Source organism: Crotalus tigris, unplaced genomic scaffold (assembly GCF_016545835.1).
Source record: "Crotalus tigris isolate CLP2741 ecotype Arizona unplaced genomic scaffold, ASM1654583v1 scf7180000020623.132173, whole genome shotgun sequence".
Classification (NCBI taxonomy): domain Eukaryota; kingdom Metazoa; phylum Chordata; class Lepidosauria; order Squamata; family Viperidae; genus Crotalus; species Crotalus tigris.
Window position 1 is genome coordinate 1 of NW_024098109.1, and position 132,173 is coordinate 132,173.

Here is a 132,173-nt window from a genome sequence, read left to right on the forward strand (position 1 = left end):
CACTTAACAACCGTGCGACTAACTTAACTGCAGTGACTCGCTTAACAACCGTGGCCGGGAAAGTCGTAAAATGGGGCCAAACTCGCTGAACCGCTGTCTTGCTTAGCAACGGAAATTTTGGGCTCAGCTGTGATCGAAAGCCGAGGACTTCCTGAACTGGCTGGGCTGCCATCCTTAGAGGAGATGCCTCACCGTTTCCCATTAAGTAGATGCAGTACTTCTTGTCTTCCGACACTTCAGGTAACGCTCGGGCCCAGTTGTGGTAAACAACTTTGTAGGCGTCTATCCACCACCAATCTTCCTGGGGCCAGTTCTGGAAAAGAAGAATCCCTTTTATCGAAGGGGAGGATCTCCGCCTGCTCACCCACCCGAAATCAGATTGTTTGATGATTCGGGGGAAATGAAAAAATGGTGGACTGAGGCAATCTCTCCTCAAGTACGGCTCTTGAGGGGTCTTTTGGCTCCCCCCCCCAAGCGACAGCAATGGCCCTCCAGACATCCAGAAGGCTCCGCCATTTTGCTGGGCCTTTGCAGGTTTTCACGGGTCTTGCTAAACTGGATTCCTCACGTTGGGTCTTCTAGAATGTAGATCTCCTGACCCACCGTCAGTGGTCAGTTTGCTGCTCTGGATGAAAAGTTTGGGAGATTTCCCTGGAGGGGGAAACTTCCATAATATGGTTTGTTTCCTTCCTTCCTTTCTCTCCTCCGTTCCTTCCTTCCTTCCTCTCTCTACTATTCTCCTCCTTCCCTCTTTTTCTTCCTTCCTTCCTCCCTCCCTCCCTCCCTTCCTTTTTTCTCCTTCATTCCTTCCTTCCTTCCTCCCTCATTCTTATTCTTTCTTTTCCTTTCTCTTTTCTTTTCTTTCTTTTTCTTTTTCTCCCTTCCTTCTTTCTCCATTCTTCCTTCACTTTCCTTTCTTCTTCCCTTCCTTCATTCACTATTTTCCTTCCTCCCTCCCTCCCTTCTGTCCTTCCTCCCTTCCTCCCTCATTCTTATTCTTTCTTTTCCTTCCTCCCTCGATCATCCTTCCTTTCTTTTTTCCTTCCTTCCTTGCTCTCTTTCCTTCTTTTCTCTTTCTTTTTTCCTTTGTTCCTTTCTTTCTTCTTTCTCATTCCTTCCTCCCTTCCTCTCATTCTTTTCCTTTCTTCCTTGCTCTCCTTTCTTTCTTGCTTGCTTTCTCCCTTCTTTCTTCTTCCTTCCTCCCTCTCTTATTTTTTTTCTTTTTCTTCATCCCTCCCCCTTCCTTCCTTCCTCCCTCCCTCCCTTCCTTCCTTCCTCATATCTACTATCTCTAGAAGAAGCCTGGGCTGTAGCCGGGGAGGTATACATCCTACCCCACTGTATATGAACCAACATTCTCACCAGCAAACTTATTCCTGACTTGTCAAAACGAAACTCAGAAAGGGCTGAAGAGCCCTCCATGTATTTCTTCGACCTCTGGTGGGACCACATGAACAACACTCATGTTTTACTCTGGGTCCACACCAAATGCTTAATCTGATTCCTGAATTCACCCACATTCTCATGACCTAGGCTGGGTAACATGGCAGAAAATAAGCCGGGATTGGACCTAATCACATTTGGCATGCTCTTTCTCAAACCCCCCCCCCCGCTCCCCCCGCACTTGATTAAAAAGCGATGTGGATAGAGAGAGACATTCTAAAATAAAACGAAAAGGATATTTACCTTTCCCTTGTAAAACATTCCGATCCAAACGGGTCCCAAGTTCTTAATTAGCAATGAGACAATGTAGTCGGACACGGCCGTTGTTTCCTTTTCATCAAGAATGGAGGCCAGGTGGGCACGCGTACCGTGCTTACGGCAGTCTTTCTAAGTAAGGGGAATCAGAACGGGCTCTTTTACTCAAGTCGCTCCAGACAAGGGGGGCTCCTACCTTGCTGGGATCCCGTGAGAAAAGAGAAGAGCAGAGCAGAAGAGCTTTATGGAATCTATTCCCACCCAGCCAATTCCTCCGGGAAATGCATGTATTGCATGTGTTGTTTGAGTGCCTGACAGCAGAAATGAGATTTCAACGTGAAGTCCTCGTTGCTCTCTCAGCTGGCTTGTCTTCTTGCTAGCACTGATGATGTTCCCTAGCTGGGTCATGAAACGTCTGCAAGAAAACAGCCCAGCTCAGAGAACATCAAGGACCCCACAGATACCCTCCTCCTTGTCATCGTCGTTCTCCTCCTCCTCCTCCTCCTCCACTCCACCAACCACTCTCTTCTAGCACTGATGATGTTCCCTAGTTGGGTCATGAAATATCTACAAGAAAACAACCAAGCTCAAAGAGCATCCCCACAGCCCTCCTCCTCCACCACCACCACCACCACTCCACCAATCTCTCTCTTCTAGCACTGATGATGTCCCCTAGTTGGGTCATGAAATATCTACAAGAAAACAACCAAGCTCAAAGAGCATCCCCACAGCCCTCCTCTTCTTCCTCCTCCTCCTCCTCCTCCTCCTCCTCCTCCACTCCACCAACCACTCTCTTCTAGCACTGATGATGTTCCCTAGTTGGGTCATGAAATATCTACAAGAAAACAACCAAGCTCAAAGAGCATCCCCACAGCCCTCCTCCTCCACCACCACCACCACCACTCCACCAATCTCTCTCTTCTAGCACTGATGATGTCCCCTAGTTGGGTCATGGAAACGTCTGCAGGGAAACCGTCACGCCCAGTGAGCACTGAGGACCTCTCAGATATTCTGACAACGATGTAACTGGGGGAATGCCAGGTGGGCTCATTGCCACATGTGGTTGGCAGTTCATAGTTCGGAGTGTGAACCTGGAGGGGCCCACCTTACCTCTGCCTCTGCCCACGTCCGCTTCTCGCAGAAGATTGAATAGCACGCTCCCCTGGAGGTCATCCATCCCGGCGGGCAGATTTCCGTTTCAGCATCACCTGTCGCAGAAGGAAGGGAACCTGGACCAGAGGCCACGTTTCAACACCCAGCGTGTAAACACAGGGAATCTTCATCTTGTACACCTCCTAACATCCTTCTCTGAGGGAGGGGGGGCGGTTCAGAAACGTGAACAATGAATGAATTAATGACAAAATGACAGAATTGGAAAGGGACCTTGGAGGTCTTCTAGTCCACACACAGACACACACACACCCCGCTCAACCTGGGCAGCACCAAAGCTCCTAGCAGGAACTCACATCTGTGCAACAGATAGATGGAAAGCAAAAGGCCGATGCGCACGAGAAGGATGGTCCGCATCTGGTTGGAGAAACAACAAAAAGAAATTAAAAGTGCACAAATTGAAGCACGTCATTATCTAGGCCTACATCAGTCCTCACCTAAACTGGAGGGAACCATGAATCAGAATCAGAATAGAGCTGGACGGGACCTTGGAGGTCTTCTAGTCCAGCCCCCTGCTCAAGCAGGAGATCCTTTACCATCTCAGACAAGTGACTGTCCAGCCTCTTCTTAAAAACCTCCAGTGACGGAGCTCCCACAACTTCTGGTGGCAAGCTGTTCCACTGGTTAATTGTCCTCACTGTTAGGAAGCTGCTCCTTAATTCCAGGTTGCTTCTCTCCTTGGTGAGTTTCCAACCATTCTTTCTTGTCTGAATCTTCTGTCCACAACAACATTTCCCGGAGCCTACAGGTGGTCCTCAATTTATGGCAACAACTGGGGCCAGGATTTCTGTTGCTAAGCAAAGCAACAGTTAAGTGAGCCGCACCCGAGTTTGCAATCTTTTTTTGGCCATGGTGTTACACAAATCACTGCAGCTGTTAAGTGAAGCACACGGGCGTTACGTGAATCCAGCTTCCGTCAGGGAGTTTGCTTCTCCAAATATGGCCAGGATTGTTGCAAATGGTGATCACATGACCCCGGGATGCTGCAACTGTCATAAGTACATGCCAGTTGCCACACATCCAAATTTTGATCACATGATTGTGGGGAACACCATGATCTGCAAGGTCCTGTCTTAAGTCCCTTTTTCAGTGCTGTTCTAACTTCAAAAACTTTTATTTCATTTTAATAAATAATAATAGTAATAATAGTAATAGTAATAATAGTAATAATGAGTCAAAATTGAGAAGACAGCAACAGACAGTAAGTGCCACCTATGCAAAGAAGCTGAAGAAACAGTGGACCACCTGGTAAACTGCTGCAAGAAGATCGCACAGACTGACTACAAGCAGCGGCATGACAAAGTAGCAACAATGGTGCATTGGAAGATCTGCAAAAAATATCATTTGCCTGTAAGCAAAAACTGGTGGGATCATAAAATAGAGAAAGTCATAGAAAATGATAAAATTAAACTGCTCTGGGACTTCAGAATTCAAACAGACAAGCACCTGCAACATAACACCCCAGACTTAACAATTGTCGATAAGAAAGAGAAAAAAGTCTGGATAGTGGACGTGGCAGTGCCTGGAGATAGCAGAATAGACGAGAAAGAACTGGAGAAGATCACAAAATACAAAGACCTACAAATAGAAATAGAAAGACTGTGGCAAAAGCAAGCAAGGGTAGTACCAATAGTCATAGGCTCCTTGGGTGCAATCCCAAAACAACTGGAGCACCACCTGAACACCATCGGCATTGACAAATTCGCTATTAGTCAATTGCAAAAGGCGGCCTTGCTAGGAACCGCTTCCATCCTGCGACGATATCTGTAATACCATCAAACATCCACATCTGCCTATCCCAGGTCCTGGGTAAGGACTCGATAAGTAGACAAAAATGCCAAATCCAGTCTGAACCTCTGACTGACTGTGTGATGATTAATAATAATAATAATAATAATAATAATAATAATAATAATAATAATAATAATAATAATAATATCTGCCTATCCCAGGTCCTTGGAAGGACTCAGTAGGTAGAACAAAAATGCCAAATCCATAATAATTTTTCCAAGAGTGGATCACAATAACAGCTTGTTAACAGAGAGTTCTGAAACTTAACAACTGTAGCAAGAAACATCGTAAAACAGGGGCAAAACTCACTTAAGAAATTTCTCACTTAGCAATGTAAATTCTAGGCTCTCTTGTGGTCGTAAGTCGAGGACTGCCTGTATATAAAGGCAAAACTCTCTTTTACTAATCAAGTGGACCATCAAGTTTACATTTATTTCGTAAACATATAGACCACCCATCTCCTATACATGACTCCAGACAGCTCCCCACAAAAAGAGAATTTTAAAAAGTACAAAGTGAGCAGAGTTCCAAAACAACAACAACAAAAAATCAGATAAGAATAGCAGCTGAGGAAACTCACCAACACTTCAACAAAGCCAAGTTGTGGGTTGCCCCACGTTGTGGGGGGGGGGGGCAATTCGACAACAAAACCAGTGCCTCGAGGGAGACAGAGAAATGCCAAAAACCGGTTTTGAACGGGAGTTTAAAGCCGGATTGGGGCCGTTTTGCACACCCCTGAGAAGTGGTGGTGCAAGGGAGAACGATCAAGATGGAGAGTGTGCTTCTTGTGAGGGAATGCGCGTTGTGTTAAGCTAGGAAAAACGGATCAGCAGCCCAGAAAGGACTGCAGGATTGCACGCCTGTGCCTAATTGGAGCACGCAGAGAGTCCTCAATTTACAACTGTTTGCTTAGTGGCCATTCCAAGTGACAGCGGCATTGAATGACGTCACTCACAACCAGACCTCACACTTAACAACCGGTTGCAGCGTCCCCAAAGTCGCGTGATCGCCACATGTGTCCTCCTCCCTCCGGCTTCCCAACAAGCAAAGTCAAATGGGGGGAAAAGCCGAATTCGCTTAAGGACAGCAGTGATTCCCTTAAGGACCAAGACGGTTTGCTTAATCGTGACCTCCCCCAAAAAAGTCGTAAAAATCAGGCATGAGGCTCACCGAACAGCCAGCTCGCTTAACGACAGAAATGCTAGTCAGTCGTAAATCGAGGACTACCTGAATTTGAGTTTTTGTGAGTTTTTTTTTCACCTTTCGCTCTTCAAAGAGATAGTTTTGCTGCCACGAGTTCTGGAATGCAAGCAGGTTAAAGGTGGGAATCGCTCACCTGTCTCTTTTCTGATGTTTTTCTTTATTCTGCTTTTTTCTTTTCTTTCCTAAAATGCTGCAAAAGCAGCTGCTGGGGGGTATTTATGACTCCAGTCAACAGGAAGCGTCCTGAACTGTGAAGAGGAGAGATTTGAGAATTTATTGGCGGCACCAGGAAATCTCTTTCCCATTAGAAAGAGGCACTCAAGCAAAGGATCTGAAACTGGGAGAGGCCGAAGGACCATCCGAACACGGAAAATCCCCCCAAGTCCTCAACTTAATGACCACAGTCTGTTGCTAAGCAAGGCGGTGGTTAAGTGAGGCGTATCCTGTTTTTACGATCTTTTTGCCATGTTGAATTTTGGGCTTGGTTGTGCTCGTAAGTCGTGGACTGTGTCGTGTGTTTCATTGCAACTTCAGACTTGCAGTCTGAACATTTTTCTTTTTTCTTCTCCTTTTTGCCAACAGCCTGCTCCATAATATTTGCTATGTAGTTCCAAGAAAAATACCAGCACACAATAATAATAATTAATAATAATAATAATAATAATAATAACAAATAGAAATAGAAAGACTGTGGCAAAAGCAAGCAAGGGTAGTACCAATAGTCATAGGCGCCTTGGGTGCAATCCCAAAACAACTGGAGCACCACTTGAACACCATCATCGGCATTGACAAATTCGCCATCAGTCAATTGCAAAAGGCGGCCTTACTAGGAACTGCTTCCATCCTGCGACGATACCTGTAATACCATCAAACTTCCACATCTGTTTATCCCAGGTCCTTGGAAAGGACTCGATAAATAGACAAAAACGCCAAATCTGAACGTCTGAGCATCTGGCTGACTGCGATGATTAATAACAACAACAACAACAACAATAATATAATAACAATAACAATAATAATTTATATTTTATATTTATATCTTATATTTTAAGGAGATGTCTGGTTGATACCTAGGATGCTGGTAGCAACCCGTGTCAACCATCAGTGCCAGCCAATTTGAATGTTCAGTTGACTGAGGTTCATGTCTAATGAATAAAAGATAATAATAATAATATCAACATGTTCCCATGTTCCTGAACAAAAACAAGTCAGGGGTGGATTCAGAGTTAGTTAAGCTGATTTAATAAGGCCTCCAGAACACAGAGAAATTTCCTGGTTGTAGTAATCACTCCTTAGTCATTGAAGGGTGCAAAGAAATGGCCACTTACTACGCAGCCTTTATTGTTTAAATAGAGGTTTGCAAATAGCAAAAGATACAGCATGGTAACAGCATTTCATTGGCTAAAATCCTTTACCAATCCTCAAGAGTAAAAAGCTAGAGGCCATAAACAGGGAAACTTGTTGTTCACGGGCTAGCCTTATCAAACTGGCAAGGTCACACAGACCTGCGTACTGTCACGTCACCATGGTGATATGAGGGGGGAGGGAGAAGATAGATGCAGAACAAAGGCACAAGCGTTGGGGGGCGCAGTTTTCCACACACGACTTTCGCCTATCTCTCATCTCTACACCTGGTGACTTTTGATAAAGAGGATTAGATGAGTTAGTACTGCTTTACAAAGCCTTAGTAAGGCCGCACCTGGAATCCTGCATCCAGTTTTGGTCACCACATTCCAAAAACAAAGACGTTGAGACTTGGGAAAGAGCGCAAAGAAGAGCAACTCGGAGACAAAAAATATATGAAGGAGGGGTGCAGGAATGAGGGATGGCTAGTCTAGGAAAAAGAAGAACTTGGGGTGACAGGATAGCAGCAGTGGTGGGAGTCAGCCAGTTCACACCAGTTCAGCAGCTAATTTTTGGTTGCCCAGGCCCAGAATGGTTTTCTGGAAGCGGCATCCACACAGAGAACCGGTTGCTCACCTATTTGAATCCCACCACTGGATGGCAGTCTTCCAACATCTCAGGGGCTGCCATAAAGAAGAGGGAGTCAGGCTATTCCCCAAAGCACCAGAAGGCAAGACAAGAAATAATGGATGGAAACTAATTAAGGAGAGAAGCAATCTGGAATTAAGGAGAAACTTCCTGACAGTGAAGACAATTAATCAGTGGAACGAATTGCCTTCAGAAGATGTGAGTGCTCCATCACTGGAGGATTTTTAAGAAGAGACTGGTCAGCCATTTGTCTGAAATGGTATAGGGTCTCCTGCCTGAGCAGGGGGTTGGACTAGAAGATATGAAAAATATGAGCCAGCCGTGTGCTGCAGCTGCCAAAAAGACCAACACAGTGCTGGGCTGCATTTACAGAGGGATAGAATCCAGATCACGTTAAGGTTTAATACCACTCTTCAATGCCTTGGTAAGGCCACACCTGGAATACTGCATTCAGTTTTGGTCACCACGATGTAAAAAAGATGTTGAGACTCTAGAAAGAGTGCAGAGAGGAGCAACAAAGAAATGTTAGGGGACTGGGGGATAAAACATATAAGGAACGGTTGCTAGAATTGGGTATGTCTAGTTTAACGAAGAGAAGGACAAGGGGGGACATGATAGCAGTATTCCAATATCTCCCATAAAGAAGAGGGAATCAAGCTATTCTCCAACGCACCTGAAGGCAGGACAAGAAGCAAAGGGTGGAAACTAATCAAGGAGAGAAGCAACCTAGAACTAAGGAGAAACTTCCTGACAGTGAGGACAATTCATCAGTGGAACAACCTGCCTCCAGAAGCAGTAAATGCTCCAACACTGGAAGTTTTTAAGAAGAGACTGGACAGCCATTTGTCCGAAATGGTGTAGAGTTTCCTGCCTGAGCAGGGATTGGACTAGATGACCTCCAAGGTCCCTTCCAACTTTACTATTATTACTATTACTTTACTACTATTACTACTTCCAAGGTCCCTTCCAGCTCTATTCTTATTCTGATCCTGGAATTCCGTGCCTGCTGGATGCTACTCAGCTCCATTGCTGGGCCATGCCTGCGTTGCAGAGACGTAATTGTGTTTCCTTAACCCATTGTGGAGTTTTGTGTGCATTGTGGGACGTCTCCGTGGCTTCTGTTTCAACTGCCTCGGAAGAGACGTCACATGGACGCCACATTAGTCTCGAGACAAATCCCCTAGCTGGACCTTTTGGCTCCAATGAAACCGTAAACCTCCCCCCCCCCAGAGCTGGTCTTTGAAAGGGGGGGTCTTCACTTAAAACCCCAAAGACATTTCCACTTCCTTTGGACAAAAAAAAAAAAATTGCAAGGAAATCAGATTAGGTTGAGACAGACCAGCTGGCCCCCTTCATGCTTCACCAGGCTCCTTCCAGCGAAAGATGCCTCTGAAATTCTGGAAGAGGATTCCAAAGATCTGGAGAACCTTCAGTCCTGCCTCCAACACAGACCAGGAGAAGACCTTTGTGGGAATTCTGGCCTTACATGAGGTCTCAAGTTGAGCAATACCTGTACTTAGGTTTTGCACGATACACAACTCCGTCAAGTGTGCATTTTTGTGCAACCTACAACGGGGCTCCTCTCCGTCAGGGAGGGGCCAAGACTATCCTGTGTTTGCCTAGAATAGATTTTTTATTTTATTTTTTTAAAACATTTTCTGGTATTCTGCAAAACATCTGGTTTTAATTGACCCTTGGGCCACGCAGCTGCCCCCTCGCCAAGGGCCTTGCCGCGGTTCGGCCAGCAGGTGGCGCCAAAGCCTTTCTTTCGCCTGCCTCTTCTAACCCTCCGCGCCTCCCTCGCCAGGTGAGGACAGGTGAAGGCTTCACCTGCAGGACAGGTGGCGGCGGCAGCAGCCGACGGAAGGGCGGGGTCTGCCTCCCCAGGGGGCTGCGGGGAACGGACCTCCCCCACTTTCCCCCTCCGGGGTTCAACCGCGCCCCCGACCTCCCCTTTGGCCGAAGTGGGGTCCGAGAGAGCGTAGGAAGACCCCCCCCAAAAGGGGTGTCGGGGCGCTCCGTCAAGCAAATGGGGCGGGAGGGGGGGCTACCTGGCAGAGGGAGGGGCGGCGAGGTTGCAAAGACCCGCGCCCCTCCCTTCGCTCAGGGAAAGAGCCCCCCCCCGTGCCTGCTTATGGGGAGGGGGATCCCGGCGTGGGGCAGGTGGGCACGAGCCAGTCCCCGTTCGAGGCCCCCGTCCGCGCCCGTCCCCCGCGATCCGCCCCGGGACTTCGCTCCGCCCGCCCGCCCGCCCGGCCTCGCATCCGGGGGGGGGGCCGGCGGGCTGTCCCTCCGAGACCGCCCCCCGCCCACCCGTCCGGTCCGGCGGAGGGCAGAGCGGAGCGGGCATCCCCGGGTGGGCGTCATGCGGGGCTGCTGGCAGCTGTGGGCGCTGCCCTGGGCGGCGCTGGCCCTGCAGGGACCCTCCTGGACGGGCGCCGGGACCCCCGAGGGCACCGGGTCGGCGCGCCGGGACTTCGAGGACGACGGTGAGCGCCGGGGCTTCGGGGGGGCTGGCGGGCACCAGCTGCAAGCGGGGACTGCTGGCAGGGGAGGGCAGCAACCCCCCCCCGGGTGGGTTTCCACGATGCGTGCAGCCCACCCGCTGACTCGACGTCGGGTTGGGGTGGTTCGCGTGCAGCCTGAGCCGCTGGGAAGGGGGCTTCGTGGTGGGGAGGGGGGAGCGGGGAAGGGAAGAGCCAGGGCTTTCGGGTACACCGCCCCTGGCTTTGGAGGCTCTGCTGGTCCGTTCCCAAAGGGAGGGTGAGACAGCCATTTGTTTCCTGCCTGAGCAGGGGGTTGGACTAGATGACCTCCAAGGTCCCTTCCAATATTATTGTTGTTGTTGTTATTGTTGTTATTATTATTACTATTACTATTATCCTTGTAAAATCAGTGATCCGGAAGGTCTGTGGAGCTTCTCCAGGTAGTTCCTGGTTGTCCCGAAGGTGCCTTTTTCCAGGAGGCAACTGGACTTCCTTTGTTTTTCCCTTTGAAGAGGTTTCGCTCCTCATCCAGAGAAGCTTCTTCAGCTTCCACCATCCAGTCAGAGCCGAAGAAGCTCCTCAGATGAGGAGCGAAACATCTTCAAAGGAAAAAAAAAAAGGAAGTCCAGTTGCCTTCTGGAAAAAGGCATCTTCGGGACGGGGATCAGGAGAGTCCGCGACCCGATCTGTGGCTTGCCAAGGGGTCCACTTTGGGCAGCTTGCAAGGTCTTGTCCTGGGCGACATCCAAGGTCCCTTGAGGTCATCCAGCCGAGCCCCGCATAGCAAAGGAAGCTCCTATCAAACTACAGGCAGTCCTCGACTTAGGAGCGCAACTGAGGCCGAAATTTCTGTCGCTGGGCAAGACCTGTTAAATGAGTTTTGCCCCATTTTGCGCCCTTCCCTGGTATGGCTGTTAAGTGAATCGCCGCCATTGTTAAGTCAGTCACACGGTTGTTAAGTGAATCTGGCTTCCCCATGGACTTAGCTCGTCACCAAAAGGATCACGTGACTCGGGGGACACTGCGACGGTCATAGATATGAGTCGGTTGGCAAGGGCCTGAATTTGGATCACGTGACCACGGGGATGCTGCAACGGTCGTAAGTGTGAAAAATGGCCGCAAGAGTGAAAACCGGTTGTAATTCCCTTTTTTTTTCAATGCTGATGGAACTTTGATTGGCCACTAAATGAAGGATTGTAAGTTGAGCGCTCCCGGTAACCTAAGTGCCCCTGCCAGTGAAAGCAAAGATATATTATGTCTACAAGCACTCCCACCATCTACTAAGAGGAACATTCATCCAATTGAGCAATAAGGCAAACTGAACCAAGTAGTAGATTTATTTTTCATGGCCAAACCATGTTGACTTTTGCTTCTTAGGACTTTCCCTGTGTGTGCTAACACACTGGCCTCTTGACAATTTGCTGAAAATCACTCCCAGCTGTTGATGCCCCATCTTCCTGGATATCCTGGTGGCAGACAGCAACAATATTTGCTCTCCTCCAGGCAGCTGGAACTTGACTAGGGTTTTCTCCAAAACGGCACGAGAGTTTTCATCCAGCAAGTTTTTAATGAAATTTTGGGGTGCGATTTCATCATTCAAAATGAAACCCGCTCTTTAAATAAATCTCATTTAATGCTGCCCAGTCACCCTGCCTTCCACAGTCTCCAGTTTTGTGTTGGAAGAGGGGGAGACAGAACGAAAACGCTTCTGCCTTTTCTTTGCTCGCTGATCCGCAGGGTCCCTTTTGTTGCCTTTTATTTTTATTTATTTATTTTTTATTGAAGTTTTTATTAAGGAAGAAAAAAGGATTAAAAACATTGAACGTGGTAAATCGTCTTTGACTGACATCTCAGTCCATATTGTACATTAATTACATATAATATATCTATATACAACTTTTCAACTTTTTTTTTAAAATTAGCATTCTTTACCCAAATGTAGGGGGTGTTGTTGTTTTTTTTTAAAGAAAATTGTATTGATTTTCTGGTTTTACATTTAAATATTTGAAAAGCAACGTGGTGGCTGAGTTGATCAATAATTCCAATGAAGGTTTTAGCAGTCAGGCCTTACCATGAGAATAGCCTAAAAAATCTACCTCTTTGGGCACGTTTTGGGCACCAGGGACCGGTTCCGCAGAGAGAGGTTTTTCCACGGACCGAAGAGTGTGTGGTTTTGTGTGGTGCCTGCATCCCGCGGATGGGGCTTTGCTTGTTTGTGCGGACCAGTTGCTGACATGCACAGCCCGATACAGGTCCATGGACCAGGTGTTGGGCCCCCCTGCGATGGATAGTGGCTTTTGCACTGAGCTGCTGGCTGGGAGGAATTGGCTGCTACTTGGCTGCTGTGGCATCTTCTTTGCCTTAGCAAAATCCTAAATATAGGTACTCCTCGCTTTATGACCGGTCACTAAGTGAGGACTAAGTCGTAAGTTGACGACTACCTGTATCTGGGATTTTGCAAAGGCAGGGAGGAGATCCCGTCGCTGATTGAAGTTCTAACGGGCCTATCTGGGGGTACTATTAACCCAGATTTGAAGTCCTGGTGGCCACCCCCACACGGTCGTGTGACCCAAATTCAGCCCTCGGCAACCAGGCTGCATTTACGGCTGTTTGCGGTGTCCCTCAGTCACGTGACCTCATTTTATATGAATGTTTTCCCCCCAAGTGCAACGTTTACTTCTGTTTTTTGGTGAAAAGGCATCTTCCAGGAACCATGGTTTGGCTTAATGACCGTGGGTGTTGACCTAATGACTGCCACAGAAATGTCATAAAATTGGCTCTGTTGTGTGACTGTTGTGTGAGTCTATAAAATGGGGCAAAATTCACTTAACGACTGTCAAGCTCCATTCTGGTCGTACGTCGAGCATCATCTTGTCATGAAAGTTCCTCCCCCATCCCCAAGAATAAGAAACCCACCCCACCCATCCCCCTTTGCTGTTTTGCAGAGTTTTAATGAGTTCCATGCCCCAACAAGTTTTAAGGCTTGCTTTTAGCTCATTTTTTTTTAAATCCTTGTGGCTCTGCTTTACCCATTATTTCTCAGGTGTTATCCCTGCAAACTCCCTTCCCTTAAGAAACCGTCTTAGTTCAGTATGGAGACAACCTGGAAGATTGGCCCAGTTGTGCTTTCCAAGCCCAGGTGTGAGATACGAGACCTGCAGGATCCTTGTCTGATCTTCGTGCTTTCCTTCTGCGTCTTAGCTTGTGTACTTGCTGTGTAGAATGCGTCCGTGGGAACATTTATCAACCCTCCCATTGGATCCAAACCAACAGAAGGGAACTTTGCAGCCCAGGATTGGACTGTGGGGTCCCTGGTGCTCTCTGAGCCGGGTGGTTTTCTTGCAGACGTTTCGTGACCCAGCTAGGGAACATCATCGGGGCTAGAAGATAGTGCGGTTTGTGGAGAGGAGGAGGAGGAGGAAGAGGAGGAGGAGGAGGAGGAGGAGTAACATGGGGTCCTTGGTGCACTCTGAGCCTGGTTGTTTCCTTGCAGACATTTCATGACCCAACTAGGTAACATTATCAGGGCTAGAAGGGAGTGGGGTTTGTGAAGAGGAAGGAGGAGGAGGCGCATGGAGTCCTTGCTGCTCTCTGAGCTTGCTTGGTCTTGCAGGCGATTCATGGCCCAACTAGGTAACATCACCAGAGTTAGTCTGGAGTTTGCTCTCTTTCTATTCTAGTGGCTCACCCTGTCAGTGTTGTTGGGAGTATCCTTGATGCCTCCTCAATTAGGGCATTGTTTACTCGACGTCTGAAGCCAACCAGCAAAGCGAGGTTTTAACCCCCTTCAGAAGGCCAAAAGCCTTGGAGCAGTGCTGGGGGGGAGAGTGTTCCAAAGGGCTGGGGCCACCGCAGAAAAGGCTCTTCTCCTTGACCCCACCCGCCAGACTTCCTTAACAGACCGCGTCCGTACCAGGCCTCTTGCGTTGGCCGCAAGTGGGACAGGCTGATTCCATTGGGGTGAGATGGCTCCTCAATACCCCTATTATGCCCAAGCAAGTGCCACAGGGCCACCTACAAACTTCTCAGAGGCTAAATCCCCACCCACCCCAAATTCTCGGCTGGTTCTTCTGGGCTTCCAGCACTGGGACTTGTGTAGACGCGACACGGCCACTAACCACCCTGCTCTCCCTTCACAGTCCTTGACCTGCTGGAGGCGCTCAACATCAGCCGCTCGGTGCCAGGCGTCAGCAAGACCCAGGGTCCCGATCCGGGCATCCCGGCTTGGAAGTTCCGCCGACGGGTGCCCGTCCTGACTCTGCCCTGGGATTACTCCGTCTACCTACTGTCCACGGTGCAAGCCGCCCTCGGCTTCCACTTCGTGGCCCGCCAGAACCCCGGATCGGAGGGGACGCTCATCTCCCTGGCCTCCCCGGCAGCCTCCAAGCGGGACGGGCAGCCCCTCCTGCAGCTGGCATCCAGCACTCAGGCGGACCAGTTACGGCTGGCGTACCGGGCAGTGCATAACATGGAGCCGGCCTCGCTGGTCTTCCCCGGAAGCACCCCGTTTGCCCACGGCCGCTGGGCGCAGCTGGCCCTGAACCTGGAGCCACGGCGCATCTCCCTCTACGTGGACTGCCAAGAGCCCTTCATTTTTGAGAACCGCCGTGGGGAGGAGCTACTCAGCCTCCTCTTGCCCCTCGACCTGCAGATCACCTTTGCCAGTTTGGCCGGAGACGAATCCAGCAAGTTCCTGGTAAGTCCAGCCAAGGGGCAGTTAGCTGTGACCTGCATCCAGAACGTTGCCAAGCCCACTTTGGTGCTTAACCCTGAACCCCAATCCTCCGTCAGTTTAACGAGGCCAGTTGGGGTTCCTTCATGCCACGGACAAGGCTTGCTTAATGCCAGTTTCCTTTCTGTGGTTTGGGCAGAATTTATACATTTTTATAGTTGTGTTAGAAATACAGGAAGCCTTCCATTTATGACCACAATTGAGGCTGAGATTTCTGTTGCTAAACGAGACATTTGTTCAGCGGGTTTTGCCCCATGTTACAATCTTTCTTGCTCCAACTGTTAAGCAAATCACTGCAGTTGCTCAGTTAGTAACCCTGTTGTTAAGTGAATCTGGCTTCCCCCATTGACTTCGCTTGTCAAAAGGTCACAAAAGGGGCTCACGTGGTCCCTGGACACTACAACCGTCATAAATATGAGTCAGTTGCCAGCCTCTGAATTGCGATCCCATAACTATGAGGATGTTGCAAAGGTCGTAACTGTGAAAAACGGTCATCAGTCACATCTTTCAGTGCCGTCGTAACTTTGAACAAACTACCAAATAAACCGTTGTAAATCAAGGACTATCTGTACTACATAGAGAATTATATGTTAGCAGGCCCAGGCTCTGCAAAGTTACTGACTAACAGACTCTGAAATCCTTCAAACTTACTCAAACATAGGAATTAATTAAACACTTATTTCAGATTGTAAACAGGCCCAAGCAAAGACACAAAATGCAATCAACACAATGTAAACATAATTATAATGCTCACAGTTCAAACGAAGAAGAGACCCCATACACATCACTTGATTTAATTAAGCCCTTCTCCAGGTCCACACATACACATACGCATGACCCTCACGTGTCACCCTAGAACCAGCACGTACACATACCCACGCCCTTCAAGACCCCACACCAAGGACGCGCGCCCTTATAGAACAGCCCTTCAGTGCTTCTTCTTCCCTGTAGCTATCCCCGTGGGCGAATCACCTTGCTTTTCGGAATAAATAATCTTCCTTTCCTTGCAGCTGCATGGATTTAATTTTGATTTCTTTAACTTCAGTTGGAACCCCGTATTATTCTTCAGACAGTGGCTTAGCCAGTCTATCAGAGGGGGGCTCTCTAAGCTGTGAACCCTGGTGGAATTTTTGCGTTAGCAAAACACCCATGTTTTTAAAGGTCATTTTGCAAATTTATTTTTTAGCCAGGGAAGTAATCCAAGGAGATGAGAAATAGCGGCCAACCTGCAGACATTCAAAAAAAAGGGACAAGACAGTTATTTGGGGGAGGGAGGGGGGGGCTAAGGGTTTCAAGGACCTCTTGCAAGTTAAGTTGCGAGAAAGCTGTGCATCAAGAGTGGCTTGGAGCATTATGGATATTGCTAAGGATAGGACTGGCGTTGCCCTTTCCTCGCTATACACCTCTCCATGTTTGTTAGTTTGTCTGTTATTTATTTATTTGTTATTTATTTATCCATCCATCATCTATCTATCTATCTATCTATCTATCTATCTATCTATCTATCTATCTATCTATCTATCTATTTACACAAATATATCTCACCCTTCTTCCTCCTCCTACTTTCCCCATAACAATAACCCTTTGTGGTGGGCTGGGCTGTGAGATAGTGACTGGCCCAAGATCACCCAGCCAGTTTTCGTGCCTAAGCTGGGACTAGAACTCACCGTCTCCCAGTGATTGGCCCAAAGTCACCCAGTTGGCTTTCATGCCTAAGGCGGGACTAGAACTTACCGTCTCCTGGTGATTGGCCCAAAGTCACCCAGTTGGCTTTCATGCCTAAGGCGGGACTAGGATTCCCCCGTCTCCTGGTGATTGGCCCAAAGTCACCCAGTTGGCTTTCATGCCTAAGGCGGGACTAGAACTCCCCGTCTCCCAGCGATTGGCCCAAAGTCACCCAGTTGGCTTTCATGCCTAAGGCGGGACTAGAACTCCCCGTCTCCCGGCGATTGGCCCAAAGTCACCCAGTTGGCTTTCATGCCTAAGGCGGGACTAGAACTCTCCTGGCGATTGGCCCAAAGTCACCCAGTTGGTTTTCATGCCTAAGGCGGGACTAAAACTCCCCGTCTCCCGGTGATTGGCCTAAAGTCACCCAGTTGGCTTTCATGCCTAAGGCGGGACTAGAACTCCCCGTCTCCTGGTGATTGGCCCAAAGTCACCCAGTTGGCTTTCATGCCTAAGGCGGGACTAGAACTCCCCGCCTCCCGGCGATTGGCTCAAAGTCACCCAGTTGGCTTTCATGCCTAAGGCGGGACTAGAACTCCCCGTCTCCCGCTTTTTGTAGCTTTATGTCTTAACCATTAGACATTGGTGACTTTGATGGATTTTCTATTTTATTTTTTTTGCAGGGCTCCTGGCAGACGGCCGAGATCTCCCCCCATGGCTTCCCCCACCGCCCCTGGCACTGTGAGAACCTGCTGGGTAAGTATCTCCAACCGAATTGCAGGTGGGGCTGTGTGTGTGTGTGTGTGTGTGTGTGTGTGTGTGTGAGAGAGAGAGAGAGAGAGAGAGAGAGAGAGAGATGTTTGTAGCACTGCTGTGGTTCAGCAAGATCTTTTTTCCCCTGCAACCCGCTGACCTAGAACTGGGGGGGGGTCCTCCAGGAGGGACCAAGTCCGAGGGGGCAGCTGAGAGGCCAGGATCAAAGGGATCCCAGCAGTGGGAAACTTTTTCTTCCCTCCAGCCCCCCCCCCCACATCTGTGCTGTGGGCCAGATGTTCCCATCCAGGGCGGCTAAAAGCCGTGGGCCTTGGCTGGGCTCCAGCCAGACAGGAGGCAACAGCTGCAGAGAGGCAGGCTGGAGCCCCGCAGGTGCCCGGGTGGCCCAGCGCCACGGAGGGCAGGAGGAGGAGGAAGGGAGCCCCCTGGAAGGGGCAGGCCAACTGGCTGGCCCAGTTCTGAGCCAAATTGGAGAGGTTTCTCTGCAGGTGGACTGGGTGTCGATAGGAGATCCATCATTCTGGCAAGCGGCAGGTGTGTGTGTCTCTCTTGGCTTCACACTCCTGTGGCCTGGCAACTGTGTCCTGGGCTTCCTGCATTGGCTCTGCCTCCTCCTTCCTCCTCATCCCTCCATCCTCCTTCTCCTTCCTTCCTTTTCCCTTCCCTTCCCTCTCCCCCTTCTCCTCCATCCCTTCTCCCTCTCTTTTTCCTCCTCCTCCTCTATCCCGTTCTCCTTCTTCCCTTTCCCTTTCCCCTTTTTTCCTTCCTCCCTTCTTTCTTCTACTCTGTCTCCATCCCTTCTCCCTCTCTTTCTCCTCCTCCTCCTTCTCCTCCTCCTCCTCCTCCCTTCTAGCACTGATGATGTTCCCTAGTTGGGTCATGAAACGTCTGCAAGAAAACCACCCAGCTCAGAGAGCATCACAGACCCCACAATCCTCCTTCTCCTTCCTTCCTTCCTTCCTTCCTTCCTTCCTTCCTTCCTTCCTTCCTTCCTTCCTTCCTTCCTTCCTTCCTTCTCCTCCTTTCCACTCCTTTCTAGCACTGATGACGTTACCTGGTTGGGTCATGAAACGTCTGCAAGAAAACCACCCAGCTCAGAGAGCACCAGGGACCCCACAATCCTCCTCCTCCTCCTCCTCCTCCTCCTCCTCCTCCTCCTCCTCCTCCTCCTCCTCCTCCTCCTCCTCCTCCTCCTTCTTCTCATTCTCCTCCTCCTCCTCCTCCTCCTCCTCCTCCTCCTCCTCCTCCTCCTCCTCCTCCTCCTCCTCCTCCTCCTCCTCCTCCTTCTTCTTCTTCTTCTTCTTCTTCTTCTTCTTCTCTCCCTTTTCTCAGCCCTTCCCACAAAGAAGGAGCTGGCTGGGAAGCGTGCTCTTTCTGCTAATGGCCCAGGTGGGAGGGTGGAGGTCTGGGGAGGGGTCTCTGAGAAGTGGCCAGACTCCAAGCAGCCCAGGCCTCGTGGCCAGAGCAATTCCTCCCCGTCTCTCGGCCACCGTCGAGTATGAGCCTCAATGGCTGCATCTTCTGGTGGAGATCCAGGAGGCAAGCTGGAAAGAAACAGAACAAGGCACCCAGAAGAAATCGGGCACATGAATAACTTTCGCACAAGGGATCCCTTTGTTCTGGTTTGCATAATTTGGCCTGGTTCTATTTCGGTCAATTAGATTCAGATGGCGCAAAGGCCGCGTCTGGGGGAAGCAGCCGTGGGGTGTCTTGGCTGCACATCGCTGGACATCCAGCTTAGCTATTCTGTCTGACTTCTCTCAAGTACAAATGTGCAAATACATATTTTTCCATCAGACAGAGAGCACACTTCCTCCATCCGTTTTTCAAGAAGTTGGTTTTAACCACATAAGAGCCAGTTTGGTGTGGTGCTTAGCGTTGGCTTAGAAAGCAGGAGGCTGAGTTCTAGTTTATGCATAAAAGCTGCCTTTGGGCCAATCACCAGGAGACGTTGAGTTCTAGTTCCATTTACACATGAAAGCCAGCTGAGTACCTTTGGGCCAATCACCAGGAGATGGTGAGTTCTAGTTCCACTTAGACATGAAAGCCAGCTGAGTACCTTTGGGCCAATCACCAGGAGACTGTGAGATCTACTTCCACTTAGAGATGAAGGCCAGCTGAGTAACTTTGGGCCTATCACCAGGAGACGGTGAGTTCTAGTTCCACTTAGACATGAAAGCCAGCTGAGTAACTTTGGGCCAATCACCAGGAGACAGTGAGTTCTAGTTCCACTTAGAAATGAAGGCCAGCTGAGTACCTTTGGGCCAATCACCAGGAGACTGTGAGATCTAGTTCCACTTAGAGATGAAGGCCAGCTGAGTAACTTTGGGCCTATCACCAGGAGAGGGTGAGTTCTAGTTCCATTTATACATGAAAGCCAGCTGAGTACCTTTGGGCCAATCACCAGGAGACGGTGAGTTCTAGTTCCACTTAGAAATGAAGGCCAGCTGAGTAACTTTGGGCCTATCACCAGGAGAGGGTGAGTTCTAGTTCCATTTATACATGAAAGCCAGCTGAGTACCTTTGGGCCAATCACCAGGAGACAGTGAGTTCTAGTTCCACTTAGAGATGAAGGCCAACTGAGTAACCTTGGGCCTATCACCAGGAGACGGTGAGTTCTAGTTCCACTTAGACATGAAAGCCAGCTGAGTACCTTTGGGCCAATCACCAGGAGACAGTGAGTTCTAGTTCCACTTAGACATGAAAGCCAGCTGAGTACCTTTGGGCCAATCACCAGGAGACTGTGAGATCTACTTCCACTTAGAGATGAAGGCCAGCTGAGTAACTTTGGGCCTATCACCAGGAGACGGTGAGTTCTAGTTCCACTTAGACATGAAAGCCAGCTGAGTAACTTTGGGCCAATCACCAGGAGACAGTGAGTTCTAGTTCCACTTAGAGATGAAGGCCAGCTGAGTACCTTTGGGCCAATCACTAGGAGACAGTGAGTTCTAGTTCCATTTACACATGAAAGCCAGCTGAGTACCTTTGGGCCAAACACCAGGAGGGGGTGAGTTCTAGTTCCACTTAGACATGAAGGCCAGCTGAGTACCTTTGGGCCAATCACCAGGAGACAGTGAGTTCTAGTTCCACTTAGACATGAAAGCCAGCTGAGTATCTTTGGGCCAATCACCAGGAGATGGTGAGTTCTAGTTCCACTTAGAGATGAAGGCCAGCTGAGTAACTTTGGGCCAATCACCAGGAGACGGTGAGTTCTAGTTCCACTTAGACATGAAAGCCACCTGAGTACCTTTGGGCCAATCACCAGGAGATGGTGAGTTCTAGTTCCACTTGGACATGAAAGCCAGCTGAGTACTTTGGGCCTATCACCAGGAGAGGGTGAGTTCTAGTTCCACTTAGAGATGAAGGCCAGCTGAGTAACTTTGGGCCAATCACCAGGAGACGGTGAGTTCTAGTTCCACTTAGACATGAAAGCCACCTGAGTACCTTTGGGCCAATCACCAGGAGACAGTGAGTTCTAGTTCCACTTAGACATGAAAGCCAGCTGAGTACCTTTGGGCCAATCACCAGGAGACGGTGAGTTCTAGTTCCACTTAGACATGAAAGCCAGCTGAGTACCTTTGGGCCAATCACCAGGAGACGGTGAGTTCTAGTTCCACTTAGACATGAAAGCCAGCTGAGTAACTTTGGGCCAATCACCAGGAGACAGTGAGTTCTAGTTCCACTTAGAGATGAAGGCCAGCTGAGTACCTTTGGGCCAATCACCAGGAGACAGTGAGTTCTAGTTCCATTTACACATGAAAGCCAGCTGAGTACCTTTGGGCCAATCACCAGGAGGGGGTGAGTTCTAGTTCCACTTAGACATGAAAGCCAGCTGAGTAACTTTGGGCCAATCACCAGGAGACGGTGAGTTCTAGTTCCACTTAGACATGAAAGCCAGCTGATACCTTTGGGCCAATCACCAGGAGACAGTGAGTTCTAGTTCCACTTAGACATGAAAGCCAGCTGAGTACCTTTGGGCCAATCACCAGGAGATGGTGAGTTCTAGCTCCACTTAGAGATGAAGGCCAGCTGAGTAACTTTGGGCCAATCACCAGGAGACGGTGAGTTCTAGTTCCACTTACACATGAAAGCCAGCTGAGTAATGGTCGCAGTGTCCTGGGATCACAGGCAACTTTTTGACAAGCAAAGTCCACGGGGAAACCAGATTCACTTAACAACGTGCTCCTAACTGTATTGCAGTGATTCACTTAGCAACTGTGACCAGAAAGGTCGTAAAATGGGGTAAAATTAAAACTGTCTCACTTAGCAATGGAGATTTTGGGCTTAGCTGTGGTTGTAAGTTGCAGGCTACCGGTACATTACACACTGCATATCTTCAGACGATGCTTGACCTTCATTGGCCTGGGTCTGCTGAAAGGAGGAGGTGTCCCAATAACCCCCCCCCCCATTTATGGGCCCAGGAAAGGAGGGTCGGAGACCCCCGGAAGTTCTTCCTCGCCCGTCCCAGGTCGTCCTGACGTCTTGTGTTGCTGACCCACAGAGCTGGACCTGTTCTCTCTGCCCTACGGTCTGTCTGAGAACCAATATCTTGATCACCCAGAGGAACCTTCTCTGGAACTGGATTCCTTGGCACCCTTTGAGCCGTCGGCCCTGTCAGAAACCCACCACTACCAACAAGAGCCCAGCCAAGCAGAATTGCCACCCCTGGGATCCGCGAGGTCTGGTGTGGCCAGCCTGGAAGACCGGATCCAGAGGCTGGAGGAGCAGGTGGAGGGACTGGGAACCATGCTGGATATGGTGAAGGAGCAGGTGAGGACTGTACCAGAAATGTTGAGTCGATTCCTTTTGAGGGTTGTCTTGGAGACAGAGCGGGCTGACGTGAAAACCAGAAGGCAGATGGGCAATCCATCCCCCTAGACCAGGGTTAGGCAACCTTGGCTCTTTTATGACTTGTGGACCTCAACTCCCAGAATTCCTGAGCCAGCCATGCTGAGGGGAAAGGGAGAGGTTTCCAAGCTGCGCCATGTCGGCTCAGGAATTCTGGGAGTTGAAGTCCACCAGTCATAAAAGAGCCAAGGTTGCCTACCCCTGCTCTAGACCCAACAAGGCAGAAGAGGACTTATTTTGGCCAAGAAAAGCTTCTTCAAAAGGGGCCCTGGATTCCGTGCAATTTAGGTTTCCCGCCTTGATGCTTAGTTCAGGAGGGAACGGCCCGATGGTGTGCTGACACACAATTCTTTTTTTTTTTTTTTTTTTTTAAAGTTATATTAGTTTTTTCATTTTACAAACCAGTGCTTAAGAATCACTGTGGTGGCAGGGCAATCAATTGTCCAAATACAAAAATCATACTCGTAAAGATCATATTAAATCATTTTTTAAAAAAATGCACCCCTCTCTATTCCCTCTAGTAGTATATTATATTCAAGTTAATATATTTCAGTACAACTAAGTCAATCAAAACATTCATCAATAAGATTTCATCTAAATAAATCCAAATCCTCTATTAAGCTTTACTATTTCAATTGCTACATTCCATACTGGTAACATAAATACATAATTAACACTTCAACTGTCTCTCCATATCTTTTTTTTCCCCATTAGCACAATCAATATTCGTTTATTAATAACATTCCTTGTTTTTTTTTTTTAATCAGTAACATTTCATCTAAATAAGTCCAAATCCTGTATAAAGCTTTACTATGTCAGTTACTATCTTCCATATTGTTACTCTAAATCAGTGGTTCTCAACCTGTGGGTCGGGACCCCATTTGGGGTCGAACGACCATTTCACGGGGGTCGCCAAACAACGCAGTCCGCCATTTTTTCTCCCTTTTCCTTAGCTGTGCTACTCCCTTTTATTCTATTGGCTTTTGAAAGCCAATAGAATAGACTCTCTTGAATAGAGTCCAATTCTATTGGCTTTCAAAAGCCAATAGGAATTGTCCAGGCTGTCTCTGCCCTGCTGAGCCCGCCAAAAGTCCCATTCTGCAAACGGTGCTGCACCAGTTGACTAGTCCTCGACTTACGACCGGTTGAGTAGTCCTCGACTTACGACCAGTTGGGGATCACGGCATTAAAAAGGTTGAGAACCACTGCTCTAAATACATAATTAACACTTCGGGCGTGCTGACACACAATTCTGATTCTGCCACCCTTTCCCGACAGAATTCCGACCTGCGGAGCCGGCTGAAGTTCCTTGAAGGATGCGAGTGCCGGCGGGTGACCTGCTCTGCAGATGGGCAGCACTACGAGGAGGGGGCTTCCTGGGACCGAGACCCCTGCACCTCCTGCGTGTGTGCGCAGGGCAAGGTCGAGTGCCAGCTGCAGCCTGACCGGATGCACTGCCAGGGTGAGGAAGTGCCTGGGGTTTGAGACTCACCATGCCAGTCTTGGTGCCTTTTGGGGAATCGGCCAGGAATGTGCTGGGCATGGGATGGTGGCCCTTTTTCCATTTTAGCTCTTGCAAAGAAGAATAGAATAGAATAGAATAGAATAGAATAGAATAGAATAGAATAGAATAGAATAGAATAGAATAGAATAGAATAGAATAGAATAGAATGGAATGGAACGGAACAGAGAATGGAATGGAATGGAATAGAATAGAAAATATGGAATGGAATGGAATGGAATAGAATAGAATAGAATAGAATAGAATAGAATAGAATAGAATAGAATAGAATAGAATAATGGAATGAAGTAGAATAGAATAGAATAGAATAGAATGGAATGGAATGGAATAGAATAGAATAGAATAGAATAGAATAGAATAGAATAGAATAGAATAGAATAGAATAGAATAATGGAATGAAGTAGTAGAATAGAATAGAATAGAATAGAATGGAATGGAATGGAATGGAATGGAATGGAATGGAATAGAATAGAATGGAATGGAATGGAATGGAATGGAATGGAATGGAATGGAATAGAATAGAATAGAATAGAATAGAATAGAATAGAATAGAATAGAATAGAATAATGGAATGAAGTAGTAGAATAGAATAGAATAGAATGGAATGGAATGGAATGGAATGGAATGGAATAGAATAGAATAGAATAGAATAGAATAGAATAGAATAGAATAGAATAGAATAATGGAATGAAGTAGTAGAATAGAATAGAATAGAATAGAATAGAATGGAATGGAATGGAATGGAATGGAATGGAATGGAATAGAATAGAATAGAATAGAATAATGTAATGAAGTAGTAGAATAGAATAGAATAGAATAGAATAGAATAGAATAGAATAGAATAGAATAGAATAGAATGGAATGGAATGGAATGGAATGGAATAGAATAGAATAGAATAGAATAGAATAGAATAGAATAATGGAATGAAGTAGTAGAATAGAATAGAATAGAATAGAATAGAATAAAATAGTATAGAATGGAATGGAATGGAATGGAATAGAATAGAATAGAATAGAATATAGAATGGAATGGAATAGAAAATAGAATGGAATGGAATAGAATAGAATAGAATAGAGTAGAGTAGAGTAGAGTAGAGTAGAGTAGAGTAGAGTAGAGTAGAGTAATGATTTATTGAGTCCATTCATTCATTCATTATCATGTCAATCACTGGTTCTCATTGATTCATTGGGTCAGTTGATTGATCAGTTCATTTCACTGGTCAATCACTGATTATTTATTCATTCATTTTCAATCATTTATTCATTTATCACGGCAATTATTGATTCAAAGAATCAATGAGTCAATTGCCAAGGGTCCAAATGTTGATCATGTGACCATGGGGATGCTGCAACGGTCGTAAGTGTGAGCAGTGGTCATAAATCACTTTTTACAGTGCTGCCGTAACTTCGTACAATCACTAAATGAACTGTTGTAAGTCAATCAATCAATCAGAATAGAGCTTGAAGGGACCTTGGAGGTCATCTAGTCCAACCCCCTGCTCAGGCAGGAAACCCTAGACCATCTCAGACAAATGGCTGTCCAGTCTCTTCTTAAAAACTTCCAGTGTTGGAGCACCCACAACTTCTGGAGGCGGGTTGTTCCGCTGGTTAATTGTTCTCACTGTCAGGAAATTCCTCCTTAGTTCCAGCTTGCTTCTCTCCTTGGTTAGTTTCCATCCGTTGCTTCTTGTCCTGCCTTCTGGTGCTTTGGAGAATTCTCCTCCATTGCTGCCGCTAGAAGCTTCTTCTGGGGGAGAATCTGCTTTTGGGGTGGTCCCTGGATGTGTCTGTGGGGTGGGGTGGTTCTTCTCTTCTGCAACTGGACGTTGTGGGTTTCCATAGAGGCCCGTAGATAAGATCCAGGCTGGTATATTGCTACATTACAAAGGAACCCCCACTAGCTCAGGAATGAATTGAGGAGGGGTCTTCAGTGCTCTCCCAACGGGGCTGTTTTCTTGTGGAGGGCTGTCTGCCCTGAATCCATGTTTCCACCTCTGCGTGGGCTTCTCACATCCAGTATTCCCTCTGTCCTCCATGATGCAGGTTGTGTGAACGGAACCGCGAGACACGAACACGGGGAAGAGTGGACGCCCCCCACGGACCCCTGCCTGAGGTGCAAATGTCAGGTGAGCCCGGCATGCCCAGCTGTCCACCCGTGACTTTCAGGCCGTGAAGTCCCTGGAATTCCTAGCGTCACGCTTGACCCACTGCCGAGTCGGGCTGACCAGCCAGCGCTAAAAGCCGGTCGGGCATCAGGGCGAGAGACGCCAGGAAATATGAAAGACGCTAAACCACGCCATAAAAACCACAGGCGCAGAGGGGGAAAATCAGGGAAAGTCCACAGATGAGGGTCAAAAAAAGAAATCTAAGACGGTGGCGTACAAATCGTCCTCGTTTAGCGACTGCCTTGTTTAGCAGCCATTCGCAGTTACGACCGGGGTGAGAAAAAAAAATCACCTTGCAATCACTCCTATCTCGTTTGCCGCTTTCTCGGGTCTGCACAGCCAAGGAAGGCTGACGTCAGACCAGGGGGGGTCCGCTTAGTGACGTTTTCACTTAACGACCAAGTTACAGGTCCCAATTACGGTCACTAAATGTAAAACAGGCGGAGTTTCCGTCGCCCCACTGCAGGGTCCGTCCTGACTTTTTGGGACTGTCCTCTTGAGTCACGCTGGAGTCAAGGACAGCCTCGCCTTCCGGGGAATTTTGTACGGCTGTTTTTTTTTTCTGTACGGCCGATTGTGCCCGCAAGGAAGCGCCATTGGCCTCTTTAAATCTGGGGCAGGGGGGAAGCCGAACTTCTAGCAGGAATCCCCCTCCCAAAAACCCTTTTACACCTCTCAAAGGACCCCCTTCTTCCTCCTCCCCTCTCTGCTGCAGGAGGGCAATGCCATCTGCCAACGGAGGCAGTGTGCCAGTCTGTGCCGCCACCCTGCCCGCCCTCGCCCCGGCACCTGCTGCCCCGTCTGTGACGGTGAGTCTTGGTGTGAGGGGGGGGCGCTCTGGACTGAAAGGGGAGGCACAAGGTGTCCCAGACAAACCACAATGATGTTGCTGGGCAGAAAAGGTGGGCTTGGCGTCCCAGACAAACCATCATCGGGCAGAAAGGGGTCTAAGCATCCTAGACAAACCATGATGGTGTCACTGAGCAGAAAGGAGAGCTAAGCTTCCCAGATAAACGATAATGACATCATTGGGCAGAAAGGGGGTCTGGGCATCCCAGACAAACCACGATGACTTCATTGGGCAAGCATCACAGATAAACCAAAAGTCAAGATGGTGTCATATTTATGCAATGGAAGCCTTAAATCTTTTTTTTTACAAGTGTGGTGTAGGTCACCACGATGTAAAAAAGATGCTGAGACTCTAGAAAGAGTACAGAGAAGAGCAACAAAGATGATTAGGGGATTGGGAAGCTAAAGCATACAAGGAACGGTTGCTGGAATTGGGTATGTCTAGTTTAACGAAGAGAAGGACAAGGGGTGATAGGATAGCAGTCTTCCAGTATCTCAGGGGCTGCCCCAAAGAAGAGGGAGTCAAGCTGTTCTCCAAAGCCCCTGAAGGCAGGACAAGAAGCAACGGATGGAAACTAATCAAGGAGGGAAGCAACCTGGAATTAAGGAGAAACTTCTTGACAGTGAGGACAATTAACCAGTGGAACAACCTGCCTCCAAAAGTGGTGAATGCTCCAACACTGGAAGTTTTAAAGAAGAAAATGGACAGCCATTTGTCAGAAATCGTATAGGGTTTCCTGCCTGAGCAGGGGGTTGGACTAGACGACCTCGAAGCTCCCTTCCAACATTATTATTATTATAAATTTAGGGTGCCCTTTGAAAGGATTCAGGACTTTGAACCACTGCCATCTTGACTCCCTCAACCATGTGCCTCATCCTTGGGGGGGAGGGTTGATTAAGTTACAGGATAACAGAATGAGTCTGAAGGGACCTTGGAGGTCTTCTAGTCCAACAGCTTCTGGAGGCAAGCAGTTCCACTGGTTAATTGTCCTCCCTGTCAGGAAATGCCTCCTTAGTTCTAGGTTGCTTCTCTCTGGATATTTGCTGGACCAGCTCCAGAATATTCTGGAGCTGGTCCAGCAAATTCCCTTATCGTCTCTTCTCATCTCCACCACCGAGAGGGAAAGCAGAGCACTACAAACCCCATCGTCCCCTAGCAGCGGGAGGCCTCCCTCCCAGTGGGGCCAAATTGGCCAACTGAGCTCTGCTGCCCCCTGCTGGTGGTTTCCAAAGGAGCCGGGCCAACCTTCCAGGGCAGACATTTGCAGTCCGTGTGTCGCCCCCTGCAGGTTGCCTTTGGGAAGGACGCGAGTACCGCAGTGGTGATGCCGTGCAGTCCCAAGACCGCTGCAAACACTGCCGGTGTGGGGTGAGTCTGCTGGCTGGGGGGGGGGGGCTGGGTCTGTCCTGGGGGGCACAGACACCTCCAGTGATCTGCTTGCCCCCACAGGCTGGCGAGGTCTCCTGCAGGCAGGTGAGCTGCCCACCTGCCCTCTGCAGCCATCCAGGCAAGCACCCAGAGCAGTGTTGCCCCACCTGCGACGGTAAGTTGCTCCCTCTCTCATTGTCCCCCCCCCATGCCAGGTTTCCCATCCCCCCCCCGGGATCTCCACTTAGTGACCGGCTTCCCTGCAGAGCGAGAGTGGCTGAGCCACACGACGGGCAACAGTTTTTTCCGCGGGAAGTTTAAACTTTTCCCCAAATGTATTCGGCCTGAATATCTCAACGTCGGCTGTGGAAAATAAAGCCACCACGTCAGGAATAGTCTATCTTAGCCAGCGTTCTGAAGGGAAAAGCAAAACTCGATCTGATTTTATCTTACTCAGAAGACGTTGCGAGAATGTAAAAACTACAGAGAAATAGAAGGGGCCGTGCGGACATTAATGGGCACACTGTACCTTATCAGACCGAAAGAGCTTCTCCACTAGTCCTCCAGTTACGACCACAATGGAGCCCAAGATTTTTGTTGCTAAGCAAGACAGTCGTTCGTCAAGTTTTCACCCCATTTTACAACCTTCCCGGCCACGGCTGTTACGTAAATCGCTGCGATTTTTAAGTCGGTCCCATGGTTGTTAAGTTGCTTGTCCGAAGGTCGCAAAAGTGGGTCACATGATCCCGGGGAACTGCAACCGTCATAAATAGGAGCTGATTAGTAACACGGTTGTTAAGTGAATCTGGCTTTCCCCCCCTTGACTTTGCTTGTCAGGAGGTCACAAAAGGGGATTGCGTGATTCCAGGACGCTGCGACCGTCATAAATACGAGTCAGTTGCCAAGCGCCTGAACTTTGATCACATGACCCTGGGGCAGGAGTAGGCAACCTTGGCTCTTTTATGACTGGTGGACTTCAACTCCCAGATTCCTGAGCCAGCCATGCTGAGGGGAAAGGGAGAGGTTGCCAAGCTGAGCCAGGCTGGCTCAGGAATTCTGGGAGTTGAAGTCCACAAGTCATGAGGGGGCCATAATTCCCTCATGCTGGCTCAGGAATTCTGGGAGTTGAAGTCCACAAGTCATGAGGGGGCCATCGTTCCCTCATGCTGGCTCAGGAATTCTGGGAGTTGAAGTCCATGAGTCATGAGGGGGCCATAGTTCCCCCATGCTGGCTGAGGAATTCTGGGAGTTGAAGTCCACGAGTCATAAAAGAGCCAAGGTTGCCTATCCCTGCCCTGGGGGATGCTGCAACGGTCGTAAGTGTGAAAAATGGTCATAAGTCCCTTTTTTCAGTGCCGTTGAAACTTTGGTCATTAAATGAACTACTTCAAGTCGAGGGCCACACGTATCGGAGAGCTAAATCATCCTTCAGTTAGTGACCGTTCAAAGTGACGACAAAACTCCTTGGGCTACTTATCACCTGGATTCAACGTGCCAATAGGCAGATTCCCCACCTCCACCCCACCGTCAACGTGATCGCATTTTATAACTTTCCATGTATACCCATGTACATTGGAACCCATGTCCATCAGCTACTTTCCTCTTTTCCCATGGTTACAATACTCCAAATATACGTAGAACGGCTTACTTTGCAATTTCATCTTGCACAAAGCTCAGCAGATTGCAAATAATATGTCCGTATTGTGAAACAATATAAAGATCAAGTTAAAGCTGTAGATCACTATTGTGATTTACATCTTGTTATATGAGGAGGGGGCTATATTTTCATCTCCCACAGGAGGCTCAGCAACCACCCCCGATTTACATTCTTATGGCCACAATTTATGGCAGGTTTCTCTCTCACACACACACACACACACACACACACACACACACACACACACACACACACCGAAACTGACATTCAGTTCTGGTTTTGGGCCAAAACTCCCCCTAGCAAAAAAACAAAACAAAAACCGGTCCATTTAACACACTATCACAAATAAAGGTCTTAAAATTGGATCAGCCACATGATGACTTGCTTTACGACCATCACAACTGACGGGTGCGATGGGCAGACTCGACTGAAGTCATTACCTGAGGACTATTTCTATGTAGGTTTCTTTCCGGGGGACACCTCTCACCTGTCTGCCCGTCGCAGGTGTAGAAATGGCCCCGGGGGAGAGGTAGGAGGTGTCCTAAAATTACTCCAGAGTTAAGCCAAGGAGAAAAAAAAAGTTTGACACTCAACTTCTACGTTTCTCTTTTCCCTTCTGGAATCTTCTCTGCAAGTCTGTGAATTTGAAGGACGGTTGTACCAGGACAGAGAGACGTTCTCGCCTGCCGAGGGAGGCCCCTGCCTGCAGTGCCAGTGCTCGGTGAGTAGCCTGTGATGGGAGAACTGGTCAACTGGGCAGGGGGCCGAATCGTGAGACCGGGGGCCAGAATAACACGAGAGAATAATAAGGGACCTCGTGGTCTTCTAGTCCAACCCCCTGCTCAGGCAGGAGACCCTATAGACCATTTCAGACAAATGGTTAGCCAATTTCTCCAGAGATGGATCATCCACAACTTCTGGTGGCAAGCTGTTCCACTGGTTATAATTGTCCTCAATGCCACGAAATTCCTCCTTAGTTTCCCGGTTGCTTCTCTCCTTGATTAGTTTCCATCCGTTGCTTCTTGTCCGGCCTTTCAGGGGGGGGGGCTTTGGAGAATAAGTTGACCCCTCCCCTTCTTTATTTACTACTCAGGAAGTATGGATTTCGACTCCCAGAATCCCCCAGCCAGGTGGTGAAGAATTGCAAGAATCTTTAATATAATGTTTGGCACGTTTAAGAGGGGTGGACTTCCACTCCCAGAATCCCCCAGCCAGCTCGTGAATAATTGCAAGACTCTTGGCTGGCTGGGGAATTCTGGGAGTGGAAGTCCACCCCTCTTAAACTTCCTGAATTCACGTCTCTTTCTTTTCTTCGCTCAGGATGGGCATGTCCGGTGCCAGGAGGAATCCTGCCCCCCAACGCCATGTTCCCATCCCCTCCAGGACCCCAAACGCTGCTGCCCGGTGTGCACAGGTGACTGTTGGAGAGGATCTGGGAATAGGGAACGGGCTCCTTGATCACTTTGCTATTCATTTCCTCACCTGGGCTCCACTGGCTCAGATTGGGCTGTGATGTCCTACAGCATGCAACCTGGCTCACTTGTCTGAGCCATCTCCAGGGCTTGTTGCAGAACACCTGGAATGGGCTAGTGAACCCCAAAGGCCTCCTTAATTCCTTTCGTATTCTAAGTAGGCCTTGACTGTTCGAAGTTACAATGGCACTGAAAAACATGACTTACGACCGTTTTTCACATTTACGACCTTTGCCACATTCCCACGGTCACGTGATAAAAATTCAGATGCTTGGCAACCGGCTCACATTTATGATGGTCGCAGTGTCCCCCGGGGGTCACGTGATCCCCTTTTGCGATCTTCCAATAAGCAAAGTCAGTGGGGGAAGCCGGATTCACTTAACGACCATGTTACTCGCTTAACAAAAGCAGCGATTCGCTTAATGACTCTGGCGAGAAAGGTCATAAAAGGGGGCAAAGTTTACTTAATGAACGTCTCGCTTAGTGATGGAAACTTTGGGTTCAGTTATGGTCCTACGTCGAGGATCACCTGTGCTTTTGATTCTAGGTTAAGATTAATTCGATAGTGACCTCGAAGCGGTTTTCATTTGGGCTTAGCGTCTGTCAGGTAGCCACCATTCTGCATCATAAACCGGGATTCGTGGCTTATGCAACTGGCTGAGGTTGATTGAGGAAACTGTAGCCTGGCATTTCGTACGAGGCTGTTGCTATTCAACACGGTAAAATGTTGTAGGGAAAACAGGAGGAGTAACACATGTTGGTTGTGTTCTCCGCCTTGACTTATTTGTAAAAATAATACAGATAGTCCGCGACTTAACAATCATTCATTTAGTGACTGTTCCAAGTCCCATTTTTTCAGCGCCGTTGCAAACTTGAACAGTTGCTAAACCAACGTTGGTTGTAAGTCGAGGATGACCCGTATGGCATCTCGTGTGAATACAGTCCCCGGTGTCCATTCCCAAACGTTAAAACACGGGGAGCAAGGTGGTGGGAAGGGAATCCAGGTCTGTGCTTTACAGCTTGGCCAGGATGAAACCCAGTTTGACTCAACCGCTCCCTCGCCTGGCGACCGCCAGTGTGTGTTTTCGAGGGCCTGGAATTTGAAGATGGCACCGAGTGGGCGCCAGCAGGCGATCCGTGCAGAGCCTGCACCTGCCACCAGGGGGAGACGGTGTGCCGTGCTCTCCAGTGCCCCCCTGTCGCCTGTCAGCATCCAGCCCGGCTTCTCGGTGAGTGCTTTGGTGTCCCCCTCCCCCCAAAACCACAGGGCCCTCCCCACTGAGATCCATGGCCCTGAACCCGGTTGCAGGAAGAGGTAAATAAAAAGGGGGGGTTGGCAGGGTTAAGGTGCTGGTCAATAATCAGCTTCTGGCTCTGTCATGGTCAGAAAAAAAATCAAGCTAACATTAAAGAAAACAAAGATGGGTCTAGATGGGTCTAGGCCAGGGGTAGGCCACCTTGGCTCTTTTATGACTCGTGGACTTCAACTCCCAGAATTCCTGAGCCAGCATGGCTGGCTGAGGAATTCTGGGAGTTGAAGTCCACAAGTCCTAAAAGGGCCAAGTTTGAAGACCCCTGTTCTAAGAGATCGTTCATTTTTTTTAAAAAAAAAAAGAAATCTTGCACTAAATAATATTTAGACATTCTTGCATTTCGGTTTCTAAGGAACCCTCTGCTCCTCTTCTCTCCCCTGATTTGGTGCCCCCCCTGCTTTATTTATTTGCTTTATTTATTACATTTAAATGCTGCCCGTCTCGCTGTCGAAGCGACAAGTACGCTGCAGTGCTGTGTCTCGCCGTCTGGGTGGGAACGAGTGCTCGGCTGTTGGAAATTTAGACGTGGGCCGAGGGTCTCCCTTGCACCAGGGGTCTTAGCACCCCTTCTCTGCTCCTCTTCTCTCCCCTGATTCGGTGTCCCCCCCCCGCTTTATTTATTTGCTTTATTTATTACATTTAAATGCTGCCCGTCTCGCTGTCGAAGCGACAAGTACGCTGCAGTGCTGTGTCTCGCCGTCTGGGTGGGAACGAGTGCTCGGCTGTTGGAAATTTAAATGTGGGCCAAGGGTCTCCCTTGCACCAGGGGTCTTAGCACCCCTTCTCTGCTCCTCTTCTCTCCCCTGATTTAGTGCCCCCCCACTTTATTTATTTGCTTTTTTTATTACATTTATATGTTGCTCGTCTCACTGTCAAAGCAACAGGTACGCTGCAGTGCTGTGTCTCACCGTCTGGGTGGGAACGAGTGCTCGGCTGTTGGAAATTTAGACGTGGGCCGAGGGTCTCCCTTGTACCAGGGGTCTTAGACCCTCCCCTCTGCCTCCTTCAAGGTTCCTGCTGCCCCCAATGCCACCAGTGTCTCTACAACCAGCGCCTCTACAGCCACGGCCAAGAATTTGCCGATCTGGACAATCCCTGCCAGAATTGCCAGTGCAAGGTGAGACCCCTCAGCTCCGACCCAGGAAAGATACCCCCAAATATTCCTGCCCTCCTTCAGTTGTCTGGCAGCCCAAATCCTTAAACTGACACCCCAAACTCAAGCATCCTTTTGTTGGTTCCTTTGGGGGGTCTCTAAGTCCTCTGCAATTGGTTCTCATGGGCATCCATGGAAGGGGAAGCATCTCGATGTTGTCGCTTAGCTGAGACGATGCAATTTGTGCGGGGCTGATCTGAATGCACTGTCTGTGTCGCTGGCATGATGACATGCATGATGCCATTAGGGTCTCCACCAAGGGACCTGCCTGCGCTGTCTTTCTGGCCCTGTTGCTCACAGCCTTGCTACATTCAGACAAAGCAACATCCAGGCTAGTGGAAGAGCAAGGGACACATTTGCACTATTATCTGGGCGGATATGAACCATGCAAAATGTTACAGAGGCTTAATTCGTTTCTATTTGGGCTGTGAATTGTCATAAGAACAGGGGTAATTTTTTCATTCCAAAAAGGACTATCATAATTTAACAATGGAATAGAATAGAATAGAATAGAATAGAATAGAATAGAATAGAATAGAATAGAATAGAATAGAATAGAATAGAAATTAGAATAGAATAGAATAGAATAGAATAGAATAGAATAGAATAGAATAGAAATTAGAATAGAATAGAATAGAATAGAATAGAATAGAAATTAGAATAGAATAGAATAGAATAGAATAGAAGAGAAGAGAAGAGAAGAGAAGAGAAGAGAAGAGAAGAGAAGAGAAGAGAAGAGAATTCTTTACTGGCCAAGTGTGATCAGACACAGAGGGAATTTGTCTCCAGTGAAGAAGCTTGCAGTCTACATACAATCAACAAAGTAATAACAATCATAATAATGATACCAATAAAAGAAGGTAGTAGAAAAGATGAGAAGGATAATAGTAAATAAAAGCATATTTATCTCCATTGGAGCTTCTCCAAGGGCTCTGGATTAGATGGATGAGGAGCAGAATCAGAGGGTCCTTCAGCTCTAAACCCCCGTCTGTCTCCTCTCTTGCAGGGGGGCACCGTCCACTGCTCACCCACCGTCTGCCCACCCGTGACCTGCCCCCACCCAGAGCGGAGGCCTGGATCCTGCTGTCCTACCTGCCCAAGTGAGTAACAGGAGGGAATCGATGGGGCACCTTCCACCTCTTGCTTCATTTCTCTGGAATTCCAGATGTGGAGGAAGGAAGGAAGGAAGGAAGGAAGGAAGGAAGGAAGGGAGGGAGGGAGGGAGGGAGGGAGGGAAGGAAGGAAGGAAGGAAGGAAGGAAGGAAGGAAGGAAGTATACAAGTGCTATTGCTAAGTGGAAGGAAGGAGGGAAGGGAGGGAAGGGAGGGAGGGAGGAAGAGGAGAAGGATGAAAAGGAAGGAAGGAAGGAAGGGAAGAGGAGGGAGGGAAGGAAGGAAGGAAGGAAGGAAGGAAGGAAGGAAGGAGAGAAGAGAAGGAGGGAGGGAGGATGAGGAGAAGGAGGAAAAGGAAGGAAGGAAGGAAGGAAAGAGGGAAGGGAAGGGAAAGAGGGAGGGAGGAAGAAGAGAAGGAGGAAAAGGAAGGAAGGAAGGAAGGAAGGAAGGAAGGAGAGGGAAGAGAAGGGAAGGAGAGAGGGAGGAAGAGGAGGAGGAGGAACGGGAAGAAAGGAAAGTTTGCTTTTAATCATCTGTAACTTTAATCTCTTTTTATGTGGATCATGGTTTTTACAGGTCTACTCCTTACTATATCGTAAACGCCCTGAGCCATCTCGGGACTGTAATAAATCCATGCATAAAAATGATGGGAGGGGGAGTCCAACAGCGCTGTGTATGTGAGTCTCAGCACCAACTTCCCCTCCTTCCTCCCCGCCCATTTAGGCTGCCTTCACGAGAACCAGGTGGTACCAGACGGGGAGGAAGCCCCCAACCCGCTGGATCTGTGCCAGGCCTGCGTCTGCTCCGGGGGGGAGCTGGTCTGCACCCCACGGAAGTGCCTGGCTCCCCTCTGCGCCCACCCCTTGCCGGGCTCCTGCTGCCAAAACAACTGCAATGGTAAGGTGGCTGGCAGAGTCTCCCAGGGTTGGCCCAGAAAGCTGGTTCTGCCTGACGTGCAATGCCCGATGAACCCCACGCCACAAGTGGAGATTTAATTCATCGGAGTAGAGCTGGAAGGGGCCGTGGAGGTCTTCTAGTCCAACCCCCTGCTCAAGCAGGAGAGCCTATACCAGTGGTTCTCAACCTGTGGGTCGGGACCCCATTTGGGGTCGAACGACCATTTCACGGGGGTCTCCAAACAACGCAGTCCGCCATTTTTTCCCCCTTTTCCTTAGCTGTGTTACTCCCTTTTATTCTATTGGCTTTTGAAAGCCAATAGAAGAGACTCTCTTGAATAGAGTCTCATTCTATTGGCTTTCCAAAGCCAACAGGAATTGTCCAGGCTGTCTCTGCCCTGCTGAGCCCGCCAAAAGCCCCATTCTGCAAACGGTGCTGCACCAGTCGAGCAGTCCTCGACTTATGACCGGTTGGGGGGGGTCGTGGCATTAAAAAGGTTGAGAACCACTGGCCTATACCATTTGCATCCTTTTTTCTTCCCTTTCCCTGCAAAAAACAATGCTGCCGATTTGTCTGAAACGGTACAGGGTCTCCTGCTTGAGCAGGGGGTTGGGCTAGAAGACCTCCCGAGGTCCCTTCCGACTCTGTGATTCTGATTTTTTATTTTTATTTTTATTTTCAATCCAGGCTGCAGCTACACCGGAAAGGAGTACCCCAACGGAGCAGAATTCCCCCACCCCACCGACCGCTGCCGGCAATGTCATTGCATCGTGAGTGCCCAGCAGTGGCAAGGGAAGTTGGCAGCCCCCGCCTAGAGAAGACAATAGCTTGGGTCGCTCCTGGGGCAGGGGGGGTGGGCTACATGACCTCAAGGGTGCCTGTCGAATCAAGGAGAGATGCCAGCACGCTTCCCTTCTTTCCCTCCCTGCCTCCCTTTTGCAGAACGGCCACGTGCAGTGCCTCTCCCACCGCTGCCCACCCCTGCTCTGCCCCGAGCCCACCGTGAGACCCCAGGAGTGCTGCCCCCAATGTCCAGGTAGGGCCCCCCCTTCTTTTAGCCCCTCACCCCACAACGGCCTGGGCCACCCAATGCCGAGCGGGCCTCCTACGGGGGGGGCAAGGAGGAAGGGGATCATGCCACCCTTCTGACAGCCCCCCCTCCCCTTCTGCAGCCCCTCCAGCTGGCTGTCTGTACCTGGGGGTCTCCTACCAACACCTGGAGCGGTTCTACGACCCGTCGGAGAAATGCCGCAACTGCGTTTGCGCCAACGGCACCATCACCTGCCAGCGCCAGCCCTGCGCGCCGGTCCTGTGCTCCCACCCGCTGCAGCAGGGGTGTTGCCGCTCTTGCGATGGTAACAGAGTTGGAAGGGACCTTGGAGGTCATCTAGTCCAACCCCTTGCTCAGCCAGGAAACCCTTGACCATTCCAGACAAAGGGCTGTCCAGTCTCTTCTTAAAAACCTCTAGTACTAATCAATCAATCAATCAGAATAGAGCTGGAAGGGATCTTGGAGGTCATCTAGTCCAACCCCCTGCTCAGCCAGGAAACCCTTTGCCATTCCAGACAAAGGGCTGTCCAGTCTCTTCTTAAAAACCTCCAGGGTTCACAACATCCCTGGAATCCCAGTCCTGGGGGGCGGGGGGGCTCGCTCATTCAACTTAAAAGAAGGGTCCCCAAGCGGGTTGCACCCCACATCTGACCATGTGAGCTGTGGTGGCACAGTGGTTAGAGTGCAGCATTGCATGCTAATTCTGCCGACTGGCGGCTGTCAGCCGTTTGGCAGTTCGATCCTGACCGGCTGAAAGGTCGACTCAGCCTTCCGTCCTTTCGAGGTCAGTAAAATGAGGACCGACATCGTTGGGAGCAAATAGGTTGACTCTGTAAACTGCTTAGAGAGGGCTGTAAAAGCACTGTGGAGCGGTATACAAGTGCTATTGCTAAGTCGGAAGGAAGGAAGGAAGGAAGGAAGGAAGGAAGGAAGGAAGGAAGGAAGGAAGGAAGGAAGGAAGGAAGGAAGGAAGGAAAAGAACTGTGGGGTCCTTGGTGCTCTCTGAGCTGGGTGGTTTCCTGGCAGACGTTTCATGACCCAACTAGGGAACATCATCAGTGCTAGGTGGAAAGGAGAAGGAGAAGAAGGAAGGAAGGAGGGAGGGAGGGAGGGAGGGGAGGGTGGGAGGGAAGGAAGGAAGGAAGGAAGGAAGGAAGGAAGGAAGGAAGGAATGAGAACTGTGGGGTTCTTGGTGCTCTCTGAGCTGGGTGGTTTTCTTGCAGACGTTTCATGACCCAACTAGGGAACATCATCAGTGCTAGGTGGAAAGGAGAAGGAGAAGAAGGAAGGAGGGAGGGAGGGAGGGGGGGAGGGAAGGAAGGAAGGAAGGAAGGAAGGAAGGAAGGAAGGAAGGAAGGAATGAGAACTGTGGGGTCCTTGGTGCTCTCTGAGCTGGGTGGTTTTCTTGCAGATGTTTCATGACCAAACTAGGGAACAGCATCAGTGCTAGAAGAGAGTGGGAAGGGGAAGGAAGGAAGGGAGGAAGGAAGGAAGGAAGGAAGGGAGGGAGGGAGACCCCTGGTGATGCAGTAGTTAGAATGCTATATTGCAGGCTCACTGCCCACTGCCAGGTGTTCAATCCTGACCGTCAAGGACTATTTACTTCTATGCTACGTCTGCCGGGAGAGGGGGGTTCATTCCCATCCCCGGGGCCGGGGGGGGGGGTGTCCTGCCCACCAGTTCTTCGGCTTCACTGGCCCTTCTCTGCCCCTTCCAGGCTGCCTCTACCAGGGCAAGGAGCTGCCCAACGGGGAGCAGTTTGCGGACCCCCAAGACCCCTGCCGCCTCTGCTCCTGCTGGGAAGGGAGCGTCAGCTGCAAACTCAAGGCCTGCCCTCCGGCCGAGTGCCCCTTCCCGGTGCCTGGGCCTTGCTGCAAGAGCTGTGAAGGTACACAGGAGGGTGGGGGTCCTGGGGGTGGGTGGGGGAGTGGGCCTGCCTCCAGGGAAGGCATCTTGTTTGGGGAGAAGGAAAAATCCAGAAGCAGGGAAAGGATCTGGCTGGAACCACCCAGGGCCACGTTATCCAAACCTCCTGACTTGGGAGGGGTGGGGGTCTTTTGGTTGAACCTCTAAAAGCAATTTGGTTGGGTGATTAAGGCACCGGGCCCAAAGGGGGAGACCAGGGGACAGTGAGTTCTAGTTCTCCCTTAGGCGTGGAAGCCTTTGGCTGACTTTGGGCCAATCACCAGGAGACGGTGAGTTCTAGTCCTGCCTTAGACATGAAAACCAGCTGGGTGACTTTGGTTCAATCACCAGGAGATGGGGAGTTCTAGTCCCGCCTTAGTCATGAAAGCTGGTTGGATGTCTCTGGGCCATTCACCAGGAGACAGTGAATTCTAGTTCTCCCTTAGGTGTGGAAGCCAGCTGGGTGATTTTGGGCCAATCACCAGGAGACGGTGAGTTCTAGTCCCGCCTTAGGCATGAAAACCGGCTGGGTGACTTTGGTCCAATCACCAGGAGACGGGGAGTTCTAGTCCCGCTTTAGTCATGAAAGCTGGTTGGATGTCTTTGGGCCATTCACCAGGAGGCAGTGAATTCTAGTTCTCCCTTAGGCGTGGAAGCCATTGGGTGACTTTGGGCCAATCACTGGGAGACGGGGAGTTCTAGTTTCACCTCAGGCATGAAAGCCGGTTGGCTGACTTTGGCCCATTCACCAGGAGACGGGAGGTGATGAAGGAGTGGCTGCCCGTCAGAAGGGCCCCTTTAGTCCCGGAATGGGTGCAACCGGTGCACAACTTGTAGTTGTGCAAACACTTCTTGAGCAAGACTGCCCCCTGTGCCTCTAGAAGAAGGGGACCCATAACACGTCCTGCCTTCCTGTCTTGACGGAGCGGGTGGACGTCATAGGGCAGAGTCAGTCCTTCCGACAGATCTCATCCTCATCAGCGCAGAGGAGATCTGGTGGGACCCTTCCTCTCCGCTGATCCTGATGCCGCAACTGCCGAGGAAGACCCACCGGGTGAGCTCCAGAGCGTCTACTGCAGGGGTAGGCCACCCCGGCTCTTTTATGACTGGTGCACTTCAACTCCCAGAATTCCTGAGCCAGCCATGCTGAGGGGAAAGGGAGAGGTTTCCATGCTGAGCCATGTTGGCTCAGGAATTCTGGGAGTTGAAGTCCACCAGTCATGAGGGGGGCATAGTTCCCTCATGCTGGCTCAGGAATTCTGGGAGTTGAAGTCACGAGTCATAAAGCAGCCTAGGCCTAGGCCAGAGGTAGGCAACTTTGGCTCTTTTATGACTCGTGGACTTCAACTCCCAGAATTCCTGAGCCAGCACAGCTCAGCTTGGAAGCCTCTCCCTTTCCCCTCAGCATGGCTGGCTCAGGAATTCTGGGAGTTGAAGTCTACATGTCATAAAGCTGCCTAGGCCTAGACCAGGGGTAGGCAACCTTGGCTCTTTTATGAACTGTGAACTTCAACTCCCAGAATTCCTGAGCCAGTCGTGCTGAGGGGAAAGAGAGAGGTTTCAAGCTGAGCCATGCTGGCTCAGGAATTCTGGGAGTTGAAGTCCATGAGTCATGAGGGGGCCCTAGTTCCCTCATGCTGGCTCAGGAATTCTGGGAGTTGAAGTCCACGAGTCATGAGGGGGGCATAGTTCCCCCATGCTGGCTCAGGAATTCTGGGAGTTGAAGTCCACGAGTCATGAGGGGGCCATAGTTCCCCCATGCTGGCTCAGGAATTCTGGGAGTTGAAGTCCACGAGTCATGAGGGGGCCATAGTTCCCCCATGCTGGCTCAGGAATTCTGGGAGTTGAAGCCCACCAGTCATAAAAGAGCCAAGGTTGCCTACTCCTGGTCTACTGGAACCTTCTCTTTTCTCCCTTTCCCAAGGGTGCGAGTACGTCTCCCAACGCTACCTGAGCGGGCAGAAGTTCCCAGACCCCCAAGACCCCTGTAGTCTGTGCTCCTGCCTGGACGGCTTCGTCTCCTGCACAAAGAAGCCCTGTTTCCAGGCACCCTGCAGCCACCCTCTGCGGACATCCGGCCAGTGCTGTCCGACCTGCCAGGGTGAGGTCCGAGGGGTGGGAGAGGGCAGGAGAACGTGGGAAGTGCGGTTGTCCACAAGGAAATGAGGTGGACAACGATCTCACTGACCTTTTGGGGGGAGGCTATCCTCACCCCCCACCCTCAACCAGCTCAGGTAGTCCTCGGCTTACGACCACCATAGACGCCAACATTTCCGTCTCTAAGCAAGACAGTGGTTAAGTGAGCGTTACCCCATTTTACGACCTTTCTTGCCACGGTCGTTAAGCGAGTCACTGCCGTTTTTAAGGGAGTAACATGGTTGTTAAGTGAATTGCTGCAGTTGCTGAGTATCACGGTCGTTAAATGAATCCAGCTTCTCCCATTGTCTTTGCTGATCAGATGGTCGTAAAAGGGGAATCACGTGATGCTGCGGGATGCTGCGACCATCCTAAATATGAGTCAGTGGCCCAGTGATCCCGTGAACCTGGGGAGGCTGCGACGGTCGTTAAGTGTGAACAAGTCCCTTTTTTCCAGTGCCGTTGTAACTTGGAACGGTCACTAAACGAACCATTGTAATTTGAGGACTGTCTGTACTTAACCCTCTGGTGCAATCTCGGCCCACAAATTGTCACGTTAAAAAAAAGGGACGGACTCGGCAGGCAAAGTGAAATACAAATTCCGTCACCGATTTTCTTAAAAGGGCATAAACAGGCTCCCTCCGTGAGGGAGATGGGCGACTTCTAAATTTGATAAATGGAATAAAATGAAAAATAGTTAACACCGGCCCTCAGCTGCAGCTCGCTTCTCCAGAGGCAAATTTTATTCAAAGAGGCCACAGTTTTGTGAGCCACGGTTTGTGTCATCGGACACACACACACACACTAAAGCCACTCTGTGCATTTGATGAAGCGACCTGTGGAGGGTCACAAAAGTTGGCATCTTTGTTGGTCAGAAAAGAGGCTACACAGAGTCCAGAATTCCAGCAAGAAAACCGGTAACGTCCCCTTCACTCCTCACTCTCAAGGGAGGCTCTACTCAAACATCTCCTACCCGGGCAGTGCTTGGTCTAGTCCCCTGGCCTAAAGGATCCTTTTCTTCCCAAGACGTGCCAGGGGCGATGCCCCCCTGGGTGCCCAGCCCCCTGGCAGCAGCCACAGCTGAGCCCAGGGCTCCCGTGAGGCTCCACTAACTGCTCTGCCTCCCGCCAGATAGACTGCGCCTTTCATGGGGTCACCGTTGCCAGTGGCCACTCCGTCCCTGATCCAGCGGACCCTCTCTGCTCTGAGTGCACCTGCCAGGTGAGTGTGGCCGTGGCCAGGAGCAGGTGGGGAAGAGATGGAAGGGAGGGAGGGAGGGAGGGAGGGAGAGAAAGAAAGAAAGAGAGAGAAAGAAAGAAAGAAAGAAAGAAAGAAAGAAAGAAAGAAAGAAAGAAAGAAAGAAAGAGGAAGGAAGGAAGGAAGGAGAGAAGGGAGAGAGACAGAGAGAGAAAGAAAGAATGAAACAGAAAAAAAGGAAGGAAGGAGAGAAGGAAGAGAAAAAGGAAAGAAAGAAAGAAAGAAAGAAAGAAAGAAAGAAAGAAAGGGAAGGAAGGAAGGAAGGAAGGAGAGGCAGAAAAAGAAAACAAAATGAAGGAAAGAAAAAGAAAGAAAAAGAAAGAAAGAAAGAAAGAAGGAAGGAGAGGAAGAAAGAAGAAAGCGGAAATAAAAAGAAAGGAAAGAAAGAAAGAAAGAAAATGAAACAGAAGAAAGGAAGGAAGGAGTGGGAGAAAAAAGAAAACAAAAGGAAGGAAAGAAATAGAGAAAGAAAAAGAAGAAAGAAACGAAGGAAGGAAGGAAAGAGGAAGAAAAAAGAAAGCGGAAAGAAAAAGAAAGAAGGAAAGAAGGAAGGAAAGAAAGAAAGAAAGAAAGAAAGAAAGAAAGAAAGAAAGAAAGAAAGAAAGAAAGAAAGAAAGAAAGAAAGAAAGATCAAAGCCTGCCTTCATTTCTACATCATGTAAATCTGTCTTTCTCCAAACGTGGCAACTGTTTAAGACAGGTGGACTTCAATTCCTATGCTGGGGAATGCTGGGAGTTGAAGTCCACCCGTCTTAAGAGTTGCCACATTTGGAAAAAAAACAACACGGGTGCAAGCAAGGCCTTCCACCACACAAACTCCGCAACTGGAGTTTTCAACGGCCAGGCCACAGGGGCCTCTGGGGGGGAACAGAAACTCGCTGGGTAAACATTTTCCTTGGAAGCGTCTGGCCCTTTCCCTGCTGGCGGCTTCCCGCATCTGCCAATCACCGTCCAGCCAAAAGAACTGCTGGGAAGGAAGCATGAAACAGTCAACACGCTGCCCAGGGGTGCACTAAAACAGCTTCAGTTGCCCTTGCGCAAACAGCTGGAATCTGGGGTTTACACACACATGTGGCCAGACCGTCTGGAAGCCTCTGGCTTTGGCAGAACTGGGAACGCTTCCTTTTTCACCAGTCCTCGAATTACGACTGTAATTCTGCTGGAAAGGAAGAAATGAAGGAAGGAAGGAAGGAAGGAAGGAAGGAAAGAAAGAAGGAAGGAAGGAAGGAAGGAAGGAAGGAAGGAAGAAAGAAAGAAAGAAAGAAAGAAAGAAAGAAAGAAAGAAAGGAAAGAAAGAAAAAAGAAAGAAAGGAAAGAAAGAAAGAAAGAAAGAAAGAAAGAAAGAAAGAAAGAAAGAAAGAAAGAAAGAAAGAAAGAAAGAAAGAAAAAATGAAACAGAAGGAAGAGTCAGCCTTGCCTTTAAGCTGGTCCCCATGTAATTGCACCCCATTTGACATGCTGTTTTTAGAGCATTCCGTGAGTGGCACAGTCATAATATCAAGTCATTAAACAAATTCTGTAGTCTATGTTTAGGGAGAAATCTCCTGTCCTCCAGGCCATGGTTGTCCCAAAGGTGCTTTTTCAGGAGGCAACAGGACTTTCTGGTTTTTCCTCTGAAGACGTTTCGCTTCTCATCCAAGAGGCTTCTTCAGCTCTGACTGGATGGTGGGGAATAAAGGATTTATACTCCTTGCAGAGAGCTGGTCATTTGCCCTCTTTTAGAGAGTCGTTGAGGCCACTTGGAGGTTTGTTTGTGTCCTCAGGGTCAGCTGAGTGGTGCAAATGGGCGTCCCAACCCTTTCAGCAGTTCCAAGAAGGCTCCACACCCATTTGCACCACTCAGGTGACCCTGAGGACACAGACAAACCTCCAGGTGGCCTCAACGACCCTCTAAAAGAATGCAAACGACCAGCTCTCTACAAGGAGTATAAATCTTCCCATTCCCCACCATCCAGTCAGAACACGAAGAAGCTTTTTGGATGAGAAGCAAAATATCTTCAAAGAAAAACAAGGAAGTCCAGTTGCCTCCTAAAAAGGCATCTTTGGGAAAATTCTGTGGTCACTAAGCAAACGCCACAGCAGTTAACCGAACACCGTGGCCAACAAAGCATTCTCTTTCTTTCTCTCTCTCTTCTCCCCTCCCTTCCTCTTCCTCTTCCTCTTCCTGCAGGCGGGCTCAGTCCGTTGCATGAAGAAGCCCTGCACGCCTGCCAACTGTGCCCATCCGGTGCCTGGCCCATGTGCCTGCCCCCTGTGCCAGGGTGAGTGATTTCAAGAGATGCTGCTCTTTATCTGCAGGGCTATCCATTAGTTCATTCGTTCATTCATTCATTCACTCACTCACTCACTCACTCACTCATTTGTTCATTGCTTTAAAAATCACAACCCAAAAAGAAAACAACAAAAGGAACAAAGCACCATCCTGACCGCTTTAAGAACGGGCGGACTTCAACTCCCAGAATTCTCCACCCTCCCAGCTTCTTAAAGGGCCAGACAGGATTTCTTTGCTCCAACTCTGAGTGGCCCCTTTTCCCCTTTCCAGGCTGCAGGTTCCAGGGTCAGGACTACGGAGATGGAGAGAGCGTCGCTTCCCAACACCAGCCATGCGAGGAGTGCCAATGCCTGGTTAGTAGTGGGGGCAGGGAGCTGAGTTATTGCAATTGGAGAGGGGGGTGCAAGCCACAGTTCCTATGACCAAGATCTGAAGTTGTCCTCTTTTGCCCGCAGCGTGGCACAGTGAAGTGCTCTCCCACCCCGTGCCCGCCCGCGCCGTGCCAGGAGCCCATCACGCCCCCTGGGCAGTGCTGCCCCCAATGCACGGGCGCCTGCCGCTACCAGGGGCAGCTCTACAAGAGTGGGGAGGTCTTCACTTCGCCCCAGGATGCATGCCACAAGTGTATTTGTCGGGTGAGTGAGCGTACCGGCCGAGGGTATTGCTTGCACACCCTGCTCTGGCCTACCTGGCAGGGGGCATAAGGTGCAGGAGCCCAGCCTGAAAAGGCGGCATCACCCACTGGCAGGGCAAGCCAGTAGAATATAAAATGAGAGTGAACGCCCCCTTCCAGCACTGATGATGTTACCTAGATGGGTCATGAAACGTCTGCAGGAAAACCACCCAGCTCAGACAGCACCCAGGACCCCCACAGTCCTCCTCCTCCTCCTCCTCCTCTCTGCAAGTCCCCTCCTTCTAGCACTGATGATGTTACCTAGTTGGGTCATGAAATGTCTGCAGGAAAACCACCCAGCTCAGAGAGCACCAAGGATCCTACAGTCCTCCTCCTCCTCCCCCTCCTCCTCCTCTTCCTCCTCCTCCCCCACAACCCCCTCCCTTTCAAGCACCAATGATGTTCCCTAATCAGGTCATGAAATGTCTGCAAGAAAACGACCCCAGCTCAGAGAGTGACCCAAAGTGATCCAGGGTTCCTTTGTCCCTCCCCACCACAGCCATTCACCCTGGTGGGACACTGACCTGCCACTCTTTCTGACTCCGGGGTGCCAACCGGGCAGCACTTCAGGCTGAGGTCGGATCTTACCGCCCCAAGAGGGATCCCTCACTTGGGGGAGGCAGCCCGCCTGCCTTGGCCCTGCCCCTCGCCAGCTCTTCACCCTCTCCCTCCCCAGGCAGGAACGGTGACATGCCAGCCCAAGCCTTGCCCGCATCAGTGTGCCCACCCCGTGCCCCTCGCCCGGACTGCCTGCTGCCCCTTGTGCGATGGCTGCCTTTACGAGGGTCAGGAATACGCCAACCGAGCGGTCTTCGCCCCGCCCTCCGATTCCTGCCAGCGCTGCAGCTGCCTGGGGGGCAACGTGATCTGCACCCCTGTGGCATGCCCACCGGCCCTGTGTGCCAAACCCAGCCGAAAGCCTGGCGAATGCTGTCCGCAGTGCCAAGGTAAGGACGGCTGGGTGTGGCAGGGATGCTAACCGCACATCAAACAGATTTTAGTACTGACGTGCCGGTTAGCAATTGGCTACAAAGCAGGCTGGGTGGCAAAGTGATTGGGTATCCCCCAAATCTGGGAACTTCACCCCAACTTTGCTCTCGTCCCTAGTGTGCCAGCACGGAGGCCGGGAGTACCTTGAAGGCACCCAGTGGCTCTCGGCTTTGGACCCTTGCCAGGAGTGCTCCTGTGGGGTAAGACCCTCATGCCGTCGTCCTGTGGACCCCACCTCACCCAAGGGAGGTCAAAAAAGTCAAGAGAGTGACCACATCCGTGCCACTGTGCAGGGGACCCAAAAAAGTCAAGATAATCGTCACCGTCGCAGTTCTATTGCAGTATGTCTCAAACAGGGCCGCTTTAAGAGGGGTGGATTTCAACTCCCAGAATTCCACAGCTAATATGGATCCCTGAATTCTGGGAATTGAAGTCCACAAGTCTTAAAAGTTGCCAAGTTTGGAGAGCCCTGATTTAGAGCAATATCTTTCAAGCAGGGGCACTTTAAGAGGGTTGACTTCGACTCCCAGAATTCCCCAGCCAGTCATGGAATTCTGGGAGTTGAAGTCCCCCCATCTTAAAGCCTGCTGGCTGGGGAATTCTGGGAGCTGAAGTCCACCCATCTTAAAAGTGTCCCTGCTTGAGAAAAACAGCTCGATCTGTAAGGGGTCAATCATTTTTGACTGACACTCCACACACACACTGTGACCGAAGCTAAAAAGGGGGTGGGCAGCTGACAGTCTAGAGGGGAGGGGCGATGCTGCCAACCCCTCGACTGTCGATTAAAGGAGCAATTGGGGTTAACCCTGGAGAGCAGATTTGAATGAAGACCCTGGGTGGGTTGGGGGTGTAGCACCCTCTTGTCCATCTTTGTGTGCTCCCCCTGTGCAGGGGAGGGGCTGTGTGCTGGACTGGGAGGGGTGCGATCTTAGCTTGATCAAGTCTTGGGACCCGGGCTGTCCTTTAGGTGCTGTCGAAAACATGAGGAGAGTGATTTTGAACCATCCTGGCTGCCATTTTGACTTTTTTGACCACCCGGGGCAAACCCCTCTACTTGGGATTCTTCCCACGCCCTTGTGATGGCAGGAGGCCACTTATCCTTCTCTCTCTCTCTCTCTCTCTCTCTCTTTGCCAGCCTGGGGGCGAAGCCTCTTGCCAGCCGGTACCCTGCGAGGCGACGCTCTGCTCGCACCCAGCTCCGGGCCCCTGCTGCCCCCTGTGCCATGACTGCCTCTTCGAAGGGGAACGCTATGCCCACGGGCAGGCTTTCCAGCCGGAGTCATGCCTGCGGTGCTTCTGCCAGGTGAGTGCCCACCTCCATCCCGTGGCACAGTTTCCCTGCAGGGGAAGGATGGGCTGCCCAGGGTTAACCTCTGCATCGCAGGCAGAAATCTCAACCTTCAGGCTGGGGAGCCATTCAGGAGGACTGTCAGACCTGCCTCAATTCAGGCCTCTAGGAAAGAGAGATCATCAACTCCACATTGGGTTGAAGTGCGAGCTCGGCTTTTTCACCAAAGTTAAACGGTTGCAGGAAAAGTAGTAAAGCGAGATCTGAGTGCAGGTAATCCTTTCCTTACAACAGTTCATTTAGTGACTGTTCAGCCCCTCCAAATGAATGGAGACTGTGGGTAGTCCTCAACTTACAACAGTTCATTTAGTGACCATTCAAAGTTGCAACGGCAGGGAAGAAAGGGACTTATGACCGCTTTTCACACTTGCGACTGTTGCAGCATTCCCCCGTGGTCGCTTGATCGAAATTCAGATGCTTGGAAACTGACTCATATTTATGACGGTCACGGCGTCCAGGGAATCACGTGATCAGCTTTTGTGACCTTCTGACAAGGAAGGTCAAGTGAAGGAGGGGATGGAACAGACCCCAAGATCAGTGGGGCAGAGGATGGTCCTGACCTTCTCTCCCTCTTGCAGGATGGCAATGTCCACTGTGAGGTCATCGTCTGCCCTCCTGCCACGTGTGCCCACCCAGTGACGGAGCCTGGAATTTGTTGCCCACATTGCAAAGGTGACACCACATCGTCCCTGGAACATGGCCTCAAAAAGGGGCCCTCAACTGTTTCTTTTCTCATGACTAGCCATTTAGTCTCCCCAAGACTTTGTTTCTAGTCCTCATTATTGTTTGAGACAAAAAGATCACTGGCCTGACCATTGCTGTAGTGAGCAGAAAGCTGCCCCCAACTGGTTACCATGTGGTAAGATGGGAAAGGAAGAAAGAAAGAAAGAAAGAAAGAAAGAAAGAAAGAAAGAAAGAAAGAAAGAAAGAAAGAAAGAAAGAAAGAAAGAAAGAAGTGAAATAGAAAGAGAAAGAAAGGGAGAAAAAGAAAGAGAAAGGAAGAAAGAAAGAAAGAAAGAGAAAGAAAGAAAGAAAGAAAGAAGATATAAAGAAGAGACAAAAATAGAGAGAAAGAAAGAAATGAAGGAAGAAAAAAAGAAAGGAGATAAAGAAATAGAAAGAAAAAAGAGAAATAGAGAAAGGGAAAGAAAGAAAGAAGAGACAAAGAGAAAGAAAAAAGAAAGAAAAGAAAGAAAGAGAAAAAAGAAGGAGTAAAGTGAAATAGAGAGAAATAGAAAGGGAGAGAAAGAAAGAAAGAAAGAAAGAAAGGAAGGAAGGAAGAAAGGAAGAAAGAAAGAAAAGAGAAAGGTAGAAAGAAGAGACAAAAATAGAAAGAAATGAAGGAAGGAAGAAAGGAGATAAATAGAAAGAAAAATGAAAGAAAGAAATTGAGAAATTGAGAAAGGTAAAGAAAGAGAAAGAGAGAGATAAAGAAAGATAGAAGAGAGACAAAAAAATAGAAAAAGAAAGAAAGAAAGAAAGAAAGAAAGAAAGAAAGAAAGAAAGAGCTGGCCCAAGCAACAGAGCCCCCCCTGTCTTGCCCAGAAGAGAAGGGGCTTTTCCGCCCCCCAGCGGGCCTGACCCCTCTCTGCCCCCCCCTTCTGCAGGATGCATGCAGGAGGGCCAGGACCGGCCCAATGGCAGCAGCTGGTTTTCTCCCTCGGAGCCCTGCCAGGCCTGCCTCTGTGCGGATGGCGTCGTCACTTGCACCCGGATCATCTGCATGAACACCTGCCCCGCGCAGGTGGAGATGCCCGGGGAGTGCTGCCCGGTGTGTGCAGGTGAGGAAGGGGGCCAGCGGGATCCCTGGGGGGGAAGGGGGGTGGGCTATGGTGGGGTCTTTCTCCGGCTTTAGTGGTGGAACCCCCGATCTCACTGATGCTTGAGCAGGGGGTTGGACTAGAAGGCCTCCCAGGTCCCTTCCCACTCTGATGTTCTGTTATTGTGTTATTCAGTGTCCTGAGATAACCCAGGAGGAAAACACAGTAAACAGTGGTCTATATTAAATGGTGGTTCATATTACACTATCTACAACAGGGGTCTTCAAACGTGGCCCTTTGATGACTTGTGGCCTTCAACGCCCAGAATTCCTCAGCCAGGCACGTGTGCCCGGCTGAGGAATTCTGGGCGTTGAAGGCCACAAGTCATCAAAGGACCAAGTTTGAAGACCCCTGATCTACAATATCATACACCAGGAACAATCTACACACACGTGCTAATACAGCAGGATCCAATCAACCACAGTTACAGCAGGAAACGGAAGAGAAAGGCAACACGGCAGCAGAGCCTTCCTTTTATACAGGGCTCTTAAAAGGACACAGACCCTGCTGCGTCATTCCCATCGTTACATTATACAAGCTGGTTAGCTTCTAAACCATGGCCTTGACAAAGTTTCTCTTATCTGTTATCTGCGTTGAGTCTCTTCCTCTGTTCTTCCTTCTTCTCCTTCTTCGCCTTCCTTTTCCCAGATTGCAGCTACGGGGGCCGTAAATACGGGCCAGGGGAGAGCTTCCAGCCTGGGGAAGACCCCTGTGAAGTCTGCACCTGTCAGGTAGGAGACCCCCTCCTTGAGGAATTGATCCCCATCCTCCATAGCTGTCCATCCCGTATCGGCACACACACACACGCCCAGTCACACATGACACGCCTACACCTACACACACACACTTACACCCACACACACTCACAAATGGCACGCCTACGCCCACACAAGCACACCCATGCCCACACAAACACACACACATGCTCACACCTGCGCACCCACAAATTCACTCGCTGTCTCTGCTCTCCTTCCCAGCTTATGTCGGACGGCCATCCGCATCTGCAGTGCCACCGCAGACGGTGCCCCAGCCTCCTGGATTGCACCCAGGACCAGATTCAGGCACCGACACCTGGCAACTGCTGCCCCACCTGTGCACGTGAGTCTCCCCCCCCCCCGAGCAGGAGTGGGGCTGGGGGCTCACGGGAGACCACCCCTCCATCAAAAGGGGGGATAGGCGCAAAAGTCTGGAGAGCAGCCCCTTCTGAACAGGCCCTGCTTAGGGGTCTTGGACTCCAGTTCCCAGCAGCCTCGCCCGGCCTGGTTATGGATGATGGGTAGTGTAGTCCGGCACATCCTCTGAAAGGCAGCGGGCAGAGGGGGGGGTTCTCTGCGGGAGGCGAAGCTGGCAGGGCCACCTAGGTCCCTTTTAGGCCTCCCCCACCGTCCCCCCAGCCTAGGCAGTTACAGGGTGACCAGGGCAGCCCCTGGACTTAAAAGGGTCACGGTGGAGATGGGGGGGGGTCCTTTTGAAAAAGGAAGTCTTCCTAAAAGCTTCTTTCTCCCTCCCTTCTTCATCCCTTCCTTTCCCTTTCCCCCTATCCTCTTCCCATTCCTTCTTTTCTCCCTTCTCCTTCTTTTCTCTTTCCTTCCTTCCCCTCCCTTCTTCTCCTTTCCTCTCTTCTCCTTTTTTCTATCCTTCCTTCCCTTCTCTTTCCCCATCCCTCCTTCCTTCTTTCCTCCTTCCCTCCCTTTCTCCCTTTTTCCTTCCCTTCCTTTCCTCTCCCTTCTCCTTTTCCCCTTCCCTTCTTTTCCCTTCCCCTCTTCTCTCCCTCTCCCCTTCTCCTCTCCTCCCCTCCTTTATTTTTATTTCTCCTTCCTCCCTTCCTTCTTCCCTTCTTTTTCTTTTTTCTTTTTCTTTCTTCCTTCATCTTTCTTTCACTTTCTTTTTCTCTTTCTTTCTTTTTCTTTCTTTCTCCCCCCCTCCCTCCCTTTCTTTTTCTTTCTTTTCTTTCTTCCTTCATCTTTCTTTCACTTTGTTTTTCTTTCTTTCCCTCCCTCCCTTCCCCTTCCCTCTCCCCCTCCTCCCTTTCCCTTTTCCCGCTGCCTCTCCTTTCAAAGAAGCCCTCAGCAACTGCACCTCCGCTCTGCTGGGCAACCAGGTCCAAGCCACGGAGGACCCCTGCTACACCTGTACCTGCCAGGTGAGGTTCCAGCCTGGACTGACACCGGAGCAACTGGGATTCCAGATCCCGCCTTCGGCTTGTAAAACTGAGCGCAGCACAGACTTTACCTCCATACTTTGTGCACGAGGCCCGATTTAGCTCACCTGGGCCTCAGCCTGGCAGAGGAGGACGGCAGCCCATGTTTCCGCTTCCCACACCTGTTTCCCTGCAGGATCTGACCTGGGTCTGTGTGCTCCGAGGATGCCCGTCGCTCAGCTGCCCCACCGCCGAACGCTTCACCCCCCCGGGGTCCTGCTGCCCAGTCTGTGACGGTGACCCGTCTTTGCCCTTTATGCCCCCTCCCTGCCCTCTGGAAGTATTGCCTAGTGGTTAAGGTACCAGGCTAGGAAGCGGGAGATCACGAGTTCTAGTCCCACCTTAGGCAGGAAAGCCAGCCGGGTGACTTTGGCCCAACCCCTCCCTTTCAGTGCAGCAGACCCCACAGGACTGTTGTTGTAGGGAAAATAAGAAGGGGAAGGCAGGTTGGATACGTTCACGGCCGTGAGTTAGTTATAAGCAGGATAAAGGTGGGAGAAGGAAAGAATGAAAAGATAGAAGAAGGAAGGAAGGAAAAGAGATGGAGAAAAAAGAAAGAGAAAGGGAGAAAGGAAGGAGAGGGATGGAGAAAAAAGAAAAAAGGGAGGGAGGGAAAGAAAAGAAAAAAAGAAAGAAAAAGAAAGAAAGAAAGAAAGAAAGAAAGAAAGAAAGAAAGAAAGAAAGAAAGGGAGGGAAAGAAAGAAAAGTGAATGAAAGAAAGAAAGGAGGGAAAGAAGGGATGGAGGGAAAGAAAAAGAGAGCGAAGAAAAGAGAAAAAGAAAGGAGGGAGGGAAAAGAGAGAACAAAGCGAAATAAATGGAGGGAGGGAGGGAGGGAATGAAAGAAAGAAAGAAAGAAAGAAAGAAAGAGAAAGAAAAGGAGGAAGGGAGGAAAAGAAAGTGAAAGAAAAAGAAAGAAAGATAGGAAAGGAGGGAGGGAAAAAAGAAAGAGAGGGAGGGCAGCCATTTGTCCAGAATGATAGGGTCTCCTGCTTGGAAAGGGGGTCAGACTAGAAGACCTCCAAGGTCCCTTCCAACTCTGTTCTTCTACAATTCTTTTTGCAGAATGCGTGATTGAGCCTGACGGCCGGCATGTGTCTGACGGGGAGACCTGGAAGGACAGCGTGGACAGCTGCGTGTCCTGTTCGTGCCACGTAAGAACCTGCCCCCCACTTTCCACCCAAACCCTGCATGGTCCGTTGACTTACGACTTTGATTGAGTCCAGAATTCCCATCCTGAGTCCTCCTGCTCGTCAAGTGGATGATCAGGCCAGATTTTACAACCATTTTTGCAGCGGATCCGTTAAGTGAACGGGCAATGGTTGTAAAGCAAATGCCAAAGTCGTTAAGTGAACAGCACAGTCGTTAAATGAACCCATTGTCTACAAAACATGTTTTTTGAACTGTAAACTGGGTTTCTGGCGAAAAATGCTGTAGATTGGAATCACGTGATCATGGCCTGTCAGAGCATGCAGTCTTATTGCGCTGAGATAACACAGGAGTAAACACAGTAAACAGTGGTCTACATTAAATGGTGCTTTATCTTACACTACCTACAATATCATACCCCAGGAGCAATATACATACACGTGCTAATACAGCAGGATCCAATACACAGCAGTTACAGCAGAAAATGGAAGAGAAAGCACAGTTTTGAGGCCGGTGTCTCTGAGACACACAACTTTGCGATCTAACATCGGCTCCCTTATTTGGTGTGCAGCTGGGACACGTCGAGTGCCACATCCAGGAGTGTCTGCCCTTGGTGTGCCCAGATGGCCTAGTGGAGGTGCGGGTGCCGGGCCAGTGCTGTGCCGAATGCCGAGGTAAGAAAATAAAAGACACACAGCAAGAAAAGGAGATTGCTGTTTTGTGCATCCCTGTTAGCAAATACATTTTAGTGTTCTATGATCGTTGTGTTCCAATATCTAAGACCCTGTGCTTTCTTTTGCCAAAACAATTTGCCAAAAATGCTGATTTTTTTCCAAGCTCAGCTAGTACCTCTTCACCAAGTGGAATCTCTCCCCCAGGTGAGCTGGTGGTGGGAATCCAGCTGCAGCAACTTTGGGGGCAGGAAGGAGGGGCAGTTTGCAAGAGGAGATGACCTTCTCCCCCCTCCCTTCTCCATCTCTTTCCCCAGATCCCAGCCAGAACTGCTCCCACCTGAGCCAGGTGTTCCAGTCCAACCAGCGTTGGCAGGTGGACGAATGTACCTCCTGCACCTGTGTCTCCAACCAGGTGCATTGTCGTCGTGAACGCTGCTCCCCGCCCGCCTGTGCTGCGGTGAGTTGGAGAGAGAGGACTGGGGGGAGTGTCAAGTAAAGCATGTTCCCTCCTGTCGCCACAATCCCCAGGAGGGCCAGCTTACAAGTAGTTCTCAACTTACAACCTCAACTTGCCAGCATTCGTTTAGTGACCATTCAGCGTTACAACGGCACCGAAAAAAGGGACTTAGGACCGTTTTTCACCCTTACAGCCGTCGCACCATCTCCGTGGTCACGTGATCGAAATACAGCCGCTTGGCAACTGATTCACATTTATGATGGTGGCAGGGTCCCTGGGGGGGGGTGTCACGTGATTCCCTTTTGCGAGCTTCTCACAAGCAAAGTCAGTGGGGAAAACCAGATTCATCTGACAAGCGTGTGACTAACAAAACAACTGCATTGATTCACTTAACAACTGTGGCAAGAAATGTCGTAAAATGTGGGGGTAAAACTCACTTCGCAACTGCCTCGCTCAGCAGCAGAAATTTTGGCTCAGTTGTGGTTGTAAGCCGAGGATTACCTGTACTGGTCCAAAACCATTCCTCCTTGCTGGGGAAATCAAGTTGTTACATCAAAAATTGACTTTATTGGATTATAGATCTGTTATATTAATGGGAGATTGGAATGGAGTTTTAGACACTTATAGAGACAAAAAAGGATTTTCTACTTCTTTTAAACAGGCCAAATTACCTAAGGCCTTTTTTGACTTGAAAGAGGATTGGGAGTTGCGAGATTATTGGCGAGAACATAATATGGAAGAGAGAGACTTCACCTTTTTTTCGGATAGACATCAATCTTTTTCAAGAAGTTATCTCTGGAGCAGGGAGAGGGGAAGAGATGGAACTCACATACTCCGGGCATTGTTCTTTGCTGACAGGATGAGACTCTGGCCCTGATTCCCGGCGTGTGCTGCCCCCGCTGCGTCCCACATCCCGCCACCTGTGTGGCCTTTGGTGACCCCCACTACCGGACGTTCGACGGCAAAATGATCCACTTCCAGGGGGGCTGCGTGTACGTCCTGTCCCAGGATTGCCATGGGGGGGACTTCAGGTGAGCCCCCCTCCTCTCCATGCCCAGCTCTTCAATTCCAATCTGAAATTAAGGCCGAGGTAGGAATAAGTTTGCTCTTTCTACCAGACATCACCCTTCTAGGTAGGCCAGCCCGTGAAGCCAGCATGACAGGGGTTGCAACTATATTCTTGAGTGGTCTCAGTTACAATAAGAGGGAGAAGTTCCCTAATGATGGACTGAAAGTTTGGAAGAAAAAAAACTTTGGTCCCGGTGAGTAACTCAGATTGGATGCTGCAAAAAAAAGTCAGTTTGTGGAGTACTATGCAACAAGCCAGGATGAGGGTGAAAGTTCATTCTCCGAGCTTGTGGGTTAGTTTCTGAACGTTTCGTGACCTACAACCAGCCTATGAACCTCTCAGAATCCAAATCAACCACCTAGCCAGACAGAGACAACATTGACCCTCTATCCCGCACAATCCCCCAATCACCAGCAGTTCACCTCCCAAGGACCCTGACCTGATGTAACCTTCCCATCACAAGACCCCTCTCTGATGACTCACACCTGACCCATTAGAACAGTGGTTCTCAACCTGTGGGTCAGGACCCCATTTGGGGTCGAACGACCATTTCGCGGGGGTCGCCAAATAACGCAGTCCGCCATTTTTTCCCCCCTTTTCCTTAGCTGTGCTACTCCCTTTTATTCTATTGGCTTTTGAAAGCCAATAGAATAAACTCTCTTGAATAGAGTCTAATTCTATTGGCTTTCCAAAGCCAATAGGAATTGTCCAGGCTGTCTCTGCCCTGCTGAGCCCGCCAAAAGTCCCCTTCTGCAAACGGTGCTGCACCAGTTGAGTAATCCTTGACTTACGACCGGTTGAGTAGTCCTTGACTTACAACCGGTTGAGGGTCGCAGCATTAAAAAGGTTGAGAACCACTGCATTAGAAGACCCTCACTTGACACACCCACACCCGAAGCGCTTATAAACAGAAGAACACCAACACTGACCTCCCCTAAACTCCGCTGAAGATGTTACCCAGCCTGGTGACCAAACGTTCGGAAGCCAACCCACAAGCTCAGAGAATGAACCTTCCCCCTTTCCCTACACCCGAGCTACAGAAATTCGCCCCTCTTTCAAACAAGCTGCTTGGATACCGTCTGACTTGCTAGGAGGACCAGTGGTGACCTTTCCTGGACACCAAAGTATCCAAAGTAACTCTGCAATTATTTCCCCCCCTCCCCCCGGCCACCAGCATCCATGTGACCAACGAGGATCGTGGACGCCCGGGCGTGTCCTGGACTAAGGAGGTGACCATGCTGATCGGGGACACCACGGTGCAGTTGCTACAGGATGGTGTGGTCACGGTGAGGTGGACAAAGGGCTGGTGACTGGCCTTCCTCTCTCTCCTTCCCCCCAATTCAGGGGCTCAGGGCTGTTTAGCAAGAGGGTGGCAGGCAAGATCCATCTCCTCACCCAGAGATGGTGATGCTCAGTTTCCTCTGCAGGTGGACTCCCAGACTATTAACCTCCCCTTCCTGAAGGAGCCCCATCTCTCTGTGGAGCCAAAGGGGAGCACCCTGCTACTGAACACCAACATCGGCGTCAAGGTAGCAAAGGAGGGAGATGCCCTCTGCCCCCACAAGCAAGTCTTGGGAGTGGGGGTACCCAAAGACCAGGGGTAGCAAGCTGGGGGGCTGAGTGATTTGGGAAATTCAGCAAAAGACATACAAGGATCCTACCGAAGACATTCCCAACTTGGTTGCTGGTGTCTTCTGCTTACCAACACTACGGGGGCACCCACGTTTTACTTCCCAGGCCGTCTAAAACATGAAGAATTGGATATGTCTTGTTGTTAATTGCGAAGTCGTGTCCGACTCGTCGCGACCCCATGGACAACATTCCTCCAGGCCTTCCTGTCCTCCACCATCTTCTGGAGTCCTTTGAAGTTCACACCTACTGCTTCAGTGACTCCATCCAGCCACCTCCTTCTCTGTTGTCCCCTTCTTCTATTGCCCTCCATCTTTCCCAGCATCAGGCTCTTCTCCAGTGAGTCCTTCCTTCTCATTAGGTGGCCAAAGTACTTGAGTTTCAACTTCAGGATCTGGCCTTCTAAAGAGCAGTCGGGGTTGATCTCCTCTAGGACTGACCGGTTTGACCGCCTGGCAGTCCAGGGGACTCGCAGGAGTCTTCTCCAGCACCAGAGTTCAAAGGCCTCAATTCTTTGGCGCTCAGCCTTTCTTGTGGTCCAACTTTCACAGCCATACATTGCAACTGGGAGAACCATGGCCTGGACTATATACTGGGTATGTTCTAGTTTTATGAAAAGAAGGACTAGGAGCGACAGGATACCAATCTTCCAATATTTAAGGGGCTGCCAAGAAGAAAAAGGGGGTTGTTTTTCAAAGCACTTGAAGGCAAGACAAGGAGAAACGGATGGAAACTGATCAAGGAGAGAAGCAAACCAGAAGTGAGGAGAAATGGAAGGGAGGTTGGAACAGTCCTTCTCAATTTGTGATTGATCGCTTAGCGGCCGTTTGACGTTACAAGGGATCTGTCTTGGGGCTACGTGTGACTCCGATTCAAAGTTACAATGGTCGACCCTCCAGAGTCATGTGAGTGCACTTTGGGCACTCAACATTCACGGTCATTTGCAGCATCCTGCTGTCACATGACAACGGATTTGCCAAAAGCCAGCATTTATTTCCAGTTTTCTGCAGAACTGCCCAAAGCGAACCACTGGTTCACTTAATGACACGATGGCTGTTTTACGACCACTGCATTTGTTTAACCACCACATTAAAGGTCATAAAATGACCGTATTATGACTGTCATCAATTGCAGCGCATGATAGGCAGGCTCCATTCTGACCGTAACTTAAGGACTACCTATAAGCATATTGATGTAGACTTGGAAGATTCCATAGAGGCCATCTAGTCCACCCTCCTGGGTCTGATCCACCAGAATGTCATCTTCATTTTGGAGACCTCACCCCATCGTGTGGCAGCCTGTTCCACTGACTAACAGCTCAGGAATGTCTAGCCTGAAACTCTTTTCTTATCGCTGGTAGCTTTGGTCTTGCTCTGGGAGACAACAGGGAACAAATCCATTCTTTCATGCCCCGGATATGGCACATCGTTGGTCTTTTTGCTCACCTGCAGGTGGTCTGGAACGGCCGCTCGCATCTGGAAGTCAGTGTGCCCGGAACATACAAAGGGCGCCTGTGTGGACTTTGCGGTAACTTCAACAGCTTCCCCCAGGACGATCTGCGGATGCGGTCAGGACACCTGAGCCTGTCGGAGGCAGCTTTTGGGAACAGCTGGAAGGTAAGTCAGAATGGAGGAGGAGGAGGGAGGGAGGGAGGGAGGGAGGGAGGAGGACGAGGGAGGGAGAGAAGAGGGACAGCAGAAGAAAGGTAGAAAAATAGGTGAGGGAGGGAGGGAGGAAGGAAGAGAAGGAGGGAGGGAGGGAGGAAGGAAGGAAGGAAAAAGGGAGAGAGGAAGGAGAAGGGAAGAAGGAGGGAGAGGGAGGGAGGGAGGGAGGGAGGAAGGAAGGAAGGAAGGAAGGAAAAAGGGAGAGAGGAAGGAGAAGAGAAGGAAAGGGGAGGAAGGGAGGGAAGAAGGAAGGAAGGAAAAAGGGAGAGAGGAAGGAGAAGAGAAGGAAAGGGGAGGAAGGGAAGGAAGGAAGGAAGGAAGGAAGGAAGGAAGGAAGGAAGGAAGGAAAAGAGATGGAAAGAGGAGGGACGGAGGGAAGAAAAGAGAGGGGAAGAAGGGGAGGGAATCCATCTATCCAGGCTGGCTGGGGAAATCTGAGAGTGGGAATCCACCAATGTTAAAGTTGCTAAGCTTGAGAAATGCCACTCTAGACATCTAGTCAGTCTTAAGTTAGTTCCAGCTCCAGATTAACAGTGATGCCCTGTCTTCTTCCTGACTATCCACCCGTTTCACAAACTGCACAAACTTCACAAACTGCACAATCCACCCGTTTCACAAACTGCCGTTCCTCTTGAAAGGCCCTTTATCCTCAAGATCTTATCCCCACACCAGGCAGTTGCGTCATCCCACAACCCAGCAGAGCAAGGGGGCGTTTGCAGACCACACGTTGTTCTTCTCCCAGGTAGCCACCGCCAACTCTACAGGTTCGGACCGCTGCGCCGACGCTCTGGATGCAGATCCTTGCAAAGGATCCGGGTACCGTTCCCGCAAAGAGGCCAATGCCCGTTGCAAGGTGCTGAAGTCACCCCCCTTCGAGCGATGCCACGCTGCCGTGCCCCCAGAGCCCTTCTTCGCTTCCTGCGTCTATGACCTCTGCGCCTGTGGGGCTGCGGGCTTGGACAACTGCCTCTGCGAGGTCCTGGAGGCCTATGCCAGCCAGTGCCGCCATGCTGGCATGATGGTCCAGTGGCGCTCACCTACCCTCTGCGGTGAGAACGCGGTGGGCTGGGCACGGGGTGTGACTCCTGTTTGGTCCTGGGGGAGGCAGTGTTTGGGGGTGGAATGAAAGAGGGATGGGACTCACGGCGGTCCAGTGGGACCGACAGGAGGAGAAATATCAACACAGTATTTGTAGCTCAGGGTTTAACAGTGGGTCCTTGGTGCTCTCTGAACTTGGTTGCTTTCTTGCAGACCTTTCATTACCCAAGTAGGTAACATCATCAGTGCTAGACAGGAGTGTTTGTGGAGGAGAGGGAGGAAGAAGAGGATTGTAGGGTCCCTTGGTGCTCTCTGAGCTTGGTTGTTTTCTTGCAGACATTTCATTACCCAACTAAGTAATATCATCAATGCTAGACAGGAGTGGGGTTCCTTCCTTCCTTCCTTCCTTCCTTCCTTCCCTCTCTCCTTCCCTGAGTCTGGCCCTGCCCTAGTCTTATCTCAAACTTCACGGAGTACGTGGTACACCCTGCCTCTCTCTGGAGCAGTACAGTCCTATCCCACCTGGCCTCTCCCTCCTTCCTGCTACTAATCCCCCACCTCTCTATTTCTTCACAGCGGTGGGCTGTCCCCAAGAGCGGGGCTACATCTTCGATGAGTGTGGACCCCCCTGCCCCAAGACCTGCTTCAACCACGCTATACCCCTGGGGGTGCTGGAGTCCCACTGCTTTAAGCCCTGTGTGCCAGGTTGCCAGTGCCCAGCAGGTTTCGTAGAGCACCAGGCCCACTGCATCCTCCCAGAGGCCTGTCCTCCCATCGTCCATAGCACTCTCTGAACTGGACTATCTTGCTTGATCTTCACTCCCTTTTGGGACACCCATGGACCTTGGAGAGGGACCTTCAAAGCTGTTCTGGAGGTTCCTTTCCCACTCAACCAAAACACAACACACAGGTTCACACATGCAGCTACCATTCAAGGGTAGAAGCTATCCCTGGTCATGGATTCTTGTGTCTGAAAATTCTGGACCTCGGTCCTCATGAACGAGGCGAAAACGGGGAAAGGATTTCCATGCCACATTCCAGAACAAACAATAAGTTTGAATAATGAACTGTAGTTAATGATGCAAAACCAAATAATTGGGAAAAGTTCACAATTTGTCTTGTTTGGATTGCATTATGGGCCAGAGATATACACAATTCTCCATCCATATCCCTTTTCTTCCTGGGCCTTCAGGTTCAAATCACAAGCATGCACATCTCCTTTCACCTTCCATTAACCAGATTGGTGGGAAAATACTAATCCTTTCTTGTCCAATTACAAAGCGCTCCTTGGTAGCGAATTGGGCCCTTCTCATTGCACCAACCTAATCCAGAGCTTTCTGGAAGGGCTCCTAGCCCTCTTGCTGACATTCTCCGGATTGTGCTTTCAATCAATCTGGCTTTTTGCTGGGACACTTTCTCGGACAATATCAGGGATGCCACCTAGCAGCTGTTGGCCACAAAGTCTGAAGGTTCTGATAATTGTAGTAGGGGTGGGGCTCCCCACATTAGACATCCACAGTCCCTCAGCTGGTTCCATACCTAAGGTGTGTCTAGAAATCACTGTCTCCTGGTTTCTAGGCTGTCACCTTACCAACAACAAACTGACCCCGCAGTCAGTCTCAAATAACAGAATAAGAGTTGGAAGGGACCTTGAAGGTCTTCTAGTCCAGTCCCCTGCTTAAGCAGGAGATCTTATACCATGCCGTCTCTTCTTAAAAGCCTTCAGGGATGGAGCACCCACAACTTCCCATTGATTAATTGTTCTATCAGGAAATTCCTCCTTAGTTCTAGGTTGCTTCTCTCCTTTGTTAGTTTCCATCCGTTACCTCTTTTCCTGCCCTCATTGTTTTGGAAAATAGGTTGAGCCCCTTTTTCCTTGTGGCAGCCTCTCCAGTACGGGAACACTGCTATCATGTCACCCTTTGTCCTTCTCTTTACTAGATTAGACATACCCAATTCCTACAACCATTCTTCACGGTGTAGCCCAATGGGAACAATGGAAGTCCATTGTTTGTACTAACGGTGGGTGATTCAGTCACACCACTTACCGTTTTTCTCATGGTTTTTGGTGGGGTCTGTCTTTTTTTTTTTTTTTTTTGAAAATTTTTAAGTTTTACAAAACAATTCCCTTCCCCGAACCCTCCCAACCCTCCCCTGCCCTCCCCCGACCTTCCCAGAGCTGAATACAGGCTTAATTAAAAAAAATTAAAAAAAATCTTAAGACACATATAAACCATAAGCAAATCTAAATACATTAATTAAACAAATTATAAAATAGTTGAGAACTATATATATAAAGAAAAAATACAAGGAAGGAAAAAAGAAACAGAAAAAGAAGAAATCAAATAAGAAAAATAAAAAATTTAAAAAAATGTCTATAAAATATCTTAAATTTTAAATATAAATTATTCAAAAACTAAGTAATATTTTTTTATATCCAACTTATATTGTATGAAATCTATCCATTTTTTCCATACCAAAAAATACTTCTCTTGCGATTGATCTTTCAAGAAAGGCGAAATCTTTGCCATTTCCGCCAAATAAGAACCTTTAAGAAACCACTCTTGCAAAGTAGGCAAAGATTCCTTCTTCCAACATTGCCCTACTAACAACCTAGCCGCTGTAATTAAATTTAACATCAATATAGTCTCTTTGGTGGGGTCTGTCTTGAAAGTCAGCAGAGGCTTCATCACTCAGGGCTCACCGGCAGATACGGTCAGCTGCAGCTTCAATGTGACGGTAGCGTAATTATTTTTTTCACAGTGTCTTTGTAGCGCTTATGTGGTTGACCTTCTGGTCTCTTCCCACTACCCACTGGAGGAGTATTTCTTAGCCTTGGCTGCCTGAAGATGTGCAGACCAAAATCCAGAATTTCCCAGCCAGCATTGGAAGCTCAAGTCTAAACATCTTCAAGCAACCAAGGTTGAGAAACGTCCTATAGAACAAGTGGCAAGGCACACGATGGTCGTACATCCTGACGATGCTTCCCATCCATCGATGGGGCTCGAGGCCGGTGGTCACCATGTGATCCAAGACCCCCAGGTTAGGGCCGAGGATGGGGCATAAGTGTGTGCGTGTGAAATTTCGCGTGTGATCTGTAGACAGTACAGAGTGTAGGATTCACACCCATAGAGGAGACAAGGGATAACCAAAGCTTAACATTTAGCTTTCTGGCCATCAAATGTGAACAAGCAGGCCTCAAAAGGGCACAGCAGACCCCTCTGTCCACGGTGCTAATTGCCTCCCCATGGGCACCCCATATACCCCTGCTTGGAATAAATAATCTTTAAAAGCAAGCCTATTTTCAGTGCTGGTGAGCGTAGACATTTCCGTGCAGTTGGTAACTGCAAAGGGATGGTTTCTCAAAGCTTCCCCCCACACACACACACATACACACACAAACACAATCTGGGGCACAGTCCTAGGACTCATGTCCCCCAATTAACCCCCCCTGGAAATCTGGCCATGGGAGTGGACGGGTTTAAGCACCTGTACTTAGAGAAGAGTAGAAGAGCAGGAAAGATAACGTCAAGATAACATACTAACAGCAGTCTTTATTATGGTCAAACAGTCCCAAACAGCACAGGGAGGTGCAGGCAATTAAAAACAAAATACAACAGAATCAAGCAAATAACAATTTTGGAAAGCAGAGAGTTATAAGAAGGTATGCTTATAAAACAACAAAAGACTAAAAAGTATCTAGCGGGGGCCAGAGGCATAGGTTAGTATCTGGCACACCAAATCTATCACAATCCAGAGCACTCCAGTTTGATGAACTACATCAGGAGTCTCCAAACTTGGCAACTTTAAAACTGGTGGACTTCAACTCCTAGAATGGCTGAGGAATTCTGGGAGTTGAAGTCCACAAGTCTTAAATTTACCAAGTTTGGGAAGCCCTTAACTAGATCCTCCTTAATTCTACTTTATAGCACAGGTCATCCTCGGATGGATGTTAAGCGCTGACATGTAGAGCCTGGCACAATATTGTGTGTAAGTAGCAGGGAGTTGTAGAAGAAGTGTCTGGTGTTCACCCTGGATGCTTCCTGCACTAAAGAGCAAAAGGTAAGAGAAGGAGGGAAAGGTGGTCACAAACATTATTTTCCTTGCCAACAACAACCCAGGACAACACCCACACAGCCAGGGCACCCCAATATTCCCAACTAGCTCCTGGGGAGGGTCCCGTGAGTGTAGGGCCCATCCTGCATTTCAACGAGGAGCCAAACGTTTTGTTGCCACTTCGTACAGCAGATGCTGGACCGCTCTCTCTTGTTCCGTCTCGCCTTCAGAACGGAAGGCCCTGGCTAGCTCTCTCAGACGCTGCTCCAGCTGCTTCTGCTCCAGAGGGTGGTCCCCCGGCACCTCCAAGCAGGCTCTGTACGCCCGCAGCGCTGCCTGCCTCTGCCCCTTCTTGCGGAGGAGGAAATCCCCCCAGTGCAGATAGAAAGACTGCTGGCACCTCTTGCTGGCGGTTGGCAGCTCCTCCATCAAGCCCAGGTAGACCTCCTCCTCATAAAGCGGGCGCTTCTCTCCGTACAACTTCGCCAGCTTCAGCCGGGAAAACACAGATCCAGGATCGAATTCCAGTGACCGTTTGAAGCACTCAGTGGCGTCTTCCACGATTTCCGCTCTGTTCCCGTCGAATCCTCGCTCCAAGAGGTCCAGGTAATAGATGCCAAGGTCGTAGTGCAAGAGATAGTAGTCACCTTGGAGGGCCATGGCCTTCTTCAGGGTGGAAATGGCCTGGGAGGTAGAGTGGAGCTTAATGACCTTGGCGGCCATTCTCAGGAGTTCCGGGTTGAGACTGTTCTGGACCACATCGTCGGCAAGGTGTCGCGCTCTTTCAGGATCTTTCGTACGGAGAATCTGTGCCAAGTATATTTTGGCTTCATAATTTTCGGGCTGGCTACGGATCAGCCCTTCCAGCAACTTCCGGCACTCTTCCTGTAACTTGTCATCGTAAAAGTGTGTCCAGGAAGCAAAGGTGGAGAAAGTCAGGCCCTCCTCCAGCTCCGCATTGGACTCCTGCAGCTCCAGGGCCGTCTGGAAACACTGCCTGGCAAGCTGGCCGTTCCGGAAGCCCATGGCCAAGAGGGACCAGCCCTTCTGGGCGTAGACCTCCGGGATCGGGGCCGAGTAGGGCTCAGGGCTGGACAGGTCCCGGCAGATCTGGCGGATCTGTCCCAAGTAGAGGTCTACTCTGTTGTAATCGGTCAAGTGGTAGCAAATCCAAGCGTAGTTCCCGTAGACCAGCAGGACCTGACGTGAGAAGGTCTCTTGAGGTTCCTTCCTCAAGACCTCCTTGGCTTCCTTCAGGATGTCCAGGGCCTCTTTGGGGCTCCCCTCCAGATGGCGCAGATAGGCCTTCAGGGCGAGATAGGTGCCCCGGTTATAGAAGGGGCCGTGTTCCAGGCGGAGAGACAGACTAGCAAGAGAGTGTCTGATGTCCATCTTGTCCTTGACCTCAAAATCCCAGGTGAAATGACACTGCAGGCGCTGGAGCTTCTCCTTCAGGGGTCTGCCAGGGGGTGGGGAGTGGGAGGGGAAGAAAAAATGGAGGAGCCCTGGGTGAGTGGCAAAGGACACTTGTCCTGGGAGAGAGCGGGAGATTGGCTCAGATAATGCATTGACCACAATGACGCTGTTCAGGCTAGCCTGAGCGTGTGAATCTGGCCAAGTCTGGCTACTGATGGGGAAGCAGACCCTGCTAGCGTGTGGACCCCAGATTGCCTAAAAGCTGGCTTCCAAGGAAGGGGACCCATTTTCGCCTTTTTTCTGCAGTGGGGGGGGGGTCTCTGCTCTCCACTCCTGTCCCCTTTTGGCCTTTAGGGGATCCCCATCTGTCTGTCTTTGCTGTTCTTCCCCCTTCCTCGTTCCTGGTGTGTGTGCACGTGTGTGTGTGCAATCTTTGGACCGTGTTACCTTCAAAACTGAACCATGGGCACAGAGCAGCCAAGGTGGCCGCTGAGCAGGGGCACCATCATCCACAGCATGGTCTTCCACTGGGGAGGAATAGGCCCTCCAAGGAGGGGGGCAGCAAACTGCATTAGCGCAAGCTTTGTTTCGTTTGCGCCTTTTTGTCTGCAGGTGGGGAGGGGGTGCAATTGTGGTCACTCATGTTTCGTTTGCGCCTTTTGTCTGCAGGTGAGGAGGGGGTGCAATTGTGTGAACTCAGACAACACAGTGTATGTGTATGTGTGTGCGTGGTAGAGGATTCAGTGCATTGCGCGTGGACCCGCGTGCTTTGCTTCGAGCGCGAGAGAGGAAACGGCGGAGGGACAATTTGGTGGTGTAATGGAGGACTGACTTAAAATCCGAGGCTCTCCGTTGTCTGGGGTTGTCAGCCACATTTCAAATGGCGGATGAATGGCCCTCTGGTGGGGGTCCGACTCTGGGGGGGGGGAGAGATACTTGCAGTCTCAAGCACAAAAAACATGGGAGAGGGAGAGTCTGGGGGTCTGTGGGACGGGGGAGAAGCTGACTTTGCCCGTTCCTGTCTCCCACAGTCTTTGCATCTGAGGGAGGATGGTTTATGGGCCAAGGGGGGGAGCTGATCTGGCCTGTTTCAGAGTCTTGCTGGGGGGGGGGCACCCCTGCAATACCACCACCACCACCGACAGAGGGCGCAGCTGCAAAGGGCTGCGGGGCAGTCAAGGAGATTGTTGGGAGGTTGTTAGGCAAAAGGAGAATTGTCTATCTTAGAGTCTCTCCAGCAGCAACTTCTCGCCCGGGCTCCGTAGGGGATGCAGGTTACACCCCAGGAGGCACCCCACTCACCCCCCACCCGAACCACTCTGAAAGGCAGGGGTCCCAGACTTGAGTTGCAGCAGCGGGACCCCACGGAGGGAGGGGAACAGGTAATTGAAGGAGAGGGAAGAAATAGAGACACCCCCCCCCAGGGTCCCACTCCGGCTCTGCAGAGCCAGGTTGCGCCCCAAGCTGCTCCCCCCCCCCCACCCGAGCACCTCTGAAAGGCGGGGGTCCCAGGCTCGTGTTGCATTAGCAGGACTGTCCTGGGCGTAGGGGGTACTCAGGGAGCTGAAGCGGGGGTAGGGGGGCAAAGAGACCTGTGCTGCTGCTGCAGCCCCCCCCCATTTTGCAGGGAAGAGACGTTCCCCGGAATTCTCCCGAGTTTGGGCGCAACGAGCGGAGTGGCCAGTGGGAGGATGGGGAGGTCCCGCCGGGGAAATTAAAAACGAAAGCAGAGCGCGGGGGGGGGGAAGGGAAGACTGCTGGGGGACGTTGCCAAGGGCGTCCAGGTTGGGTTGGTCCGGGGTGGGGGGGTCGAAGTGCTCGACGGGGGGGGGGCTATTCAGGCCTCCTGCTTCGCGGGCAAACCGGCCGTCCCGCAAACTGCATTCGGACGACCCACCCAGCTTCGCGCGAACTTGGTTTCGTTTTGGGGTCTTTTGCGTGCGGGTGGGGAGGGGGCTGCAGTTGTGCGAACCCGGACAACTCTTGGCGGGGCGGCCCCGTTGCTGGAGGCTTTCAAGGAAAGAAGACTGGACTGGCATCTGTCAGAAATGGTGTAGGGACGGACTCCTGCTTGGACAGGGGGGTGGACTAGATGACCTATAAGGTCCCTTCCAACTCTGCTATTCTAATTCTCTGGGACCCTCTGCGCCGACGGAAGCCCGGTTCCTAACCCTCCTGCTCCCTAGAAGTGCCCGGGTTTTTGTCTGTCTGTCTCCAGTTGATTTGGGGGGGGGGGACAGAAAGACCTGGTTGCAGTAGCAGCAGTTGCTGCCCCCCCCCGCGCACCCATTTGGCAGGGAAGGGACGTTCCCCGAAATTCAGCCGGACCCTCGCCCTTTAGAGACCCTCTCCTGCCTCCCTCTGTTCCAAGACGGAGGGGGGGGGGCGCTCCGCTCTCCCCACACCTACCTCATCTTCCCGCACTGCTCGCGCTCCGGCTGCCTCTCCCGATTTGGGGCAAGGCGAGTAGAGGCGGACGGGCGGCTGCTGCGGGTCAGTTTCGTTTTCCGTTTCTGGAGTCTGGAAATCGAAATCGAAAGTAGCGAGAGAATGGGTTGCTGAGAAAGCGTCAGCGAAGAGCCCGAGTTTTTTGCTTGCTTGCTTGCTTGCGAGAGAGAGAGAGAGGGAGAGAGAGAGATGGAAGGGGGGAGAGGGACAGAGTGAGAGAGAGAGAAGGAGGGAGGGGAGGGAGAGAGGGGGGAGGGAGAGGAGGAGAGAGTGAGAGAAGAAGGGAAAGAGAGAGGGAAGAAGGGAGGGAGAGAGGGGGGAAGGAGGGAGGGAGAGAGGGGGGAAGGAGGGAGAGAGAAAAGGACAGGGAGGGAGAGAGGGAAGGAGGGAGAAGGACAGAGGGAAGAAGGGAGCGAGAGAGAGAGAGAGGAGAGAGAGAGACGAGAGAGCGGGAGGGAAGGAGGGAGGGAGAAGGACAGAAGGAGGGAGAGAGAAGGGAGACAGAGCGGGAGGGAGGGAGAAGGGCAGAGGGAGAGAAGGAGGGAGAGAGAGCGGGAGGGAGGGAGGGAGAAGGACAGAGGGAAGGAGGGAGAGGGAGAGAGAGGAGGGAGGGAGAGAGACAGATAGAGCGGGAGGGAAGGAGGGAGAGAGAGGGAGGAGAAGAAGGGAGAGGTGGGCACCGCCCGTCTCGGGTCTAAGAGCAACTCTGGTTAACGGGATTGGCAAGGAGACCCGTTCAGACCGCCTGCTTCACGGGCCAACCGATCCTCTACCTAACCGCGTTCAGACGACCGACCACACAAGAGCGACCCTTGCTTTTTTTGAGCCCGCTGTATGCGGGTTAGGGGGCTGCAGTTAATGTGGATGCAGGGGGCGGTGGGGCGGGGCCGTCCGCTCGCCTCCTGGACCCTCTCCGCCGTCGGATGCCGGGGGAGGACCCGGGTTCAGCTCTAAAGCCCCCTTGGCTTGCTTTCTTGATCCCTGGAAGCGTACCGGGGGGGGACGGAAGACGCCCAGCGCTTGTCGCCAAGCCCGGCAATACGATGCGAGGCGATGCGCTCGTTCCCTGGCGGCCGATGATGCGATCCCGTGCGCGGGATCCAAATGTTTCCGCTCCGGGAGCCAGAGAGGAAGACGGTATCCCCCCTCCCCTTCCGGCGACCCGGGACCCCCAAGTCCGGGAGAAAGTCTTGCTGGGCAGTGGGGCGTCGTCGGAGGGCGTCTTTAGGATCGCTCCTGCGGGTTGTGGGAAGGCGACTCCGAGCGGTGGGAGAGGATTTTTTTTATTTTATTTTTTTGCAAAGCAGAATGAAAGCGCAAGTGCATCGACAGGCCTCCAGCGCCCGATCCTTGCCTCGGAATCCCGAATCGCTCGACCCATTTTAGTTTCTTTCTCTTTCTTTGCTTTTCTTTTTTTTCTTTCTTTCCCTTCCTCTTTCTTTCTACTTCCCTCCCTCCTTTCTTTTTCTTCATTCTGTTCATTTATATTCATTCATTCGCTTGCTAAATGTATGTATTAAATTGATTTTGCCGCGAGTCTCGTTTCGAAGGGAGGCAGAATGGGGGGGGAGGTGGGGTTCCTTTTAGTGGATTTATGTATTAATCAAATTCATTTACCGGGAAGGAGACGGGGGGGGCGTTCAATAGTCCAATTTGTAGGTGGAACCATGTACCATCTACCGACACGGGAAGATTTTACACGTGGTGGCCAGCCCAAATAAAGGAGAATATCTGTAGAAGAGGAAAGGAAGGAAAGAAAAAGAAAGAAAGAAAAGAAAGAAAGAAAGAAAGAAAGAAAGAAAGAAAGAAAGACAGACAAATAACTTGGGGAACTTGGTGCTGAGTTGTAAGTAATGTTGAAAGAAAAAATTTCATCAGGGTCCGGTCCAAGCCAGGAATAAGCAAAATGGAGACTGCCTTATTTTCCAAGCCACCCGCAGGCAGGACAAGAAGCAAGGGATGGAAACCCATCAAGGAGAGAAGCAACCTGGAATTAAAGAGGAATTTCCTTGACAGTGAGAACAATTAACCATCGGAACTCCTTGCCTCCAGAAGTTGTAGTAGGCAGGGTCTCCTGCCCAAAGTCCCGTCCGGCTCTGGTATTGGGTAGGAGTGAGTCCGCCGTTCTCCCCTCTCGCGCTCGGAGCAAAGCACGCGGGTCCACGTGCAATGCACCGAATCCTCTACCCCCCCACACACACACACACGTACACCGTGTTGTCTTGAGTTCACACAATTGCGCCCCCCTCCCCACCTGCAGACAAAAGGCGCAAACGAAACATGAGTTCACACAATTGCGCCCCCCTCCCCACCTGCAGACAAAAAGGCGCAAACGAAACATGAGTTCACACAATTGCGCCCCCTCCCCACCTGCAGACAAAAGGCGCAAACGAAACATGAGTTCACACAATTGCGCCCCCCTCCCCACCTGCAGACAAAAAGGCGCAAACGAAACATGAGTTCACACAATTGCGCCCCCTCCCCACCTGCAGACAAAAGGTGCAAACGAAACATGAGTTCAGACAATTGCGCTCCCTCCCCACCTGCAGACAAAGGCCGCAAACGAAACATGAGTTAAACATTGCGCGCCCCCTCCCCACCTGCAGAACAAAAAGGCGCAACGGACATGAGTTCACACATTTGCGCCCCCTCCCCACCTGCAGACAAAAGGTGCAAACGAAACATGAGTTCAGACAATTGCGCTCCCTCCCCACCTGCAGACAAAAGGTGCAAACAAAACATGAGTTCACACAATTGCGCCCCCTCCCCACCTGCAGACAAAAGGTGCAAACAAAACATGAGTTCAGACAATTGCGCCCCCTCCCCACCTGCAGACAAAAGGTGCAAACAAAACATGAGTTCAGACAATTGCGCTCCCTCCCCACCTGCAGACAAAAGGCGCAAACGAAACATGAGTTCACACAATTGCGCCCCCTCCCCACCTGCAGACAAAAGGCGCAAACGAAACATGAGTTCACACAATTGCTCCCCCCTCCCCACCTGCAGACAAAAGGCGCAAACGAAACATGAGTTCACACAATTGCGCCCCCTCCCCACCTGCAGACAAAAAGGCGCAAACGAAACATGAGTTCACACAATTGCTCCCCCCTCCCCACCTGCAGACAAAAGGCGCAAACGAAACATGAATTCACACAATTGCGCCCCCTCCCCACCTGCAGACCAAAAGGCGCAAACGAGACAAAGCTTGCGCTAATGCAGTTTGCTGGACGGCCGATTTGCCCGCGAAGCAGGAGGCCTGAATAGGCCCTCCCCCCCACCCCGACCAATGCAACCTGGGCTCGCCCTAGCCACTAGGCAATGTCCCCCAGCCATCTCCCCACTCCCCGCACTGCTTTCGTTTTCAATTTCCCCGGCGGGACCTCCCCATCCTCCCACTGGCCACTCCGCTCATTGCGCCCAAATTCGGGAGAGATAGCCGGAGCGCGACGGTGTGGCAGGATGAGGTAGGCGGGGAGGTGGGGGTGTCGGGACGGAGCACCCCGTAAGAACAGAGGAGGGGAGGGGGTGCCTAATGGGCGAGGGTCCCGCTGAATTCCGGGGAACGTCTCTTCCCTGCAAAATGGGGGGGCTGCAGCAACAGCACAGGTCTCTCTGCCCCCCTACCCCCGCTTCAGCTACCTGAGTCCCCCCCCCCGGGAGGTCCTGCTGATACAACACGAGCCTGGCACCCCCGCCTTTCAGAGGGGCTCGGGTGGGGGGGGGCGGCTTGGGGCGCAACCTGGCCCTGCAGAGCCGCGAGGCGCAGGAGCCGGGGTGGGGGAGGGGGCGCGCTGCAAGTGGGCCCCCCAGCGAGTCTCCAAAGGCAGTTCGCCCTTGCCCCACAAACCCACCCCCCAGATTTTGCAAAAGCTGCCTTGTTCCTGCCGAGGATGCCCCCCCCCCATCCATCTGTGGGACCAGCTCCCCATGGCCTGGGTAGCCTTGCCCAAACCCCAGCAGAGGGCCCCCAATCCTCCTCCCTCCCCCAGACTCTCCAGCCCTTTGCAGCCCCGAAGGTGCGGGAGCCTCGGCTGGGGAGGGGGCGTTGCAGGGGTACCCCCCCCTCCGGCAATAGTCCGGAACAGCCAAAGGCAGCTGCCCTCCCACCCCAGCAGACTCTGCATGGACTCTGGCAAGGCTGCCCCCATCCCAGCTGAGGGACCAGCTCCGGATGTCTTGAGTAGCCTTGGCCCCCCCACAGAGCCCCACCCCAGCAGAGGGCCCCACAACCCTCCTTCTCCCCCCCCCACTCCGCAACAGCCTTCCTGCCTGCCTCTACAGCCCTTTGCAGCCCCGAAGGAGCAGCACCCTTGCCTGGGGAGGGGCCGTTGCAAGGGTGCCCCCCTCCGGCAATAGTCCACAACAGCCAAAGGCAGATGCCCTCCTGCCCCACAAGCCCCCTCCCAGAGAGCCCAACCCATCGCAGGGCCCGTCAAAAGCTCCATCTCAAACTTGAAACAATGGAGGGCATCAGATTTTAGTGGGTTGTGGTGCAGTCCTCCCCTACACAATCGACTTTGAAAGTGTCCCCTCCCCTCTTTCCACCATCTCCCTCCTCCTGGCTTCCGGGAGGGTCCCTTCCTCGCCAGGGGTAGAAGGCCATGCCCAGAGATGAAGGTCTCCCTTTTACGCCGCCCCTGGCATTCACACAACATGGCGAGCCTGCTCAGTGGCAACCTTGTCTGCTCTGTGCCCAACGGAGGCCAAGTACAGGCAAGTTCTCGACTTACGACCACAATTGATCCCCCCAAAAAACCTCTGTTGTTAAGCGAAACATTGGTTGAATGGATTTTGCCCCACTTTACGACTTTTCTTGCCGCTGTTGTTAAGTGAATCATCGATAAATAAGTTGGTCGCACAGTCGTTAAGTGAATCCGGCTTTCCCCATTGACTTGACTCGTCAGAAGGTCGCAGAAGGGGGTCACACGACCCCAGGGGGACACTGCGACCGTCACAAATGTGAGTCGGTGGCCGAGCGTCCCAATGGAACTCACGTGGCCACGGGGAGGCTGCAAGGGTCATAAGTGTGAAAAACGGTCTTTCCCATGCCGTTGTAATTTTGAACAGTCACTAAGCAAATGGTTGTAAGTCGAGGACGACCTGTATTGTTTAACCCTAACCCTCCCCCCCCCCAGGAATGAGGACGGGGAAGCACAGCAAAGGCAGCCACATGGGTATCCCTAAAAGGGAAAAGGGGGGCAGGAAAGCTCCCGAGAGCTTTTAAGACTTGAGGCTAAAATGGGTTCCCTTCCTTGGAAGCTAGCTTCTGTGTAAGACCCCAAAGAGTGGGTTCACCATCCAAGGAGTTCCTCCGGTAATTGGGGGTCCAAACGGTGGCAGGGTCTGCTTCCCCATGAGTAGCCAGACTTGGCCAGGTTCACACGCTCAGGCTAGCCTGAACAGCGCCATTGTGGTCAACGCATTATCTGAGCCCACCTCCCGCTCCCTCCCAGGGCAGGTGTCCTTTGCCACTCACCCAGGGCTCCTCCATTTTGTCTTCCCCTCCTGTTCCCCACCCCCCAGCAGACCCCTGAAGGAGAAGCTCCAGCGCCTGCAGTGTCATTTCACCTGGGATTTTGAGATCAAAGACAAAATGAACATCAGACACTCTCTTGTGACTCTGTCTCTCCGCCTGGAACACGGCCCCTTCCATAACTGGGGCACCTATCTCGCCCTGAAGGCCTATCTGCGCCATCTAGAGGGGAGCCCCAAAGAGGCCCTGGACATCCTGGAGGAAGCCGAGGAGGTCTTGAGGAAGGAACCTCAAGAGACCTTCTCACGCCAGGTCCTGCTGGTCTACGGGAACTACGCCTGGATCTGCTACCACTTGACCGATTACGACAGGGTGGACCTCTACTTGGGACAGATCCGCCAGATCTGCCGGGACCTGTCCAGCCCTGAGCCCTACTCGGCCCCGATCCCGGAGGTCTACACCCAGAAGGGCTGGTCCCTCTTGGCCATGGGCTTCCGGAACGGCCAGCTTGCCAGGGAGTGTTTCCAGACGGCCCTGGAGCTGCAGGAGCCCAATGCGGAGCTGGAGGAGGGCCTGACTTTCTCCACCTTTGCTTCCTGGACACACTTTTACGATGACAAGTTACAGGAAGAGGGCCGGAAGTTGCTGGAAGGGCTGATCCGTAGTCAGCCCGAAAATTATGAAGCCAAAATATACTTGGCACAGATTCTCTGTTGGAAAAATCCTGAAAGAGCGGGGCACCTTGCTGACGATGTAGTCCAGAACAGTCTCAACCCGGAACTCCTGAGAATGGCCGCCAAGGTCATTAAGATCCACTCTACCTCCCAGGCCATTTCCACCCTGAAGAAGGCCATCGCCCTCCAAGGTGACTACTATCTCTTGCACCACGACCTTGGCATGCGTTACATGTACCTGTTAAATCCAGGATCCGAGGGGGACAGAGCGGAAATCGTGGAAGACGCCATTGAGTGCTTCAAACGGTCACTGGAATTCGATCCTGGATCTGTGTTTTCCCGGCTGAAGCTGGCGAAGTTGTACGGAGAGAAACACCCGCTTTACGAGGAGGAGGTCTACCTGGGCTTGATGGAGGAGCTGCCAACCGCCAGCAAGTGGTGCCAGAAGTCTTTCTATCTGCACTGGGGGGATTTCCTCCTCCGCAAGAAGGGGGAGAGGCAGGCAGCGCTGTGGGCGTACGAGGCTTGCTTGGAGGTGCCGGGGGACCACCCTCTGGAGCAGAAGCAACTGGAGCAGCGTCTGAAAGAGCTAGCCAGGGCCTTCCGTTCTGAAGGCGAGACGGAACAAGAGAGAGCGGTCCAGCGTCTGCTGTACGAAATGGCAAGAAAGTGTTGGGCTCGTCGTCAAAATGCAGCGTGGGCCCTGCCCTCAAGGGACCTTCCCCAGTAACCAGTTGGGAGTATCGGGGTGCTCCATCCCCATGGGGGTGGTGCCCCCTCACAGCCCTGAGGCTGCTCCTTCCTGGGATATTTCTGGAAAGCAAAATAATGTGCATGAATAATCCAGGGTGCACACCAGACAATTTTACACCATCCTGCTGCTTGCAGATACGAACCTTGCGACAACATAACAGTATGTAGCGCCACCCCCGTAGGCAGCGCTTAAGTCCGGGCCCTCCCAACCTCCCCTCCAAGTGGCCACTAGCCCAAAAAGGCCACTCATGTTGGCGCCTCTGCCTAACAGGGCACATAACGTGGTATTCAGTCACAATTGGCAGCCACGCACATGAGGCGGTGATGGTCACTCTCTCTCAACGGTGACTCGCATGGGTGGATGGTGGTTGATCTCTGGCAATAAGAACCTTACAGGGAAGATGGTAGTCAGTCTCTAATGACAACAACTTGCCGAGAACGATGTTAATCAGCCTGTGGTGATGGCAACTTGCCTAGAACGATGGCGGTCAGTCTTTAGTGGCAACAACTTGCCTAAAGCAATGGTAGCCAGCCGCTGGTGTCAACAACTTGCCCAGGACGATGTTAATCCATCTTTGATGACAACAACTTGCCTAGAATGATGGCATCCAATCTCTGGTGCTGGCAGAGGCCTCCCTCGTCCACTCTTCTCGCCCCTCTCTGACCTCACTCCATGTAATCCCCTTTTATCTCCCTATTAAAAAAACCCCTTACCTCTCACTAAAAGACGTATGTCAAACTCTTCCCTAACTCTCCCTCTGCCTAGCTTACTCCAACAAGGGAAAGGGATTAAAACTTCCCAAACTACCCCCTCTCTCTTCATCTGGCCTGCCCATAATGAAAGAGAAAGAAACAATAAAACTTCACTCCCCCCCTCTCTCTCTGCCTGTCCTGCTTCAAGCAAACGCTTCAAGCAAACAGCTCATATCAGGCGCTCTCTCTCTCTCTCTCTCTCTCTCTCTCTCTCTCTCTCTCTCTCTCTCTCTCTCTCTCTCCTGCTTCAAGCAAACACCTCTAGCAAGCTTCTCTCTCTCTCTCTCTCTCTCTCTCTCTCTCTGCCTGGCCTGCTTCCAGCAAATGACTCCAGCAACTACTCTCACCCTCTATCCCTCCCTGCCTGGCCTGCTTCAAGCAAACAGCCCCAGCAACTACTCTCACTCTCTCTATCCCTCCCCCTTTCGTCCAGCTTGCCTGTAATGAAGCAAAAAAAGCAAAGGCGAAAACCCCAGCTTCTTCTTCTCTCTTTGATCAGCTGGCTCAGAATGGCAAGCTCCACCAAGCCTTCTCTCTTCCTCCCTTCTATCGGCTTCCTCCTCCTTCTTCTTCCCTCCTCCGAGCCCTGCCCTGCCGCCAGATCCATGGCAGCTGCCGGAGCTCCTCATCTTCCTGCCTAATCGGCAGGGCTCCTGCAAAGCCTCTCAGCTGGCCCCATTCTCACCCCAGCTCCGCTACAAGTATTGTGTCAGGCTCTACCTGTGCCTTAAAAGTAGACTTGATCTAGTTTGTCAGATAGAGTGCTCCTAATGCTTCATGCTCCCCTGCAAGCATCTAATGTTCTAATCATCGTTTTAGTGGCCTTTTAGGATTTTATATTTTTTTTTTAATGTAGACCTTCAGTTTTGTATCCTGTAGCTTTTTATACTTTGGATAGCTAGATGGGTGTTATACGACTTCAATAAATAAACGGATATTAGTATTGTTTTCTAGACTCTGATTTATTTTCTACACTCTTTCACTCTGCCCTCCTTTGGGTGGACCAGAAGAAACTTTTAAAATTGTTTTAGGGCAGTTGCCTTCAGATCTTCCCTTCTTTCCTGTTCTTCCTCAATTTTCTAGGCAAAAGCACAATCACTCCAACCCTACACACACACACACACACACAAACAAACATACATACACAGAGAGTCAAGTTTTCAGTGAGGATTGGGCCACACATTCAGGAATTGTTGAGTTTGTTAAGGAGGAAAGCTTGTTGAGTCAGGATCAGAGGTCCTGGGGTGCCTGGCCCAATTGCAGAGTGTGTGTGTGTGTGTGTGTGTGTGTGTGTGTGTGTGTGTGTGTGTGTTGGGAAACACCTAGCCAGGCATTGAAGAGGAGATAAGTGGGGTGTTAGCCTTGAATCATTGATGTGTTCCCAGGCTGAGGCTGGCAGTCTGGGGAGATTTCTGTATTATAGGCAAAATACAAAAAAGCATAGATAGTCTTCAACTCAATTGAGCCCAAACTTCTATGTTGTAAAGTGAGAAATGTGTTAAGTGTTTTGCCCCATTTTACGACATTCCTTGCCACCGTTGTTAAGTGAATCACTGCAGTTGTTAAATTAGTAACACGGTTGTAATGTGAATCCATGGGGATGCTGCAACGGTCATAAGTGTGAAAAACGATTGTCATAAAATTGAGTTTAAGCCACTCAAAATAGAGTTTTCCAACTGTTCTTTTATTCTTGTGTGATTCGGACAAAAAGCAAAGCAAGTGTGCCACTAAGCTTAATTAGTTCCTTTATATTTGTACATATCCTTGAATAGAATAGAGCTGGAAGGGACCTTGGAGGTCATCTAGTCCAACCCCCTGCTCAGGCAGAAGCCCTATAACATTTCAGACAAACGGCTGTCCAGTCTCTTCTTAAAAACTTCCAGTGTTGGAGCATTCATCGCTTCTGGAGGCAGGTTGTTCCACTGGTTAATTGTCCTCACTGTCAGGAAGTTTCTCCTTAGTTCCAGCCTTGGGGGAGAGCACAGATGTCTTTAGGGGGGGCTGAACCCGCAGATCTGTGGATTGGCACGCAGGGGAGAGCAGAGGGGCCAGTGGAGCAGGGGAGGGGAATGTGTGTGTGAGAGAGAGAGAAACAGAAAGAAAAAGTGTGAAAGAGAAATAGAAAAAGAGCGAGAGCTAGAAAGAGTGAGACACAGAGAAACAGAGAGAGAGAGTGTGTGTGTGAGAGACAAAAAGTGTGAAAGAAATAGAAAAAGAGTGAGAGCTAGAAAGAGCGAGAGACACACACAGAGAGAAACTGAGTGTGTGTGTGAGAGAGAGAGAGTGTGTGTGAGAGAGAGAGAGAGAGGAAAGCTGGTGCTGTAACCGGAGTTGCTCCGCCTGGCTTCGGCGGAGCGTTGGGGCTCTCCGATATCAAGCAGCCCATGAATAATTGAGGCCGGGGACGGTTGGGAGAGGGGGGGGGCTGTCAGTTTGGAGGTTCCTGGACTCTTTCCTGGAGGAAAGCAGGGGGAACGGCTGCTTTCTCACACACACACACACACACACACACACACACACACACACACGCTGCAACCAAGATTCTCCAAAGGTGGTAGAGGTACGGGGTTGGGAGGTGGGTGGGCTTCTTTAACTTCTCTCCCTCAAATCAGGTAGGGAGGAGCGGCCGATAGAGGGGGGGAGGAGGGGGATGCTGCCCTTCTGTTCCCCCCTCCCCGCTTTTCTTGGCCCCTCTTGACTCCTGAAGGATGCTCCTTCGGGCCTCCTCCGAGCAACGTTGGCAAGATTCCCCTGCCTGCCCCCCCCTCCCCACTTCGGGCCCATGAGGGAGCTCCCCCCTCCCCGTGCAGCGTTTACAGGCTGAAGTGTCCCTCTTCCTGGTGGCCCAGCTTAGTAACCATCCTTACCCCACCCCCCTCTGGAAAGTAACCAAGTTAACCCCAATCAGTATCAAGTGAGGTTTCCCCTCCCCCGACCCAACTTGTGGGGCTGTGCAAATCCAGCTCTTTTTGTCTGCCCTCCCCCCCATGGGAGGGGGGACGCCGAGAGACTTTGCCGGGGGTTCGGCTTTGGGACCAGAGACCGCATCAAGGGAGGGAGGGAGAGAGAGAGAGGAGGGGAGAGAGAGAGAGAGGTGTATACCATCATCCCCAACCAACCTGGATGATGGGCTTTGTATTCTAGGACCATAAATGAGAGGGCAGTCCTGCCATAATACGGACGTAATCATCATCAAAGCTACTTCCTCCCCAACTCTTTGGAAGGAGAGAGTGGCTGGGCTCCATCATCCCCCAGATGGAGGCCAGACCACCTCAGCCAGAGGCCCGGGGGCTTCTGGGAGACGGAGACCTCCAATGTGGGCCCTTCCAGACACCAGAAGAACGGGCTCAGCTGCGAGCTGCTGTCTACCAGGTAGGAGAAGTTATGCCAAAGCATTGCAGGAAGATGTTTATGGAGAATTCTCCGTCATCCAGGTCCTGGTTGTCCCACAGATGATTTTCCAGGAGGCAACTGGACTTCCTTGTTTTTCTTTGAAGATGTTTCGCTTCTCATCCAAGAAGCTTCCTCAGGTTCTGACTGAATGGTGGGGAACGGAGGATTTATACTCCTTGCAGAGAGCTGGTCATTTGCATCCTTTTAGAGGGCCGTTGAGCCCACCTGGAGGTTTGTCTGTGTGTGTTGTAGACTGGAAATAGACAGTGTGGTATCCCTTCCCCTCTGTTGAGAGAGGGCTGCTCAATCTTGACCAAGATGGCTTCTTTGGCCCCTCTTTTAGGTGACCCTGAAGACACAGATAAGCCTCCAGGTAGCATTAACGGACTCGCTAAAAGAATGCAAATGTATAAATTTTTCCGTTCCCCACCATCCAGTCAGAGCTGAAGAAGCTTCTTGGATGAGAAGTGAAACATCTTCAAAGAAAAATAAGAATGTCCAATTGCCTCCTGAAAAAGCACCTTTACAGGAAGAGAAAGTTGGACTTTTTTTGCCCAAAGGATGTCCTGGATTGCCCTGGAGAAGCTCTGAAGAATAAAAATTGAGAAACAATCTGGAGGAGAAGAAGTGATAAAAATTGCTCATATCGGCTCCTGTTGGGATTGGATGAAATGAGGGGAAACACCTTGTCGTGGAAAAACCCAATGAAAAGAACACGACAGCAACACAAAACAATAATTCTTACTTTTAAGATTCAGAGGTTTATTTTGCTAATCATTTGGAACATAGCAAGCATAATAACCCAACATCACTTACGTTAATAACCCATTGCAATGAGGTCCACTGGCATAGCAGATTCCAAAAGGACAGCTATCGGCTAATGGCAAATAAATCAAGTCCAGACCCAACTCTTTGTACCTTTTCCCGTTCTAAGACTGTAGTCAGATGGTCTGCTGATTTTTGTTGATTTCTGCTGACTTTTGCTGACTTTCTACTGACTTCCTGCTGACCTTCTGCCGAACATAACTTTCCACATATACCCGTGTACATTGGAACCCGTATCCGTCAGCTACTTTCAGTTCCCTATTTCTTAACTGTTCCAGACTTTACGTTCTGAATATATCTGAAACAAGCAAGCTTAGCAAAATCATATTAAGTAAAGCACAATTGCAAAACTGCAAAATTAAACAGCACAAACTTTGGTTCAATACTTTGTCCGTGAGGCCCGATTTAGTTTACCTGGGCCTAAACCTTGCATAGAAAAACAATAGACAAGATTTTCGTTTTTCTACAATCTTGAAATGTTACATGGAATATGTGAATACTGAATAAAGAGTTGGAAGGGACCTTGGAGGTCTTCTAGTCCAGCCCTCTGCTCAGGGAGGAGACCCTATACCAGGGGTAGGCAACCTCGGCTCTTTTATGATTCATGGACTTCAACTCCCAGAATTCCTGAGTCAGCTATGCTGACTCAGGAATTCTGGGAGTTGAAGTCCATGAGTCATAAAAGAGCCGAAGTTGCCTACCCCTGCCCTATACCATTTCAGACCAAAAGGACCAGGGTTGACGTGATTGCAGTGAAATGAAGGAAGAACTAGGAAGGACTAATAAAAAGGACTAGCGGTGACATGATAGCAGTCTTGCAAAATTTGAGGGGCTGCCCCAAAGAAGAGGGAGTCAAGCTATTCTCCAAAGCACCTGAAGGCAGGACAAGAAGCAACGGATGGAAACTGATCAAGAAGAGAAGCAACCTAGAACTAAGGAGAAACTTCCTGACAGTTAGAACAATTAACCAGTGGAACAACCTGCCTCCAGAAGCGGTGAATGCTTCAACACTGGAAGTTTTTAAGAAGAGACTGGACAGTCATTTGTCTGAAATGGTGTAGGGTTTCCTGCCTGAGCAGGGGGTTGGACTAGATGACCTCCAAGTTCCCTTCCAACTTTGTTATTCCATTATTCAAAGCACCTGAAGGCAGGACAAGAAGCAACGGATGGAAACTAATCAAGGAGAGAAGCAACCTAGAACTAAGGAGAAATTTCCTGACAGTGAGGACAATTAACCAGTGGAAGGACTAGCCTCCAAAAATTGTGGGTGCTCCATCACTGGAGGTTTTTAAGAAGAGACTGGACAGCATGGGCTCTCCCGAGCAGGGAGTTGGACTAGAAGACCTCTAAGGTCCCTTCCAACTCTGTTATTCTGTTATCCCCATCATCCCAAGCCATTGTGGATGATGGGACTTGTAGAAGGTTGAATTTCTTCGATGCAAACTCAACGGTGGTTTCTCCGCTCAGAGGCAGGAGATCTCCTAGTGTTCCTTGGTGCAATAAATGCTAGGGTAGAAGGATGAGGTCTACCCAATCCTTCCCTCTGAAGCAGTTCCCTACCCATCATCTTGTAATGGCTGCTCTATTCCAAGGGAGGGGAAGGATCTGACCCACCTCCATTCAGCACCTTCTCAATCACTCAGGTCTTTGATGGACAACCTTGGGAGGGCTGTTGTGCCCACCAGCTGCTGGAGGACCTCACAAGACGACGACAAAGTGCTTTAGAGGAACAGGTGAGTCAGGGCCATGGGGGAGGCCAGGAGGTGGTTCTAGATCTTCTCGTATGGTAGAGTAATGAAGGGCAGTCCTTGAAGACTGCCTCTCACCCAGCTCTCAGGAAGGGATGCATTTCTGGACAGACATTTTGCATTCACCAACTGTTGAGAGGTGAACTGACACGTCTGTGGAGATTCTCCATCATCCAGGTCATGGTTGTCCCCAAGGTGCCTCTTTCAAGAAGAAACTGGGCTTTGTTTTTGCTTGAAAAGGTTCTGCTTCTGATCCAAGAAGCTTCTTCAATTGTTCTTCAGAAATGTCTTCGAGGAAAAACAAGGAAAGTCCAGTGGCCTCATGAAAAAGCACCTTTGGAAGGACAATTGACATGCGACAGGATTGACTTTGAGCCTGATCGGGCCTCACAACATGCAAAGGCTTGTGCCATGGGACAGAAAATGTGCAATGGGATTCATTTCGTCTGAATCCTTCCAATGTCAGATTGATTAAGACCTGTCCAGCATTCAAAATATTTGGATTGGGTTGGGTTTGGTTTGCTTGAATTGGGTTGGGTTGGGTTGAACTGGGTTGGGTTGAATTGGGTTGGGTTGGGTTGAATTGGGTTGGGTTGGGTCGAATTGGGTTGGGTTGAGTTGAATTGAATTGAATTGAATTGGGTTGGGTTGGGTTGAATTGGGTTGAGTTGAATTGGGTTGGGTTGGGTCGAATTGGGTTGGGTTGGGTTGAGTTGAATTGAATTGGGTTGGGTTGAATTGGGTTGGGTTGGGTTGTACCAAAAGTTAACCAACTCATATTTTACTGAATTACCTAAATTTTGGGTCTGCCCAATAAACTGAGCCATGGATTAATCTCAGGAAATGAATTTGCACAACATTCAAAGTTGGGTTAGAGAAAACCCAGAAAATGACTCTGACGTGCAATTGAACCTTACAATGGGAGACTCATTGACAGGGTTTTCTGTCTTCTGAAGGGCCTTGGTGCGACCATGGACAGATCATTCTCTCGGCGGGGAACCAGAGGTCACATGGCGCAACCCCTGGAATGGGAAGTCAGCCGAGTCCCCAGATGGTAAGAAAAAACTGGGGGAACAGACGTGTTTCAGAAAAGTCTCAGAAGAATCCAAAAAGATGGAGGTCAAGCTTGGTCTTCATTCTATGCCAGTGGTGGACTGGGACCAAGATGTGGTCAGAAGAAGGCCAAGGAGTCAAAAGAAGGGAAAAGTTACTGTATTATAAGCCACCCAGGATCATTCTGGATGATGACATGGGCAAGAAAGAGAGGGAGAGAGGAAGGAAAGGGAGGGAGGGAGGAAAGAAGGAAGGAAGGGAGGGACAGAAGAAGGAAGGAATCAAGGAAGGAAGGAAGTTGATTGAGAAGGAGGGAAGGAAGGAAGGGAAGGAAGGAAGGGTTATTGAGAAGAAAGGTAATTGAGAAGGAAGGAAGGAAGGAAGGAAGGAAGGAAGGAAGGAAGGAAGGAAGGAAATAAATTCAGGTTCCAGATGTGTTCCAGACTAATGGGTCCTATCAAAGTGAACCATTCAGAAGGATAGAAAATGCCCAAGGCCACAGTAGGTCCCTCCCTACTCCTAGGAGACAACACAGCTAGCATGGGCGAAGTTCTTTGCAATGTAGAAAGGACCAAAGTGGAACACCTGCCCAGAGAGCAGGAAGCCAGGAAGCTGTTGCAGATGATGGGGGATCTTCTCTTCCACAGGTGGGACTCCACAGGCCCAGCCTCTTCCTTGCTGACAGCGTTGGAACGGAAGTACCAGGCCCTTCAAAGGAAGCTCTGCCAGGAGATGCTGAGAGGCCATTTTGGTGAGCGGATGGTTCTGGGATGCAGGGATTCCACCTGGGAGGTTGATGGCCCAGAGCAGGGTGGTAGCCTGAGAAGAACGAAGAGGACATCTTCAAGTCCACCCAAGCTGGCAAAAATAGGAAGAAGATCCCAAAGGTGCTTGTTCAGGAAGCAACTGGACCCTTCTTGTTTTTCTCCGAAGACATTTTGCTACTCATCCCAGAAGCTTCTTCAGCTCTGACTGGACGGTGGGGAAATGGAAGGATTTATACTCCTTGCAGAGAGCTGGTCATTTGCCTTCTTTGAGTGGGTCGTTGAGGCCACTTGGAGGCTGGTCTGTGTCCTCAGGGTCTCCTGAGTGGTGCAAATGGGGGTGGAGCCTTCTTGGAACTGCAGAAAGGACTGGAGATAGATAATGTCGTATCCCTCCCCCACTGTTGAGAGAGGGCTGTTCAAACCTCCAACCAGCGTCAATGACTCTCTAAACCAGAGATAGTCAACCTTGGCTTTTTTATGACTCGTGGACTTCAACTCCCAGAATTCCTGAGCCAGCTAAGCTGGCTCAGGAATTCTGGGAGTTGAAGTCTACGAGGCATAAAAGAGCCAAGGTTGACTACCCCTGCGCTAAACAAATGCAAATCACCAGCTGTCTGCAAGGAATATAAATCCTGCTGTCCTCCACCATCCCGTCAGAGCTGAAGAAGCTTCTTGGATGAGACGCGAAAGGTCTTCAAAGAAAAAACAAGAAAGTCCAGTTGCCTCTTGAAAAAAGCACCTTTCTCCCTCAACCATCACCTTCCCCAAAGTAGCCCCTGCCCAGTAACAGATGGATTACAGCTTCCGTCACCCTCCTAAACCAAGCAGGTGCGATGGGAATTGTAGTGCCAACTCAGATAACCTGGAAGGGAAGGAAGACGGGGTGATGAAAGCTACCGTGAGGGAGTGCCTCGTTCTTCCTTCTCCAGGGATTATCCGGTGGTCTTCCTCCTCTCCCAGGACATCAGATATGGACATGCTTGGCCCAACACACCAAGGAGGAGAAGCTCTTGGAGATGATGGCGCTGGTGGAGCTGGCCTTGCCTGAGGGGAGCCTTCTCCACCTGTCCAGTCTCCCAGGGGCTGGGCACCAGATCAGGTAAGTTTGTATCTTATGATTTATATTGCTTTATTTAGTATCCTAATATGAGTTATGTTGATTGCTTATTTTAGTATCCTATGACTATCACTAGGTGTTGTAGCTTATGATTTTGGATGAATGTATTTTTACGACAACTATGATCATGACTTATCACTTATTGCTTTTATGTACAATGAGAGCTTATGCGCCGGAGACAAATTCCTTGTGTGTCCAATCACACTTGGCCAATAAAGAATTCTGTTCCGTTCCGTTCCATTCCATTCCATTCCATATTTTCTATTCTGTTCTGTTCTATTCTATTCTATTCCTGTTCTATTCTATTCTATTCTATATTCTGTATTTTCTGTTCTATTCTATTCTATTCTATTCTATTTAACATTCCATTCTATTCCATATTTTCTATTCTATTCTATTCTATTCTATTCTATTCTATATTCTGTATTTTCTGTTCTATTCTATTCTATATTCTGTATTTTCTATTCTATTCTATATTCCATATTTTCTTTTCTATTCCTATTCCATTCTATTCTATTCTATTCTATTCTATATTCCATTCCATTCTATTCCATATTTTCTATTCTATTCTATTCTATTCTATTCTATTCTATTCTATTCTATTCTATTCTATTCTATTCTATTCTATTCTATTCTATTCATTCTATTCCTATATTTTCTATTCTATTCTATTCTATTCTATTCTATTCTATTCTATTCTATTCTATTCTATTCTATTCTATTCTGTATTCTATTCTATTCTATATTCCATTCTATTCTATTCTATTCTATTCTATTCTATTCTATTCTATTCTATTCTATTCTGTATTTATCTTTCTCTATATTCTATTTTCTATTCTATTCTATTCTATTCTATTCTATTCTATTCTATTCTATATTCTATTCATTCTATTTCATATTCTTCTATTCTATTCTATTCTATTCTATTCTATTCTATTCTATTCTATTCTATTCTATTCTCTATAAGTTGAGGACTAACCTTAAATTGCATCACGTTCAAGGCAAGGTATTTAAGGCTGCAAAATATCTCTCAGTTGCTCTGTCTCCCTGCCTCCTTTCCTCTTCTCTGGGGCCTATCACAAATGCTAATTCTTTTTTTAAAAATTTTTTTTTAATAAAAAGTTTTTTATTTTCCATTTATTCATACAAAATACAATTCAATTCACAAGATAAAATAAATTCCTAACCATAGGTACCGCCTGCCCATTCCCCCCAGGCCGCATCCACAAATGCTAAGTCTTGATCTTCTTCCTCACCAGCTCTGAGGTCAACTCTGACGTGGAGCACTTTCGCCGCTCAGCCTCAGACCTCACGGCAGGACAGGCCCTCCTGCAGCTCCGGCGGAGGAAGCAGGGGGAGGCAGCTGCTCTCCTGGCCCAGCCCCGTCTTCTGGAGGGCAGGTGAGACTCTTGGGTCTCCCGGGACGTGGAAACCAGCCCCAGGGGCTTCCACAGAGTCAGTTGTTAAGTGAATCATTGCAATTCTTAAATTAGTAACACGGTTGTTAAGTGAATCTGGTTTCCCATTTGACTTGACTTTACTGGTTGCGAAAGGGGATGACGTGACCCCGGGGCATTGCGACCGTCATAAATCTGAACCCGTTGCCCATTGTCTGAATGTTGATCACGTGACCCCGGGGAGGCTGCAACGGTCGTAAGTGTGAAAAACTAGTCCTAAGTCACTTTTTTCCAGGGATGTTGTAACTTTGAACGGTCACTAAATGCACGGTTGTAAATCAAGGACAACCTACATTATTATTTATCCTTCTTACAATCTTCTCCCCTCTTATTGGTATTACAAAGATTATCTTTGCTCTGTTGCTTGGCACGCACACCGAGAGCTTCCGAACCTGAGAGAAATTCCTTGTGTGTCTGATCAGATGTGGCCAATCAATTTATTATTACAGCCCAAGGCCAACACATAAATTAAACATTCAAATAAAACAAAACTAAAGAGAACCAAACACAAGCAGACATAGCAATATATTACAATTAATGATGTAATTAATGGGGGACCAAGGTCTGCCTAGTAACTCAGGGGTAGGCAACCTTGGCGTTTTTTATGACTCGTGGACTTCAACTCCCAGAATTCCTGGCTGGCTGGGGCAGGGGTAGGCAACCTTGGCTCTTTTATGACTGGTGGACTTCAACTCCCAGAATTCCTGAGCCAGCATGGCTCAGCTTGAAACCTCTCTCTTTCCCCTCAGTGTGGCTGGCTCAGGAATTCTGGGAGTTGAAGTCCACCAGTCATAAAAGAGCCAGGGTTGCCTACCCCTGTCCTAAGTCCTCCTGTTCTAAGTGGTGAGCCTCCTAGACCAGGGTAGGCAACCTTGGCTCTTTTATGACTCATGGACTTCAACTCCCAGAATTCCTGAGCCAGCCATGCTGAGGGGAAAGGGAGAGGTTTCCATGCTGAGCCATGCTGGCTCAGGAATTCTGGGAGTTGAAGTCCACCAGTCATAAAAGAGCCAAGGTTGCCTACCCCTGGCCTCGTTTTACAGACAGTATAACAAAAACTAGCTACCTTCAGAAAAACTGAATGATACTGATCAGACAATAAAAATACACTGAGTATAGTCTAACGCTATAATGTTAAAAACACCTAATAAAATTAATTATTAAAAAAACCTAAAATGCTTATTTGTATTTATTTACATTTATGAATCTTTAATTTATGTGTTGGCCTTTGGCTGTAATAATAAACTGAGGATCGATTGATCGGACTTGGCCAAATTAGAAAGGATTTGGATTCTAATTCTCAGACGGTCCGATTTCCCTTCTCACTGCAGGGATCCGGAGGCCTCGTGCTGGCTCTTACGCTGGCAGGCCGAAGCCTGGCTGGTGGAGAAGGAAGCGACTTTGCGGGCTGCCCTCCTGGCCCTGGAGCTGTTGGCAGGAGAACGGTCAGCTACTCCCCACCCTTAAAAGCACAAAATGGGAAATCTAAAATCCAGACCCTGAGATAAAGCTGTCTCTAGATTCCAGGGTGGGCTGGCGGGAGCAGAACTGTGCCCGTCTTCATGGAACCCCGAAACCTTGTATAATCTTGACCTGATTTTGTGGCGCTGCTAAGTCCTCCGACTTACGACCACGGTCGGGAGCAGAGTTCCCATTGCGAAGCAAGGCAATGGTTAAATGAGCCGTGCCTGAGTTTATGAGCTTTTTTTTTGTCATGGTTGTTAAGCAGATCTCAGTTGTTAAGTGAATCAGCGCATCATTACGTGAATCCAGCTTCCCTTGTTGACTTTGCTTGTGGGAAGCTGGCTGGGAAGGTGGCAGTTTATTTATTTATTTGAATAAATAAATAAAATGGGCTTGAAATAAGTCAAAATTTATTTTGAAAAAAAGAAAAAGGGAAGGAAGGAAGGAAGGAAGGAAAAGAAGAAAGAAAGAGAGAGAGAGAGAGAGAAAGAAAGAAAGAAAGAAAGAAAGAAAGAAAGAAAGAAAGAGAAAGAGAAAGGAAGGAAGGAAAAGAAAGAAAGAAAGAAATAAGAAAGGAAGGAAGGGGAAAAAAGAAAAAGAAAGAAAGCAAAAGAAAAGAAGGAAGGAAAGAAACAAAGAAACAAAGAGGAAGGGAAAGAAAGAAAGGAAGGAAGGAAGGGAAAGAAAGAAAGAAAAAGAAAGAAAGAAAGAAAAAAGGAAGGAAGGAAGGGGGAAAGAAAGAAAGAAAGAAAGAAAGAAAGAAAGAAAGAAAGAAAGAAAGAAAGAAAGAAAGAAAGAAAGAAAGAAAAGTTTTATGCTTCATATATCTTAACCTGCCCCTCTCCCAAGAAGTGATTATCATATGACCCTTTTGGATGCTGCAACGGTCGTAAGTGTGAGGACCACTTGCAAGTCCCTTTTTTTCAGTGCCGTTGTAATTTCGGTCCCTAAGTGAGGGGCTGTCATGTGAGGGCTCCCTGCGCCAGGCACAAAACTGCCTAGAAGGTGGGATGGTGAGGCTGCGCCCCAGAGGAAATCCCTCCGCAGGGCACTGCCGGGGCTGAGTTGTGGTGTCCCCTGCATTGCAGGTTGTGGGACGCTCAGCCGAGCCTGCCCAAGGCTTCCCATCGGGAGCTGGCCGAGCTGCGCCTGGCGGCAGAGTGCAAAGCAGGATCAGCTGGGCAGCCTCAGATCCAGACGATGCCCGGAAGATCTAGGAAGGTATTTTTCTTTGATGTTTTTTTTTTTGCTTGTTTAAAAATTATTAAATTAAATTAAATTAAATTAAATTAAATTAAATTAAATTTTAAATTAAATTAAATATTAAATTAAATTATTAAAATTAAATTAAATTAAATCTGATGTCAGATTGTAAAAATTGTGATGTTTCACTTACTGACCACTTTGCTTAAACCGAGTTGCTGGTTTCCATTGTGGTCGCTAAACGAGGACTGCCTGCTGTTGATGATTCCTGCTCTTGAAACATTGTCTTCATCAGCAGGAGATGCAGTAGGCAGAGACTGTTTTGGAAGAGGCCATAGAAATAATAATAATAATAATAATAATAATAATAATAATAATAATAATAGTAATAATGTTGGAAGGGACCATGGAGGTCATCTAGTCCAACCCCCTGCTCAGGCAGGAAACCCTATATACCATTTCAGACAAATGGCTGTCCAATCTCTTCTTTAAATTAAATTAAATTAAAACTTCCAGTGTTGGAGCACCCACAACTTCTGGTGGCAAGCAGTTCCACTGGTTAAGTGTTGGCTGAGAGGGCTAAGATGTTCTCAGTGGCGCCTAGAGATGGTGGCAGTATAGAATACAGAGTTGGAAGGGACCTAGAGGTCTTCTAGTCCAACCCTCTGCTCAAGCAGGACATTCTACACTGTTTCAGACAAATGGTTGTCCCATTTCTTCTTAAAAACTTTAATTGTTGGAGCATTTACAACTTCTGGAGGCAAGTTGTTCCGCTGATGAACTGTGAAGCCCACCTCCTCTGTCTCACCTGTCTCTTCTCCCAAAGCAGGTGATGCTGGACCAGCTCCTGCTCCATCAGGAGAGGGACCGAAGTTCTCTCATCAACTCCTTGATGGTCCTGGTGGAACCAAAGGCTGCCCACGGACAAGGCCACCCCGGCACGGAGCCATCCCACCTGGGAGAAGGTAGACCCTCGTAACTGGAGAGGGAAGTACTCATCTTCATAATCAGCAAACCTTTCCCGGTTCTTCTACTCTTGCAACAACTCAAGAAAGAGTTATTGTCTTAATAAAAAGACACATGCTGGTTACCTTGCCAAAGAAACTTTGATAAAGCTCAAGGATAACACACATTCTTTCTGTTTCTATCTGGCTGACACACTCCTACTCCTCCAAGAATTTGTTTTTCTCACAAACTGATAATTGAACACAGTGTGGACTGCTTTGAACACAGGGCCAAGTACAACATGACAATGTTCACCAGGGGCCAGGGCAAGGTTCTGTCTCCAGGAAGGAAAAAAAACAAATCAAATATAGGATTGAGAAGGTAGGGTGTGGTGGCTGTGCCTCCCAAGTCCTAGCAGACCACTGGTGAATATGAAGAATAATAGAATAACCACGTCAGAATAACAATAATAGAATAACAGATTAACAGAATAACAATAACAGAATGACTGAATAATAGGACAGAATAATACAATAAGAATAACAGAATAGCAATAACAAAATAAAAGAATAACAATAACAGAATGACAGAATACAGAATAACAATATAATGACTAATAGAATAACAGATTAACAGAATAACAGAATGACAGATAACAGAATAACAGAATAATATAACAACAACAACAGAATGACAATGTCGGAATAACAATAATAGAAGAACAGATTAACAGAATGACAATAGCAGAATGACAACAACAGAATACAGAATAACAATATCAGAATAACAATAGAATAACAGATTAACAGAATAACAATAACAGAATGACAGAATAATAGTATGACAGAATAATACAATAAGAATAACAGAATAATAGAATAACAATAACAAAATAAAAGAATAACAATGGCAGAATGACAGAATACAGAATAACAATATCAGAATAACAATAATAGAATAACAGATTAAGAGAAATAACAATAACAGAATGACAGAATAATAGTATGACAGAATAATACAATACGAATAACAGAATAATAGAATAACAATAACAAAATAAAAGAATAACAATGACAGAATAACAGAATACAGAATAACAATGTCAGAGTAACAATAATAGAATAACAGAATAACAGAATAACAATAACAGAATGACTGAATAATAGTAGGACAGAATAATACAATAAGAATAACAAAATAATAGAACAACAATAACAAAATAAAAGAATAACAACAGAATGACAGAATACAGAATAACAATATCAGAATAACAGTAATAGAATAACAGATTGACAAAATGACAGATAAGAGAATAATAACAGAATGACAATGTCGGAATAACAATAATAGAAGAACAGAATAACAATAGCAGAATGACAGAACAACAGATTACAGAATAACAATATCTGGGCAGCCATTCATCTGGAATGGCATAGGGCCTCCTGCCTGAGCAGGGGGTTGGACTAGAAGACCTCCAAGGTCCCTTCCAAGCCCATTATTCTGGAAACCAACCCCACATTCTTGCTGAAGGAGGCCTCCCTGGTTGCCACTATCTAGTGTCAGGCTTGGGGCTCCTCAGACACTTGAGATCATGAGGGATGGATGGACATAGGTCTGGAGAGGAGCCCCCACACACACCTGCAGACCCCTTCCGGGTCCAGATGTGTCCCTTCTCTACTCTTGTGATGACCTTCTTCTCTCCTGCAGGAAGTAATGGGGGAGAGACCTCTCCAGATGAACTTGTCCACCCACGGCCGAGGCTGGCCCAGGAAGCTTTGCCGACCGAGGCTGGCCCAGGACCTTCCAGGTGGGATCGTGCTGTCACCAGGCTCATGGCACTGCAGCAGGAGCAGCTGGAGGAGCTGAGATGGACCATCGAGAAGTTAGCAGAAGCCACCAGCAGAAGGGTGAGGAACCAAGATGCTTCATTCACGCCGATCAAGAGTTTTAAGTGCCCTGTCCAAGCAAACTCATGCAAGCAACTTTTCTGCTAAGATCACTTTAGTTGCAGGGATGGACGATTGTCTCATCCTGCAAAGTTTTTTGGGGGGATCAGGTCAGCTTCTTCCCCAAGCCAAGAGCAATCATGTGGTTATTTGCAAAAATAAATAAAGGCGGGGTGCAAATAGATAAATAAGTATGCAGGAAGTTTTTCAGACAGATGTCTAATTGATTAGACCTTGACATTTTTAACTGCTATACTGCAGTTTTTTTACAATCTCTTTTGCCTTGCAGCCCCCCAACTAGGGGCGTTAAGCAGGCTCAAGTCGCAACTGCGAAACATTACAAATCCAAATTTCTTTTTCTGACAAAGAATTAAAAAATTAAATTGGGAGACTAAGATGGCCATTTCGAGCTCATTCTGCTCTCTTCAGTTAGCCACACCCTTTATGGGATTCGAACCTGGGCAGTTTACATACGAGGCAATGATTTAACCACCAAGCCGTCTGAAAAACTTCCTGCATATACTCCCTTGACTCAGCTGGCAAAGAGGGAGGAGAGCCTGTGGCTTGGTGGTTAAATCACTGCCTCGTATGTAAACTGCCCAGGTTCGAATCCCATAAAGGGTGTGGCTAACTGAAGAGAGCAGAATGAGCTCAAAATGGCCATCTTAGTCTCCCAATTTAATTCTTTAATTCTTTGTCAGAAAAAGAAATTTGGATAAATAAGTATCTATATAAGGGGTCTCTGTCTGCCCCAGTTGTGTCTCTTGATGGGGAGTCCTTGGTGCTCTCTGAGCTTGTGGGTTTTTCTTGAAGACGTTTCCTGACCCTATTAGGGAACATCATCAGTGTTAGAAGGAAGTGGGGTTTTCAGGGAGGAAAGGGAGGGGGGAGGAGGAGGAGGGGGGGAGGAGGAGGAGGAAGAGGATGGTTGCAGAGTCATTGGTGCTCTTTGAGCTAGGCTGTTTTCTTTTTTTTTTTATTAAAAAGTTTTATAAAAATTACAATATAACCCACACAAACCCCCCCCCCCAACTTCCCAGAGCTGAGTACAGGGTACAAATATGACAATCATAATCTAACTAACATTAACCAACTATATAAATAACCAAGTCCATAATGCACTTTAACTCCCCTTTAACATAAATATAAACAAATTAAAAATAAACATAATAATAACGAAAACATAAACAAATTAATGTCCTAATTATTAAACAATACAATCTCGAAATTGTTAAACAATACTAATACTAAAAATAATAATAATATCATAATAATACTCTAAAATTCACTCATATGCTAAATGAAACTTTTTAGTCCCATATTTATTCTGAATATAATTTATCCATCTTCTCCAAACCGAAATATATCTTTCTTGTGAGTGATCCTTGCCTACTATAGAAGAATGGATGCTTAAAGTGTCAAATTTAGCAGAAATGGCTAAGATTTGAGCTAGGCTGTTTTCTTGCAGACGTTTCATGACCCAACTAGGGAACATCATCGGTGCTAGAAGGTAGTGGGGTTTTTTGAAGAGGAGGAGGAGGAGGAGGAGGGGGGGGGAGGAGGAGAATTGTGGGGTCCTTGGTGCTCACTGAGCTGAGTGGTTTTCTTGTAGACGTTTCCTTACCCTACTAGGGAATATCATCAGTGTCCCATAGAAATTGCTCCATAGAAAAGGAAAATGGGATGTATTTATTGATTCAATTTCCATAGCTGCCCAACTTAACCAAGGAACTCTGGGCAGCTCGCAATTCCAAAATTATAAAGCAATTCAAACGCTTCATGAAAGCATAATAAAAACAATAAGAACATCCACAAAATAAATAAGTCTATTTAAGAATCTGTGTGTTTGTTTTGCAGGACGCTTTGGTGATGGATCGAAACATCTTTTCTCCTCCCATGGAGGCCCCAGACCCCAACGCCTTCTCAATGAAATCCATGCTGCAGAGGGAGTTTTCAGAGACTGCCCGAGAAGTGAACAAGAGTGAAGTCAAGAAGCAGTTCTGGACCACCTTGGGAAATTTTCCAGTCCAGGAGAAAGTGGAGTCACAGCTGGAAGGCCCAGGACTCTCTCCACAGAGCTGGTTAGAAGAACCTGGTCTTCAACAAAGGACAAATGCCAGAGGAGAAGACCTCAGGCTCCAAGATTCTGTACAGATGGATGCTAATGTATTTCAGGCTGAGAGACAACCAGAGCAGAAGTCATGTTGGCTTCAGGGACCGTCAACATCACATCAAGTTCTCAAGGGTTTCCAGGAAGAGCCAAATGTTCAAGAGGTGAAGGATTTGCAGTCTACTGGTGCCCAGGAAAAGAAACATCTGGAAACCCTATCTAGGAAGGGAGAAGGTAACCAGAAGCTGGTTAGTCCTGGACATCTTGAATTCTCCCCAAAGCAAAATGAACACCAGAGCGATCCAGAAGTTCTCAGTCTCCCAAAGGAAGTATCTCATGAACCTCAAAAAATTCCAGAGCTCTCAGACAAGAAGGAATGTGAAGCTACCAGTAAAGGAGAAATTGATGGTCTTCAGACCACATCTAAGCAACAGGAGATTCTCGATTGCACAGGATCTTTGTGGAAGAAAGAAAAGATTTCTCAACCTTGGAAACCATGTGGACACCAAGGAGTGAATGATCTAGAGATCTCCCAGGCTTTACTAACTCCTGACATGGACCAGACTCTTCCTGAGAAAAGGGAATGTAATATTCAGGAAGGAAGTTCTCAAGAAGGTCCATTCCATGGACTGAATGTAAACAACTTGCATCCTCAGAGAGAGATACTAAAGAGATCAAAGTCTTTGGGGTGCTTAGAAGTAATACAGAAGAATCTGTTCTTCCAAGCATCAAGAGACTCGGAAAGATCCCTCCAACTATTATCAGAGAAGCCGCAGAGAGCTCCTTCCCCCAAAACACAGATGGAAAATGTACATTCTCAACAAAGTAGCCTCCAGAATGTTCTACAGAGTAAAACAGACGTTATTCAAACAGATACTAAGATGAAAGTGATAACCTCGAAACCTCACGTTTCTCTTCAAGGGAAGCAAGAACCTCAAAAAGAGATGGACTCACAAGATGGCCGGGATGAAAAAACTTTCCACACCCAAGGCACGCAAATGCCTCCGCTCCAGGACTGGGAGGAACTTGACCCGATCAGCAATCTCCATGGAGGATCACCAACTCTTCATATTGGAGAAATGAAGAGATCTTCTGAAGATGTGTGTCATCAGGAACAGAAGGTCCTGCTAGAATTCAGTCATTGTCAGGGGTCTCCTCTCAAAAAATCAAACTCGCCTGAACCTCAAGAGCTATTGCAGACGAGGGCCAATGAATCTAAGAGTTCATTAGAGATTTCACTAGATAATAGATATCCTCAAGACCCTCAACATCAGGAATGGGAAAAGATGAAAACTCAGGACATCTCAGAAAGAGAAGTTTTGAAGTTACCCGATTCGGTAGAGGTTCTCCAGCACCCAAGCATTCCAAAATGTCAAGAAGAAGTTCTTCAGATACCAGGACCATTGTCCAGAATGTCCGAGACATCTACGGTGGAAGAGAAGTTGGATTTTCAGAAGCAAGAAGTTCCATCAAAGGAGGTACGATTGTCCCGCCCTCAAGCACAAAATCAGATGGACACAGACCCTGTACTTGCTCAGAAGCTTCAGACAGGTCTGAGCAGATCAGAGTTCCAAATTGGTTTGGCAAGGAACACAAAGTCTCTACAGTTGGAAGAGAGCTCAAGAGTGCAAGATGTGGGTCAATCGGAAGAGCTTCATAGCTCAGGAGCGACAGAAGGAATCGGTAGAGAAATTCTCCGGTCCCAGAAAGCTCAACTGGAATGGCCAGTTCTTACCTTGAGAGAATCCCTGGCACTTCAGCCCCAGAAGTTGGCTTCAGAAAGGCAAGAAGGCCTTTCCGTGTCCCAGGATTTCAGAAGTTCGGAAAGTCCACCTCTTCTGTGGAGCGTCTTGTGGCAGAAGGCAAAGTCGTTTGAACAAGCGAAGCCATGTCTTCTTCTAGGCCCCCAGCTAGGACAAGCTGCAATCCAGAGAACGACTACGAAGGAACTGCCCATCCTTCGACTCCCCCAGGAAATGAAGGCAGTGTTGCTGGTTCAACGGGAGGAAGGATCGCTGGTGGAAATGGAGCACCAGAAACTCCAGAAGTCCAACATCCTTTCTCTCCAGGATGTGAATTACCAGGAAGTGATGCTGCAGACCCAAACAGAAAAAGTTGTCCTAGTAGAGAAATGCACACAAACTGATTCTCAGGAGTTTCAGCATCGGGGAGAGACAACATCAGAGGTTCTTCTGGAAATGACAGTAGGACAAGTAAACCTTGGCGAGATACGTCCAGGAGAAACAGGGGAACTGGAGACTCCTTCATCCCATGAAGCTCCACAGAGCAGACTACAAAAACTTCAGGGAGAAAAGATTTCACAGAGGGAGTTAGAATTGCTGAAGCATTCAGGATCCTTCCTACAGGAAGACCTGACTGGCACACAGCCCCCCACCAAAGAAAGTCTGGGAGAAGTCCAGATTCAAGAAGAGGTGTTGCAAAAAGAGAGATTTGTCCCTCAACACCAGGAACACAGAAGTCTAGACTCTCCTCCTCTTCTGTGGGGAGTTGTGGGTCTGAAGTCAAAATCTTTTGAGTTGAGGACATCATGTGACAGAGAAGCTCAGGAGCTGAAGGAATCACCAGGGTGGAGAAGATCCAATGTGGAACGGGAATCTTCTACACAACAAACATGTAGAGATCTAGATGTCATTCCTCCTCAGGACCTCCAAGAAGTTGGGTCTCCTTCAGTTGAATCCAAGAGGGGAACCTTTCAGACTGGGAGAATCCTGCCCAGATATTCTCAATTGTCACAGTCCCCCCAAATAAACAATTCAGAAATTCCTCAATCTCAAGAAGCTGGGCCCAGGACGATCGTCTCTCCTTTCCTGAGTGATAGAGAAGCATTAATGGACCAAGAAATAAGAGAGATGGGATCATCTCAAACCTGGATAACTTCGCAAGAAAAGCCAGACTCTTCTGAAACGCTGAAACAAGTTGTGGAACTGATAAAGAATCCAGAACTGGCCACTCAAGAACTGGAAGATCAACGCAACTCTTTGCCTTCCAAAACAAAGTCTCTGGAAACACTTCTTCATCCTGAGAAAAGTAGAAGCTTTGAACCTTCCCCTGTGTTGGGAAGGGCCTCAGAAATAAAGGCAAAATCGCTTGAGCTGCTCAAGTCACAGGCTTTACGCATGAGCTGCTCAGAGGCCACCCCATCAAGATCTCAGCAGGATCTCCAGGCTTGTCACGTAGAGGAGGGGTCACAATTAGAGATGGTCCCACCATCAGAAAGGCTACAAATGGAACAAGAATTCCAAGAAATCCAAAATTATGGAATTCCACAGGTGTATCTCCCAAGGGATCTAGGGGAGCAGGCGATCACTCAAATCCAGGTGGGAAAGTCTGTTTATACCCAGATTCTGGATTCCATTCCAATGCCGCATCTGCTGGGGGAGTCAAAGGAAGTTCAGACGCTGGAGCTTCAAGAGCTCAGAAATCTAGAACCTCCACAAGCCCAGAGTGACAAAATTCTAGAAGAACTGGAGAAACCAGAAAACGTGAGACCACATGGAAAGAACATCGGTGCCTTAACATCTCAGCCTGGTCCAGAAGGAAAAGCAGAGTGCCTTCAGCATGCAAAACGTAGTAGCCCAGAGACACCGCCTCTTCTGTGGTGGGTTTTGGAGTTAGCTCATCACAGAATATTACATAATGTTTCTCCTCAACCTCAGGAGTCCAGTTCTTACGTACCAGGGATGCAAAGACAAGAAGGGCCACAGACAGAGTCAGAGGCACAACACCCAAGGAATCAAACTGTGCCTTTGGCTAAGAAACTGCAGAAACTAGAGGCTCCTCAACCACAGAAGGCGTTCTTCCAAGTCGAAGGAAGTAGGAAAACAGATGGCCATCTTCAGTCCCAGGAATGCATAGATCCAGAACCTTCCCAGCCTCATGAAATTGTCCCTCAAGTAGAGTCCATTAGTCCTGCACTTTCTGTCTCAGATGCATTTCAGTTTCTGACTCAGGAGAAAGCAAAATCAAGTCAAGGTCCCGAAAGAAGTCCTCAGGACTTTGAGGTCCATCTGCTGAAGGAGAGGGAGCTTGTCACACTTGAGGAATCTTCAAAAGGAGATGTTCATGGTAGAGAAGGATCCCCAGTGATGCAAAAGCATCTTATTCCCAGGAAGCCCAAGGATTTGGAGTGCCTGGTACAAGAAGATCGGTCCAAGCTAGGTGATTCATGCAAAGGGATTCACTCACATGTCCATCAAGCTCCGATTACCCTTGGGAACCTGGACTCCCTAGACCCCTCATCCCCATCCGTACAACTCCAGAGGTTGAAAACAGATGCAGAACATTGTGGCCTTCTGAATGGATCCCAGGTTCTTCACTCAAAGGAACCAGCAAATGGTGAGACATTGAAAGGAGTCAAGCAGGAGGACTCTCCCATTCTTGAAGCTTCTGAGGAGCACAGCAAGATCAAAGTTGTCCTGTCCTTAGAAAAACCACTGGAGAAATCAAAGTCTTTTGACTTGGGCGAGCTTCAAATTTTGAAGATTCAAGAACCCCCAAAGAAAGAATCTTTTCAAAGTCCAACAACCGAAGTCTTGAAGGTTCAGGAAGACCTCCCAGAGAAACACCAGAAAGAGATAGATTCCCTAACCATTTCATCTCAAGAAAAGAGTCAACAAGTCACCCCACAACTACTACAATCTTATGAATCAGCTTCTGAGAGTCCTTCCCTCCAGAGTTCATCGACGCAAACATTAGAACTTCCTGAGATGGACCCATATTCCTTGCAGGCCCAGGAACTCGGAGAAACACTTATGCTTCAGCCCCAGAGGTCCAAACTCCAAAAGACCATGAACTCCAAGACACTTTGCCTCCAAGGACACCATGAAGCAGAGAACTGTGAACTTGGGGTAGAAGATAGTCACCTTGAAATGCGAGGAATCCTCCAAAGATCGCCTCAGTCTTTCCTTATCCAAGATATCTTTTACCCTCTGGCAGATATGTTCAGGAAATCGAAATCTTTAGAACTGCCCAAAGCAAACGTTGTCCTCCTTCAGGGGTTGAGAAGACCAGACATTGCCCAATCTCAAGAAAATGTGAAGGAATGTCCTCAAATCCTTGACAGCCAAACATCGTCACAGGGGATGAATACGTCTTTGCAGGAGAAAGAGGGCAGATGTTCTACACAAAAGGAACTGAAGGAGTCACAATCTCAGGAAAAACTTGGCCAAAATAAGCCAGCGACCATAAATCCTGAGGATGATCAGGTCCAGCAGCTCCAAAGAAAGGAAGGAACGGAAGTTCTTCATTCCCCAGGAATTCCACAGAGGATGGAGCCTATTTCTCTGCAGATGCAAGGGAATCTACAAAACAACCCAGAGTATTTTGGATGCAGAGGTTTAAGCCATCCAGATGTTCTTCAAACTGACAAACACTCAGTGATATCAGAAACTATTGAACTTGAAAAACAAGTGGAATCCATAACTCAAGTGTCCTTAATGTCTACAGAGAAAGGAGCTCTGTCAGTCTGGTGGACCCTGGGAAAATCAAAGTCTCTTGACCTTAGAGAACTCCAAGCCTGCTCTTCACAGTCACTCCTGGGAGAGTTGGATTGTTCTAACCCCCGGGAGATGCCTTCAGCCAATCTGTCTCAACCACAAAGAGATCTCCAGGATGAACAATGGAAATGTAGGACTCCGTTGGATTACTCCAAAACTCAACCACTTGAGGACCTTATTTCAAAAGATAAGATTGTCCAACAGGAAGAAAATCCTTGTGCCAGCCAGAAAACCGAGCACGTGGAGTTGGAAACTCAAAACTCCGAAGAGCTACTGAAGCTTGAGACAGAAATCATGACTTTCCAGAAAATGGAGGATATCCAGATGTTCTGCTCTAAGAAATACAGAGAATTGGAAGCTCCTCAACTTCAGGTTATTATTTCCCAGAGTTTGAAGGAGCCTCTTTGTACCGATCAGCATGTGCAGACAGAATCCAGATCTCCAGGACTAAGAAATTTACAAAGTCCTCCTCTTCTGAGGAACCTGCTGAGGAAGTCCAAGACATTTGGATATGAGGAACAAATAAGTAGACTTGCTCCTCAGATCCAGGATGTTCAAAAGGAAGAGGACAGCTTGCATGTAGAGAGGAGATCTGAGGAATCAACGCCACAAAAAATCCAGGAGATGAGTAAGCCTGAGATTCTTCAACATCAGGAGATAGAAAATGTTGAAAGCATTGGGGAATCTACAGGACAGCCCAACTGCCCAAGGGAGACTCAGAAAATGGAGATGGACTCCACAAAATCCCAGATCTCTCTACAAACAAACCAGGAACCTCTTCAGGAACAAAGAGATGCGCTCAACATAGTTCCACAGGACAATATACCCAAGATTGTTCCGCCTTGTGACATTCCACAGTTTGGTATTAAATTTCTTCAGGAATTAGGGAGATTGCATAATGAATTAAATACCCTCAGACCACCACAGGAACTGAAAGATGGCAAGGCCATTTGTCCCCATGCTGCTAAAGGTTCCAGTCAATCACAGCAGCAAATACTAGCTGAACCCCAAATAAATATAGGTTCTCAAGTTCTCGAGCATCAGAAATGGAGTGCAGCAACATCTCCGCAGCCGCCACCACCGGGAGACTTCTCGGAAGCTTCTAAGATGCAACAGCAGTCTCTTCAGTCTCCCCAAAGCCAAGGACTTGACCAGATACTGGGAGTAAAAAGGGAGTCAGCAAGAAACATGGAGTCACCAATGCAGAAGGCACCATCGATGGTCCAACGGCAAGAAGACTTGTCAACAAAATCAGTTGTGGTGCCAGTGGCGACAGATCCTCCTTTTCTTCAGTCTCTGGAAAAAAGGGAAGCGAAGACTTTGGACCTTCAGGAGTCCCTTAATCTTGAAGGGAAAGTGAGAGAGAAACAACCAATGGTTACAGAGCCTCAAGAGGACCACCTCTCAAATAAGCAAGAACCCGTAATGACAAAATCCAAATCTCTTGACCCTCAATCATTATCAAGGACTCCGGCGTTCCAGCATGAGAGAGCAAAAACAGTGGAAGGTCTACCTTCCTTGGATAAAGAGAGGGCCACTGAACATAGACCTATTTCCCGAGGACCATTAAACATCCAAGCAGAAGCCACTTCTTCCCAGAGCCAGGAATTTCCCACAAAACAGGAAAAATTACCTCAGGATCAGAAGGCAGAAATGACCCAGCAAGTAGACCAACATTTTCATGAGCAGCATGGGATGTTGAAGCTCCAAGAAGGAAGGAACCTAAAATCATGGAAGGACCAAGAACTGGGGCCTCTTCAGCTTCAAGGGATGGAGGAGAACCAACTTTTTCAGGAATGGAGGGAGGCAGGAACTTTGCCGGCTGAAGGAACTCAACCAAGGCAACTCTTGACTTGTGAGAAGGGCCTGCTGAACTTGGCAGGCCTTGAGCGTGAAGATGAGAACAAAAGACTGGAAGGACTCTGGGAGCAGAAGACCACAGAGACCAGAGCTATGACTTTGCTCTCTCCCTCCAGCTCTGGAAAGTCCATCGAGATGATGTGGGAGCCTAGCTCGTTCAACATGGGCATTTCCAGAGAGACCTCTTTCGACGTGGCCCATCCTCCTTCACCATCTTGGGTAAGATCTATCATTTAGCCGAGATGTATTAAACCAGGACAGAGGTGGGGATAACTCTATTTCAGCTTTAAATTTTAATGTTAAAGAATGAAGGTGGCCCACGGTGGTAAACTGGAGATGAGGACCGAGAAGTTTACAAACATCTCTGTCCATAGGTTGCCCGGAAGCTTCTCTATAATATAACAGCAGGTATTTCTTCTCTGTAGATTGATCGTGGACACCTGTAGTGTAAACATGAATCAAAGAGCCCCCACCCATCCCACCCCCTTGCTGCTGCCATTGTTAATAATAATAATAATAATAATAATAATAATCAAACATCCACATCTGCCTATCCCAGGTCCTGGGTAAGGACTCGATAGATAGACAAAATGCCAAATCCAGTCTGAACATCTGGCTGACTGTGCGATGATCCATAATAATAATAATAATAATAATAATAATAATAATAATAATAATAATAATAATAATAACAAGGAGGAGAAATTGAAAAGTGGATAACAACTGGGAAAACCTACCTAATAATGAAAAATCCAGCAAAAGGGGCAACACCAGGTAACTAATTTCAATCCAATCAGAAACGTTTCTACCAATCCATCAATGGAGAAACTGCAAGGAATCAGTCAGTACCTGACAAGGAAGAAACAGTGCAATTCTGGAAGCAGATATGGGATAACCCAAAGAAATACAACAAGGATGCAGCTTGGTTAAAAGAGGTGGATGCAAATAAAACAGAAGTTGAAATGAAAGAACTAGTAATAACAACAAAAATGGTAGAAAAAAGAGCAAAGAAAATCAAAAATTGGTCAGCACCAGGTGAAGATGAACTGCATGGGTTTTGGTTGAAACATCTAACTGTTATACACCCACTCATTGCCAAGCAATTCAACAATATACTACAAGGAGGAGAAATTGAAAAGTGGCTAACAACTGGGAAAACCTACCTAATAATGAAAAATCCAGCAAGAGAGTGAAGAAGATCTTAAAATCCAAACTCAATGGAGGAAATACCATAAAGGCAATCAACACCTGGGCAATCCCAGTCATCAGGTACACAGCTGGAATAGTGGACTGGACTCAAGCAGAACTAAAAGCAATGGATAGGCAGACCAGAAAAATAATGACAATGAATCATGCCCTTCATCCACGCAGTGACATTGATAGACTTTATCTACCAAGGCAAATAGGTGGGCGTGGAATGCTACAAGTACATCAGATGGTTGAAGAAGAAAAAATGGCTTTGGAAGAATATCTGAAGAACAATGATGAAGATGCACTGAAATTAGTATATCAGGAAGGCTTACTGACTACTGGAGAGACCAAACTGGCCTACAAGAAAGACCAAATGAAGAACAGAATAGAGGCATGGGAAGACAAAGCACTACATGGCCAATACATGAAAAAAATAGCTGGGAAAGCAGATAATAATAAGACCTGGCAATGGCTAAGAGCAGGAAAATTGAAGAAAGAGACCGAGGGACTAATTCTGGCTGCACAAGACCAAGCCTTAAGGACAAATGCATACAAAGTCAAAATTGAGAAGACAGCAACAGACAGTAAGTGCCGCCTATGCAAAGAAGCTGAAGAAACAGTGGACCACTTGGTAAGCTGTTGCAAGAAGATTGCACAGACTGATTACAAGCAGCGGCATGACAAAGTAGCAACAATGGTGCATTGGAAGATCTGCAAAAAATATCATTTGCCTGTAAGCAAAAACTGGTGGGATCATAAAATAGAGAAAGTCATAGAAAATGATAAAATTAAACTGCTCTGGGACTTCAGAATTCAAACAGACAAGCACCTGCAACATAACACCCCAGACTTAACAATTGTCGATAAGAAAGACAAAAAAGTCTGGATAGTGGACGTGGCAGTGCCTGGAGACAGCAGAATAGAAGAGAAAGAACTGGAGAAGATAACAAAATACAAAGACCTACAAATAGAAATAGAAAGACTGTGGCAAAAGCAAGCAAGGGTAGTACCAATAGTCATAGGCTCCTTGGGCGCAATCCCAAAACAACTGGAGCACCACTTGAACACCATTGGCATTGACAAATTTGCTATTAGTCAATTGCAAAAGGCGGCCTTATTAGGAACTGCTTCCATCCTGCGACGATACCTGTAATACTATCAAACATCCACATCTGCCTATCCCAGGTCCTGGGTAAGGACTCGATAGGTAGACAAAATGCCAAATCCAGGCTGAACATCTGGCTGACTGTGCGATGAATGATAATAATAATAATAACAAGGAGGAGAAATTGAAAAGTGGATAACAACTGGGAAAACCTACCTAATAATGAAAAATCCAGCAAAAGGGGCAACACCAGGTAACTACAGGCCAATTACCTGCTTACCAACAACTTTCAAATTACTAACTGGTGTAGTAGCTGATGCAGTGCAACAGCATCTAGTTGAAAACAATCTCTTTCCACCTGAGCAGAAAGGAAACCGCCCCAATAGCAGAGGAACAAAAGATCAACTCCTAATAGACAAAATGATCTTGGAAAACTGCAAGAGAAGGAAGACCAACCTGAATGTGGCATGGATTGACTACAAAAAGGCATTTGACTCTCTGCCACATGACTGGATAATAAAGTGCCTAGAAATAACAGGAGTCAGTAGAAACATCAGAAAATTTGTGCAAAGATCGATGGCACAATGGAAGACACAGTTGCAGATCAATGGTGAGAAGCTGGGAGAGGTTAATATCAAGAGAGGAATATTTCAAGGAGATTCATTATCACCATTACTATTGTTATTGCACTGTTTCCTCTGTCAACAATACTGAATAACTCAGGACATGGCTATCAAACATCAAAAACATCTGCCAGACTATCCCACCTCCTTTATATGGATGATCTGAAGCTGTATGGAAAAACATCATCTGAAATAGAATCGCTGCTCAACACTGTCCGTATATATAGCCAAGATATTGTAATGGAGTTTGGCTTGGACAAATGTGCCACACTTACTATCAAACAAGGAAAAATAGTGAAAACTGAAGGAATCAAGATGCCCCACGAAAATAACATTAAGAGTCTGGACGAGGAAGAGTACTACAAATACTTGGGTATCCTTCAAGCTGACAACATCAAGCACACTGAAGTCAAGAAAAAGATTAGAAGTGAATACATCAAGAGAGTGAAGAAGATCTTAAAATCCAAACTCAATGGAGGAAATACCATAAAGGCAATCAACACCTGGGCAATCCCAGTCATTAGGTACACAGCTGGAATAGTGGACTGGACTCAAGCAGAACTAAAAGCAATGGATAGGCAGACCAGAAAAATAATGACAATGAATCATGCCCTTCATCCACGCAGTGACATTGATAGACTTTATCTACCAAGGCAAATAGGTGGGCGTGGAATGCTACAAGTACATCAGATGGTTGAAGAAGAAAAAATGACTATGGAAGAATATCTGAAGAACAATGATGAAGATGCACTGAAATTAGTATATCAGGAAGGCTTACTAACTACTGGAGAGACCAAACTGGCCTACAAGAAAGACCAAATGAAGAACAGAATAGAGGCATGGGAAGACAAAGCACTACATGGCCAATACATGAAAAAAATAGCTGGGAAAGCAGATAATAATAAAACCTGGCAATGGCTAAGAGCAGGAAAATTGAAGAAAGAGACCGAGGGACTAATTCTGGCTGCACAAGACCAAGCCTTAAGGACAAATGCATACAAAGTCAAAATTGAGAAGACAGCAACAGACAGTAAGTGCCGCCTATGCAAAGAAGCTGAAGAAACAGTGGACCACTTGGTAAGCTGTTGCAAGAAGATTGCACAGACTGATTACAAGCAGCGGCATGACAAAGTAGCAACAATGGTGCATTGGAAGATCTGCAAAAAATATCATTTGCCTGTAAGCAAAAACTGGTGGGATCATAAAATAGAGAAAGTCATAGAAAATGATAAAATTAAACTGCTCTGGGACTTCAGAATTCAAACAGACAAGCACCTGCAACATAACACCCCAGACTTAACAATTGTCGATAAGAAAGACAAAAAAGTCTGGATAGTGGACGTGGCAGTGCCTGGAGATAGCAGAATAGAAGAGAAAGAACTGGAGAAGATAACAAAATACAAAGACCTACAAATAGAAATAGAAAGACTGTGGCAAAAGCAAGCAAGGGTAGTACCAATAGTATAGGCTCCTTGGGTGCAATCCCAAAACAACTGGAGCACCACTTGAACACCATTGGCATTGAGAAATTCGCTATTAGTCAATTGCAAAAGGCGGCCTTGTTAGGAACTGCTTCCATCCTGCGACGATACCTGTAATACTATCAAACATCCACATCTGCCTATCCCAGGTCCTGGGTAAGGACTCGATAGGTAGACAAAATGCCAAATCCAGTCTGAACATCTGGCCGACTGTGCGATGAATGATAATAATAATAATAAACAAGGAGGACGAAAATTGAAAAAGTGGTAACCAAACTGGAAAACCTACTAATAATGAAAAATCCAGCAAAAGGGGCAACACCAGGAACTACAGGCCAATTAACTGCTTACCAACAACTTTCAAATTACTAACTGGTTTGGTAGCTGATGCAGTGCAACAGCATCTAGTTGAAAACAATCTCTTTCCACCTGAGCAGAAAGGAAACCGCCCCAATAGCAGAGGAACAAAAGATCAACTCCTAATAGACAAAATGATCTTGGAAAACTGCAAGAGAAGAAGACCAACCTGAATGTGGCATGGATTGACCACAAAAAGGCATTTGACTCTCTGCCACATGATTGGATAATAAAGTGCCTAGAAATAACAGGAGTCAGTAGAAACATCAGAAAATTTGTGCAAAGATCGATGGCACAATGGAAGACACAGTTGCAGATCAATGGTGAGAAACTGGGAGAGGTTAATATCAAGAGAGGAATATTTCAAGGAGATTCATTATCACCATTACTATTTGTTATTGCATTGTTTCCTCTGTCAACAATACTGAATAACTCAGGACATGGCTATCAACATCAAAAACATCTGCCAGACTATCCCACCTCCTCTCATATGGAGATATGAAGATGTATGGAAAAACATATCTGAAATAGACAGCGCTGCTCAATCCCAATGTAAGTGATATATTAGCCACGCTTGTCCTGGACTTTGGTTAGGACAAATGTGCCACCATACTATCAAACAAGGAAAAATAGTGAAAACTGAAGGAATCAAGATGCCCCACGAAAATAACATTAAGATATGGACGAGGAAGAGTACTACAAATACTTGGGTCTCTTCAAGCTGACACACAAGCACACTGAAGTCAAGAAAAGATTAGAAGTGAAATACCATCAAGAGATGAAGAGATCTTAAAATCCAAACTCATGGAGGAAAATACCATAAAGGCAATCAACACCTGGGCAATCCCAGTCATGAGGTACACAGCTGGAATAGTGGACTGGACTCAAGCAGAACAAAAAGCAATGGATAGGCAGACCAGAAAAATAATGACAATGAATCATGCCCTTCATCCACGCAGTGACATTGATAGACTTTATCTACCAAGGCAAATAGGTGGCGTGGAATGCTACAAGTACATCAGATGGTTGAAGAAGAAAAAATGGCTTTGGAAGAATATCTGAAGAACAATGATGAAGATGCACTGAAATTAGTATATCAGGAAGGCTTACTAAATACTGGAGAGACCAAACTGGCCTACAAGAAAGACCAAATGAAGAACAGAATAGAGGCATGGGAAGACAAAGAACTACATGGCCAATACATGAAAAAAATAGCTGGGAAAGCAGATAATAATAAAACATGGCAATGGCTAAGAGCAGGAAAATTGAAGAAAGAGACCGAGGGACTAATTCTGGCTGCACAAGACCAAGCCTTAAGGACAAATGCATACAAAGTCAAAATTGAGAAGACAGCAACAGACAGTAAGTGCCGCCTATGCAAAGAAGCTGAAGAAATAGTGGACCACTTGGTAAGCTGTTGCAAGAAGATTTGCACAGACTGACTACAAGCAGCGGCATGACAAAGTAGCAACAATGGTGCATTGGAAGATCTGCAAAAAATATCATTTGCCTGTAAGCAAAAACTGGTGGGATCATAAAATAGAGAAAGTCATAGAAATGATAAAATTAAACTGCTCTGGGACTTCAGAATTCAAACAGACAAGCACCTGCAACATAACACCCCAGACTTAACAATTGTCGATAAGAAAGACAAAAAAGTCTGGATAGTGGACGTGGCAGTGCCTGGAGATAGCAGAATAGAAGAGAAAGAACTGGAGAAGATAACAAAATACAAAGACCTACAAATAGAAATAGAAAGACTGTGGCAAAAGCAAGCAAGGGTAGTACCAATAGTCATAGGCTCCTTGGGTGCAATCCCAAAACAACTGGAGCACCACTTGAACACCATTGGCATTGACAAATTCGCTATTAGTCAATTGCAAAAGGCGGCCTTATTAGGAATGCTTCCATCCTGCGACGATATCTGTAATACCATCAAACAATCCAAATATGCTATCGCAGGTCCTGGGTTTAAGGACTCGATAGGGGGAAGACAAAATGCCAAATCGGCTTGAACATCTGGCCTGACTGGGCGATGAAGGATAATATAATTAATAACAAGGAGGAGAAATTTGAAAGTGGTAAAACGGAAAACCTACCTAATAATGGAAAAATCAGCAAAGGGGCAACACCAGGCAACTACAGGCCAATTACCTGCTTACCAACAATTTTCAAATTACTAACTGGTGTGGTAGCTGATGCAGTACAACAGCATCTAGTTGAAAACAATCTCTTTCAACCTGAGCAGAAAGGAAACCACCCCAATAGCAGAGGAACAAAAGATCAACTCCTAATAGACAAAATGATCTTGGAAAACTGCAAGAGAAGGAAGACCAACCTGAATGTGGCATGGATTGACTACAAAAAGGCATTGACTCTCTGCCACATGATTGGATAATAAAGTGCCTAGAAATAACAGGAGTCAGTAGAAACATCAGAAAATTGGTGCAAAGATCGATGGCACAATGGAAGACACAGTTGCAGATCAATGGTGAGAAGCTGGGAGAGGTTAATATCAAGAGAGGGATATTTCAAGGAGATTCATTATCACCATTACTATTTGTTATTGCACTGTTTCCTCTGTCAACAATACTGAATAACTCAGGAAATGGCTATCAAACATCAAAAACATCTGCTAGACTATCCCACCTCCTTTACATGGATGATCTGAAGCTGTATGGAAAAACATCATCTGAAATAGAATCGCTGCTCAACACTGTCAGTATATATAGCCAAGATATTGTAATGGAGTTTGGCTTGGACAAATGTGCCACACTTACTATCAAACAAGGAAAAATAGTGAAAACTGAAGGAATCAAGATGCCCACGAAAATAACATTAAGAGTCTGGATGAGGAAGAGTACTACAAATACTTGGGTATTCTTCAAGCTGACAACATCAAGCACACTGAAGTCAAGAAAAAGATTAGAAGTGAATACATCAAGAGAGTGAAGAAGATCTTAAAGTCCAAACTCAATGGAGGAAATACAATAAAGGCAATCAACACCTGGGCAATCCCAGTCATTAGGTACACAGCTGGAATAGTGGACTGGACTCAAGCAGAACTAAAAGCAATGGATAGGCAGACCAGAAAAATAATGACAATGAATCAGGCCCTTCATCCACGCAGTGACAGTGATAGACTTTATCTACCAAGGCAAATAGGTGGGCGTGGAATGCTACAAGTACATCAGATGGTTGAAGAAGAAAAAATGACTTTGGAAGAATATCTGAAGAACAATGATGAAGATGCACTGAAATTAGTATATCAGGAAGGCTTACTAACTACTGGAGAGACCAAACTGGCCTACAAGAAAGACCAAATGAACAACAGAATAGAGGCATGGGAAGACAAAGACACTACATGGCCATACATGAAAAAAAATAGTGGGAAAAGCAGATAATAAGAAGACCTGGCAATGGCTAAGAGCAGGAAATTGAAGAAAGAGACCAAGGGACTAATTCTGGCTGCACAAGACCAAGCCTTAAGGACAAATGCATATAAAGTCAAAATTGAGAAGACAGCAACAGACAGTAAGTGCCGCCTATGCAAAGAAGCTGAAGAAACAGTGGACCACTTGGTAAGCTGTTGCAAGAAGATTGAACAGACTGATTACAAGCAGCGGCATGACAAAGTAGCAACAATGGTGCATTGGAAGATCTGCAAAAAATATCATTTGCCTGTAAGCAAAAACTGGTGGGATCATAAAATAGAGAAAGTCATAGAAAGTGATAAAATTAAACTGCTCTGGGACTTCAGAATTCAAACAGACAAGCACCTGCAACATAAAACCCCAGACTTAACAATTGTCGATAAGAAAGACAAAAAAATCTGGATAGTGGACGTGGCAGTGCCTGGAGACAACAGAATAGACGAGAAAGAACTGGAGAAGATAACAAAATATACAAAGACCTACAAATAGAAATAGAAAGACTGTGGCAAAAGCAAGCAAGGGTAGTACCAATAGTCATAGGCTCCTTGGGTGCAAGCCCAAAACAACTGGAGCACCACTTGAACACCATTGGCATTGACAAATTCGCTATTAGTCAATTGCAAAAGGTGGCCTTACTAGGAACTGCTTCCATCCTGCGATGATATCGGTAATACCATCAAGCATCCACATCTGCCTATCCAGGGTCCTGGGTCAGGACTCGATAGGTAGACAAAATGCCAAATCCAGGGTTCTGAAAACTGGCTGACTGTGCGATGCGTAAAATGATAATATATAATACAAGGAGGAGAAATGAAAAGTGGATAAACAACTGGGAAACCTACTAATAATGAAAAATCCAGCAACAGGGGCAACACCAGGGAACTACAGGCCAATTACCTGCTTACCAACAACTTTCAAATTACTAACTGGTGTAGTAGCTGATGCAGTGCAACAGCATCTAGTTGAAAGCAATCTCTTTTCACCTGAGCAGAAAGGAAACCGCCCAAATAGCAGAGGAACAAAAGATCAACTCCTAATAGACAAAATGATCTTGGAAAACTGCAAGAGAAGGAAGACCAACCTGAATGTGGCATGGATTGACTACAAAAAGGAATTTGACTCTCTGCCACATGATTGGATAATCAAGTGCCTAGAAATAACAGGAGTCAGTAGAAACATCAGAAAAATTTGTGCAAAGATCGATGGCACAATGGAAGACACAGTTGCAGATCAATGGTGAGAGGCTGGGAGAGGTTAATATCAAGAGAGGAATATTTCAAGGAGATTCATTATCACCATTACTATTTGTTATTGCACTGTTTCCTCTGTCAACAATACTGAATAACTCCAGGACATGGCTATCAAACATTAAAAACATCTGCCAGACTATCCCACCTCCTTTACATGGATGATCTGAAGCTGTATGGAAAAACATCATCTGAAATAGAATCGCTGCTCAACACTGTCCGTATATATAGCCAAGATATTGTAATGGAGTTTGGCTTGGACAAATGTGCCACACTTACTATCAAAACAAGGAAAAATAGTGAAAACTGAAGGAATCAAGATGCCCCACGAAAATAACATTAAGAGTCTGGATGAGGAAGAGTACTACAAATACTTGGGTATCCTTCAAGCTGACAACATCAAGCACACTGAAGTCAAGAAAAAGATTAGAGGTGAATACATCAAGAGAGTGAAGAAGATCTTAAAGTCCAAACTCAATGGAGGAAATACCATAAAGGCAATCAACACCTGGGCAATCCCAGTCATTAGGTACACAGCTGGAATAGTGGACTGGACTCAAGCAGAACTAAAAGCAATGGATAGGCAGACCAGAAAAATAATGACAATGAATCATGCCCTTCATCCACGCAGTGACATTGATAGACTTTATCTACCAAGGCAAATAGGTGGGCGTGGAATGCTACAAGTACATCAGATGGTTGAAGAAGAAAAAATGGCTTTGGAAGAATATCTGAAGAACAATGATGAAGATGCACTGAAATTAGTATATCAGGAAGGCTTACTAACTACTGGAGAGACCAAACTGGCCTACAAGAAAGACCAAATGAAGAACAGAATAGAGGCATGGGAAGACAAAGCACTACATGGCCAATACATGAAAAAAATAGCTGGGAAAGCTGGCAATGGCTAAGAGCAGGAAAATTGAAGAAAGAGACCGAGGGACTAATTCTGGCTGCACAAGACCAAGCCTTAAGGACAAATGCATACAAAGTCAAAATTGAGAAGACAGCAACAGACAGTAAGTGCCGCCTATGCAAAGAAGCTGAAGAAACAGTGGACCACTTGGTAAGCTGTTGCAAGAAGATTGCACAGACTGATTACAAGCAGCGGCATGACAAAGTAGCAACAATGGTGCATTGGAAGATCTGCAAAAAATATCATTTGCCTGTAAGCAAAAACTGGTGGGATCATAAAATAGAGAAAGTCATAGAAAATGATAAAATTAAACTGCTCTGGGACTTCAGAATTCAAACAGACAAGCACCTGCAACATAACACCCCAGACTTAACAATTGTCGATAAGAAAGACAAAAAAGTCTGGATAGTGGACGTGGCAGTGCCTGGAGATAGCAGAATAGAAGAGAAAGAACTGGAGAAGATAACAAAATACAAAGACCTACAAATAGAAATAGAAAGACTGTGGCAAAAGCAAGCAAGGGTAGTACCAATAGTCATAGGCTCCTTGGGTGCAATCCCAAAACACCTGGAGCACCACTTGAACACCATTGGCATTGACAAATTCGCTATTAGTCAATTGCAAAAGGCAGCCTTACTAGGAACTGCTTCCATCCTGCAACGAGATCAGTAATACCCTCAAACATCCACATCCGCCTATCCCGGGTCCTGGGTAAGGACTCGATAGGTAGACAAAATGCCAAATCCAGTCTGAGCATCTGGCTGACTGTGCGATGATCCATAATAATAATAATAATAAAGTTGGAAGGGACCTTGGAGGTCATCAAGTCCAGCCCCCTGCTCAGGTAGGAAATCCTATCTATACCATTTCTTAGGGCCTTCTGGGTCTCCCCTGCCTCTCCTGAACCGTCTTTCCTTCACCCCCCCAGCTCCTGCCCCCCCCTCGCCCCCCCAGCCGGGAGAAGGCCTTCATCTGGCTGACCCCCCAGGCAAGAAGCGAGGCACTGCAGCGGCTGGCAGAAGCGAGGGCCAAGGGCGAGCGCCGGCACCAGCGGGATAAGGAGAGGCAGACCCTGCGGGTGAGCATCCTCTGGGGCCCCCCCCAGCCCCCTGGGACCCTGGGGACCTTATCCTCTCCTCCCCCCTTCTCCTCGGGAACTGGGGTGCCTCTGGCCCAACTGAGTGGCATTTCTCAGAATTCTAGCGCTGGAAGGGATCCTGGAGGTCTTCTAGTCCAACCCCCATTGCCCAAGGCCGGAGATCTTAAAAGCTTCCAGAGTTGGAGCAGCTGCCACAATTTCCACGGAATGATTGTTCTCGTCAGGAAATGCCTCTTCCTTCCAAGCTGGGTCTCTGTCTGATGAACTTCCCCCTATTCATCTCCCTTCCTTCCTTCCTTCCTTCCTTCCTTCCTTCCTTCTTTCCTTCCTTCCTGTTTTCTTCTTTCTATTCCTCCCCCTCCCTTCTTCCCTTCCTTCCTTTCTTCCCTCCCTTCAATCTTTCCCCCTTCCGTCACTTCCTCATTCCCTTCCTTCCTTCCTTCCCTCTCCCTCCCTCCCTCCGTTTTCCTCTTCCTATTCCTTCCTTCCCTCTCCCTCCCATCTTTCCTCCTTCTGTCCTTTCCTTTCCTTCTTTCCTTCCTTCCTGTTTTCTTCTTCCAATCCTTCCCCTCCCATCTTCTCTTCCTTTCTTCCTTTCCTCCCTCCCATCTTTCCCCCTTCCCTGTCACTTCCTTCCTTCCTTCCTTCCTTCTTTCCTTCACCCTCCCTCCATTTTCTTCTTCCTATTCCTTCTTTCCTTGCCCCCTCTCTCCCATCTTTCCTCCTTCCCTGTCCTTTTCTTCCTTCCTTCCTTTTCTTCCTTCCTGTTTTCTTCTTCTTCCAATCCTCCCCCTCCCTTCTTCCCTTCTTCCCTTCCTTCCCCCCTTCCATATTTCCCATTCCATCACTTCCTCCCTCCCTCCCTTCCTTCACTCTCCCTCCTTCCGTTTTCTTCTTCCTATTCCTTCCTTCTCTTTCTCTCTCTCTCTCATCTTTTCTCCCTCCCTCCCTCCCTCCCTTCCTTCTTTCTCCCTCCCTCCCTTCTTTCTAGAATTATAGAATCACCGTGCTGGAAGGGACCTTGGAGGTCTTCTAGTCCAACCCCCTGCTCCAGGAATGAGTCCTCATACATCCAGGATAAATGATGCTCCATTCTTTTCCTGAAACTCTCCGGGGATGGAGCACCCACAACCCCAGGAGGCTGGCTGGTCCAGTGATTGATTGATTGTTCTCACTGTCAGGAAATGCCCCTTATTTCCAAGTTGGGTCTCTCTCTCTCTCTGAGCAGCTTCCGTCCGTTGCTTCGTTGCTTCTTCTCCTGCCCTCGGATGCTTTGGACGATGAATCAACCTCCTCTTTTCTGTGACAGATTCCCCAAAGCCCCTGAAGGCAGGACAAGAAGCAACGGATGGAAACTAATCCAGGAGAGAAGAAACCTGGAAATAAAGAGAAATTTCCTGACAGTGAGAACAATTAACCAGTGGAACAGCCTGCCTCCAGAAGCGGTGAATGCTCCAACACTGGAAGTTTTTAAGAAGAGACTAGACAGCCCTTTGTGTGAAAGGGTATAGGGTTTCCTGCCTGGGCAGGGGGTTGGACTGAGGTCCCTTCCAACTCTGTTATTCTATGATCTATTAAGTCAGTGGTTCTCAACCTTTTTAATGCCGCGACCCCCAACCGGTCGTAAGTCGAGGACTACTCAACCGGTCGTAAGTCGAGGACTACTCAACGGGTGCAGCCCCGTTTGCAGAATGGGACTTTTGGCAGGCTCAGCAGGGCAGAGACAGCCTGGACAATTCCTATTGGCTTTTGAAAGCCAATAGAATTAGACTCTATTCAAGAGAGTCTATTCTATTGGCTTTCAAAAGCCAATAGAATAAAAGGGAGTAGCACAGCTAAGGAAAAGGGGGGGAAAATGGTGGACTGCGTTGTTTGGCGACCCCCGTGAAATGGTCGTTCGACCCCAAATGGGGTCCCGACCCACAGGTGGAGAACTACTGGTCTAGAGGATTGGGGTGCCGGGGGGGGGGCTCTGTTTACAGAAGCTTTGGGGATGGCATCAGCTGCCCCCTAGGAATACTATTACGCCCCTAAAACATGCTGAAAGCAACATGGAGAGAAAAGCTTTCGTCTCTTCAGTTCCAGGAACGGCTCTCCATAGCCAAACGTCGCAGGTCCAAGGAGGATCTCCTGGGAGATGGTCCAGCAGACCGAGGGCCCTGGGCATCGCCAACCTCCGAAGGCCAGGTATGGATTTCCCCACGGGACCAAATTATGGAGGTGATAAAAATTAACTCTGGGGAGGGGGGGAAGAAGGGAGGAAAAGAATCCGAGGTCTTCAGAGCTTAAGAGAAGACTTTACAGCGGGGAATTTGCTCAGCGTGTTTGGGCCGTGTGTGTGTGTGTGTGTGTGTGTGTGTGTGTGTCTGCAGTATTGCTAGCATACCCAAGAAGTTAGTTAATTACTAATAGAAGGGAATATTTGTAGCTGAGGGTGGAATTGTGGGGTCCTTGGTGCTCTCTGAGCCTGGTGGTTTTCTTGCAGATGTTTCATGACCCAATTAGGGAACATCATCAGTGCTAGAAGGGAGTGGGAAGGAGGAGAAGGAGAAGGAAGGAAGGAAGGAAGGAAGGAAGGAAGGAAGGAAGGAAGGAAGGAAGGAAGGAAGGAAGGAAGGAAGGAAGGAAGGAAGGAGAAGAACTGTGGAGTCCCTAGTGCTTTCTGAATTGGGTGGCTTTCTTGCAGACGTTTCATGACCCAACTAGGGAACACCATCAGTGCTAGAAGGAAGTGGAAAGGAGAAGGAGAAGGAGAAGGAGAAGAGGAAGGAAGGAAGGAAGGAAGGGAGGGAGGGAGGGAGGGAGGGAGGGAGTGAAGGAGAAGAACTGTGGGATCCTTGGTGCTCTCTGAGCTGGGTGGCTTTCTTGCAGACGTTTCATGACCCAACTAGGGAACACCATCAGTGCTAGAAGGGAGTGGAAAGGAGAAGGAGAAGAGGAAAGAAAGAAGGAAGGAAGGAAGGAAGGAAGGAAGGAAGGAAGGAAGGAAGGAAGGAAGGAAGGAAGGAAGGAAGCAAGGAAGGAAAGGGAAGGGGAAGAACTGTGGGGTCCTTGGTGCTCTCTGAGCTGGGTGGTTTTCTTGCAGACGTTTCATGACCCAACTAGGGAACATCATCAGTGCTAGAAGGGAGTGGGGTTTGTGAAGAGGAGGAGGAGGAGGAGTGTGGGGTCCTTGGTGTTTCTTAGCTTGGTTGTTTTCTTGCAGACATTTCATGACCTAACTAGAAAACATCATCAGTGCTAGGAGGAGGAGGCGGAGGAGGAGGAGGAAGGTGGTGGTGGTTGTGGAGTCCTTGGTGCTCTCTCAGCTTGGTGTTTTCCCTGCAGTCATTTCATGATCTTGGGGAATTCAGACCCCCAAAGACAAAACATTCCCCACAGCAAATCTATAAGATAGCAAACCTTTAGCCTTATCTCTCTCTTTATGAAGTGGAACCGATTAAAAATCCCACTCCTTTAAGAACTGATTTTCCCCACACCTTGGAGCAGGACCACGGCCAACGGACCCGGATGCCTCCTTCCTAGAGACGGCTGTTCTTTGCACCCATGGGTGGCCACGGGTGACTAATCCTTGGACTTTCTCTTCTGACAGGATGAAGCCGGGCAGAAAATGGCTGTGAGGTCCCACCTGGAGAAGGTCAAGCGAGAACGGACCTACATCATGCAGTCCAAGAGAGAGAGGTGTGGTTGTGTGTGTGTGTGTGTGTGTGTGTGAATGTCTCTGTCGTGGGTTCTTTCCTCAACCCCTCCCAATTCCGCTGACCCAGATTCAAGAGAGGACCCTTGACAGGGTCTTTCCTATATATCTCCCCGTAAGGCAGAGGTGGGGAACGACGGCCGCTTTGTGACTTTGTGGACTTCAACTCCCAGAATTCCTGAACCAGCATGGAGGGCTCAGGAATTCTGAGAGTTGAAGTCTCCGAATCATAAAAGGGCCGTCGTTCCCCACCTCTGCCTTAACGGGGAGATACAAAGGGGTGGGGAAGATTTTGTACTGGGTAGAACCTAGTCTACGAAGTGACACGTAGAAGTCAACTACGTACAAAAAAGATACGTGGGGGTAGAATGTAGAATAACAAGAGTTGGGAGGCACCTGGGAGGTCATCTAGTCCAACCCCCTGCTCAGGCAAGGAACCCTGTACCATTTCAGACAAATGGTTGGCCAATCCTCTGTACTTAAAAACTTCCAGTGTTGGAGCATTCACAACTTCTGGAGGCAAGTTGTTCCACTGTTAGGAAATTTCCTCCTTCGTTCCAGGTTGCTTCTCTATTTATTTATTTATTTATGAGATTTATATACCGCTTTAAGTGCAAGCACTCTCTAAGCGGTGTACACCAGTAAGCAATGTATATATATATATATATTTACATTGCCCCCCACAATCTGGGTCCTCATTTTACCTACCCCGGAAGGGTGGAAGGCTGAGTCAACCTTGAGCCGGTGAGATTTGAACCGCTGACCTGCTGAACACAGTCAGCTCAAGTGGCCTGCAGTACTGCACTCTAACTGCTGCACCACCTCGGCTCTTTGACTAGTTTCTCCTTAAGTTTCCAACTTAACTGATAACAGGTGTATTCTGGCCAGCTCCTGCCCCCAGCGACGTGTGCCTCAACCCCTTGGAAGCCATTGTTGCCCCATCTCTTTCTTTCTCCCTCCCACAGGAACACCCTGAAGTTCAAGGAGCTACTGGACCCACTGGTGGCCCCCAGGGAGGAGAAGCTTACGCTGAGGCAGGCAGAGGAGCTTCAGCAGAGGGCAAACTTCGGTCCTTTAGGATCGCCTGAAGATCAAGTGAAGATGGAGGCTCTGTCTCACATCTCCCACAGGATTCCCAAAGAATAAGTGGGAGGAGGAGGAGGAGGAGGAGGACTATGTGGTATTTGGTGCACTGTGAGCTTGGTGGTTTTCTTGCAGACATTTCATGACCCAGCTATGTTCCATAGTTTTATGACCCAGCTATGTTCCATCATCAGTGCTAGAGGGGTTGAAGGAGAATGAGGAGGACTGTGGGGTCCTTGATGCTCTCTGAGCCTGGTGGTTTTCTTGCAGATGTTTCATGACCCAAATAGGCAACATCATCAGTGCTAGAAGAGAGGAGGGTTTGCAGAGTGGAGGAAAAGAGGAGGAGAAAAGGAGAAGAAGAAGTAGGAGGAGGTGAAAGAGGAGGAGGAGGAGAAAGAAAGGAGGAGGAGAAAGAGAAGAGGAGGAGGAGGAGGAGGAGGAGGAGGAGGAGGAGGAGGAGGAGGAGGAGAAGGAGAAGAAGAAGAAGAAGAAGAAGAAGAAGAAGAAGAAGAAGAAGAAAAGAAGAAGAAGAAGAAGAAGAAGAAGAAGAAGAAGAAGAAGAAGAAGAAGAAGAAGAAGAAGAAGAAGAAGAAGAAGAAGAAGAAGAAGAAGAAGAAGAAGAAGAAGATCACATTTGGTGGACAATCAGAGCAACAATAAAAGGTAGGATGATCATAGCTGGATAAGAATCACCCCATTAATTTATAAAAAGATCAGGAATACTTTGGGTGACCACCTTGCCTTTTTCACTAGTTGTGGTGTTGTTCTTGTTTGCAAGATATCTTCAGCACATCCTTGTTGCCCCTGGGTGGACAATCATTTGTCTTTGTTCGTTGTAAAATGTCCATTCGTACAACACAGCAATTTCGCCCCCCCTTCTGGAAAGCACCAACCAGCATGTAGTTCGGCAGTTTTCCAGAAACACATCTCAAAAGCGGTTTTAGGTCCATCTGAAACTCGACAAACTTCTCCCCCCCCCCCCGAAAAAAACCCCATGTACTTCTGGAAAACCCTCAAACAACATCTGGAACAACCAGATGAGCAAACTCCAGAAGAAATGGACCACCCAGTGTTTCTGGAAAGTCCCGTTGCCAGAACTTTCTCAAGAGGGTTGTAGATGACGTGAAGGTTTTTTTTTGATCCAGGGTGTACCAGGCATTAATTCTAACATGTTCTTGTTGCTGTGTGTTGCCGTCTTATTTCCCAGAATTGTACAACGTGTGTGTCGGAAAAGGTATTTACTCAGTGCAGGAATCCATTAAAAAGCAGTGTTTTTTTCAACCTTGGCCACTTTTAAGACACGTGGACTTCATTTCCCAGAATTCCTCACTCACTTTAGGCGCGTCACGTTGGTGACTGCAATTGTGGACTCAAGTAGTCTGGTCGAAATTCAAGGACGGCTGTCGTGACTTACGACTGAACTCGTGGTCGTAAGTCCAGGACGACCGTCGCAAGGTCCACCTGAATTGAGGAGTCAATGGCAGTCGTAAGTCGAGGATGAGTGTCGTGACTTACGACTGAAAGGGTGGAGTCAATTTATTGGTCCTAAATAGAGGAGGACCGTCCCGACTGAAACTGTGGACTCAGTTGTGGTGATAATTCCAAGGATGATTGTCATGACTTACGACTGAAGTTGTTCATGACGGTCGTTAAGTGGAGGACAATCCCCCATGACTTGCGACTGAAATGGTGGAGTCAATTTATTGGTCCTAAATAGGGGAGGACCGTCCCGACTGAAATCATGGACTCCATTGTGATAATTCAAGGATGATTGTCATGACTTACGACTGAAGTTGTTCATGACGGTCGTTAAGTGGAGGACAATCCCCCACGACTTGCGACTGAAATGGTGGAGTCAATTTATTGGTCCTAAATAGAGGAGGACCGTCCCGACTGAAATCATGGACTCCATTGTGATCATTCAAGGATGATTGTCATGACTTAACGACTGAAGTTGTGCAGTCAATTATGGTTGTAAGCTGAGGACAATCCCCCACGACTTGCGACTGAAATTGCGCAGTCAGTTGTGGTCATCAGTGGAGGAGGACCCACACGACTTAACAACTGTGGATTCAATTACAGTCGTATGTTGAGGACTGACTAGCTGTATGGAAAGCACGTACTTAAAACTTGTACGGGGAGCCTGACATAATATATCACCGCCCAGAGTCGCCTTATAGGGGAGATGGAGGGCAAAAGGAGTTAATAAACAAATAAATAATAAATATCGGTATTTTACATCTCCCTTCCTGCAAGGTTCTACGTAATCCTCAACTTATAACAGTTCATTTAGGGACCAAACTTACAACTGCGCTGAAAAAAAAAGGTGACTTAGGATCCTTTACGTCTGTCACAGTGTCCCCTGTGGTCACGGGATCAAAATTCAGACGCTTGGCAACCGACTCACATTTATGACGGTGGGGAGTCATGTGATCCCCGTTTTGCAACCTTCTGACGAGGCTAAGTCCACGGGGGAAAGTAGGGTTCGCTTAACGATCGTGTGACTACAACTGCCGCGATTTACTTCACAGGAAGGAAGGTTGTAAAATGGAGCAAAACTCACTTCACTGTCCCACTTAGCGACAGAAACTGTGGGCTCAATTGTGGTCATAGGTCGAGGACTTCCTGTCACGCCCCCACCCCCCAATAATGTTTGTACTGCCGTTGTCTAACAATGCAACGGCCCACGGAACGAAACCCTGGAAGACGAGTTTTGAATCCCGTCTTAACAGTCTACATCTGGAGACCCTAGTACAGTGGTTCTCAACCTGTGGGTCAGGACCCCATTTGGGGTCGAACGGCCATTTCACGGGGGTCGCCAAACAACGCAGTCCGCCATTTTTTCCCCCTTTTCCTTAGCTGTGCTACTCCCTTTTATTCTATTGGCTTTTGAAAGCCAATAGAATAGACTCTCTTGAATAGAGTCTAGTTCTATTGGCTTTCAAAAGCCAACAGGAATGGTCCAGGCTGTCTCTGCCCTGCTGAGCCCGCCAAAAGTCCCAGTCTGCAAACGGTGCTGCACCCGTTGAGTAGTCCTCGACTTACGACCGGTTGAGTAGTCCTCGACTTACGACCGGTTGGGGGTCGCGGCATTAAATAGGTTGAGAACCACTGCCCTAGTAGGATGACACTACCCCCCCTGGGGCCAGAATCCTCCTGGCCTAGGAGGACGGTTGTTAAGCGAGTCACGCACCTCCCCAAGAGGACAAGAGAGAGCTACGCGACGCCCTTCTCTCCATTGTCCAAACCTGCCCTGCCTTGGATGGATGGTTCTAGAACAGATCATCCTGACGCCACCTTAGATGCTGGCCAAGGAAGGAGACGGGCACCAAAGTAATCCAATAGTCTTGGTTTCTGTGGAACTGGCACTCAGAGGGCCACATCGCGAGGATGCAGCAGAGAGAAGGCGCCGTTCTTTCGGAAGAAGCTGTCGGTGCGGGTCTTGGCTGTGGGGGCCACGTGGAAGGCGGCCATTTTCCCTGGAAGACACAAAGGAGATATGACGGGAGACAAAGAAGACAAGGCAGCCGTGTGGCCCCTTTGAGGGGAAAGTCCTTCCCAAAAGCGGGCCTGAGAGACCTGAGGTCAGTGGTTCTCAACCTTTTTAATGCTGCAACCCCCCAACCGGTCGTAAGCCGAGGACTACCAAACCGGTCGTAAGTCGAGGACTACTCAACTGGTGCAGCACCGTTTGCAGACTGGGGCTTTTGGCGGGCTCAGCAGGGCAGAGACAGCCTGGACAATTCCTATTGGCTTTTGAAAGCCAATAGAATTAGACTCTATTCAAGAGAGTCTATTCTATTGGCTTTCAAAAGCCAATAGAAGAAAAGGGAGGAGCACAGCTAAGGAAAAGGGGGGAAAAATGGCGGACTGCGTTGTTTGGCGACCCCCGTGAAATGGTCGTTCAACCCCCAAATGGGGTCCCGACCCACAGGTTGAGAACCACTGCCTTAGGTGGACAGGGCTAGGAGAAGACCAAGGAGAGGCTTATAGAATCGTGGGACCTCGGAGGTCTTCTAGGCCAACCCCCTGCTCAAGGCAGGAAGGTAGCAGGCATGTCAAACTGGCGATGTCGTGCGACGTATTGGAGCTTTTTCGCCATGGCCGGCAATGGGGTGGGCGCGGCTCCAGTATGATGGAACTGTCCCGCGGGCCAGCACTTTGACACCCCTGCCCTATACCATTTCAACAAGTGGCTGCCCAGTCTCTTCTTAAAAGTGTTGGAGCACCCATAACGTCTGGAGGCAAGCAGTTCCACTGGTTGATTTCTCCTGAGTTCCAGGTTGCTTGTCTCCTTGATGAGTTTCCATCCGTTGCTTCTTGTCCTGCCTTCAGGCGCCTTGGAGAAGAGGCTGAACCCTCCCCTTCTTTGGGGCAGCCCCTCAAATACTGGAACGCTGCTATCATGTCCCCCCTACTCCTTCTTTTCATTAAACTACTAGACCTACCCAATTCTTCGTATGTTTTAGCCTCCAGTCCCCTAACCATCTTTGTTGCTCTTCTCTGTACTCTTTCTAGAGTCTCAACATCTTTTTTACTTCGTGGTGACCAAAACTGGATGCAGCATTCCAAGTGTAGCCTTCCCAAGGCCTTGTAAAGCGGTATTAACCCTTCACATGATCTCGATTCTATCCCTCTGTGAATGCAGCCTAGCACTGTGTTGGCTTTTTTGGCAGCTGCCGCACACGGCTGGCTCCGATTTAAGTGATCGTCCACTAGGACTGCGCGATCCCTCTCCCAGTTGCTACTGTTGAGCAAGGTACCCCCTACTCTGTACAAGCACATTTGGTTTTTCTAAATGTAGAACCTTAATTTTTTTTCCCCATTAAATTTCATTTTGTGAGCCACATACCCCGTTCGACCTCTGTGCGTTTGGTGTTTCCTGCCCAAAGTCCGGATCGTGTTTTTCGCACCACTGGCCTGCATTTTGGTTGCCTCCGGACAGATCCTCCCCACAGTCCACTTGCATGCATCCCCGTAGGCGCCCTCCCCATCCTTCCTGCCCACCCACCCACTCACCCATCTGCCAGCCGTAGGTGAAGTTGGTGGTGATGGGGAAGGTGTACTTCTCCTCCGGCGCGACGAGAAGGCGCATCTTCAAGTAGCGGTAACGTCCCTCGTCCTCGTGGGAGATTCCCTGATACAGAAGGTTGCGCACTTCGCGAGGAGCCGGCTTCATCTCCATCTCCAAAAGGGCCGTGTCCAGTCCGGTCAGGTCACGTTCCCGGGCCAGCAGCTGGACCAGCTTGGGCGGGGGTGGAGGGAGGGGTGGAGGGGGAGAGCTGGGTTTGACCGGGGGCGGGGGGCGGATGGAGGGCAGGCGGAGGGTGGTGTCCTCGGCCTTCTTGCGCCGTTCCCGTAGGCTCTCCTGCTTGGCTTTGACCAGGGCCCCGTACTTCTGGTGCCAGGCGAAGCGTAGCATGATCTCTTTCTGATATTCTTCCTTCCAGAAGTTCTGCTGAAGCGTGTCCATGTTGAGCGGACGCGCCATGGCTGAGCGGGACGAGAAGGTAGCCCTGCCCGGCTACCCACGAGACTTATCTGACCGGGACCGCAGATGCCAGCTTCCCTTCTTAAGCCCTCTTCTCGTAGCGGCATAGAGACAAGCTCCCGGGTGGTCTTCCTTTCAGCTGTAAGGGTGGGAGTGCGATGTTCTGGATGGACTACAGGGGTGGCCATCAAATTGGGTGAGCTGCTGCTACTTCACAGCTGCAAGCACAGCCTCTTGTGAGGTCACCTTGCCCTGTCCTCCTCCAGGAGGGAGAGGAAAGAGGCAGGCCACCCTGAGAATCTCAACCAGGAGGGCCCAAAACCATGGCCTCCCCATCATCAGTGGTCCCTTGAATTGGCTCAGGCCATTTTCCACTGTTGGTAGCCGAGCCAAGCCTTTGTCTGGAGGGATACAGGGTCTCCTGGTAGAGCAGGAGGTTGGATTAGGTGGTCTCCGAGGTCCCTTTCAATCCTGTTATTCTATGTTCTAAACCAGGGACCCTCCACGCCTGTCAGGTTTATGGCCTTTGACTCCTAGAAATCCTCAGCCAGCAGGGTCTCCAAACTTGGCAACTTTTAAGAAGGAAGGAAGGAAGGAAGGAAGGAAGGAAGGAAGGAAGGAAGGAAGGAAGGAAGAAAGGAGGGAGGGAAGGAAGGAAGGAAGGAAAGAGGGAGGGAGGGAGGAAGGAAGAAAGGAAGGAAGGAAGGAAGGAAGGAAGGAAGGAAGGAAGGAAGGAAGGAAGGAAGGAAGGAAGGAAAAAAAGGAAAGGGAAAGAAAGGAGCAAAAGAAAGAAGGAAAGGAAGGAAAATGTGCTTAAAATAAATAAAAATTTATTTTGAAGAAAAAAGGAAAGAAAGAAAAAGAAAGAGAAAGGAAGGAAGGAAGGAAGGAAGGAAGGAAAATGTGCTTAAAATAAATGAAAATTTATTTTGAAGAAAAAAGGAAAGGAAGAAAAAGAAAGAGAAAGGAAGGAAGGAAGGAAGGAAGGAAGGAAAATGTGCTTAAAATAAATGAAAATTTATTTTGAAGAAAAAAGGAAAGGAAGGAAGGAAGGAAGGAAGGAAGGAAGGAAGGAAGGAAGGAAGGAAGGAAGGAAGGAAGGAAGGAAGGAAGGAAAGAAAGAAAGAAAGAAAGAAAGAAGAAAGAAAGAAAGAAAGAAAGAAAGAAAGAAAGAAAGAAAGAAAGAAACCCTTCACCTAGATCCCTGAATGATTCAGATAGCTTATGAATTGAACTAATCAAGAAAACCGCATCAATGCTTGAGGTCTGAATTGCGTTGTCATGTAAGGCCACAGTGAACCACAAACCACGAGAAATCGTACCAACCCAAGAACACAGACCGAGTCGCCCATTTCAGCATGAGAGGCTGGTTGGCAGACAGCAGCCAGGAAGTGACCCACCAGCGCGTGCAAGGATTGGCACCCTCCACTTCCCCATGGGGGGGAGAGATTGCAGGGAAAGAGTGAGCCCACAACGGCCGGGGCTGAAAAGAGCTTGCTGAGTCAGAGACACAAAATGCAGGGTGGAAAGAGAACCATCTTTCATCTGAATCGCCTCCCACTTCACCCAAATTGAGCACGCCGAGACCAAAATCAAAGAGAAATCAGTTTTATTAATAACTTCTTCCAGCCGACAGGCCAAGTTGCTTCCATTAACAGACAAGGTTGCTTCCATTAACAGACAAGGTTGCTTCCAAGACACCAGACATTGCAACTGCTAGTAGATATCACTCTGTAGGCAGCGTAGGGTTGAAAAAGAGGATCGGACTCTTCCAGTTTGGGGGCCTAGACCCCCCAGACATCCCCCAGATGAGCCATGTGAAGCCCCTAAGCCAGGGTTTCTCAACTCGGCCACTTTAAGAGGCGTGGACTTCAACTCCCAGAATTCCCCAGCCAGCCTTGAAATCCACACATCTGAAAGTGGGCTGACACTGAGAACACTAAATTGGATTGTGCAATGTCAACCGTGGCCACTTGGAAGACGTATGGACTTCAACTCCCAGAATTCCCTAGCCAGCCGTGCTTAAGAACCCTGCTGCCTAGGGAATTCTGGGAGTTGAAGTCCCGCATCTTCAAGTGGCTAAAGTTGAGAAATACCAACTTGGATTGTGGAATTTCAACCTTAACCACTTGAAGATGTATGGACGACAACTCCCAGAATCCCCCAGCCTGCCACATTCAGAATTCCTGCTGGCTGAGGAATTCTGGGAGTTGAAGTCCACACTCACCCATCTTCAAGCAGCAAGGCTGGGAAACCAGGAGCCAGGCTGAAGAAGACTCAAAATGGTTCATCGGAGGAGAACTTCCTTCTAGCCAACCCACGGTCAAGGGGACAACTCGGTCCTTGGAAGGGAGGCAAAACTTTGGAACAATTTTCATCTGGATTGTAAATCCTCTGGGAGACAGATGTTTGGGTATTGCACTAGGAAACAGACAGACAGACCAGCTTCTCCAAGGCATCAAGCCAGGATATCCCAGCTTAACTTCAAACCCATTTGGGGGGTTCCATCCTCAAGGAAAGGGCTTAAATAGCAGGAAGTAGGAGGACAGGGAGAAGAAACAGAGAACTTGGGCTGAAGTACCGCTAAATCAGGGGCCTTCAAACTTGGCCCTCTGATGACTTGTGGACTTCAACTCCCAGAATTCCTCAGCCAGGCACGTGTATGCTGGGAGTTGAAGTCCACAAGTCATCAAAGGGCCAAGTTTGAAGACCCCTGTTCTAGATCTGTGTTGAGGAGCATAACTGCTGGTGAAGAACAAGGATCAAAGTAGGACATGGAAAGGCAACCAGGACAATTCTGGCCCCAGAGAAATATGGGGGACGCAACCTGGGTCCCATGGAGAAAATGGAGAGAGGGGTGTCTTCTTCAAAGCACCCCAGATGAAAGGGAAGTGGGCACCACGCCACCAGCGTTGAAGTCCACCCGTCTTACGAGGTTGAGAAACCCCGGATTGGATGGTGGAACCTCACGCTCCATCTTGGCCACTGGAAGACCTGTGGACATCAAACTCCCAGAATCCCCCAGCCAGCCGCGCTTAGAACCAGGGTTCTTCCATGGTTCCTGACTCCAATGAGGTCAACAGGAGGGGAGGAACAGCAGCCTGGACACTCAAAAGGGCCGAAGGAGAAGTCTCCAACGCAGACGCGTTCCTCCGCACGACGAGGAGCGGAAGGTGAAGAACCGGAAGGCAACACGAGGAGAGGCAGAGGAAGAGGTGACCACCGCGAAGTAGTAGAAGTCGGCCCGGGTCGGGAGTGGACTCTCCAGGCCACCTACCGCAGGTCTTCGGCAGTGAACATGCCCTTGGCCCGGCGTAGGATGGAGTCCTTGGAGGCGTCGTAGGGGTGCTCCTTGGACGGGATCTCCAGCACGGCGGGCAACGACTTGGTGTGCGCGTCAATGACGTGGCGGATCATCTCCGCGATGAACTGGTTGATGAGGACGATGCCGATGTCCTCGCGGGCCAGGAAGCCCCTGCAGGCGGAGGGGAAGTGGGACGGAGGAGTTACAAGGGGTCTGGCTCTTGGGGGCTTCCCCCACCGCTGCTACTGGGGCTGCCCTTACTACTGGGGTTCCCACTGGGGCAACTCCTCCAGCTCCCTGGGGTTCCACCTTCTATTACTGGGGCTCCCTCTACTACTAGAGCAACTACTAGGGCTCCCTCTACTACTGGAGCTACCATTGGGGCTCCCTTTACTATTGGGGCTACTACTGGAGCTCCATCTACTATTGGGGCTACTCCATCAGCTCTTTGGGGCTCCCCCTACTACCGGGGCTACTACTGGGACTCCACAAACTCCTTGGGGCTCCACCTACTACTGGGGCTATTGGGGCTTCCTCTACTACTAGGGCAATTACTAGGACTCCCTCTACTCCTGGGCTACTATTGAGATTTCCTCTACTACTAGGGCAATTACTGGGCTCCCATTAATACTGGAGCTACCACTGGGGCTCCCTTTACTATTGGGGCTACTCCATCAGCTCTTTGGGGTTCCCCCTACTACCGGGGCTACTACTGGGACTCCACAAACTCCTTGGGGCTCCACCTACTATTACTGGGGCTAATATTGGGGCTTCCTCTACTACTAGGGCTATTACTAGGACTCCCTCTACTATTGGGGCTAATATTGGGGCTTCCTCTACTACTAGGACTCCCTCTACTATTGGGGCTACTACTGACGCTCCCTCTACTCCTGTACTAGGGCTCCCTCTACTACAAGGTGACTCTTGGCGGCTTACAGATGATGGGAACAAAACATAATAAACAAGATTAAAAGGAACCAAAGATAGACTTTATCTACAGGAAGAAAACACCATAAATATTATTCTGGGAAGCAGCTGCCGAATTCACACAGGAGCAGAATGTTCCCAAAACAATTCAGTCTTTTTCAACCTCAGCCACTTTATGATGTGTGGACTACAACTCCCGGGGTTCCCCAGCCACCACATCCCTACGATTGAGAGACCGTGATTTAATTACTGATTCCGAACTTAAAGCAGGATACCCGCACCACCCAGACTTCCTCCGAAGAGCAAATGAGGAATTTCCCGAATTGGGGAAATATTTTCTTCCGGGAGGGAAAACTATTCAACAGGCACAAAGGCCGGGCAGGGACCGAATCCTGCCTCCTTTATGTCTCCTGCTCCCTCAAGGTCACGGAGGACAAGGGCAGGTCCTTCCCAGGGAACCCGACCTGCAAAAAGCAGCCAACGCTGGATTTTTTGTGTTTGTGGGCAAACAAAGCACCGGCTGAGTCCAAGGCCTTCTCAGATTTTGCAAAGAGGTGTCTACAGGATCATGCTGGCCAATTCTAACCATGACCAGCAAGCCCAACAGGGAGGAAATTTAAAGGTGGAGACTGCACAGAAACCCCCTGGATGAGGAATTCTGGGAGTTGAAGTCCACCAGTCATCAAAGGGCCAAGTTGGAAGACCCCTGTCTTAAAGCTAACAAACAAAATGGAGGCTGGCTGAGGAATTCTGGGAGTTGGAGTCCACCAGTCATCAAAAGGCCAAGTTGGAAGACCCCTGTCTTAAAACTAACAAACAAAATGGAGGCTGGCTGAGGAATTCTGGGAGTTGAAGTCCACAAGTCATCAAAGGGCCAAGTTTGAAAACAAAATGGAGGTTGGCTGAGGAATTCTGGGAGTTGAAGTCCACCAGTCATCAAAGGGCCCAGTTTGAAGACCCCTGCTCTAATTGACTTACAATGGTCTTTTAGGGACTGTTCAAAGTTACACCGGCACTGAAAAATGTGACTGTTTTTCACACTTACGCCCGTTGCAGCATCCCCGTAGATGCACGATCAAAGTAGGCAACTGACTCATACTTACGACAGTCACAGCATCCTGGGGTCGTGTGATTCCCCTTTTTGCCACCTTCTGACGAGCCAAGTGAATGGGGAAGCCAGATTCACTTAACAACCAGGTGACTAACTTAACTGCAGTGATCCACTTAACGACGGAAACAAAGGTCGTAAAACAGGGCAAATTTCATTTAACCGTCTGGTTGGGCTGGATTGTGGTCGTAATGCAAGGATTACCTACATCTAGGAACGGCTTTTCCTCTTTTTACTCAATCCATCATTTCTTCCCATTTAGTTCCTTTCTCTTCTCCCCATTAAAATAACCTCCATTAAACAAGCATTGCTTCCCCCCCCGGCCTGGAATGGTTTAGCCTCACATTTTCTGCGATGCCCCCTCAGAAGAGTAGGTGGTCTCTTCCGCCCTGCCGGTTTACATTGGCTTGGTTTCATCCCAACTCCCCCCATGACAGGCAATGGTCCCTTCCCAAACGCAGCGCCCCCTCCCCCGTTTTCAGAGCGCAATGGTCCTTCCCTTGCCGTTTCCCGGGCAACCTCCTCCCGGCTCTTCTCCCTCCTTCGCCACCCCCCCTCCTCCTTCCTCACCGAAAGGCCTCCTCGATCTCGGCCAGCGCCGTTTCCTTCTCCACCACGAGGAAGTTCGGGCGCCGGTGCTTGTCCAGCTCCCCCACGCCGCCCAGCAGAAACCCGGTCACCGTGTCCTCGTCGCCCAGGACGGCGATCAGCTTCCCCCGGCCCGCCATAATCGCGCCAAAGAGGTGGAACAGCAAAAGCAGCTGACTTTCCTCTCGCGCAGGCGCTGTAGTAAGCTTATAGCGCGCCGAGACGCGCAAGCGCAGTGTCCGAAGGAACGTGTTCCTGCCTCGGCGCATGCGTCGTGAAAAAGAAGCCGCCTCCATACCCATTGAGATCATAGAGATAGGAGGTAAAGAGTGTTCGAGGGGCAATGCGTTCTTACCTCAGCGCATGCGTCGTTGAAAAGAAACACCTATGAAGCCATCAGAATTGTAGAGATAGGAAAATAAAGATGTATTTGTGGCTGTGGATGTACGGGTTCCGCGGATGCCTTTCTTTTTTTCTCTCCATTAATTATTTTGCAAGGATTGGAACAATCAGCCCGTTTGTTCTTCATCATTATCATCATACGAGGGGATTGGACAGCCATTTGTCTAAAAATGGTGTAGGGTCTTCTGCTTGGGTGGGGAGAGGGGGTTGGACTAGATGACCTACAAGGTCCCTTCCAACTCTGTTATCCTATTATTCTAAACCAAGCTGGCAGGAACAGGCAACACCTCAGAAGACAGGCTTAAGATAAAGAAGGTTCTTGACAGACTTGAACCCGGGGCCCTACCTAACAAAATGAACGTCAGTGATGAAGAAAATAAGGTTTTACAATTAGGCAAGACAAGCCAAATGCAAAGGTAGAGTAGTAGTATAGGTGGTACCTAGCTCAATAGCAATAGCTGCAAGAGGGACATCGGAAGTCCTAGTGGACCATGGACCATCCCTTAAATAGGAGTCAGCCGTGTGCGGCAGCAGCCAAAAAGGCCAACACAATGCTGGGCTGCATCGACAGAAGGATAGAATAAAGATCAGGTAAAGTGTTAGTACTGCTTTATAAGGCCTTGGTAAGACCACACTTGGAATACAGCATCCAGGTTTGGTCACCAAAAGGAGGTGGAGGTGGAGGAGGACTTAGTGCTCCCCCAGTTTGGTTATTTTCTTGCAGATGTTTCATGACCCAACTAGGTAACATCATCTAGAGATGGTAGAAGGTATGCAGAGAGAAGGAGAGGGGGGAGGAGGAGAAGGAGGAGAGGAAGAAGAAGGAGGATTGTGGAGTCCTTGGTGCTCTCTGAGCTTGGTGGCTTTTTTTGCAGAAGTTTCATGACCCAACTAGGTAACATCATCTAGAACTGATAGAAGGTATGCAGAGAGGAAGAGGGGGGAAGAAGGAATAAGGGTCCTTGATGCTCTCTGAGCTTGGTGGTTTTCTTGCAGACATTTCATGACCCAACTAGGTAACAACATCAGTGCTAAACAGGAAGGTTTTTTGCAGAGAGGAGGAGGAAGAGGACTGTGGGGGAGGGTCCTTGTGCTCTCTGAGCTTGGCTGTTTTCTTGCAGACGTTTCATGACCCAAGTAGGGAACATCATCAGTGCTAGAAGGAGAGTGAGGTTTGTGGAGAGGAGGAGCAGGAGGAAGAAGCACTGTGGGATCCTTGGTGCTCTCTGAGCTGGGTAGCTTTCTTGTAGACGTTGCATGACCCAACTAGATAACATCATCAGTGCTAGAAGGGAGGAGGGGCTGCGGAGAGGAGGAGGAGGAGGAAGAGGAGTTGGGGAGGGAAGGAAGAGGAGGAGGTGAGGAAGAGGAGAAGGACGACTGTGGGATCTTTGGTGCTCTCTGAGCTTGGTTGTTTTCTTGCAGACATGTCATGACCCAACTAGGTAACATCATCAGGGCTAGAAGGGAGTGGAAAGGAGGAAGGAAGGAAGGAAGGAAGGGAGGAAGGGAGGAAGGAAGGGAGGGAGGAAGGGAGGGAACTGTGGGTCCCTGGTGCTCTCTGAGCTTGGTGGTTTTCTTGCAGACATTTCATGACCCAACTAGATAACATCATCAGTGCTAAAAACCGACCAATCACCAATGGTTGGAAAAGGAGCCTAAGGGAAAAAATTTGGGGGGGGGACCCTGTACTCTCCCTCCCCCTCCCAAACCAACAGTAAGGCAAAAAAAAAAAAAAAAACCAGGAGGCTGATTTTTAAAAGCAAGTAAACTTTATTGCTGAGGGGCAGGTCAGTTGGGTGCAAGGTGGCTGCTCTGACTTGGCCACCTCTACTCCTAGTGGTAACGCCATCCCAGCCCCAGTGAACACACACAACCTCAAACACTTTACTTTTAAAAAAAAAAAAAGAGAGAAAGAGAGAGAGAGAAAGAGAGAGAGAAAAAATACGCCCCCTCTCCTGACTACCTGGGCCTTGCAAGAGCTGTGTTCCCCTTTCCCCTACTTTTTTAATATTTTTTTTCCCCTTCCTCCTTTTCTTAAAAAAAAGAAAAAACACACACAAATCTCTTTGGCCTGAGCTAACCCCTTCACAGTGAAGCACAACTGTTGAACAATGTGGGAAGAAGCCCCCCCCCCCAGGAAAGAGAGTCATGCCGTAATGCTTCGGATCCAATTCCTGGAAGTCGTGTCGGAGGTCTCTGCTTAGCGCAGTGTTTCTCAACCTTGACAATTTTAAGGCATGTGGATGTCAACTCCCAGAATTCCACAGCCAGCATTGCTGGCTGTGGAATTCTGGGAGTTGACGTCCGCATGCCTTAAAATTGTCAAGGTTGAGAAACACTGGACTTAGCGCTTTTTAAAACACTGCCTCTTTTTCCCTGGGAATCCAGGGAAAGAGGCGGCTGCTTTAAAAAGCCCCAGGCCACTGCGCTGCTTCAGGAGAGCAGGGTTTGGATTCGAATCCAAAGCACCCCACCGCCTTCACAGGACGTACTCAGAAAGTTTGCTGGGAAGGCATTTGTGCTCTCCTCTCAAGAGATGCATTGGTGATCCCCTTTCCAAGACCCACACTTGGCACTTATTTTTGTTTCCTCTCCGCACCACTCAACAAACATACCTTCGTCGAGGGGGAAGGGTAGGCTCACCCTCCCCCCCCCGCCGCCCCCAGCCCTCTCCTCAAATTTGGCTGCAGTTTGGGAGCCACCCCTGGATTTTGCTTACTCCTTTGTTGCTTCTTTCTTCCATTCCTTTTTCCAGTGTGTGCAAAAGTCTCTTTCTCCCAAGTCAAGGCCAGGTTAAAAAAGGTCTTTAAGTAGTCAAGCCCAGGGCAGGCTGAGGACTAGCCCCTTGCGTGGCTGTGGTTTGGGGGTGAATCCAAATTAAAGCCACGCAAGCATCCTTCCATCCCTACGACGACGTCCCTTCCTCTCCTCCTTCCCAGTCCGGCCTCACTGGGGGCCCCCCCACCCCCCTCACCAGCTCAAACAGCCTCCCCCTCCCACCCCCACCCCCCTTCCCCCGTATCCCTCTCCCCCTACCCGTCCCAGCCCCCGTCCACCTGGAGAACCCCTCAAAAGCCAAAGTCCAATTTGAGGAGGGGGAGGCCAGCGATTGTCCCACGGTTGCGCCTCTCCCTCGCCCCCGCCTCGGTCACGGGTGCCAGTTCTGGGCCTAGGGGAGGGCGGGGCCGAGGGGGCGGGTGGGCTCCGGCCCCCTCCTAGGGCACGCTGACTTGGTAGGGGCTGCCGGGCACGGCCTCGTCCCCCCACCTGACGATGAGGATGTAGTCGCCCTTCTCTTTGACGGTGTAGGTCACGCTGTAGACCCGGTTGCCCATGTGCTTGACGTAGACTTCGTCGCAGGGGCTCTTGGGCCCGTGGACCCCCACCATCAGCATGTTGGTGCCTGCAAGGAGTCACAGAGTGGCACGGTCACCGAGGAGGAAGGCACCTCGGAGGTCATCCAGTCCAACCCCTCTGCTCAGGCAGGAAACTCTATGCCAGAGGTAGGCAATCTTGGCTCTTTTATGACTCGTGGACTTCAACTCCCAGAATTCCTGAGCCAGCACAGTTGAAGTGCACGAGTCATAAAAGAGCCAAGGTTGCCTACTCCTGCCCTATACCATTTCAGACAAGTGGCTGTCTGATATATATGATATATATGATTTATGATATATATAATAATAATAATAAAAGTTGGAGGGGATCTTGGAGATCATCTAGTCCAACCCCTCTGCTCAGGCAGGAAACCCTACACCATTCCAGAGAAGTGGCTGTCTGATATATATGATATATATATAATAATAAAGTTGGAAGGGACCTTGGAGGTCATCTAGTCCAACCCCCTGCTCAGGCAGGAGACCCTACACCATTTCGGACAAATGGCTGTCCAGTCCCTTCTTAAAAACTTCCAGCGTTGGAGCATTCACAACTTCTGGAGG

The 132,173-nt window shown here is 48.7% G+C and overlaps 7 protein-coding genes across 9 annotated transcripts; 3 read left to right on the forward strand and 4 right to left on the reverse strand.

Moving 5' to 3' along the window:
* Positions 1–192: 192 nt before the first annotated feature.
* LOC120319328 (C-type lectin-like) lies at positions 193–7,062 on the reverse strand (the record flags this gene model as incomplete). Its single annotated transcript, XM_039368080.1, has 6 exons — positions 6,933–7,062; positions 5,996–6,110; positions 3,165–3,225; positions 2,809–2,906; positions 1,687–1,830; positions 193–313 (listed from the first exon to the last, which is right to left on the reverse strand). Coding segments are annotated over exons 3-6 (424 nt in total), but the record flags the coding sequence as incomplete, so codon positions are not given.
* A 3,141-nt stretch (positions 7,063–10,203) lies between these two features.
* On the forward strand, positions 10,204–60,908 carry LOC120319335 (kielin cysteine rich BMP regulator). 2 transcript variants are annotated; one of them, XM_039368087.1, is made up of 42 exons: positions 10,204–10,343; positions 14,480–15,036; positions 17,421–17,493; positions 22,013–22,281; positions 23,638–23,821; positions 25,925–26,007; positions 26,762–26,855; positions 28,185–28,264; positions 28,346–28,439; positions 30,557–30,642; positions 31,242–31,335; positions 32,470–32,622; positions 33,717–33,823; positions 34,866–34,959; positions 35,695–35,868; positions 36,556–36,638; positions 36,811–36,904; positions 37,041–37,223; positions 38,637–38,807; positions 40,749–40,925; positions 42,096–42,181; positions 44,388–44,478; positions 44,760–44,842; positions 44,945–45,124; positions 45,839–46,109; positions 46,270–46,352; positions 47,288–47,455; positions 48,079–48,172; positions 49,108–49,281; positions 49,969–50,051; positions 50,298–50,418; positions 51,381–51,463; positions 51,657–51,756; positions 52,585–52,673; positions 53,240–53,342; positions 53,657–53,799; positions 54,658–54,830; positions 56,043–56,154; positions 56,296–56,397; positions 57,949–58,113; positions 58,904–59,210; positions 59,776–60,908. In XM_039368087.1, exons 1-42 carry the CDS (start codon positions 10,220–10,222, stop codon positions 59,991–59,993), a joined length of 6,003 nt encoding a protein of 2,000 aa, XP_039224021.1. In that variant the 5' UTR covers positions 10,204–10,219; the 3' UTR covers positions 59,994–60,908. The 2 variants fall into 2 exon arrangements, with proteins under 2 accessions (XP_039224021.1, XP_039224022.1); XM_039368088.1 differs by having other exon boundaries at positions 22,073–22,281.
* Positions 60,909–62,733: 1,825 nt separating this feature from the next.
* Positions 62,734–67,354, reverse strand: LOC120319334 (interferon-induced protein with tetratricopeptide repeats 5-like). The gene is made up of 2 exons (XM_039368086.1): positions 67,081–67,354; positions 62,734–64,714 (listed from the first exon to the last, which is right to left on the reverse strand). Exons 1-2 carry the CDS (start codon positions 67,083–67,085, stop codon positions 63,406–63,408), a joined length of 1,314 nt encoding a protein of 437 aa, XP_039224020.1. The 5' UTR covers positions 67,086–67,354; the 3' UTR covers positions 62,734–63,405.
* A 3,195-nt stretch (positions 67,355–70,549) lies between these two features.
* Positions 70,550–74,962, forward strand: LOC120319332 (interferon-induced protein with tetratricopeptide repeats 5-like). Of its 2 annotated transcripts, none has more exons than XM_039368083.1 (2): positions 70,550–70,583; positions 72,643–74,962. In XM_039368083.1, exons 1-2 carry the CDS (start codon positions 70,579–70,581, stop codon positions 73,994–73,996), a joined length of 1,359 nt encoding a protein of 452 aa, XP_039224017.1. In that variant the 5' UTR covers positions 70,550–70,578; the 3' UTR covers positions 73,997–74,962. The 2 variants fall into 2 exon arrangements, with proteins under 2 accessions (XP_039224017.1, XP_039224018.1); XM_039368084.1 differs by having other exon boundaries at positions 72,646–74,962.
* A 15,302-nt stretch (positions 74,963–90,264) lies between these two features.
* On the forward strand, positions 90,265–116,472 carry LOC120319329. The gene is made up of 6 exons (XM_039368081.1): positions 90,265–90,651; positions 92,548–100,395; positions 111,459–111,608; positions 113,709–113,816; positions 115,222–115,310; positions 116,292–116,472. Exons 1-6 carry the CDS (start codon positions 90,343–90,345, stop codon positions 116,470–116,472), a joined length of 8,685 nt encoding a protein of 2,894 aa, XP_039224015.1. The 5' UTR covers positions 90,265–90,342.
* A 3,274-nt stretch (positions 116,473–119,746) lies between these two features.
* LOC120319330 (protein ATP6V1FNB-like) lies at positions 119,747–122,284 on the reverse strand. Its single transcript, XM_039368082.1, has 2 exons — positions 121,432–122,284; positions 119,747–119,891 (listed from the first exon to the last, which is right to left on the reverse strand). The coding sequence occupies exons 1-2, from the start codon at positions 121,901–121,903 to the stop codon at positions 119,782–119,784; spliced, it is 582 nt and encodes a 193-aa protein (XP_039224016.1). The 5' UTR covers positions 121,904–122,284; the 3' UTR covers positions 119,747–119,781.
* Positions 122,285–123,697: 1,413 nt separating this feature from the next.
* Positions 123,698–128,020, reverse strand: LOC120319333 (V-type proton ATPase subunit F). The gene is made up of 2 exons (XM_039368085.1): positions 127,813–128,020; positions 123,698–125,378 (listed from the first exon to the last, which is right to left on the reverse strand). Exons 1-2 carry the CDS (start codon positions 127,968–127,970, stop codon positions 125,177–125,179), a joined length of 360 nt encoding a protein of 119 aa, XP_039224019.1. The 5' UTR covers positions 127,971–128,020; the 3' UTR covers positions 123,698–125,176.
* Between the last annotated feature and the right edge of the window lie 4,153 nt (positions 128,021–132,173).

What these genes read in the sequence shown, in the direction of transcription:
- LOC120319335 (XM_039368087.1), top strand. Translation starts at nt 10,220, where the DNA reads ATGCGGGGCTGCTGGCAGCTGTGGGCGCTGCCCTGGGCGGCGCTGGCC. An exon ending in GCTCTGAGTGCACCTGCCAG is followed by an intron (nt 42,182 to 44,387) that starts GTGAGTGTGGCC and finishes CTCTTCCTGCAG; the next exon opens with GCGGGCTCAGTCCGTTGCAT. An exon ending in CTGCTGCCCAGTCTGTGACG is followed by an intron (nt 51,757 to 52,584) that starts GTGACCCGTCTT and finishes TTCTTTTTGCAG; the next exon opens with AATGCGTGATTGAGCCTGAC.
- LOC120319329 (XM_039368081.1), top strand. Translation starts at nt 90,343, where the DNA reads ATGGATGGACATAGGTCTGGAGAGGAGCCCCCACACACACCTGCAGAC. An exon ending in AGGAGAGGCAGACCCTGCGG is followed by an intron (nt 111,609 to 113,708) that starts GTGAGCATCCTC and finishes TCGTCTCTTCAG; the next exon opens with TTCCAGGAACGGCTCTCCAT. An exon ending in ATGCAGTCCAAGAGAGAGAG is followed by an intron (nt 115,311 to 116,291) that starts GTGTGGTTGTGT and finishes TCCCTCCCACAG; the next exon opens with GAACACCCTGAAGTTCAAGG.
- LOC120319330 (XM_039368082.1), bottom strand. Translation starts at nt 121,903, where the DNA reads ATGGCGCGTCCGCTCAACATGGACACGCTTCAGCAGAACTTCTGGAAG. An exon ending in CACCTACGGCTGGCAGATGG is followed by an intron (nt 119,892 to 121,431) that starts GTGAGTGGGTGG and finishes TGTGTCTTCCAG; the next exon opens with GGAAAATGGCCGCCTTCCAC.
- LOC120319333 (XM_039368085.1), bottom strand. Translation starts at nt 127,970, where the DNA reads ATGGCGGGCCGGGGGAAGCTGATCGCCGTCCTGGGCGACGAGGACACG. An exon ending in GAGATCGAGGAGGCCTTTCG is followed by an intron (nt 125,379 to 127,812) that starts GTGAGGAAGGAG and finishes CTCCGCCTGCAG; the next exon opens with GGGCTTCCTGGCCCGCGAGG.